The sequence below is a fragment of the Corythoichthys intestinalis genome, chromosome 10 (genome assembly GCF_030265065.1).
Source record: "Corythoichthys intestinalis isolate RoL2023-P3 chromosome 10, ASM3026506v1, whole genome shotgun sequence".
NCBI lineage: Eukaryota > Metazoa > Chordata > Actinopteri > Syngnathiformes > Syngnathidae > Corythoichthys > Corythoichthys intestinalis.
This window is the reverse complement of record NC_080404.1, coordinates 33,830,578-33,965,889: the sequence shown is the minus strand read 5'-3', so window position 1 is coordinate 33,965,889 and position 135,312 is coordinate 33,830,578. Positions and strand designations below refer to the sequence as shown.

Sequence of the window (135,312 nt, the reverse complement as noted above, 5' to 3'; positions counted from 1 at the left end):
TAAGTACTGTATTTGTTTATTATAACAATAAATCCACAAGATGGCATTAACATTATTAACATTCTGTGAATGGGATCCATGGATAGAAAGACTTGTAAATCTTAAAGGATAAATGTGAGTTTGTATATTGTGACTAAATATTGCTATCTAGTGTATTTGTTGAGCTTTCAGTAAATGATACTGTAGCGACTTAACTGTTCTCCCCAAATGCATGTGGGAAGTGGTGCAACCATGACTGTGTGTGGTGGCTGCAAATGCTATATATTTTCTCTGTGTTAGGTACACCACAGGGTGTTCAGAAAAAGATCAACTCCTATCATTCTTCCCCACGTCGCTTCCCACAATATTTATAGTTGCTGTGGGAGAGATGACAAAGCTTTTGCCAATTAAAAGCACGCCCCCAATGAATGCTTGTATCTACTCCACTCACTTGACACTGCCTCTGATCTGTGTATATAAGTAAAACGGAGCCATTGTAGGCTGTTTGCGGCAATGCGTGAATGAGTCGCACCGCGAATGCGTTAATTGCGATAAATATTTTCACGTGATTAATTTAAAAAATTAATTACCGCCCGTTAACGCGATAAATTTGACAGCCCTACATTTAACAAAATAAAATAAATGCATTCATTTGGGATGAAATGCATAACTGATGCTACAACAATCTAACGATATACTGGCAAGCGGAGTGGTCAGTGGGGTGGCCAACCAATTTATAGGGGTGGCGGTGGCCACCCCTGGCCACCCCCTGGGGGCGCCACTGGCTCTGGGAACATGTCTATACAGTATTACTAAAATTGGTGATTCTTCGAAGGATTTTATGACATTAGATAATTTACTATCGGTTTGTCTAAATATTTTGCCATGTTGCTCAACAGTAATCTCAGGTCAACATTTTGCTTTCTTTTTTAAAAATTTTCTGCCATTGCGGGCATTGTACTATCCATTTTAACTGGGAGGAGCTGGCAGTGGTTGGTTAAGTTTTTAGAACCATTGAGAGTGACAGAGTAAAATATTCATGTTTAACAGCGAAATGGATTGGATGTCCAAATTGGACGTCTACGCATCAATGGCAGCCAGGAAGGTTAAATGAGTGCCCTGTAAGGGTTACAAAAAAATAAATAAATCATAAAACCCATAATTAGTGCATGAAGCTAAAGTTCAAACTCCAGTTTACTTAAATTTTTGAGTTTAAGGCATTCACTTTTCCATCAAAACTTGAAAATATAAGTGAAATGGGTTGATTTGAATTTCAAGTTCTGCTATTTTTTTTTTTTTTTGCAGTGTTGTTGCCTCAATTCCTTTCTTATGCACCTGCTCCCTTCTTTCATCAGTAGTCTCTTTGCCAGTCTTTGTTGTCTACCTGATTTCCATCCAGAAGTTGGGGAGTGTGGGTAATCCCCCCACCCCACACACTCACCCACCCGCCTCCATCTCGTGTCATCGGGAGGCTAATGTGAATCAGTCCTATGATGACGCTCCCTAATCCCGACTCCGCTAACTGATACCCACGCCGTACGCTTGGCACCCATCACAAACATGCCCTACGTGACCCCCTTAGTACCAGCTGGCAGTCATGCATCACATGACTGGCGTGAGAGCAGATGATTGACATTTTGAAACCTGGAATAGAAAATGGTGTTTAATCAGATTGATATTATTCATAGATAAATATCAAATCATTCAACGCAGTTGAATAAATAACATTAACTCTTTACCTTAACTTTATTAAGTCTTTAGCAAGAGGAAGCTGATTTGCAGGATTTCTTCTTTCACAAGAAGACATGCGACAATGATGTCAGTTGTTGGCCAGGTCCCCCGTAGGCAAAATTAATAACTATACACTGACAAAATGGAATTGTAGTACACTAAGGGAGCAGACAGACCATTTATTGGGTAGTGAAGCGCTTCCAGTGTCTAATTAATGAGTGGTTAGTGCGTGTTTAATTTCAATTGCAATGACATAAAGCAACTGGGAGGGGGGGTAATTCACAGCAGGTTTGACCTTATTTGAAATAATTCGTCTTTCATTTTGTAAGGTCGTCTTGTTTTATAAAAACAATGCAATTATATTATCTTGATTATTTCATCAGAAAATCATTTAGTCTTTTAATATGCTTAATATAAACATTAAAAGGGTTTTTGGATCTTTAAGGACTTTTTATCGATGGAAATGACTTGATTCTTTACATCACTGAACAACAATTGATCACTAAAGAAATACAACTTTTTGACTATATTGGAACTCTCTTTTAAGAGGCAACTTTATCACATTAAAATAAATAAATGCAAGTGATTTTTTTTTTTTCATTTGAAATACCACTTTTATTTTGTAGTATTACAACTTCCACACAGCATTTTTCTCTTAAGAAAATATGCCTTTAGTCATATGATATTCTCACTTACAGGGGGGCCAGGCCCATCTTGGTGGCCGGAAAGTGTCATTACATGTAATTGACATACCTATATATAATTTTAAAATTAAGAGTTTTCAGGTAAAATATTGTCTATAAAAGTTGTAAAGCAATAAAACAACAAAAATGAATGAAATGAACAAAAAAAGGTATTTTTATAATGGGTCAAAAATATTTTTCAAGCTGATCATGCATTGCTTAGCCAAAACCACCCGAGGACCGAAGAGGCAAGATGGATATACGTAATTTTTTTCAAACCTAAGCTTTCAAAAGCGACAACAACTACTGAGCAACAACCAAGGATTGAAAATTTGGACCATGAAACGCCAGAGACCACCGTCAAAATGGTGAGCGGAGTTTCAATTTGCCCCACTAAAGACGCTAATTGTACAACAGAGCCACCACCGGTGTCTTGCCAATGTAGTTACACCCAGTGTTGTTAATAACGGCGTTACTAACGGCGTTATATTTTCAGTAGTGAGTAATCTAATTAATTACTTTTCTCATCTTGGCATCCCCGTTACCGTTACTGAGAATGGAAAGGCGTGCGTTACTATATTGGGTGAATGACGTGAGAAAGGTCTGAGGGAGACTGACTCACCGAGACGACAGAGCAGAGCAGGAGTGGGGAGGAGGCAAAAAAGTTGTGACGCTGAGCAAACGCGATGCTAGGTGGTTCCAATAATACCAGACTGTAGCCGATAGCCTACAAACTACGCCCACATTATATGGTAAATATGTTAGACATCACATAGATATAGAACTAGATGCGAAATGACAGACATGGCGGCATTAACAACGTGTACAGTATAGTAACTAGATGCATTAGTAAACAGCCGCCATCTTAAAGCAGTAGACTTCTGAGGAAGGCTCTGTTGCAGAGAACCCTTCTAGCGAACCTAAGTGACTTTTTATCTAAAATACTCCTCATCGGCAAAATCTTGACTTGAATCTATCTTTAAATGATGAAACCGTTTTAAAACTTCCACATGTCAAAAGTAGACAGAAGGGAACTAATGCAATAATGGGAGCAATTTTAACAACTTTTAACAGTTGATTCAGGGTAAAGGGTAAATTAGGGTAAAGAATTGGGCCAGGGCCAATTGTTCCAAAAACCTTTTAAACTTCACATAGTGTGACCTGTTTTTTTTTTTTTTTTTTTTTTTTTTTTTTTTTGAGGGGAAAAAAAAAAAAAACATGAAAATTATCACCAGTTACTTTGCCAAGTAACTAATTACTCGTACTTTCAGGTAACTGAGTTACTAACGCAATTACTTTTTGGGAGAAGTAATTTTCAACTTGTTATCATAAATATTCTTGCAGGTTAATTTTATTGTTGACACTGCATTTCGGGGTCATCAACATGTTGTAGCAAGGGCGTAGGTTTGCATAGGGACGGTAAGGACATAACACTACCAACTTTTCAGGATGCTCAAATTGGCCCCACCAACTTTTAAGCAATCTTATTTGCATTTTATAATGTGTTCAGCTATATGGGTAATTTAGGTTGCCTTCCCATATGTTGTAAAGATACAATTGACCCTACCATTATTAAGTGAAGTATTTTCATTATGTTCGGACTTATATTTACCCCTTTTTCACTTGTTCAATGTGCTAGTCCATTTTTCCCCTCAAAGTCACATTTGATTGGCTTATGACTTGACCCCCCCCCCACACACACACACACTGACACGATGAAAATACAACATGTCGCCAAGGTTTTTTTTCAGCCAGCAGCAACCACTGCAAGTAATGTAAAAAGTAGGGCTGTCAAACGATTAAAATTTTTAATCGAGTTAATTACAGCTTTAAAATTAATTAATTAATTAATTAATCGTAATTAATCGCAATTCAAAGCCTATCTGTAAAATATGCCATATTTTTCTGTAATTATTGTTAGAATGGAAAGATAAGACACAAGACTGATATGTACATTCAACATACGGTACATAAGTACTGTATTTGTTTATTATAACGATAAATCAACAAGATGGCATTAACATTATTACCGTTCTCTTAAAGTGATCCATGGATAGAAAGACTTGTAGTTCTTAAAAGATAAATGTTAGTACAAGTTATAGAAATTTTATATTAAAACCCCTCTTAATGTTTTCGTTTTATTAAAATTTGTAAAAATGTTCAATCAAAAAATAAACTAGTAGCTCGGCATTGTTGATGTCAATAATTACACCATGCTTACTCATGCTACTAACCCATAAAATCAGTTGGACCCAAGCGCCAGCAGAGGGCGCCAAACACCAAAAACAAGTAGCAAGCAGACATTACACTGTACAGTCATTTTAATCTGTTTGAGCGGGGCATGTGCGTTTATTGCGTCAAATATTTTAACATGATTAATTTTAAAAAATGAATTAAAGCCTGTTAACGCGATAATTTTGACAGCCCTAGTAAAAAGACGTCAATGTTATGGAGGTGGGGAACACACCACTAATTTTGTTACAACCTGCATCAGAGTTTGCATAAGATTAAACTGTGTGAATTTGCTAACTTGCAAAACTCGAGTAGGAAGCTGCTAAGAGAGAAGTGTCCTCCACTTTTGTATGTGTTTTCTGCTGTTAACGTTAATTAAACTGTGAGAAATGTAGTGAACCGAGGTTTATCCCCTTCTACCCAATTTTTATTTTGTTTCTGTGGTCTTAAAGCAACACTTGGTAACTTTTCAGTTATGGTAAATGGTAAATGGTGTTATACTTATATACCGCTTTTCCACCTTTGGTCAATTTTTGCGACGCTGGTGGACAAAACGGTAGTTTGTTGAAGACTGCGTTTCTCATGAGGACCAGCGCATGAGTGCATAGTGTCTTCCTATGAGGGCGTAACAGAAAATAATTGAGAAGCGCTGGTATAACCCAATACAGATTTATTTTGCAATGATCAGTTAGCCTATCAATTAATTAGGTTCATATTGGTGAGAAATGTAGCCCTGATCCCCGTTCACCCACTCTGTTTGGTCTTATTAATATCCATCTCCAGCAAAAAGTTTACATGCATGTTATGCTGTAATATCGTCCCTACCAATGTTGAGCCCAAACCTACAACCTTGCTGAGTAGCATTTGCAATTGCTACACAAAGCTAACTAAATTACCCCCAAAAACGGTCAGAGACGTAGGACAACCAGAGGATATATAACAAAGACAGGGCTGATGGTAAAGGATAGCTTGTTGAAACAGGAGAATGTCATTGTCAGTCGCGTTGATAAAAAAGCTAAGGCTATTCTTAGATTGGCTCGTTTTTTTCGTCTTTTTCAGCCTTCAACACTCAAGTCATCTCTTTAACTGAACATTTTTATGTTCTTCCACATCTTTGCCAGTGAATTTTCAGAGAGAATTGGTAGGTTTAGCTCCGTAAACATCTCCTTCGTACATGATTTCCATTCATTTCCTATTAGGGACAAACGTTGGCGTGTCCCTCCTTAGCAAGAGTAGCTAATGTCATGAATATTAATGAGCGGAAGTGACATGTTGCTTGCGGTACGCCATTCTGCGGCAAACGCTAATCGGGGGGGCGCAGCACGTCAGATGAGTGACATGACCAAACACTGCTAAATGCGTGCTAACCACACATAAAATAAGAAAAAAATAATAGATTGTGAATTTATTACGGAAACTATGGCGAAATTTCATCTCATCAGATGACATCTGGCAACCTTCTCGTTATGTTTTAGTCTCCCAAGACACGTTTTCAGCGCGCCTTCATGTCGTCATCTTCATGAAAAATTGTTTGTTGACGAAATATTTTCGTTGTCATCATCATTGACGAAAACAACACAGTAGCGCGCACGTCTCCATTTTCAATGGCGCTCAATTAAGTCACAGGTGAGGTTGAGTTTATCACAACGGATTTTAGTCAAGAGGCAGGATACACCCAAGACTTTCAGGGGAAAAAACTATTTGAGTTAGGGTTGTTCCGATCATGTTTTTTTGCTCCCGATCCGATCCCGATCGTTTTAGTTTGAGTATCTGCCGATCCCGATATTTCCCGATCCGATTGCTTTTTTTTGCTCCCGATTCAATTCCAATCATTCCCGATAATTTTTCCCGATCCTATACATTTTGGCAATGCATTAAGAAAAAAATGAATAAAACTTGGACGAATATATACATTCAACATACAGTACATACGTACTGTATTTATTTATTATGACAATAAATCCTCAAGATGGCATTTACATTATTAACATTCTTTCTGTGAGAGGGATCCACGAATAGAAAGACTTATAATTCTTAAAGGATAAATGTGACTTTGTTTATTGTGACTAAATATTGCCAGCTAGTGTATTTGTTGAGCTTTCAGTAAATGATACTGTAGCCATGCCCGAATGCATGATAGGAAGTGCAACCATGACTGTGCGTAGTGCTACCAATTGATATACTGTATCTTCTCTGCATTGGGAAATAACATAGGGTGTTAAGAAAAAGATCAATTACTACCTTGCTTCCCCACATTGCTTCCCACGATATTTCTAATCGTAGGGAGAGGGATTGATAGGCTTTAGCCAATTAAAAAAAGTCTCTAAAGGCTGCCAAAATTCACTATACTCATTTTACTCTGCCTTTTAGCTCTCTATATAGGTAAAATGGCGCCATTACAGACTGAGCGTGACTATGCGTGAGTGGGTCGTGCAGCGCATGCATTAATTGCGTTAAATATTGTAGCGTGATACATTTTCTAAAAAATTAGTTACCGCCGTTATCTGGATAAATTTAATAACCCTACCTTAAGCCTAAACTAAAGACTCTGGATGAGTGTAACATATTATGTCTATAACGTTAAATACAGTAAGAAAATGATTTAATTAAAAAATATATATATATTTAAAAAAGGCATGTCCGATATTTTTTTGCTGATTCCGATACTTTGAAAATGACGTGCTCGGACCCGATCGATCGGCATACATCTCTAATTTGAGTGCATAAACAGGTAGCCTGGTTGTTGCTTCCCACCTCTGAGCTTGTATATCTTCTCATCTGGCTACGGCCTGGGACGGGCGCTTGTTTGGGGTTGGAAAGCGGCCCCCCGTCTCGCGCGGAGTGTTAGCGAGCGGGGGTCATCTAAACCGGATCTGCGGCAGAGTCGCTTGAGAGGCAGCGAGCGTAATCTGGAGCTGGCTTTGTGCTGGCCAGATTAAAGTGATGATGTTTTAAACCGTTCTCACGGCCACAATATGCCTCCTATTGCTCTGTCGTTACTCACTCTGACTGACTGTGTGTGTGTCTCATGTCACACACACACCGTGGCGGGTTCAAGAAAAGGACACCTTCCTCGCTATTTATGAAAGCGGGAGCTTGAGCACATTATCTGAGACGACTCGTGCGTGTTCTATTCATCTATTAATTTGCCATCAGCGCCAGCGTATCGTCGCCGCCATTTGAGGGGAAACAGCTGCTAATCCTAATCCGAACGCCCCCTACGCCCCCAATCCTCCTGCTATATAATGTCAAATCAGAAGCCCTTTAAAAAAAAAAAATGCTTCACTAGAGTTGTTTTGAGTGGCGGGCTCCAAATGAGAGGGTGGACACTTATTACAAGTGATATGTACTCAGCCTTCTTATGGCATCTGGAAAAAGTATGTGAACCTTTTGAAATTTGTAGTAGTACTGCCATCTGAACAAATAAGAGCCCAACCCACTCGCACTTGACACCCTAGTGTCATATGCGAATTTTAAGGGGGGGCCAGGCCCCCCTCTGGTGGCCGAAAAGTGTCATTGCATGAAATTGACTTTCCTATATACATATAAGTTGTAAAGCGATAAAATTGCAACAAAAATGGATGAAATGAACTAGGGGCTGCAGCTATCGATTATTTTAGTAGTCGATTAATCGATGAACTATTTAGTTTGAATAATCGAGTAATCGAATAAGGAAAATAAAAAATTTAAATACCTGAGCTGAGCCTCGGACGGTATAAAAAAATAAAATGAGTATCTATGTACAACAAAAGAACAATTGGCAAATTTACATAGCAAACTTCCGCTAGCTTAAATGCTATAAAATGCTAACGTTTTGACGTTAACGTTTTTTTTCCATGCTCTTAACAAATGTTTCAAACACATCTGCCCACAAAAAACAGCTAACTTTTACCTATAAACTAAATTACAAATGCATTTGAAAAAACATTAGCTCAAACAAAAAGCTTACGTTGGTCTTAACAGGGAGCAGCTGGATTCAGCCATGTGAAATGAAACAGACTAAAGGGCAGTGTATCCACCCAAATCAATACAACTAAATGCAAACACTTTCAAAACAAACCATTACAACGCCACTTTAATTAAACGAATACTCGAAGCAGCAAAACTTAATTCGAATCTTTTTTTCTAATCGAATACTCGAGTTAATCGATTAATCGTTGCAGCACTAAAATGAACAAAAAAATATATTTTATAATGGGTCAAAAAATTTTTTCGAACACATCATGTGACTAGCACCTTAGACCAGGGGTCCCCAACCTTTTTTGCACCACGGACCAGTGTTATTTGGGTCTTTTTTTTAACGGACCGGTGGTCTGACAAATTTTGCAACCCATCAAAATTGCAACGATGCGGTTCTGCGCATGCGCGTAACGTTAAACATACCCGCAAAAAGCACAAATGCAGCGATTCCAAAGTAAACACGACAAACTTTCTTGAAAGAAAGGAATATTAACTTATGTTTGATCATGGAAGGACTTGTAGATAAATTCTCCTCAGATACATCCTGCAATGTAAGCTGCACACAACTGCACACCGCTCTCACCATTAACGACTTCGCCTTGTCGTTAAACAGAAGCCCGGTTTCACAAAGATACGATGTTTGAAATTGTAGCAAGGTTTTCAATGCTTTCATAGCGATGTCAGGATATTCCGGAATGACTTTAATCCAGAACCTCGGTAGAGTTGTTGTCTCAAATGTACGTTTAATAAGGTCGCCGTGATTTGCGATCTCTACAAGTTGATCTTCCTGTTGCACAGACATGCTCGAATCACTCGGCTTATTCACAAACAGGTCACGAATCCACTCCTTCGCAGTTCGTGGGTCTTCGAGGTTGTAGGCTTGTCAGGCGCTTTTTTCGCCGTAAAAATATCTCCAAAGACGTCTGTTTTTCAGTCACCTTCGCTCGTGTGGGGGCTAATTATTTCCAGGAACAAATGTGTTGCGCCCGCAGTCTAGCAATACGTTATTATCGAAGACAAGCACACATAGATATATTATACACACAAACAAGATGTAATGTTAGCAGTCCAATCAATGGATTTCAATGACAACATTCTAATCTACCCTGTAATATTATATCTAGAGTACACAGGGATATTGGTGTGTTAAGCAGGGGCACAGGGTTAATTCGGCCAGAATGCGGTCGTTATTAAATTATTATTTCTGTGCGGCCCGGTAGCAAATGAGCCACGGACCGGTACCGGTCCGCGGCCCGGCAGATGGGGACCCCTGCCTTAGACGGTCATTTGCTTTGCATATAATTTTCCAAAAAAAAAAAATTAAGGGGAGGGCAATTTTATTTTTTGATTTAGACACAAATGTCCTACCCACAATATGGTCCAAACACAAAAAGGATTGCTTCAATCAAAGAAAACTTTTTCAACGAAAAGTTAAGTGTTCAAATGCATTTTTCCATCTCAAATATTTTTTCGCATTCAAAAACGTTTCCTATGGTTGAAATTTTTCTTTTTTTGATTGAAGTGATTTTTCTTTTTGAAAATGTATTTTTTGTTGGAGCAACTTTTTTTTTTTGATTGAATAATAAAGACAAAAACATTCTAGCCAAAATGTGGCCCAAACACAAATAAACATTACTTCAATCAAAAAAGTTGCTTCGATAAAAAAAAAACTTGCTTCCAATCAAAAAAAAAAAAAAAAATCAATCAATGAAAAATAGCTTTCACATGCATTTTTTGTTTCAAATTTATTTTTGCACTTAAACACATTTTTTTTTTTTTTTTTTTGATTGAAGCGACTTTTTATTTGGTTGAAAATCTATTTTGATTGAAGCAACTTTTTTTTTGAAGCAACATTTTTTTGATTGAATAATAAAGGCACAAATCTACCTCCATATGGCTCCACCCAGGGGATACAATTTTTGACTGGGGTAACTACATTGGCACGACACCGGTGGGCGTATCATATTCAATGGCGAAAAGTATTGCCTAAGCAGCCTGATTTAGAATTCCCTTCAAGAATGACGGGAAACAAAAAACTCATTGTCAATTTATTTAGGGCTGCAGCTATTGATTATTTTAGTAGTCGATTAATCGATGAACTAGTTAGTTTAAATAATCGAGTAATTGAATAAGGAACATGAAAAACTGACATACCTTGGCTGAGCCTCAAACGGTATAAAAAATAAATAAATAAATGAGGATCTATGTACAACAAACGAACAATTGGCTAACTTACATAGCAAAAGTCCGCTAGCTTAAATGCTATAAAGTGCTAACATTTTTTTACAATGCCCTTAACAAATGGTTCAGACTCATATTCCCACAAAAGACGGCTAAATACACCTATAAACTAAATTACGAATGTATTAAAAAAACATTTGCCTAAACAAAAACGTAAGCTTACGTTGGTCTTAACAGAGAGCAGTTGGATTCAGCCATGTAAAATGAGGCAGACCAGAGGACCGTGTGTACGTTCTAATCAATAAAACTAAATGTAAACACTTTCAAAATAAACAATTACAACGCCACTTTAATTAAACGAATACGCGAAGCAACAAAATTTAATTCGAATATTTTTTTTCTAATCGAATTCTCGAGTTAATCGATTAATCGTTGCAGCACTAAACTTATTATTAAAATTTTCTTGTGAGTTAATTTTATTGTTGACACTGCGTTTCAGGGTCATCAACATGTTGTGCCCCCTCCGCCCCAAAAGTCAAACTCCGCCTATGCTTAGTGTCTGTTGTACATTTTTTAAAAATCCAGTGCATTATTGAATGTTTTTCATCGTCAACTTGACCTTCTGACAATAAGCAAGTAAACTGAAGGAAGGAGAAATGGAGCCTGTGAATGGAAAGGAGGGCTGGACAATACACTGGAGAGTGGCGGGATGAGTCAGATGCGCATCGGGGAAAATCGTGAGTGCGCAGCACGGAATCCTTGCAAATAGCATTCTGTGTGAACCCGGCCGTCGGATTTCAACTGGGAGAATTTCTGCAACATTACGCTGCACTAGTTGCCTCCTTCCACCTGGGACGATGGTGACCAAACTATTCCGGAGAGAAAAAAACAAAACAATTTACAAGTGCTAGCGTTGTGCTTTCACTTAACTCATTGGCTGCAATTGACGGCGCTAGACGTCGATTCCATTTTGACTGGTAGAGCCTGAGAACAATCGCTGCCAACCCGGTCAAAATGGAATGGACATCTGTCGCCATCAATGGCACTGAAACATGATCATTCAATGCCAGCCATCCAAGTTGAAATGGATTAAATGTCTATTGTTGTCAATGGCAGTAAATCAGTTAATAATAAATATTATTTAATATCTTAATATTTTTAATGTATTAATTTGAATTATTTTATATCTTTAAATAAAATGATTTAAAAAAGAGATATTCTTTTATATAATTACTAAGGGTGTAACGGTACATGTATTTGTATTGAACCGTTTCGGTACGTGGTGCTCGGTTCGGAACGAAGGCGTACTGAACGAGTTTCTGACGTAATGTAACCCGAGGCTGTGAGTCGATCGGGTTACAGATTCTTTGTGTAGATTATATTTACTCCGTCTTCTCTATTATAATGAGGACCAACACGGTACGACAGTATACAACGTGGCCACCTCAAGAACGCAGTGAAACGCGGGCGTTAGAGTCAATCAGCCAATGCACACCAGTCACAGTGCGGCCGCGTGTTAGACGCGTCCCAGAAGCGGCTCAACACGACGCGAAAAGAACGGCAGAGTTTATTATTTGACACGAGACGCGACCCTCCTGCGTCAATACTACTACCGGTAGCTAGGATCGGGCAGTCGGAAGTCACTCGTGTAAAAATACCGTGGATCCGGTCGATTTTCAAACTAATATGCAATCGTAACCCACTTTTTGAGTCCATCAGATCTCTTGGGTGGTAGATCGGGGCACAGTTGACTTGTCTTTGTTGATTTACTGCTGTCTTCTCTGCTATAATAATAACCAATATGGCCCCGTGTTCAATACAAAATCCTCCTACCACAACAAAACAAGTAGGAACTAATATTCACATAGGAACTAAAGTTATACAACATAAAATATACAATATAAATGAATACTACATCACATTTGTAAAATATAAACACATAATAGAATAAATAATAGCCCATTTAAATAAAATAAATTGAAATGAGCTAAAACACCTGTAATTAAATAATAAGTATAATTACAGTACTAAATACTTGTTCTCCCCACAGTAGATCCTGCTTACACAATTAAATTTATTAATTTCTGTGTGCCGCTTTAACATGAGAAAATCCACCAATAAAGCTTTTAAAAACCGTTCATAAGAAAAAAAATGATTCATTGAGGCATTTCATTTGTAAAATACATGTTAAAATCTTTGTCATTGGGATTACTTTCCTCTTTAGCACATGACTTCTTTTTTCTTCTTTCTTTCAGAAATAAAGCTGACTGTAAGGTATGCTTGATTGTATGACCATTATACTCTGTGGGTTATACAAGTTTGCTCTCCCACAGCTATTATACGCGCTCTCCCAAGCTATTATGAAGAATACAGTTTTAGCCCATAATCATGTGCTTACATTTCTATTACCGGCAATTGCTCACATTCTGCTGATAAATAGATACACACACATATGTTGATTCATCACACAACGTCTCAGTACTTTTCCACCAAGCCACTTCGAGTGCAAATGTGTGTTCAAAACAAAGTTATCTTGCTCACTCAAGAGTGTGACTGTTAATTTAATCAATGAGTGTGACTGTTAATTTAATCAATGACTAGAATAAGGAACTTGCCCGATCGAAACTGCCACGTTGGACAACAGTGTTGTAACTATATTCTGCCCAGCAACAAGCCCTCAATAAAAGTCAGCAGCACGGGGAGAGACTTCGATGAGACGTTCTTAGTCACGTTGCCCGATCTCAGACCTCTCCCCAAACTGCAGCTTGGTAAAAGTCTACTCTCTGCCTCCTGCCTCCTTGTGTGCTGCCTTTGTCACCTCGCTCTGGGTCAACAGCTAAATTGAAGAAGCTGTTTTAGACCCAACACTGACCAATACGCGGGGTCTGAAAGGCAAATTGTTGCTGGATTATCTTTAAATACCCGCTACTTTTTGAGCAGAATTCTAGCTTTGTATAGGCTAATGTTCCTATTGTTGAAAGCACAAAGGTGTGTAATAAATTACTAGCACATTTATATTTTGCATTTTGTTTTCTTACTGTACCGAAAATGAACCGAACCGTGACCTCAAAACCGAGGTACGTACCGAACCGAGATTTTTGTGTACCGTTACACCCATAGTTAATTGTAAATATTTTTTCTTATTATTTTTAATTTATTCATTTGAATTATTTTATATCTTTAAATAAAATGATTGAAAAAAGAAAAATTCTTTTATATAATTACTAGCAGGCATCACGATGGTCGAGTGGCTAGCACAACAGCCTCACTGTTCTAAGATCAACGGTTGAATCCCAGGCTCCGGCCTTTCTGTGTGGAGTTTGCATGTTCCTTCCGGGTACTCCGGTTTCATCTCACATCCCAAAAACACGCATTGTAGGCCGATCGAACACTCTAAATTGTTGAATAAATAAATAAATCGACACATAAGAAACCTCGAAATCAGGGCTTCCCCATGATTTTTTTTTTTTTTTTTAAATGTATGCTGAATTGATTTATTGAGCAGTGTGTCCCAGCGTTGCTTGCGTGAAAAAGTGAAAATTGTCCATTTCTATGCTATTTTTTGGGAGTTTCAATTTAATTTTCCACACTAAATGGCAGCCGACAGAGATCAAACCCATCTATGAACACTCACAAAGTACAACTGAATTTCATCAAAATCGGCCCAGCCGTTTCGGACTCTATAGGGAACAAACACACGCACACAGCATAAGTGGAGTTTTGGACTTTTGGGGTAGGGGGGGCACAACATGCTGATGACCCCAAAACGCAGTGTCAGCAATAAAATTAACTTACAAGAATATTTATAATAATAAGTTGACAATGAGCGTTTTTTTGTTTCCCATAATTCTTGAGGGGAATTCTAAATCAGGCTGCTTAGGCAATACTATTCGCCAAGATCATCATCCATTGATTATGGTACGCTCGCCGGTGTCATGCCAATGTAGTTACCTCAGTCAAAAATAGTATCCCCTGGGCAGAGCTATATGAAGGTAGAGTTGTGTCTTTATTATTCAATTTAAAAAAGTTGCTTCAATCAAAATATATAATTTCAATTTTAAAAAAGTCGTTTCCCAAAAAAAAAAAAAAAAAAAATCTGAATGCAAAAACAAATTTGGAACTCAAAAAAATCCACGCGAAAGCTATTTTACTTTGATTTTTTTTTTTTTTTTTACTGGAGTCAGGTTTTTTGGGGGTTTTTTTTTTTTTTTTTGATTGAAGTAATATTGATTTGTGTTTGTGCCATATTTTGGCGAGGACATTTTTGTCTTTATTATTCAATCAAAAAATAAGTTGCTTCAAATTTTTTTGTTTTTTATTTTTCAAAAAGAGAAATCACTTCAATCAGAAAACAAAAAATTTCAATCATAGAAAACATTTTCGAATGCGAAAAAATATTTTATATTGAAAGATTTGCATTTGAACACTTAATTTTTCATTGAAAAAGTTTTCTTTGAAGCAATCCTTTTTGTGTTTGGGTCATATTATGGGTAGGACATTTGTGTCTGAATCATTCAATCCCCAAAAAACTTGCTTCAATTAAAAAAAAAAAAAAAAATTCAATCAAAGAATAAAATTATTTGAAAAATAAAATTGCCCTCCGCTAAAAATGTTTTTTGTTGAAAATTATATGCAAAGCAAATGACCGTCTAAGGTGCTAGTCACATGATCTGTTCGAAAAATAATGTTCACCTATTATAAAAATATATTTTTGTGTTCATTTCATTCATTTTTGTTGTAGTTTTATTGCTTTACAACTTTTATATATATAGGAAAGTCAATTTCATGCAATGACACTTTTCGGCCACCAGGGGGTGCCTGGCCTCCTGCCCCCCCCCCCCCCCTTAAAGTCCACTTATGGCACACAGAAAAAGTTCCATTTTTATATAAGTATACTGTAGATATGGACATAGCTTATATCTACTTTACCAAATGTAAAATTCAAAATTCAAAAAAGGGTGGGGGCAGCTATCCCACACAGTTCACAATGGATTGGACGTCTATCACTGTCAATGTCAGCAAAAGATTTAAGAACGAGAACAACAAAACTCAAAAATAACTAGCAGTTTTTGCAACTGCATTTCTTCTTCCTGCACAAAGAAAATGAGGATTCATGCTCACTAATTTGAGTTAAGAATGTTGCTTTTCTGGCTTTTGGATGTCGGCTGCACAAGGGCTGTTAAGAAATCAGAGAGGAAGTACAGTGGTACCTCGATATACGATCGCTTCGACACACGATCTTTTCGACAGCCGACGTAAAATTTGCCTCGCCATTTGTTTCTACGTCCGACGACATGCTCTAAACACGACGATTTATGACAGCGCCGCAGTTTCTTTGTTTTTCCGCAAGACGGACACATGACAGATTTTCTTGTGAGACAAATCAACATGGGTTCTAAGAATGTTAGTGCAGGTGGCGAAAAAGGAAAAAGGTGAGACTTACCATTGAAATGAAGATGGAAATAATGGAAAAATATGAGCGTGCTGTGCGTGTCCGTGAACTGGCTTAACAATACAACCGTAAAATGTCTACGATCTGGGCGGTCCTCCTCCGTTCACCAGTCATTATAAGTTAAGGTAACAATCATTAATGATTATAACGTTGGCAAAGAAATCCCCAGCTTTATCATGTTTTTAATCTTTTATTTCAGAACTTGTGCAACACAACATGCCTTCTGTCCGCCGCAGCTGATGTTCAACAGAACATGAAAAGTTAAAGTAAAAAGTCCTCTCTTACTCTGTCAAGTCAGCTACGCGTTGCGTTCAGGTACACCACGCAAAATACATCCGCCACATTAGAACCCAATTTGTTGCATTATTACAGGTATTATTATTATTATTATTATTATTATTACAATTATTCTATTATTGTTCCGATTTGTATTCATATTTTATTTGTTTTTTCATATTTATTAAGGTTTTAGTGTAGGTTTTTGGGCTGTGGAATGAAGTAATCGAATCATTATGTATTCTTATGGGAAAATCCTGATCAACATACGACCTATTCGACTTACAAACAAAGTCCTGGAACGAATTAACTCCGAATGTAGAGGTACCGCTGTATACTCATGCAACATTTTTCATTGGGTCTCTCACAAGTGAAAAGCAAAGCAGATAACTGAAATTTGCCTCACGACCCAATGCGTTGTTGCATGCTGTGGAATCCAAAGATAAAAATTTCAAGACTGACCCCAAAATATAGGCAATATTTAATATCTTAGCAATGTATGATGCATTTTTAAACAGCGTACCCTTAATCGCCGTCTGATAACCTATACAGTTAAGTAAATAAGTGATGAAGTACAGCACAATGTCTTTACAGTGTGAAATGATAAAACCTTTCACCCTACTGGTTCTTTTGTCATTATAAATGCGAACCCAGGAGAGGGTAAGTATGACCCTCATTGACTGATATATTTGTCAAAGATCCACGTTGACAGGGAAAGCTGTGAGTGAATAGGTGTTTTTTGAATGATGAAAAGCATAAACAGCTTTTGGAAACGTGGTTAAAAAGTTCAACCTTGGTTTAAACTCATTCACTGTAAAAGATGTTTTTAAGTCACTGGGAGAGGTGTAGAAAAGTAACTCTGCTATACTGCACTGTGAATTCCAAGTTAGTGGATTAGGTATCATTGGCTGCCATTGACGGCAATGTACATGAAATCTATTTTGACTCGCTCTGCCAGTTCGTCGCAGTTTAAATGGATTGGACGTCTATCACCGTGGCAGTAAATAAAGTAAAAAAATATATAATTTTTTTTTTTTTTTTTTTTTTTTTTTGGAACAAGTGGAGAAATACGAAACAGGCTGATCATATCAAGACCTAACTTAAACTGGGTCAATGAAATTGCACAGTTTAGGTGCGGAACATCATAGGTTTTATTCATTCCAATTCCAATTTTAGAAAAAAAATTGAATGATTTATACATTCTGTGACCATTTTCATGTTGGTACTCAAGTCAATGCCCAACCTTCAGCTTTCCTATTTAAAGATTTTGTTACGAGGTCAAATTTTGTTTGGTAATATTTTTTTTTTTCCAATTTTAGCATTAAAAGTATGCTGCACAGGTTTCGGGGATTGCATTCGAGCATATTCAAAAATGCAAAATTACTTTTTGGGGAAATGAACAGAATTTCTCAAACTGAATAGAGAAAGGTATGAAATATTCACTATAAAATTTAGATGACAACTGGCATCCATCTCGTTGTTTTAGTCTCCCAAGACACTTATTTTCGTTATTGTCATCGTTGACGAAAACAACACTGCTCGGCATTGACTGGGGAAGGAGCAACCCTGCCACTTGCCGAGCAGCTACTTGCTATGCTATGCTGTATTAGTTTTTTTTTCTCTCTCCCCCTCTCGAAATTATGTGCATTCAAACTTCTGCTTGACAAAACAGTCAGTTGACAACAACTTGACACATAGACCGTTATATTGTCATTGCAAAATAAAAGTAATTTCTGGAAAAAAAAAAAAAAAAGAAAAAAAAAAGCAACTATAAACAGTTTAACATGCAGAAATAATGCTATGCTACAGTGGTATGAAAAAGTATCTGAATCTTTTGGAATTTCTCACATTTCTGCATAAAATCACTTTCACCATCTGATCTTTGTCAAAATCACATGGATGAAAAAAACTGTCTGCTTTAACTAAAACCACCCAATCATTTATAGATTTTCATATTTTAGTGAGGATAGCATGCAAACAATGACAGAAGGTGGAAAAAAAAAAGTAAGTGAACCCTCTGCCTAAGGAGACTTAAAGAACAATTGAAACCAATTTTTACCAGACAATTTAAGTGAGGTGTGTGCCCAATAACTGATGAGTGATTTAAAGCTGCCCTGCCCACTATAAAACACACACCTGGTAGGAAATGTCTTGATGAGAAACATTGTCTGATGTGCAAGATGGCTCGGTCAAAAGAGCTGTCTGAAGACCTTCGATCAAGGATTGTTGATTTGTATAAAGCTGGGACAGTATACAAAACCATCTCTAAAAGTCTGGATGTTCATCAATCAACAGTCAGAGAAGTTGTCTACAAATGGAGAGAGTTTGGCACTTATGTATCTCTCCCAAGGAGTGGCCGCCCACCAAAGATGACGCCAAAAGTTCAGCGCAGAATACTCAGAGAGGTAAAAAAGAACCCTAGAGTGTCTGCTAAAGACTTAAAAAAAAATCACTGGCACAGTCCAATATCTCTGTGCACACATCAACTATACGTAAAACTATGTCCAAGAATGGTGTTCATGGGAGGACTCCACGGAGGAAGCCACTGCAGTCTAAAAAAAACATTTTTGCTTGTTTAATGTTCGCAAAAAGGCACTTGGACTCTCCACAGAAGTTTTGGCAAAATATTTGGTGGACTGATGAAACCAAAGTTGGATTGTTTGGAAGTAACACACAACATCATGTGTGGAGTGAAAATTGAACAACTAACCAACATCAGCACCTCATCCCCACCGTGAAGCATGGTGGAGGGAGCATTATTTGGGGCTGTTTTACTGCCTTGGGGCCTGGACAACTTGCAATCATTAATGGAAGAATGAATTCAAAAGTTAATCAAGATGTTTTGCAGGAAAACCTGAGGCCGTCCGTCAGACAGTTGAAGCTAAAAAGAGAATGGATGCTGCAACAAGACAATGATCCAAAACACAGAGGTAAATCAACTTCAGAATGGTTTCAGAAGAACAAATACACATTCTGGAGTGGCCAAGTCAAAGTCCAGACGTGAACCCCATTGAGATGCTTTGGCATGACAAAAAGACAGCGATTCATGCCAGACATCCCAGGAATCTGACTGAACTACAGCAGTTTTGTAGAGAAGAATCGGCCAAGATTAGTCTCGATCGATGTGCCAGACTGATCTGCAGCTACAGGAAGCGTCTGGTTGAAGTTATTGCTGCCAAAGGAGGGCCACAAAATAATAAATGTAATGGTTCACTTACTTATTTTTCCCCCTTCTGTCATTGTTTGCATACGATCCTCATCAAAATATGAAAACCTATAGATGTTTGGGTGGTTTTAGTTGAAGCAGTGTCACGGAAAACGCGGGCATGCAGGTGGTGTGGACCCAAATGCAGGGAAACACAAACGCAGCAAGGCAGGTGGCGGGGAACTCCAAAAAAAAGGTTTTAATAATCACTAACAAAAAAAAAAGTACAACCAAAACGACTTGGGATTAAAAAGGCAATGTTCAAACAAAACTTGGACATTGGGACTGGTACACGAGGGCTTGGACAGGACTTGACATCGACACTGACAATGATGCAACAAGGAGTGAACAGAAACTTGGAGTTTATATACACACAGAGACAAGGGGTAACAAGGCAACGAGGAAGAGATGGGTGACACAGGAGGATGCAGGTTGGAGGATACACAAGGAGCAGGCACAACAGAAAAACAGAAATCAATGGGCAATCACAGTGACACACTGGGAGGGAACCAACACAAAACCTAACAAGCAGACAATGTTTTTCATCTGTGTCAGTGTAAAGTGCGTAGTTTTTGCCACTTTTATCGCCAAGATGACCGAACGTGCACACAGCACGCACTCACACCCCCCCACCTTTGTGTTCATTATACTGCGCGAGTATGTATGTGTGTCACGTGACTAGGGCCCCATGTTGCTTGTTGCCTGGGGCCCCCGGGGACCCTTGCTACGCCTCTGCCTCCACCCCTTTCACAGGGCAGGGATATTAGAGGTTTTTTTTTCAGCCAGCAGCAGCCACTGTAGCTTTCTTTTTTTTTGTTGCAGAGTTTAGCTGTGCTTGTGGACAAAAGCAATGTTTTACCTAAAGGAAGGCTCCATTTTTCAATTTTTTAGATTTATTTATTTATTTATTTATTTTGTTATTTCCTGACTAAGACATTTTTTCAGTTACATTCAATTTCTCTATTTAGACAGACAATGATGAGTGGCAAATGTTTATTTTTTGTATTTCTGGATAGTTTAGATATTATTAACAAGTTTGTATTGTGTATGTTAGGTAATTTAAGTTGTGTTCAAATATTGCTCTCTAAATTTTTTCAAATAAAATCCAGACATTTACTCTGGAAGTTTTGAAAATGTTTCTTGAGTAGTTTTTGAAAACAAAGGTTTGAATCGAATGGTGTATCACCTGAACCAATTCATATGAAAGTAAGTATAATACAGATGTATTTTGCAATGATCAAGTAATTAGGTTCATATCACCCAATCTGTATGGCAGGGGTGTCCAAACTTTTTGCAAAGGGGGCCACATTTGGTGTGGTAAAAATGTGGGGGGCCGACCTTGGCTGACGTCCTTTACGTAGAACAATATATTTAAGCAAATTTTAGCAAGCCATTCTGCGTGTCACATTTGCTTTATTATTATTTTTTTTAATGAATAATTTCAACAATCTCGCTACTAGCCTTTGTGGCGTTCGACTCTCGGTATCTTGCTGCTGTGAAATTAAACTAGCTTCAAGTTGCTTCAATTTCTCACTGCGTATCTTCCCTGTAATCTTGTCGTACATGTCAGCGTGTCTTGTTTGGTAATATCGCCTCACATTGAACTCTTTAAAAACAGCGACTGTCTCTTTGTAAATGAGGCAGACACAGTTGTGGGTATTTTAGTGAAGAAGTAGTCCAATTTCCACCTATCCTTGAAGCGTTGGCTGTTGCAGTCAACTTTTTCGTTGTTGTTGTTGATTGTTGCCATTTTAGAAAATTGGAAGTCAAGTGCCACACGGGGTAACATTGCTTAGAGTGCTGCTGCCTTTTAGTGGGTAAATGAGGAGCAGCATTTAATGTGTAAGCTACTTCATATGCCGGTAGCAGTACTGCCGACCAATTTATTAAAAGTCTGTGTGCGGGCCGGACGTTATTGATCTTATGACAGACGCTGGGGGCCGGATGAAATTTGACCACGGGCCGCATTTGGCCCCCGGGCTGCACTTTGGACATGTCTGCTGTATGGTCTTATTAATGTCCCGTCTCCCACAAAAGGTGTTCATGCAGGTTATGCTGTTATATGGTCCCTACCAATGTTGAGACCAAACCTATACTCTTGAACAGTACATTACGTGCAGCATCACAGCTCCAGGCTCCTTCCCCTCCCAGGACGGAAGTATTTCCTCCTTTATTTTTCCAATCAATGAGTGCGCCTTTCACCCACATGATGCTACTCGGAAAGCTCGGTTGGCGCAGTGTGAATGCTGCACTTTCACAACAACTTATTTGGAAGTGTTGCTGCAAGGTAGCTCTCCAACCGGACCCTGGTCCCCTTGATCTTGTGTGAAAGCACCCTTAAACTCACGATCTGCCACTCACAGTAGTAGACATCCAAACCATTGAACAATCGTTGCTTGCACTCCAGTCAAAATGAATTAGACGTCCATCGCCGTCAATGGCAGCCAACGACTTATCACAGCTGGCAGCTCGACCTCTGGTGCCATCTGCCCGTGACGGCGCAGAAATGCAAATGGGAACATAGCGGCACAATAATACTCCATTAAGATAGGCCTACAGAAATAAACTAGGTCAGACGGACCAGCAGCCAGCTGTGTGTGTGTACGTGTGTGTAATAAGGCGCACGCGCCTCTTTGTGTGGGGAAACGGCTATACATGAGCACATAAAGACGGGGGGGATGGGCTTCCAGTTAAGGCTCATAACACGCGTTCTCGTTCAGAACGCGCTCCTCCATCCATTAGATTATCAGTCACATTTCTTGGCCTCTTTGTATTCTTTTATCACCCGCTCATGTACGGCCCATGTTCTGGCAACCCAATCACAGGAAACAACCCTCCTCCCAAAAAAAAAGGCGGTGTGACAAATAAAGGCTCTTATCCGAGGCCGAAATTAGACCGCAGCCGGAGCGGCGCATTAAAACTCTCTCTCGAAAAAAAGAAACGAGCCGGCTGGGTGATGCAACGTGGAGGCAACGCTGGCATAATGCAGACAGATGCGTCCCGCTCTCTCGTATCGCTGCGACGACGCCTCTGAATTATGAATGAGGCCTCCTGCGCCTCCCTCAATGTAAAATGCCTTCGTCTTCTTCTCGTACTCGACGGAAAGGCCATGGCGGCGGTTGTCTCACGCCTCGCTTCGAAAAACAGCATTGAGGCTTATTGGAGGGGCCTTCTTAAATCCCCTTTGTGTCTGTGGACATGCTCAAACGAAGCAGATGGCTCTCGAGTGCGCGTGGAAGACAATAGCTGTGGCGTCTCCAGACCACCAAAGCGGCTTCAAAGCGTTTTGTAGTCACTTGACTCATTGGCTACAATTGGTGGTGATAAACGGCAATAATCGCTGCCAGACCTCGATCGCTGTCAATCGGGGCCGCCGCGATTAATCGACGATTAAACGATTATTGAGTTAACCGACATCTATTTCGATGGTTGATTAATCATTTAGAGACATCGTTGACCTAAAAATGGTTCAAATCCGCTTTTTGAGGCACTGAACATATCAGCTGCTATTGACGACGATAGACAACCAATCTATTTTTACTGCGAGAGCCTGAGAACGATCAGCCTAGTGAAAATGAAATGGACCTCCATCGCCGTCAGTGGCACTTGAACATGATCAATTTAATGTCAGTCATCCACGCTAAAATGGATTAAATGTCTATCGTTTTCAATGGCAGTGAATCATTCAATTATTCATCTTCTGAACTGCTTATCATCACAAGGTCGAGGGGGTGCTGGAGCCTATCTCAGCCATAGAATTCATAATGATGTTGACGGATCATATCTGTCATACACTGTGCCTCGCCTTCAAGTAGGGGGCAAAGTTGGGGTACAGGAGTTATTCTCAAACAAACGCACGGCAGGGCCGGCCCAGCCTATACGCAGACTATGCAGCTGCTTAGGGTCCCTGACCTCTAGGGGCCCCCCAATCTGGCAATTGTTTAATTTATATTCTATTTTGTTTACTGCAGTTTGCTTTATTTGACTTTTGTGAGTTTTGATACTTGATTACAAGCTTAAAAAAATAAAAGTTCTTAACTTCTTTCTTTCCTCTTTTAGAAAAAGGTTTGGCGCTATCTACTGTAAGTACTGACAATCATTTGGGGTGAGAAGTTTGAAGTATGCAGTGCAACAAAATCTGTTTAATATACAAAATATGGACATATGGGTTGGATTGCATGTATGGGTTTCACAGTACACTGTGACGAAATGGTGGGCCAAAAATATGGGCCTTTTTTTGCTCAGGGCCCCCAAATGGCACGCAGCGATCTAACGGTGGATTTAGGTTGAAAAAGTACAAATGCTGTACCGCATACAAACAGGAAGGATTGTGTCAGGAGTGATTTGTTCCATGGTTCGAGATAATTATTATATTTTTCGTACCATGCATGCATTTTGAAACGTTGTGAATAAATCAATGGGAGAAATTAGCCGCTGCAGCATTGGCGTCATAGTTCGCAACATTTACGTAAAAACTGCTAATTGCCCGTTTTTTTGGGGGGGGGGGGCTTTTAACCAAGAATCTACACTGTTTTACATCCATACCTATAAAAAATTCTGGGATTCAAGCATTTTTTCACAAGAGTTTTCAATGCAAAAAGCTCTTTGTTGTACCTAGGGAGCCGCCACATTGGCTAACAGACTAGCATCACATTCGACATATTTACCCAAAATAACTGGGATAGGCTCCAGCACCACCGCAACCCTCGTGAGGAAAAAGCGGCATGGAAAATGAATGAATGAATGAAATGCTAACTGGCGTTTTTTTTGTTGTTTTTTTTCTTAATTTTTTTTAGCTTTTTAACCAAGAATCGAGACTACTTTACGTCCATATCTATAAAGAATGCAGGGATTTAAGCATTTATCCACAAAAATTTCAATGTAAAAAGCTCTTTGTGGTGACAAGGCGGCGCCACAATGACTTAAAGACAAGCAGCACATTCGATATATTTACGCAAAATAAATGCTAACTGCCATTTTGTTTTGTTTTTTTGCTTTTACTCAAGAATCAAGGCTTTTTTACATCCAAATCTATCAAGAATTCAGGGATTTAAGCATTTATTCACAAGAATTTCAATTTAAAAATATCTTTGTGGTGACAAGGCGACGCCACAATGACTTAGAGACTAGCAGCACATTCGACATATTTACGTAAAATACATGCTAACTGCCCGTTTTTTTTTTTTTTTTTTTTTTTTTTGCTTTTAACCAAGAATCGAGACTGTTTTACGTCCAAATCTATAAAGAATTCAGGGATTTAAGCATTTATTCACAAGAATTTCAATGTAAAAAGCTCTTTGTGGTGACAAGGCGGCACCACAATGACTTAAAGACTAGCAGCACATTTGCCATATTTACTTAAAATAAATGCTAAATGCCCGTTTTTTTTTTTGGTTTTTTTTTTGCTTTTAACCAAGAATCGAGATCCATATCTATAAAGAATTTAGGGATTTAAGTATTTATATACGAGAATTTTCCAAGTAAAAAGCTTTTTGTCCGTCTTTCCACTCGGTCAGCTTTGACGGTGATAGGACCCCTATGAATTGGCCCCGCGCCTCGTCTCCCTTCAATATCATTATGAAGTCTATGTCTCAGCTAAAAATGGCAGCCGTTCACGCACACAATCACACCTACAGATAATCAGCCTACCATGCGTGTTTTTGGAATGTGGTATAATAACTCCCCACAAGACAGTGAATCAGTTAATAGTACAGTAAATATTATTTATCGTAATATGTCCTTACTGATTATTTTTAATTTATTAGTTTGAATTATTTTAGATTTGGCCGTCGAAACGGATTAGATGTCTATTGCTGTCGGCGGTCATGAAACATAGTTGAATTAGACTGTCATCAATGAGAGCCGGTGAGTTAATAATATATATTCATTTATTTATTTAAATATTTCTTTTATTAAATTTATCGAAATAATTTATTTTTGAATATATAATAAAATTAAAGGGGAACATCCGTAAATACTCAATAATGAATAAATATTAAATATTCTATTATTAATTCATAATTTGAAACAAATATTTTACTTTTTAAGTTAAAAACATAAATAAAAAAGTTAAAAAACATCTTTTATTTATTCATTTGTTTATTTATTTATAATGTAATTTTTCAAAACGAGGAAATATTCTTTTAATTTCTTTCTTTTAGTCATTTTTTAAAATTACAAAGCCAAAAAAAGGAATAAAAATTTAAATATTCTTTGATTTGTGCAATTCCCGATGAAAGCAGATGGATATATATTCAATTATTCAAAATTAGGGATTTAATAACATCTACTTTACCTTTGGAAAACAATGATACAGTCACATAATTACATAATATTCACAATCCCAACTTTTCACAGCACACAGCTTTGAGTTCCAAGACTGATTTATGCTTCTGCGTTCCGGTGACGGCGGAGCTATGGCGCAGATCCTACGCCGTCATTGCGCATTCACAGTTCTGCGTCAAAGGAACACGTTGTTCTCACTTTTGCTCATTAATATTCATGACGTTAGCAATTGTTGCTAGGCAGGTCAACCTCCCGTTTATCCTTAATAGTAAATGAATGGAAATAGTGTACGAACAAGATGTTTACTGAGCTAAACCTACCAATTCTGTCCAAAAATGATGTCACTGGTGCCAAATTCTCTGGTAAAGATACGGAAGAACATATAAATGTTCAGTTAAAGAGATGGCAGTGTCGAGGGCTGAAAAAGACGGGAAAAAGCCAACTTGATCCATAGGTAGCTTTCTTATCGACACTTTTCTTGTGTGCATTGCCTTACGTTACTGACACTGACAGTCTCCTGTTTCAACAATCTATCCTTTACCACCATATGCCCCGTCTTTCTTATATATTACACCCTCTGGTTGTCTTACGTCTCTGACCTTTCTTGGGCGTAATTTGCATTGCTATTTTTGTGTAGTGATCGCAAATGCTACTCAGCGACAGCCAATGAACACTTTAAATTTTTTCATTCACAACAAATCTTAATTCTATAGTTTATTTTCTCATCCCCCTTACTATAGTTGTTTTTTACAACAGAAAAAGTAACAACAATGGCAGTCAGATACTATCTAAAAATTGTTCAGGTCATTCATTGTCAGACAGACACAGCACAGCAAAACCCCACGCTAAAAAATAAGTAAAAATATCAAAATGGCTTACCTCTTCGTCCTCTGTAGGACCATGGCCCCCAACAAAATGTTTGCTGCATATGAAATGTGAATGGCTTCACCTTGCTGGCGTTAAACGTCCATGCAAGTTGATCCATTCTTCACATTTTTTTTCTCTGAGTTTTTGGTTTCGGGAAACGTGAAGAAAACATCCCTCATATGTCGTAATGTCTAGAGTCGTTTCTACCAGTTCCATAGCAGCAGTGTTTACTCAGCATGTTCTTTTTTGAAAGATTACCTGAGAAAACAAGCAGAAATAACATTGATTGTATGCGAGGGCATGTCCATGTTGACCCACTTCCGTGTTACGATGGCGACGTCACAGTCTAAAAATAGCATTCGTGTGGTACGCTATTTCAACATTAAAATAAACCTTTTTAAGGCCTGACGCAAACATAGATTTTTTTCTTTTTTGGGTGGCTGCTTCATGGCAATTATAGGAGGGGGGAAATTTTTTGTACCAAAATCTTTACTCCGTAATATCTTTATTAAGAAAAAAAAATGACCATGAAGGGCCTCGGCTACGGTCACGTGGGTTTCTGAATTCATCAGTTGCCACGTTTACATGGAGCCAAATATTCCAATTACAATCGGAATATTTGTTCAAACCGAATAAATGTGTTCCATATAAACACCTCATTCGGAATGAATAGGCCCAAACCGAATGGAATTTCATTCCGATTCACAGGGGTGGAATATTCCTTTTCCCAAACCGATTAGAAGTAAAATTATATCATGTAAACAGGGAAGCGGAATGGTGTCTGGTTGCGTTCTTTCTGCACATGCTCCGTACTGACGTGGTGACGTCACTTTGTGACGTAAGTAACGTCACTTGCAACATGGCTTCCAAGCACAGCGCACCTAATTGGAGTCCGGTGGAAAGATTGTATTTAATTCAAACTTTAAAAGAATTGAATATACGGTAATTGCTCGCTTAGACGGGCGTAAAACGAGGAACAGTGAACTATTTAAAAAAGTTCACGAGAGGTTACACGAAGCCGGAATAGACCGGAGCGTTGACCAGATTAGAAACCGGTGGAAAACCGGCTACTACAAGGCAAAAGAGCAAAACAGCAGAAGCGGATACGACCCCACAAACACAACAAGTGGGTTAAAGTTAAAACAGCAGCACTCGGACGATCGATCTCCATGTTTTGCAACGTGACGCTTTGTTTTGATTAATCTGCGCATGTCAGACAGCAGTTGTCAAACGTCCTTTCGGAATAAAGGCAGTCACATGTAAACGCTGGATCGGAATAGATGAAGTGACATGTAAACAGCTGATCTGAAATTTCCATTCGGAATGATTTGAATCGGTATGAATAAAAGTCAGCATGTAAACGTGGCTAGTGACACCTTTGGCGCCTGTACTCAGCCCATTGACAGTATCCGCAGCTCAGGTCTAATCTTGAATTAGTGTCTTTAGCCTATACAAATTGGCTTGCCATTCAGTTAAAAAAACAGAAAATCGCATTGTTTGTGATTTTTAAAAGAATTTATTTCCAAATTAAAGTGGAAAATAAGTATATAGTCACCTACAAAAAAGCAAGATTTCAGGCTGTCAAAGAGGTCTAACTTCTTCTAACGAGGCTACACTCGTTACCTGTATTAATGGCATCTGTTTTAACTCATTATCGGTATAAAAGACACCTGTCCATTACGACAGTCAGTCACACTCCAAGCTCCACTATGGCCAAGACCAAAGAGCTGTCAAAGGACACCAGAGACAAAATTGTAGACCTGCACCAGGCTGGGAAGACTGAACCTGCAATAGGTAAAACACTTGGTGTAAAGATATTAACTGTGAGAACAATTATTAGAAAATGGAAGACATACAAGACCACTGATAATCTCCTCGATCTGGGGCTCCATGCAAGATCTCACCCCGTGGCGTCAAAATGATAACAAGAACGGTGAGAAAAAATCCCAGAACCACACAATGCCACAACAATAACCACAACAACACAATGCGCCGCCAGGGACTCAAATCCTGCACTGCCAGGGGTGTCCACCTGCTGAAGAAAATACACATCCAGGCCAGTCTGCGGTTCGCTACAGAGCATTTGGATGATCCAGAAGAGGACGACTGGGAGAATGTGTTATGGTCAGATCAAAATACCAAATCAATCTACCAAAATAGAACTTTTTGGTAGAAACACAGGTTCTCGTGTTTGGAGGAGAAAGAATACTGAATTGCATCCGAAGAACACTATACCCACTGTGAAGCTTGTGGGTGGAAATATCATGCTTTGGGGCTGTTTTTCTGCAAAGCGACCAGAACGACTGATCTGTGTAAAGGAAAGAATGAATTGGGCCATGTATCGAGAGATTTTGAGTGAAAATCTCCTTCCATCAGCAAGGGCATTGAAGATAAGACGTGGCTGCGTCTTTCAGCATGACAATGATCCCAAACACACACAAAGGAGGGGCTTCGTAAGAAGCATTTCAAGGTCCTGGAGTGGCCTAGCCAGTCTCCAGATCTCAACCCCATAGAAAATCTGTGGAGGGAGTTGAAAGTCCGTGTTGCCCAACGACAGCCCCAAAACATCACTGCTCTAGAGGAGATCTGCATGGAGGAATGGGCCAAAATTCCAGCAACAGTGTGTGAAAAGCTTGTGAAGAGTTACAGAAAACGCCTCCGTTATTGCCAACAAAGGGTACATAACAAAGTATTGAGATGAACTTTTGGTATTGACTAGGGCTGTCAAAATTATCGGGTTAACGGGCGGTAATTAATTTTTTAAAAATTAATCACGTTAAAATATTTGACGCAATTAACGCACATTCCCTGCTCAAACAGATTAAAATGACAGCACAGTGTCGCAATGTCCACTTGATACTTGTGTTTTTTGGAGTTTTGTCGCCCTCTGCTGGCGCTTGGGTGCGACTGATTTTATGGGCTTAAGCACCCATGAGCATTGTGTAATTATTGACATCAACAATGGTGGGCTACTAGTTTATTTTTTGATTGAACATTTTACGAATTTTATTTAAACAAAAACATTAAGAGGGGTTTTAATATAAAAAATTCTATAACTTGTACTAACATTTATCTTTTAAGAACTACAAGTCTTTCTATCCATAGATTGCTTTAACAGAATGTTAATAATGTTAATGCCATCTTGCTGATTTATTGTTATAATAAACAAATACAGTACTTATGTGCTGTATGTTGAATGTATATATCCATCTTGTGTCTTTTCATTTCAACAATAATTTACAGAAAAATATGGCATATTTTAGAGATGGTTTGAATTGCGATTAATTACGATTAATTAATTTTTAAGCTGTAATTAACTCGATTAAAAATTTTAATCGTTTGACAGCCCTAGAATTGACCAAATACTTATTTTCCACCATAATTTGCAAATAAATTCTTTAAAAATGAAACAATGTGATTTAAAAAAAAAAAAAAAAAATTCCCCTCATTCCGTCTCTCATGGTTGAGGTTTACCCATGTTGACAATTACAGGCCTCTCTAATATTTTCAAGTGGGAGAACTTGCACAATTAGTGGTTGACTAAATACTTATTTGCCCCTCTATACCTATTATTTTAATCAGACGACAACTGTTGCAAACTGCATGCTGTCGGGATTTGTTGACTCCTTACACGAGCCATCGACAGAAAAAACCTGAGCATTCAGACTTCTCAGACTGCCCATGTATGGGCTTCACGAACACAACCGGAAAACAAGGCCGGCCCAGCCTATACACAGACTATGCAGCTGCTTAGGGCCCCTGACCACTAGGGGCCCCCCAATCTGGCAACCTCATTTTATACGTTGTTAATAGAGCATCGTGAATAATGTGGCGCGCATTGCCGTTTATTTATGCAAACATCCGTTTACTACAGTTTGCTTTATTTGACTTTTGTGAGTTTTGATACTTGATTACAAGCTTAAAAAATAAAAGTTCTTCATTAACTTCTTTCTTTTCCTCTTTTGGAAAAAGATTTGGCGCCATCTACTGTAAGTACTGACAATCATTTGGGGTGAGAAGTTTGAAGTATGCAGTACAACAAAATCTGATTAATATACAAAATATGGACGCATGGGTTGGATTGCATGTATGGGTTTCACAGTACACTGCGACGAAATGGTGGGCCAAAAATATGGGCCCCTTGGCATTATTTTGCTTAGGGCCCCCAAATGGCCTGGGCCGGCCCTGTGGGAAAACATGGCGCACTGTCATGGTGCCACCTTCACTCAGCAGAAAGAAGTTGAGAGTAAAGAGGGTTAAAGGTTTTATTCAGTTTTTTGTTGTTGTTGTTATTTTTTTTACAGTCGATGGTTCCAATACACATTTCGACAAGAGAGTAACGTGATCTGTATGTATGAACCGATTTGTCGACTAATTGCCAAGAATAACCAACTATCGTTTGTGGCAGCCCTACTGTCAATGGCACTGAAATATAAGTATTTTTTAACGCAGGCGGCAAAACGAGGCTGAATAATGAATGCTCGCATGCCTCTCACAATCACGGTCTATTTATAGGCCGCTCCAACATTTCCTCCTCCTCCTAACTGCTAACTTTCTCTGTTTTTTCCTTTAATCCTCCGACTGATCCGGGCCTCCGATTGCACACGCAGTCCGGTCACAGGGGAGCGTTCTCATTTCCTGCCGATTGCTCCTCTCCAAGCAAAGCTCCACTCCCCGAATTCTCCGGCCAGCCTACCTCGCAGATGTCCCTGGTGGCTCTCTGGAGGAGCTTTTTTGTGTGAGCACATGTGGCGTGCGTGCGGAGACGCGCAGGCATGGTGATGCATCAAGTTAGATGAAAAGGTGACCTGAGGTTAATATTTTCCAGGCTGGTGGGTGGGAGGTGACAGCTCGGTGGGTGTGTTCATGCGTATGAGTAGTGTGTGTGTGTGAGAGAGATTGTGTAGAGGGGCAAATCATACACGCGGGCTAACAAACACACATCAACTGTTGCCATGATAACAGGCGGACCCATTAGTATATAAAAGAAATGACAAAAATACGATCATTCATCGAAATTTTATGCATGATTTTGAAATTTATCTGTGCTTGGGAAATTGACCGTGTTTTCATTATTGATGGAAATGTACAGTATGTAAATATGTCATCAATACATATTTATTTGGCATTTAAAATACAATTATAGCTGGGTCAGTTAATAGATTTTTAAAAAATAATTATTTACCGAATGTTTAATTTACAAACTAGACTTCATCATGTATTGACGGGGCGCGGGGCCGATTCATAGGGGGCCTATCTCCGTCAAATAGCTTTTTACTTTGAAAATTCTTGGGAATAAATGCGTAAATCCCTGAATTTTTTTTATAGATGTGGACGTAAAACAGTCTCGATTCTTGGTTAAAAGCAAAAAAAAAAAAAAAAACGGGCAGTTATTTATTTTACGTAAATATGTTGAATGTGCTGGTAGTCTTTAAACCACTGTGGCACCACCTTTTCACAACAAAGAGCTTTTTACGTTGAAATTCTTGTGAATAACTGCTTAAATCCCTGAATTCTTTATAGATATGGACGTGAAACGGTCTCGATTCTTGGTTAAAAAGCAAAAAAAAAAAAAAAATGGACAGCATTTATTTTACGGAAATATGCTGAATTTACTGCTAGTCTTTAAGCCACTGTGGCACCGCCATATTACCACAAAGAGCTTTTTAATTTGAAATTCTTGTGAATAAATGCTTAAATCCCTTAATTCTTTATAAATAGGGACGTAAAACAATCTTGATTCTTGGTTAAAAGCAAAAGCAAAAAAAAAAAAAAAAAATGGGAGTTAATATTTATTTTACTTAAATATGTTGAATGTGTTGCTAGTCTTTAAGCCACTCTTACCACCACAAAGAATTTTTTATGTTCAAATTATTGTGAATAAATGCTTAAATCCCTTAATTCTTTATAGATAAGGATGTAGAACAGTCTTGATTCTTGGTTAAAAGCAAAAAAATGAGCAGTTATTTATTTTACGTAAACATGTTGAATGTGCTGCAAGTCTTTAAGCCACTGTGGCGCCGCCTTTTCACCAAAATGAGCTTTTTACATTGAAATTCTTGTGAATAAATGCTTAAATCCCTGAATTCTTTACAGGTATGGACGTAAAACTGTCTCGATTCTTGGTTAAAAGCAAAAAAAAAAAAAAAAAACAGGCAGTTAGCATTTATTTTACGTAAATATGTTGAATGTGCTGCTAGTCTTTAAGCCACTGTGGCGCCGCCTTATCACCACACAGCTTTTTCCGTTTAAATTCTTGTGAATAAATTCTTAAATCCATGAATTCATTATAGGTATGGACGTAAAACAGTCTCGATTCTTGGTTAAAAGCAAAAAAACTGGCAGTTAGCATTTTTTACGTAAATATGTTGAATGTGCTGCTAGTCTTTAAGCCACCGCGGCGCCGCCTTATCGCCACAAATAGCTTTTTACTTTGAAATTCTTGTGAATAAATGCTTAAATCCCTTAATTCTTTATAGAAAAGGACATAGAACACAGGTGTCAAACCGATTCCAGAAAGGGCCAAGTGGGTGCTGGATTTTGTTCCAACCGATAACTCGCAGAGAGTTTAACCAATGAACTTCCTGCAGAAACAAGCAGCACCTGACAAAGTTTAACTGATTACACATGTAAAAGATCTAATTGGTGAAAAGGTGTCCTCTTCATTGGTTGGAAAGCAAACCTGCACCCACTTGGCCCTTTCTGGAATCGGTTTGACACCTGTGAGTCGTAGAACATTCTCGATTCTTGGTTAAAAGCAAAAAAAAAAAACAAAAACAAAAAAACAGGCAGTTAGCATTTATTTTACATAAATATGTTGAATGTGCTGCTAGTCTTTAAGACACTGTGGCGCCGCCATATAACCACAAAGAGTTTTTACGTTGAAATTCTTGTGAACTAATGCTTAAAACCCTGAATTCTTTATAGGTATGGACATATAACAGTCTCGATTCTATGTTAAAAGCAAAAAAACGGGCAGTAAGTATTTATTTTACGTAAATATTGCGAAGTATAACGCCAATGCTGTAGTGGCTAATTTCTCCCATTGATTTTTTTTCACATTTTGAAATGCATTCATGGTACGAAAAATATAATAATTACCTTGAATCCTTGAACAAATCTTTCCTGAGACAATCCTTCCTCTTCGTATGTGGTACAGCATTCGTACTTTTTCAACCTAAATCTGGTGTTGGGTCGCTGCATGTGTTTGAGAAGAACTAAGACGGACTGCGACTAACTGAAGCGGAGTGTGGGACGGCCCCTTACAAAAAGGCGTGCCGCAGTGTCTGGGGAATCTGTCCCGTCAATATAATTATGAAGTCTATGTCACAAATAAGATATGTGATAATGTGATTTATTTTATCTTTTCATTTATGATCATTGTTATTCTTTTACTTTTCTTTCTTAAAACAATACTGTATTATTAGGTTCATATTTTGCTGTCAATAGTTGGTTGGAATAGATAATAAATAAATTAAACTAACATTTGATCAGTAAATATTTCATGAACACATTAAATCTGACTTCATTCTATCAAAAATATATATATTATTTTTTTCAGTCATCACAAATATCATATGAAGGAAAATCACTCGTGTTTTTTGGTCAAATCTATTGATCACTATAGATGTCTGACCCCATCCATGGTAGACGGCCATACATGCCTGTCCCCATCAATGGCAGCCTAACAGTGCCATAGCTCTCATTCATAATTTATTTTTTTTTAAAAACATATGTATATAAAAACACAGCAAAAAAAACCTTTATATCTATAACTCTATATTACTAATATTACCATATTTACAACATTATAATACATTTTTACATAATGGGCATATCAGTGATGACGTAAAATATCAATTGCTTCATTGTTATTTTCGCGTTTTCATGATCTATGAATGACTGGTGTTCATAACAGATCGTGTGATCCACTGGAATATTACACTATATTTTCCATATAAACATAATTTCATTTAAAAGAAAACAGTAATACATTTTCTTCTCCCACGCACAAGGATATGACCAAAAAATAATCACTTGGTTTTTCTTTTTTTTCTTCTTCTTCTTTGGGAGGACACTCACTAAAATTGCTCCTCCTCTGTTATTCGAGGACAGATCAGAATGAAAATTTGGTAGGAATATTCTATACGCATCAACCATCAGAGCTGAGTTATTGATTTTAAAAAATAAATAAATAAATAGTCTCAGGGCTTATTATTTACATTAATTAATTCTGGAGTTAAATAGCTACTTCTCAGTTATTTTTGGACAGATTAGAATGAAATGTGAAAGGTACATTCTAGGGATGTATACGCATCGAACGTCGGAATTGGATTTTTAAAATCATTTTGTCTCAGAGCTGATTAGCACCATTAATTCAATGCTGATTTAAAATTGCTTCTCCTGCTTTATTCCTGGATGGATCACATTGAAATTTGATAGGCAGTATATTCCAGGCAGAGATGGGTAGAGAAGCCAAAGATTTTACTCATGTAAGACTAGCGTATCTTCAAAATAATATTACTTAAGTAAAAGTAGTCATCCAAAAAATGTACTCAAGTAAAAAAGTATCCAGTGAAAATAAAACTCAAGTAATGAGTAACATTATGAGTAACTGCTTATTTTTGTTTGATTTCTTTTTTAAACAGTGGTGTTTTTTAAAATTATTTTTTATGAAATGTTGTAATAATGATACTGTACAATAACCCATTATATAACCACATTAAACCAAAGAAATACAAAATATAATTTTTTTTAAAAAAAATCATTGAATTCTGGCGAGAAAAAAAAAAACAGAAATGAAGCATTGTTCGTCCAAAGAGCATTAGTGCCCACTGGTGGAGAAAATTGTTCCTAGTTTGAATAGTTCCTTCTTAGTTCCGATTATGAAATTAAAAGGATCATATCTTCGGTTTTCTGTGGTTAATCGGTGCCAAATAAAAACTGGGAGAGAGGTTTGAATCTGCGCTTTCGAGTCATGTTGACGGCAGCGCTCTATGTAAAATACTTAATTTTTACAGTGCGTTAAAAACGCCACATAATTGAACAGGCTGGCGTGATCATAGAACAGCAAGCTTGCGTCTGATTGGTTTAATGGAGTCGTGTGATTATTGTTGCGACGTCTCATTGGTGAAATTAGTGTAGTTAATCTTGGCATCGCTGGCAAAAAAATAATAATAATAATAATAATATGTAGAATAAAGAGGAAAAATGTAACGACTCTTGTGTAGCCTAAAGTAGCAGAGTAAGAGTAGTGTTTTTTCTTCACAAATCTACTCAAGTAAAAGTATGGATAAGTAAAACTACTCTTAGAAGTACATTTTTCTCAAAAGGTTCCTCAAGTCAATGTAATGGAGTACATGTAACACGTTACTACCCATCTCTGATTCCAGGTATGTACAGTGGGGCAAATAAGTATTTAGTCAACAACTAATTGTGCAAGTTCTCCCACATGAAAATATTAGAGAAGCCTGTAATTGTCAACATGGGTAAACCTCAACCACGAGAGACAGAATGTGGGGAAAAAAAACAGAAAATCACATTGTTTGATTTTTAAAGAATTTATTTGCAAATCATGGTGGAAAATAAGTATTTGGTCAATACCAAAAGTTCATCTCAACACTTTGTTATGTACCCTTTGTTGGCAGTAACGGAGGCCAAACGTTTTCTGTAACTCTTCACAAGCTTTTCACACACTGTTGCTGGTATTTTGGCCCATTCCTCCATGCAGATCTCCTCTAGAGCAGTGATGTTTTGGGGCTGTCGTTGGGCAACACGGACTTTCAACTCCCTCCACAGATTTTCTATGGGGTTGAAATCTGGAGACTGACTAGGCCACTCCAGGACCTTGAAATGCTTCTTACGAAGCCACTTCTTTGTTGCCCTCGCTGTGTGTTTGGGATCATTGTCATGCTGAAAGACCCAGCCACGTCTCATCTTCAATGCCCTTGCTGATGGAAGGAGATTTTCACTCAAAATCTCTCAATACATGGCCCCATTCATTCTTTCCTTCCTTTACACAAATCAGTCGTCCTGGTCCCTTTGCAGAAAAACAGCCCCAAAGCATGATGTTTCCACCCCCATGCTTCACAGTGGGTATGGTGTTCTTCGGACGCAATTCAGTATTCTTTCTTCTCCAAACACGAGAACCTGTGTTTCTACCAAAAAGTTACATTTTGGTTTCATTTGACCATAACACATTCTCCCAGTCCTCTTCTGGATCATCCAAATGCTCTCTAGCGAACCTCAGATGGGTCCCCCCGTGTGGTTCTGGGATTTTTGCTCACCGTCCTTGTTATCCTTTTGACGCCACGGGGTGAGATCTTGCATCGAGCCCCAGATCGAGGGAGATTATCATTGGTCTTGCATGTCTTCCATTTTCTAATAATTGCTCCCACAGTTTTACCTATTGCAGATTCAGTCTTCCCAGCCTGGTGCAGGTCAACAATTTTGTCTCTGGTGTCCTTGGACAGCTCTTTAGTCTTGGCCATAGTGGATTTTGGAGTGTGACTGACTGAAGTTGTTGACAGGTGTCTTTTATACCAATAATGAGTTAAAACAGATGCCATTAATACAGGTAACGAGTGGAGCCTCGTTAGACCTCGTTAGAAGAAGTTAGACCTCTCTGACAGCCAGAAATCTTGCTTGTTTGTAGGTGACCAAATACTTATTTTCCACTCTAATTTGGAAATAAATTCTTTAAAAATCAAACAATGTGATTTTCTGTTTATTTTTTTTCCACATTCTTTCTCTCATGGTTGAGGTTTACCCATGTTGACAATTACATGCCTCTCTAAACTTTTCAAGTAGGAGAACTTGCACAATTGGTGGTTGACTAAATACTTATTTGCCCCACTGTATATGCTTCGATCCTCGGAGCCTTAATTCTAATTTTTTTGTCTGAGGACCGATTAATCACATTAATTGTGGACTTATTGTTTCCTGCTTGTTAGTTAATAGAGTGAGCCAGGCGTTCATAGTTCATTTCGAACTCGTTGTTGAGGTAACAGCAAGATAAAAACGACTCAAGCCACTCTGCTTTTAGATAACAATGACACGTTTAGTATATGTGGCTGTAGTTTGCTTTTGCAACTCTCTGTTCTGTCTGTCATCAAGCAGTCATCCTCTGTGTGTACCTAATGAAGTGAACCACTCAGAGGAGAGGTAAAGGACAGGACAAGCAGGGTTTAGGCGAGCGCGGCCCGGCCTACGGGCTCAGCTTAGCCTCTTAAGTCCCGCTTGGGATTTTCCTTCCAATATCAATAGTCCCGACAGATACGTTTCCACGGGATATTCTTATTCTTGTCCCTCCTCAATCCAATGGGCGCTTCTCTGTATTGTCTCGCCAACTGATGCTCTCTCCACCATCCTCCTCCTCAAATCCCATTTCCATGTACAGGCAGCAGATACACTCAGCTCTAATTAAGCAAACCACTGGATGTGTTGCAGAGCGGGAGGGGGACTCTCAACACACACGTACTGTAAGTATTAGATGGAAAGCCGTTTCAACATTCAGTAATATTACTCTTGGTCCTTGTCTTGTCCTCAACAATAAAAGAACTCTGCACTCTAGTAAAACAAAATTTTGACTAGTGTCCCTTTTGGCTAACTACTAGTATTATCTAAAAGTGGATCAAATAATTGTTCAAAGTGGCAACTTGACAGATTTACTAGTTCGGGCCTCCAGTGCGTTTGACCGCAGTGAACACAATAATGCATTGGATCTGTGGAAGTTGCTGAGCTTTCCCCCGAGACTCACGTCATGAGCGCTGAGGTTATTTCCTGTAGCTGAAGAGTGGCCTGACTCCTGACTTCCTGTTCTATGTGCACGCAGTGTCGTGCCAGCCGTCCCGGTTTGGCCTTCGCAACAAAATCTGAGCTTCTCATGCACACATATATAAGAGCATTCATGAAATGTTCTTCTTAACGGACTGGCTCCATTTGACAGTGATAGAAGTTCACTCTATTTAGACTGGAAGGGCTGGCATCGAATGTTGTTGCTGTGGACAGCTATTGCAATCAAAAGCATGATCATTCACTGCCAGCCCTTTAAGTTAAAACTATTTGGACTGATCCTAATGCTAACCCAGGGGTAGCCAACCCAAAATGTTAAAAGAGCCATAATGGAGCAAAAAAACAAAAAAAAAAAACATAGAAAACAAATATGTCTGGAGCCACATAAAATCGAAAGCAACGCATAACGCAACCACTACTGCTGCTACTACTACTACTACTACTACTACTACTACTACTATTACTACTACTGCGCCTTATAATGCAGTGCGCCCTATAGATGAAAATGGTTTTAAAATAGAACATCCATTGGCCTATCCATTTGTCCAATAGATTCGTTCATTCGCTGCCATCCCTCCCACTTCAAACTGATTGAACGTCTATGGCCGTCAGTGGCAGCCAATGCCAGGCAATGACGTAATTTTGGGCTATTTAAGGTCATTTACCTGTTGATTTTCAGTTACTTCCTGTTAATTTTGGGGTATTTTACAGGTCACTTCCTGTTTATTTTGAGTTACAGAACAGGAAGTGACCTAGGAATCACCCAAATGAATAGGCTGTGACTCAAACTCAACAGGAAATGACCTGTAAATGCCCTGAAAATCAGACAGAATGATTGTGAATGCTCTGGTTTTGAATGAACAAACGTTCACAGTCTAAATTGATTGGGCGTCGCGCACCGTCAATGCAGCCTTCGAGTTAACTGAGACACTATTATGTTGGAAGATTTTGGTAGCAACTTGTTGGTTTCTTTTTAATTTTTTTTTTTTTGACATTGACACCTTTTTAAAACGATACCTCGATTCTTGGCAGGAGCATATCGATAACCTTTTGTGATACAGAGTATCACGATATATCACCATTACGATATTTTGTCACATCCCTAATTGATATATATATATATATATATATATACCGGTATATGTTTTTTTTTTAGTACTGCAAGTACACACAAGTATAGAAGAAAAAATATGTATCTTTGTTTTGGCTTTTTTAAAGGATTTATGTGCTGTTTAGAAATGGGCAGGATGGGTTTTACACTCGGCTTGTAGTTAATCTACTCACATTAATTGTGAAATTTAGGTGAAACACAAAAATTGTACTTTTTGGTATTTTACTTTACGCATTGGCGCATTTTATTCTTCATGCAAAGCATAATAACGCCATCTAGTGCGCAATAGGGAAGTAGCATGCAAAACAAATTTAACCAGTTTTTAATTTATTTATTTTACTAGTCAATAGAGAAGGAAATCAAAACAATATAATTGTGAATAACATCAAAAAGTCAATAACACGATCCTAATTTATACTATTGGATTTTCTCATGTAAAATATGTATGTATCATTGATTTGGGGGGCGAGGGTTTTCCTATCACACGATCGTGTAATTGTTCCATTTTCCACGCCATGATTTCTTTTTTCAGGTGTCCAAAGGTCCATAACGTATCTTCAACCGTAGTAGGGTCTCACATTTTCCCCATGTGTTTGGCGCATGCGCGGAAGCTCAACTCAGCCGTCGTGGAAGTTTGGTAGTACTATACTACTAGTTTCTCTAGAAGTGCGGTGACATGAAGACGTGTTGTTCTTTTACATTGCTAGCGTCTTTTTTCTTCCTTGTCGCCGATTCGTCGATGTAAGTACAAGTTGAATTGACTTTAAATGCATTTTTTAGGTGTCTGTGCCAGTTTTTTTTTTTTTTCTCATTGATATAATTACAAGCTACTGCTGGTTTAATTGAAAACCCGTGAATGATTAAAAGCAAAGGTTAAACGGGCATTAACGAGTTAGGCGCAGGTGGACGTATTTTAGGGAAACACGTTTCATAAAAAAATAAAAACATGATGTTTTGTATTACTTTTTACTTTCACTTTCGGAACACATCGCAAGGAAGTAGTGACTACACTTTCTGTTTTACCCTGAAGTGTTCTTTTTAGTTCACCAGCTGACAGCCCCGGGAAAATCAAATCTTTCCCGAGTCCTCGTTTGGGGGAAAAGTTTTAGGGGAACTTTGCTATGCCGTCACTGCTAAGGTTTTAGCGGAGCTACAAATGGTAGCGCTCCTAAACCCACCCAACCGCCCACTTCTAATGACAGCAAGTTAGATTCTCGTCACAATGTGTGAAGCGCATTCAGCCTTAAACGTCGCAATTAACTCCGAATGTTAAAATTTTTGCCTCAAAGAAGGTAAATATTAAAGCTCGTGCAAGGAAATTTAGCAATTATCGAATGATCGCTGCTAGATCCTCCAGTTATAATAGATTGAACGTCTATCGCCGTCAACGGTAGCAAATGAGCTAAAGAGAAAAAGTAAACATTTTTTGCAATTTCACAAAATGCCTGTCAAAAACTGACCTATTTTCATACTATCAGGATATAAAATATTTCAGTGCAATATTTCTGTAATCAAATACAGCAACACTAATCTGGCATGCTAAATGGATTGTTTGTTCCATATAGACCAGGGGTGTCCAAACTTTTTGCAAAGGGGGCCAAATTTAGTATGGTAAAAATGTGGGGGGCCGACCTTGGCTGACGTCTTTTACGAAGAAGAACATATTTAAGCAAATTTTAGCAACCCATTCTGTGTGTCACATTTGCTTTATTTTTTTTTTTTTTTAATGAATAATTTCGACAATCTCGCAACTAGCCTTTGTGGCGCTCTCTTTCGACTCTCGAGCTCTTGCAAAATACTACTACTGTGAAATTTAACTAGCTTCAAGTTGCTTCAATTTCTCGCTGCGTAGCTTCCCTGTAATCTTGTCGTACATGTCAGGATGTCTTGTTTGGTAATATCGCCTCACATTGAACTTTTTAAAAACAGCGACTGTCTCTGCAAATGGGGCAGACACAGTTGTTGCGTATTTTAGTAAAGAAATAATCCAATTTCCACCTATCCTTGAAGCGCTGGCCATCGCAGTCTTTTTGTTGTTGATTGTCGCCATTTTAGAAAATTGGAAGTAAAGGGTCACACGGGGTAATGTTGCTTAGAGTGCTGCTGCCTTTTAGTGGATAAATGAGGAGCAGCATTTAGTGTTTAAACTACTTCATATGCTGGTAGCAGTACTGCTGACCAATTTATTAAGTGTGTGCTGGCCAGACATTGTTGATTTTATGACAGAGGCTGGGGGCCGGATGAAATTTGACCACGGGCCGCATTTGGCCCCCGGGCCGGACTTTGGACATGTCTGATATAGACCTTACTCACCTACGTCACAAAATGACGTGTCGCTGTATCCGGCCGCCATATTGTACCTATTTTTTTAGACCTATTCTCATTGTTTTCAGTTAGTCGTGCAAGTTATAGAGCAATTCATGGAAGCCCAGGTGTTATCTGACGCTGTAAACTCATTGGATGCGTTGCATAAAAGGCGTTACGTGGAAAAGCTTCAGTTTATCCATTCGCCAGATCCGTATTTGATGCCTAAATAGATGTTTTTCGACCCGTTGTCTTCGCCATCTTTGCCTGACCCTGATATTTACAACTATCTTGTCCACACAAAATCAGCCTATTCTCACGAAAGTTTGAAAAACTTTAAGAGCTTGGAGGCTTATAAATGCTACGTTGCTGGTTGGGTCAAACAGGTCCTCGTACACGAAAATTCGGCAGGTGAGTTATGAAATTTTCAATTCAAAATCTTTTGTTCTTGCTAACATCCACTGTCAAGTCTAATGTATTTCATGTCATTTGTCAATGGAGCTTGGGCTTTTAATGTTTATATGGTTTAGCGATAGCACTCTCACTACATACATATATAATATGTAATAAATATGAAGTGCGATAGCACTACTCCAGATTGTCCCTAGTTGAATTTATTTTTTGGCTTTTGACCTCAATAGTGAAATTGTAAATTAATTGTATGACAACTGTCTGATTATCCCCTTATAATTATATATTTTCAGGTAGTTCATTCACAACGTCTGAGTGTATGTTGTCGGCGATTAGCCTAGCAATGATCTTAATTGTGGTTGTCAGCCCAAAACCCTCTAAATATATATTAAATGCATCTTACCAGATATAAAATGACTACTACATAATCTGTGGTAATCGTTTGGAGCCCAGTTTTCTCGTCGAATTGCAGCAGTCAATCTCGGTCTCCTCTCCGGGTCTCTCGGAATACGGTAAAACTTCAAGTCTCTCCGTCTATCTTCTGTTTTTGCAACCGACCGCCACACACGACTTCACCATTTTGATTATTAATGTTAACGAGCAGAAAAACACGCCATAATAGGAGGAATTCACGAAGCGCTAATGCATTAACATGACAAGTATACGGACAACATGGCGCGGGGGCATGGCTGTGACGTCACGTGAGTAGGGTCTATATTAGCGTTTACGTCACAGCAGCACGGGATCATGCGAGATTTGCGACAACGCAGCCATTTTGGAAGCACGTCTGCATCACGGGACATTTAAACTTAACGGCAAATACAATTCAACTACGAGTGCCAAAGATGGAAAAAAGTAGGAAAACTTGCCAGTTCGATACAGAGACAAACTTGTTTCCACGGCGAAGGACAGATATGTGAGCAATTTTAAGGATGTGAACAATGTTGACCCTTACAAGCAAGCCGAACACAAATGGAATAAAGATGTCGACAAGCTTCCACCACTACGCGAAATGGACATCATGCTGTATTTAGTGTTTGGTGTAAGTTACTACACTCATCAGTAATTCTGAAACTACAAATCGCTACAAAGCTACGAACAGTTTTGCTGCGGATGGGTGCAGGACCTGCACATTATGACCATAGCAAACGGCAACACCATCTTTCTAGCAAAGGTAGCAATGTGTGTTTACATTAGTCTGTGACCACGGATGTACAAATTTTTTGTTGCAGAAAATGTAGCCTGTGTACAAATTCTTTGCCACTCTCTCACGTCAACATATTACAGCTTTTTCATTTAGCAACGACAGGAATTATGTCTTATGAAGACAATGCACATGTATGCATGCTAGTTGTTTAGCTGTAGCTATAGCTAACAACAGGCCGACTTAGGGCATAAAGTTACCGAAATTTGCGTAAACAAACAAAATTAACTTACCGGAGTGGAAGTGCATAGAGCAAACTCCGTGTGTAACTGGAGAATCAAACGTTATGCCCTTCCTTCTGATCGAGGCCACCCATGCCATTCTTCGACGTTTGGTAAGTTCAGATATGACCTTTCCCTCGCCTTTTCTCCATGTAGGGATCCGGAAGAAACTCAATGGGGTTCCGTCGAGCTGTACATTCTCCTTTCTATTCGATCTGAATACACAACATTAAATAAACAACCACAATGGAAGTACACTAAACTCCAATTAGGCACATTAAAATTGTTTCAGCAAATAAGGACACTGGGATATACAGTGCCTTGCAAAAGTATTCGGCCCCCATGAACCTTGCAACCTTTCGCCACATTTCAGGCTTCAAACATAAAGATATAAAATTTTAATTTTTTTGTCAAGAATCAACAACAAGTGGGACACAATCATGAAGTGGAACAAAATTTATTGGATAATTTAAACTTTTTTAACAAATAAAAAACTGAAAAGTGGGGCGTGCAATATTATTCGGCCCCCTTGCGTTAATACTTTGTAGCGCCACCTTTTGCTCCAATTACAGCTGCAAGTCACTTGGGGTATGTTTCTATCAGTTTTGCACATCGAGAGACTGACATTCTTGCCCATTCTTCCTTGCAAAACAGCTCGAGCTCAGTGAGGTTGGATGGAGAGTGTTTGTGAACAGCAGTCTTCAGCTCTTTCCACAGATTCTCGATTGGATTCAGGTCTGGACTTTGACTTGGCCATTCTAACACCTGGATACATTTATTTTTTAACCATTCCATTGTAGATTTGGCTTTATGTTTTGGATCATTGTCCTGTTGGAAGATAAATCCCCGTCCCAGTCTCAGGTCTTGTGCAGATACCAACAGGTTTTCTTCCAGAATGTTCCTGTATTTGGCTGCATCCATCTTCCCGTCAATTTTAACCATCTTCCCTGTCCCTGCTGAAGAAAAGCAGGCCCAAACCATGATGCTGCCACCACCATTTTTGACAGTGGGGATGGTGTGTTCAGGGTGATGAGCTGTGTTGCTTTTACGCCAAACATGTCGTTTTGCATTGTGGCCAAAAAGTTCAATTTTGGTTTCATCTGACCAGAGCACCTTCTTCCACATGTTTGGTGTGTCTCCCAGGTGGCTTGTGGCAAACTTTAAACGAGACTTTTTATGGATATCTTTGAGAAATGGCTTTCTTCTTGCCACTCTTCCATAAAGGCCAGATTTGTGCAGTGTACAACTGATTGTTGTCCTATGGACAGACTCTCCCACCTCGGCTGTAGATCTCTGCAGTTCATCCAGCGTGATCATGGGCCTCTTGGCTGCATCTCTGATCAGTTTTCTCCTTGTTTGAGAAGAAAGTTTGGAAGGACGGCCGGGTCTTGGTAGATTTGCAGTGGCCTGATGCTCCTTCCATTTCAATATGATGGCTTGCACAGTACTCCTTGAGATGCTTAAAGCTTGGGAAATCTTTTTGTATCCAAATCCGGCTTTAAACTTCTCCACAACAGTATCTCGGACCTGCCTGGTGTGTTCCTTGGTTTTCATAATGCTCTCTGCACTTTAAACAGAACCCTGAGACTATCACAGAGCAGGTGCATTTATACGGAGACTTGATTACACACCGGTGGATTCTATTTATCATCATCGGTCATTTAGGACAACATTGGATCATTCAGAGATCCTCACTGAACTTCTGGAGTGAGTTTGCTGCACTGAAAGTAAAGGGGCCGAATAATATTGCACGCCCCACTTTTCAGTTTTTTATATGTTAAAAAAGTTTAAATTATCCAATAAATGTTGTTCCACTTCACGATTGTGTCCCACTTGTTGTTGATTCTTGACAAAAAAATTAAATTTCATATCTTTATGTTTGAAGCCTGAAATGTGGCGAAAGGTTGCAAGATTCAAGGGGGACGAATACTTTTGCAAGGCACTGTACCATTCAAGTCTAAGCAGCTGAACAGGAAAGGTTTATTTAAAAAAAAAACAACAACAGAACAGGAAAGGTTTATTTAAAAAAAAAAACAACAGAAATGATTGAAAAGTTAAAAATGTTTCTTTTCAAACAACTAAATGATGACTTTCTTTACAAAAAATTAAAATGCAGCTTTAATCTCGCAAAGAGTGGCAGATGTGACATATATAAACATTGTGTTGGAGTCGCAAAAGTTTGAAAATACCCAACAAAATGCACATTCCCTATATGCTGATATCATTGACCACCCTGTCCAAATGGTAGCGGGCGAATGTAGCTGACACAATTGGCGAACAAGATTAGTAATATTCTTACCGTTCAACCGATCACTGATCCTCCAATTGATTGGTGCACCTGTAATATGTGTATATACAGGTAGTCTCCGGGTTATGAATCAGTTCTATCCCTACGCTGGCGGCATAACCCGAATTTCCATGTAAATTGGAATTAATCCTTTAAGTACCTCTAAATACCCCCTAAATCTCAAAATAACTATCCAAAAACATGTTTAAATGTCATAATAATAAAATAAAGTAAAAATAATAAGAAAACAGCAGAAAAGACACTGTTACGTGACTTAAAAAAAAAAAACAAAAAAAAACAACAACTGCAGACAAAATGGAAAACGGTCGACAATGGTCGGACAACAGCCGACGTCGTTAAGTTGAAATCGCGTAAGTCGGGTACGTCGTAACCGAGCGTCTACCTGTATATACCCAGGGAGACAATTTTCCCACATGTGTCTGTGCGAGGCAAAAATGTCATTAAAATATTACTTCTTCCCCTTAAATCCAAGGTTGCAACCCGACAGAGACGTCGTCCGAATGCAGGCATCATTGCTGTCCAAAATGAAAAGAGAAGTCCAGTGTGCTGATGGAATGTACCAACATGATAAAACAACCTGTTGCCTGTGTGCCATAGGTGAGAAAACAACCACCAAATGTTGGCAAACTGGACACTTTGCATAGTAATACAATAAGTTACAAGACACATTTTTCTACATGAAAACATTACATTTTGGGGGGGGTCAGTTTAAAGTAGAGATCACGAAAATATCGGTTACCGATATTTAGCTGCCGATAATGGCAATAATGACGTCACACCGATAATCCAGATTTTAAAAAATTCAACCGATAATGCATTCTGATAATTATATACATGATTTAGCCTCCAAATGTGCGCAATCGACGCAGTTTTGTCCAATTCTGAGACGACGCCTCAACCCCTTCTAAAGGCATTTTTGTGCAATTAAGTATTTACTTTGTCAGTATTATTAATATTAATTAAATAATATTCATTGTTTAGATGTTGGAATTGACTATGTGGAAAAAAGTAGGAATAAATTCTCTTTTTGCACAGTAACATTTGGTCTTGTGTATAATTTAAACTGAACTGTTGTGTTTAATATGTCACATTATGTCTTTATGCTGCCATAGCAGCTTCATGGCGCAATAAGCCCCTGAACTATTTTTAATTTGTCCGTTTTACCCTGGAAACCCCCGTTTACAGACGCCACGCAACCGCTTTTGTCTCAACCTAGGCATAAAAAGAATGTAAGTAATTGTATTTATTATTCGAAATGTCTGTCATTTTTAGCTTAGAATCATTAATAGATGACTAATATTTAGTTTAAAAAAAACGACTTTAAAAAATAATTCACTTGCGCTTAATTGTAATTTTTTCATTACTGCCGCATTTTCCCCAATATTTTAGATGATAAATAATCGATCCAAACAAAGAAAAGAAAAAAAAAGGTTTCAAAGGGTAAATATATGAAAATTAAAATCTCGATCACACCTCAATGTCTACTATTTCTGCATCGCGACCTTTGTTATATTACCATGTTTCACCCGTAAAATCCCCCCAAAATCCTGCTGTAGCCATTCACAGCTGTGTCTTGACACCCGGTGATACATGCTACATGGAGTTTTTGGATCGAAAAGAGGTAAGTACGCAATAATGTCTCATTAAAATCATGGCGTCTTTAATTATGCTCTCGCGTGCTCTCACCTCCAGTTAGGGTTTTGCTGTTTAAAAAAAATGTTTTCTTCAAAAAATGCCCTCCTGTTCAAAATTTTTTCTTCCCCCAGAAATTGAGATTTTAAATAATGTATCACACCTGCATATTGGACAATTTTGATATTTGGTCAAATTGGGGCTGTCAGAGTGGAACTTCAAGTCACCTGAGTGTTTTCCGCCAGATATATCTTTTAATATAATTATCGGCTTGACTTTATCGGTTATCAGCTGGAAGGAGGAGGAAATTATTGGTTGTCGATATCTGTTGAAAAATGCATTCTTGTGCATCACTAGTTTAAAGTGCATACAAATGGTTGCTCTCATCCCTGCAGGTCAGCGCTTGAAAGAACACTGCACTGCTGCCAGTCCAAAAGATACGCAATGCGAACAATGTGAGCCGGGCACATATAACAGCCAACCGAACCAGGACAAAAGCTGCAAACGCTGCACGTCCTGCTCACACAAGAATGGTACACTTTAACCTCTTTTTACCTTTTACTTTTCTCTACATTGGCTGCCATTGACGACGGTATACGTCCAATCCATTTGACTTAGGTGGTTGGCACTCCCAGTCAATACAAATTGAATATCTCTTTCAACGGCAGACAATAAGTTTGTTTTTAAAATAAAATTCTGTGTATGTATGTATGTATGTTTTTTTTTATTTTTTATTTCAAAGTATTGTGATCTTGCCAAGTTGCTCGAGCTGCGTATTTTATCACTTCCTTCCTCCGTGGTAGCTGCTCTGGAGGTGGAGACGACCTGCACCCGAGGGCGTGACACCAAGTGCCGGTGCAAAGCTAATCACTACTGCATTTCGGTCGGCACTAAAGGCTGTACAACTTGCAGTCCTTGTACAGAGTAAGTTAATCACCATTTACAGCATATGAGGTGTGGCTGGGCGATGTGGCCTAAAAATACGATTTTTCATCTTTTCTCTCCCCTACTTTTTACAATAAGTACAAAAAGGCAGATTACAAAAATAAAGTTTTCCATAATTTATTTTATTAAATGCTGCACAAAATTGCCATTTCCATCCTGGAATTAATATAAGGTAACCTATTTTTAAGGGCGTATTCACACCTGCCCTGTTTGGTCCTGACCAAACTAGAAAAGTTCGGTGCGCGCACCTTTTGGGCTGGTGTGAATTAGCGGTGTGCCAAAAAATCGATTATTAGTTGCATCGAGATTCGACACGTGACGATTCGATTACGATTTATAAATGTTAAAAAACGATGATTTTCCCTAATGACTTTATGACAGCCACTAATAGCAGAACGAAATTCAAAACACGTCTGCCCCCCGGACACTTTTAACAGACGCACAACTTTAAGATGGATGCAGCTGAAGTTACTGAGAGAGAGATTTACTCCTGTTCAAGAGACTCGAAAATAAATTTGTGTATGAGACATGCAGGGACCCAGAGGTTGCGCTTTGGGGGGTCTTCAGTGCGCAAGTTATTTTTTAGAGCCAGAGGGGAAGCGAGATAGTTCGCACCTTCTTGTGAAAAAGAGCATCTCAAGGTCAGCTGTGTGTTGTATAGGCATGTTGAGAAAAAAGTACTGCATTTAAAATGGTTAATGTTTTTGCACTTTCTTTTAAAAAAAAACAAAACAAAAAAAAAAAACAGCTTAAGGGCAGCTTTTTTAGTATGGGCATGTTTCCACCGTTCCTGTTGAATCATTAGGATATTTTAAATAAATAATGGACATAAATTTGTTTGGCTACTTTATTAATTAGTAATGTATGATCCACCGTAGGAGCGGGAACCTCTTGGTACCTCAGGATACGATACAATTTGCGATACAAAGCTCACGATAACGATGATACCACAATTATCAATACATTGGTCAGGAAATCATTCTAGGATATTCTACAAACAAATAATAAACAGAAAAACAAGCTTCTGCTGTGAATTTGAATGTTTATCGCTAGTAGACGTCCAATCTGTTTGAACTGGGAGGGTGCCAGCAAATGAACATTCGTTCATTCGCTGCCATCCAGTAAGAAAATAAAATGCAAAATATAAATGTGCTAGTTATTTATTACACACTTTTGTACTTTCAACAATAGGAACATTAGCCTATACAAAGCTAGAATTCTGCTCAAAAAGTAGTGGGTATTTAAACATAATCCAACAACAATTTGCCTTTCAGACCCCGCGTATTGGTCAGCTTTCTTTCTGAAAGAAAGAGAAAAAAGAAGTCCTGTGCTAAAGAGAAAAGCAATCCCAATGACAAAGATTTTAACATGTATTTTACAAATGCAATGCCTCAATGAAACATTTTTTTTTCTTATGAACGGTTTTCAAAAGCTTTATTGGTGGATTTTCTCAAGTTAAAGCGCCACACAGAAATTAATCAATTTAATTGTGTAAGCAGGATGTGTGTATTATTTTTTATTATTTAATTACAGGTGTTTTAGCTCATTTCAATTTATTTTATTTAAATGGGCTATTATTTATTTTATTATGTGTTTATATTTTACGTGATAAAGTATTCATTTATACTGTATATTTTATGTTGTATAACTTTAGTTCCTATGTGAATATTAGTTCCTACTTGTTTTGTTGTGGTAGGAGGATTTTGTATTGAACACGGAGCCATGTTGGTTATTATTATCGCGGAGAAGACAGCAGTAAATCAACAAAGACAAGTCAACTGTGCCCCGATCTACCACTCAAGAGATCTGATGGACTCACTAGTTTGAAAATCGACCGGATCCCCCGTATTGTTAGTATTGACGCAGGAGGGCCGCGTCTCACGTCAAATAATCAACTCTGCCGTTCTCGTGCGTCGCGTTGAGCCGCTTCTGGGATGCATCTAACACCGGCCGCACTGCGACTGGTGTGCATTGGCTGATTGACTTTAACGCCCGCGTTTTACTGCGTTCTCGCGGCGGCCACGTTGTCGCGCCGTTGACGTTTCTTAACTGTCCTACCGTGTTGGTCCTCATTATAGTAGAGAAGACGGAGTAAATATAATCTACACAAAGAAACTGTAACCCGATCGACTCACAGCCTCAAAAGTAAGGGTTACATTACGTTAGAAACTCGTTCGGTACACCCCCGTTTCGAACCGAGGACCCCGTACCAAAACGGTTCAATACAAATACATGTACCATTACACCCTTACTGCGAATGCTCTGGTTTTGAATAAACGAACGTTCATTCAAAATCATCGTCAATACTATGATCATCGTCCAATAATCGAATCGTAGCACCATGAATCGTAATCGAATCGAATCATGGGGTGCCTAAGATGGCACACCCTTATAGTGTGAATACAAACAAGCGAACTCTGATGCGGACCAAACAGCCGGTCTGAGACCTCGCCGGAGAGGTGGTCTCGGTTTGTTGTCAAATCCTGGGTTGTTTGCTCAAATTGCAATGTGAAAAGGAACGGCATCAAAAAAGTCCGGACCAAATGTATTTTGGTGCGGACCAAAGAAAGCGAACTATGGCCTTTTCTGGTGTGAATACACCCAAACATTCCATTTGTTTTTCAGGTGCGGTTTGGAAGGTGTCAGAGTTGCCTGCAATGCCACTCATGACACAGTGTGCAATGCCAAATTAGAAAGTAAGTTTTAAAACATTGCTATATATGAATGTATGCATGTAATACATATTACATATCATAATGTATAATCGTTTTTGTTTTTGTTTTAGGGAGAGCTTATGTTTACACAGGAGTCGCTGTCGCTTTAGCAATAATTGTAGTTGCTGTGTTCATCTACAGGAACAGGAAACTAAGTGAGTATTCCTGGTAGTATCGTAAGGTTTTGATTTGCCCATCTTAATAATGGCATATTTTATTTCTGGATAATTCCACTGAACAGAACACTGCAAACAACAGTTCTCCCGCAATTCAGCAACAGTTGAGTTTGTAAGTACTTCTGCTACTGTCAATTATTCTGCCTTTTCTGACACTGCTGCTAGCTCACCTGTATGTACAAGGTACAGGTTTGCTACCTCAAACTGTTGCTTTTTTGTCAGTGTAATTGTACTGCTCTGATATTACATGCCTGCAACTTCAACAACATCACTGATTCTCTTTTGTACTTTGCCAGAACCGCGAGCAAATGGAGCCATTTAACAGTAAGTAAAAATATGTAAGTAATATATGCGTACCAGTGCTGTGCAATATGGAAAAACAATTATATTACAATATGGGCCATTTTAGATGAAAAATAAACCAGTATGCCAAGTTGAAGTCAGCACTTGGTCAGGAATCGTCTTCGCCAGCATAGTGTAACAGTATAAAAATCTTCTAGCCACATTTGAGTGTAGTAGGCTACGATAACATTTAATAACGTAATTAATAAACCGCCTGACTGCTTTGTTTTTAAATGTTTCTTTGATGACACCGGAAATAGCTTTTTATTATATTTTCAAATTTTATTTTTTATGTGTTCAAAAGTTAGGTATACTTTGATCATTTTATTGAACCTGAAAGCTGATTGGAAAATGCTTTCACTCGGGAATAAATATATTTTTGTGTACATGTTGAATTTTGGCAAGATTTTTTACTGTAAATGTGGACATTTTTTAAATAGCGTTGGGAAATTATTGGTCTTGGCTAGGTATCATCATGTATCGTGGAAAGATACCCAAATTATGTATTGCTGAACTGATCAATGAATAAAACTGATAGGGAATTGAACATGAGTTATCCCTTTGTGAATGACCAATGTTAAATTAAAACTCTCGACCAATTTAAGTTGTAGTCCACCTTTATTTATTTTTTGACATGTTTTATTGCCAAAATGAATTCGGCTGTGGAAGATTCAATAACGATTCACAAACATCCAAATTCCGTTGATTTAAATATGTCAAGTAAAGGGGGACTAAAACACAGTGCGGTCTTCGGGACGCAATGAGGAACGGACCGAGACTTAACATCATGCTTGTCATTACCCGGGTGATGACAATGCTAAACTCACGGCTCTGGCTCAACTCATGCCGCTAGATAAAAAAACAATAATACCTGACTGCTGCCGACAAGCGCTACAAACTACGTCCACATAATTCAACAGTAGATAATACATTAGATATCATATGTACAGTATATAGAACTAGATGTGAAATGACAGACTCAGCGGCGTTAGCAGCACATGTATAGAAAACTAGATGCGAAATGAGACTTACCGGCGTTAGTAAACAGCCGCCATGGCGCCATCTTAAAGCAGTAGATTTCCCTAGAAGGCTGTTGTAGCGAACCTTCCAAGCGAACCTAATTAACTTTTTATCTAAAATACTCCCAAATCGGCAAAATCAAGACCTGACTCTATTTTTAAAACAGTTTTAAAACTCACATGTCGAAATTAGACAGAAGGGAAAATATGGAATAACGGGAGCAATTTTAACAACTTTAACGGTTGATTCACAATAGTTTAATTGAATGTAGTTTAAAGCTGCCGATACAGAATGGGGACTTGAGTATTTTATTTACTGTTTTGAACTGTTAACTTGATACTGAAATCGTCATTTATTTAAGCCTGAGAGGCTTTTTGTACAAGTTTTGTAACTAATGTACAAAACATTAGAAGCAGCTAATACCTTGTGTGGGGGGGGTGGGGTCATCAATAATCGATTTATAATTGAATCGTAGCCTCTGAATCGTAATCAAATCGTTATGTGCCCAAAGATTCCCACCTCTAGTCTACACTGATACTGACATTGGAGCTTTTTTGTTTGTTTGGTTAAATATTTTAATTATTAATTAATTGTTTAATTCCAGTATTTACTGTGTAAAGCCCTTTAAACATCCTTAGAAATGATCCCAACTGGAACAAAATGGTCCCAACCACCGGGCTGCAGGAGAATTAAATAATTATTTCCATTTTAAGCCAGGTGCATATTAGGTGCCATTGGGGCTCAAGAATGGAGATCAGAAGCCAACATTGCTCTGCACCTTAGGGTTGCCAGATCAAAAAGACTGTCTCAAGCCTAATCACACTGCATAAAGGCCTTCTTTTTTTAAATTTTTTTTATGAGCAGTAATAGGCACAGTTTGCCGCAAGAAAATCCATCCTTAAATCTTGACGTTTCCCGACCTTTGGAACACTTCAAAAGTGTACACCTCCACCTTCTTGGCAAAACTAGTAAAGCCCTTTTCCACCATGGCAAAAATGGAAAATATTTTCCCTATATTTCAACGCTGTTTCATTCCCTATCAAGCTCTATCAATGTCAGTCAATGAGTTAACAGTTTTATTTATGTGCCATATGTTTGTGTTGTGTGATTCATCCCACCTCTGGTTTGCTGATATAGGGGCATCTAGTGGATGTTCCGCATCACTGATATAAGTGTCAGAACTGTGGAATTGAGTACTGTAGAGCAGTGGTCCCCAAACTTTTTGGCACCACGGACCGGTGTGACGTGAGCCTTTTTTTCACGGACCGGCAATGTGTGGCAGAAAATTACAGTAAATATAAAATAACGCGACGGGGCTAAAAACGAACACACGACTAGCTGAATCAATTTTTATTAACAGCCTCTCCTGAAACAAATACCCATGGTCACAGGTATAATGAGTTCTCCAATTGTGAAAAGGTTTCTGGGCTTTAGCAATATGGTTTGCCACGAGGTATGATTCTCTCAGTGCATTTGCTTTTGTTTCATTATTTGCTAGCTTTAAGCCACATCTTATGTAGAATGGACTTAGTCTTCTGGCCTTTTCCTCGTAAAATAAGCTGTCCAAAGACGTCTATTTTTAGTCATCTTCACTAAAGTGTGGGCTTATTATTTCCAGGAACAAATCTAATGCGCCTACATCATTATCGAGGACAAGCACACATAGATAGCTAATCCGTACAAAATGACCGGAAGTACCCCGTCCGCCATTGCGGAGTTGGCCGCCCGCAGAACACAGCGAACAGCAAGTAACGTTACTGTTTACATTGATTTACTCTGGGCTGCTATAGGTGTGCAAACACCCCAGTGATGGTGACCAACCACTAGAGGGCGACGTACAAAAATCTCAGATTAGTCGATGGAGTAGACAGGCATATTAATGTGTCAAGAGGCACAGGCAAATGGATGACATTAACAAATTATTTATTATTTCTCTGCGGCCCGGTAGCAAATGCGCCACGGACCGGTACCGGTCCCTGACCCGGTGGTTGGGGATCCCTACTGTTGATTAGTACAGTGTAGTTTTATGATATATTAACAAAATTGTCAACACATAATTGTTGTTGTTTCTGCAATATATGGTATGTAGTTGTATCATCCAGTACTAATACCAACCTGCTTTCCTAATGGCATTAAATATTAGGAGCAAATACAATTGTAATTTCTCTTTTGCTTGTCTTTAGTCCCCCAAACGGACCCTTTGCCGTATCTGCCCGCTATTGCAGAAGTGATAGGGTGGAAGACTATGACGAGGGTGGCATACAAGAGCGGGATGAATCATGTCACGATTGAGAACTGTGAACTGGACCAGCAGCATGACAGTCAGGAACGGACGCTGCAGCTACTGAGGATATGGGTGGAACAGCAGGGCATGGACGCCATGAAAACATTGGTACAAATCCTGCATGACAAGCATAAATACCAAGCTCAGAAGGTGTCGCATATTTTATCAACTAGGATATGAATATTTGGAGCACTATTATTGTTTTTTAACAAACCTGATGAATGATATGCTCCATTTAAAGGGGAAATTTCACAGCAAAAGTAATGCCCGGATAGGAAAAATTTACTATAAAATATTCCGTAATCCAAACCTATTTTGAAATAATACAGCGGCATACTTTTTTATAGGCATTTTTGAAATCGGTTTCACAAATAGTCAGCCACAAATGAAAATTCAAATGGCGCAATTGGGTTCTTTCGGTAATTTTCAGGGATGACGTCAACAAGTTAGATAAATGTAAAAAGTCTACCTTTTACTATAGGCATAAGTGTGGGAGCTGTCTGCCACAAAATTCCGGATTATTGCGTTGTCTGTGGATTTAATTTTCAATTTTCAATTTCAATTTTATTTGTATAGCCCTCAATCACAACAGAAGTCTCAAAGGGCTTTACAGAGGCAATATGATACACAATTAGAAATGAAGCAACAAAGATATTCATCTTTTAGAGATATTTAGAGATATCATCGTATTGAGTTTTCAAAAGAGGATGCACTTAGATGAGGGTGAGTGGGATTCGTGCAGCAAATTATTTTCGTGAACTTGGACTGGAGGATGTGGTGACGAGGATATAGCAAATCAAACGCACATGCGCACTGTTTACGGCAGGCGACCAATGTGGGACACGCTTGCGTACAGTAACAAAATCTTGAACCGGAATCATAAGCAAAGATGTGTTGAACTGCTATTAAATTGTACTTGCATGTATGATATTACGAACATGTTTTTGAATAATATGCAAACGTAAGTACACTCCTTACATTTCTGCAGGTATTTCATTATATCTTTTCATAGGACAACACTGATGACTTGACCCTTACACAAGTAAAAGTAGTCACTGTACAGCTTACATAGCAGCGTAACTTTATTGTCAAAATAACTCAATACTAATAATAATGGCTGTATTTTGAGTATTAAAAGGAACCACAGACTTACAGACCTGTAGGCTGTAATAAGCCAAAATTGTTCTTTTACCAAAATATGTTATTAGAAACATACTGTATATTATTGCCATTGATTTAAAAATCTATAATATTTAGTACATGTTTTGACCTACGGAGGGCGCCATGTTTTATGTGCGCAATCCTCGGTGGATATAATGACGCGGTTGGGCTGGACTGGGAGAATAGCTGAGCTAGCTAGCAAACGAAGCTAGTATGACGACTGGCATGATTTTGTCACATTCGGCTGCCTGTCAGATTGTTTTGTTTCAGTGCTGTGGGATGAGCAGTGTTGTTAATAACGCCGTTACAATATAACGGCGTTACTAACGGCGTTATTTTTTTCAGTAGTGGGTAATCTAATTAATTACTTTTCTCATCTTGGCAACGCCGTTACCGTTACTGAGGACGGAAAGGCATGCGTTACTATGCGTTACTATATTGGTCGAAAAGTCTGAGGGAGACGGACTCACCGAGACGACAGAGCGGGGAGGAGGCAAGAAAGTTGTGACGCCGAGCAAACGCGATGCTAGGTAGCTCCAATAATACATGTTGTAGCCGATAGCCGACAAACTACGCCCGCATGTTATGGTAGATATGGTAGACATGGTAGATATCACATGTACTGTATATAGATATAACTAGATGCAAAATGACAGACATGGCACTAGATGTGTTCGTAGACAGCCGCCATCTTAAAGCAGTAGGCTTTTTAGGACGGCTCTGTTGTAGAGAACCTTCCTAGCGAAGCTAAGTAACTTTTTATCTAAAATATTTCTAAATTGGCAAAATCTTGACTTGAATCTATCTTTAAATGATGAAACAGATTTAAAACTTTCATATGTCGAAAGTAGAGAGAAGGGAACTAATGCAATAATGGGAGCAATTTTAACAACTTTTTAACAGTTGATTCAGGGTAAAGGGTAAATTAGGGTAAAGAATTGGGCTCGGGCCAATTGTACCAAAAACCTCCACAAAAAACTTCACATAGTGTGGCCAAAGTTTTTTTTTTTTTTTTTTGAGGGGAAAAAAAAAAAGTAATTATCACCAATTACTTTGCCAAGTAACTAATTACTCTTACATTCAGGTAATTGAGTTACTAACGCAATTACTTTTTGGGAGAAATAATTTGTAACTATAATTAATTACTTTTTTTCAGTAAGATTAACAACACTGGGGATGAGTTACCAACGTTGTACCTGCATCCAATTCTAGCACCTCAGCAGTGTCTTTAAACTGATCCTAGGCGGCTCGCCGAGATAGTGTTTTGCTGCCATTTGACAGTTTGTATTCTTGACCCCTTCGTTGCGGGTTGCATATTTGCCTTGGTTTTTCCGTCCGTCTGCCACTCACCGCGGTTTTCCCATTTTTGATATTTTTTGTTTATCCCGACCCTTTTTATTTCTCCCTTTTCGCGATCGTGTATTTCTTTAGTGTGTTCAATAAACCCTTTTACGCAATTCCTACGTTATTGTTGTCTGCTTGCTTTCGCATTCGCGGACCGTAACACTTTCGGGTTTTACCGTGTAGGGATAGACAATGCATGTGGGTTGCGATAGCTTTATAAGGAAAATCATGACTCTGTCATCATGCGGTAGTATTGTCCTGTGGTCTATGCGCTCGTCTGTTGCGCGGGAAACGCTGGTTTCAATCTCGCTGGAGACCTTCATTTAATTGCTTTTGCTGCTCGTTTTGTGAAATATCGACAGTGTTGTACTGCTCATCATTTTTCCGCTTGGTTTCAAATTGGAAGGTCAGAACCGATGGCATGTGTATGTAGCTAAAGAGGCACACTGTGGAAGCATGGCAGCGCCACCCAGTGACGTCACCGCAGAGTACATTGTGTCGTCAACAACAATGGCAAGCAACTAATTAAACAAATTTTTTAAATTTCATTAATGATACCCTTTAAAAAACATTGTTTAAAAGAAACATCCCCGAAACACATCATATACCCAAACTGTCGTAAAAATGTCGCAAATCAACGCAGGCACGTTTAACTTGTGCATGTACTCCACATGCCTCACTCACATCCTGTCGATGCTCACATTGGGTTGCGACACGGCTTAAAAGGGAGGCTTTGCGTCCAAAACTTAAGGCGTCTGTGTGCGGGAACTCCCGCAGTTAGTTCCACACGTGGCGCTGAGATTGCGCTAATAATATCATGGGGGAAAAAATATTCATCAAACAAAACCGAAGCGGTTTTTAAGTGAACCGAGCCGAAAATGCAAATGCACATTGGAGCCGAGTGATGCCACCTGTTGAGATGTGCGAGGGAATGTTGAGCTGTGTGCGTCCATGTATGATCGTATTTTTCCTTCATTCTGGAGGGTTCCAGCGATAGGTTGGAGCTGATACGCTGCCGGCTGTTTCATAATGTTGCCATTGCAACTGCGGGTAGTCGTCGCTCCCGCTCGTCCTTGCGAAGTCCGCAAGAATTGTTTACAACATATTCGTGTTGCACATTTATTCCGTGAGGTGACGTGTTCGTTTAGCATTTTTAGCATGTGTTGTAAGTCCGATTGAGTGTAAATTGCTAAGTGGCCACCACATTTTGTGGCCAAATTGACCGCCTATATGCACTGCGTACTTCTGGGTTGTGTGCGCGTTTGCGCCCACCCCCACATTTGTGTTTATTGCACTGCAATTCATTTATGTGTTGTTCATTGTTGTGAAGTCAATTTGCATTGTTTTACTTTGGCACTGATATGGTGTTAACCCTAAACCCTAACCCGAAATTCATAATTTTTTTACATTTGGCTTAATCTTCGAGTTAGCGGGGGTTTAATTAGTTGGTGGAGTTGATTTCCACAAATTCCATGTGGTTTTTTTGATATTTGTTAGTTTAGAGGCTCCGAAGTGGCTAAGCTAGTGCAAGTCAATGCTGGTTAAAATCAACTCCATCGGCTACTTAAACCTCAGCTAACTCGAAGGTTAAGGCTTAAGTGAAAAATTCTAATCTTCCCCTATAAATTCAACTATCGGAAAGTCAATTACATGCGATGACATTTTACTGTTGTCATTCTTATATTGAGGCAGCAAAGGGAGGAAAAACTGGTAAAAAGCGATAAATTACGTTTGAAGTAACTTAGTTGCCTTGATAATTAAGTAATCAGTAAAGTAACTAGATTACTTTTTTGAGGCGTAATCAGTCATCAAATTACTTTTTCAAGTAGTCTGACAACACTGGTTATTTCTACATACACTATATAGTAATACAAACAACCAAAATTATGTGAAGTAGTTCCCCTTTAAGACATTGTTGTCTTCTATGCCTGTTTCACAATAAGGAAAATGTACCGCTTATGATCTCAGGTGCCTTTTAATGTACAATCTATATGAATGAGAAACATATTGTATACAAGTAGAATTGTTTACATGTGAATATCTTTGTGTTAAAAGTAGGGCTGTCAAAATTATCGCGTTTTTAAAAAAATTTTTTTAATGAATTAATCACGTTAAAATATTTGACGCATTAACGCACATGCCCCACTCAAACATATTAAAATGACAGCACAAGGTCATATGCAGTTGTTACTTGTGTTTTTTAGAGTTTTGTCGCCCTCTGCTGGTGCTTGAGTGTGACTGATTTTATGGGTTCAGCGCCATGAGAATTGTCTAATTATTGACATCAACAATGGCGAGCTACTAGTTTATTTTTTTATTAAAATTTTAAATTTTATTAAAATGAAAACATTAAGAGGCGTGTTAATATAAAATTTCTATAACTTGTACTAACATTTATCTTTTAAGAACTTCAAGTCTTTCTGTCCATGGATCGCTTTAACAGAATGTTAATGCCATCTTGTTGATTTATTGTTATAATAAACAAATACAGTACGTATGTACAGTATGTTGAATGTATATATCCGTCTTGTGTCTTATCTTTCCATCCCAACAAAAATATGGCATATTTTATAGATGGTTTCAATTGCGATTATTTACGATTAATAAATTTTTAAGCTGTGATTAACTCGATTAAAAACTTTAATCGTTTGTATTTATGTGTACGTAAAAGGAATGACATAAACCTCATATTTTGGAAGGGCAAAGGCGTGTTTGTTTGGTGTACTTGACAAAATGTATTTTCTTGGTGACATAATTTCTATTTGTACTTCAGATATGAATCAGATTTTTAATGTGTTATGCACACTCATTTGAATAGCAAATTAGAATTATTTAACCTGTGTGTCCATCACACTAGTCTACAAGCAAAATGCTTCCAGGATAAAAGTAGTGAAACTTTATTAAATTTGGGTCACTTAAGGGAAAAAAAATGGTCAAAAATGTATTCACACACAAATTTCCTTTGTTATGGTACATCCACCCACATGTCTTAGTGCATGCATATTGATTGTCAAAGACTTCAGTAGACAAAAAGGGGATCAATTTAAAGTGTTTGTTTTTTATTATGTACCAGGATGGGTGTCCAAAACCTTTTTTTAAATGAGAAACTTTTAAATTTCAAAAGTTCTCAAAAATGTCTATTTTTCACACACCTGGTTTGAAAAATGCTCTGCTGTACAAAATGTCTTCCCACAGAAATTAGAGATTCAAGCTTTCCAATGATGCATCACACATGCATATAGGAAAATTTTGAAATTCGGCCAAATTGGTGGCCTCAGAACAGAACTTCAAGTCACCTTAGTGTTTTCCACCAAATATACGTAAGCGTATTGCATAGACTTGAAAAAATGTTTCTTAAAAACTTGTTTTTCTGAGTACTTTATTATGGGGTCGTTTTTGAAATTGGAAGTTGTTTTTAAATTAATAAATTTCAAAATTGATAAATTACTCAGAAAAACGGAAAGTTTGAAGAAAAAAAAAATTCAAAAAACAACCCCCAAAATAAATTACTCAGAAAAACGGAAAGTTGGAAAAAAAATTATTTCAAAAAACGACCCCCAAAAAATTACTCAGAAAAACGGAAAGTTGGGGAAAAAAATAATTTCAAAAAACGACCCCCAAAAATTACTCAGAAAAACAGAGGATTGGAATTTTATTTTATTTTTTCCAAAAAACAGCCTCCAAAATAAATTACTCAGAAACAATGAGAGGTTGTTTTTTTTTTCTTCTTCAAGTGAATGCAATACGCTTCCGTACACATGCATATAGGACAATTTTTGAATTCGGCCAAATTTGGTGTCTCAGAGCGGAACTTCAAGCCACCGTCATGTTTTCAGCCATATATACTGCATTAACTTAAAAAGTTTAAAAATGTTGAAAAAATATATATTTAAAAAACAACCCCCAAAATAAATACTCAGAACAACTGAAAGTTGGGGGGGGGATTATTTTAAATAAATTTTTTAAAAAAACAAAAAAACGACCCCCCCAAAAATTACTCAGAAAAAGGTTTTTTGAATTTTTTTTTCATTTTTGTTTTTCTGAGTAATATATTTTGGAGGCTGTTTTTAAATTAATAAATTACTTAGAAAAACGGAAAGTTGAAAAAAATGTTTTCAAAAAAACAATGCCCAAAATAAATTACTGAGAAAAACGGAAAGTTGGACAAAAAAAATTCAAAAAATGACCCCAAAAAAATTACTCAGAAAAATGTTTTTAGAATTTTTTTTTATCTATCCGTTTTTCTGAGTTATTTTGGAAATTTGGAAATTTTGGAGGTTGTTTTTTAAAATAAATTACTCAGAAAAACAGAAAGTTGGAAAAAATCATTTAAAAAAACGATCCCCAAAAATTTACTCAGAAAAACTTTTTTTTTTTTTTTCAATTATTTCATCGTTCCGTTTTTCTGTGTAATTTATTTAGGAGGTTGTTTTTTTTTTTTTATTAATAAATTACTCAGAAAAACGGAAAGTTGGGGGGGGGGGATTACTTTTAAAAAAACGACCCCCCAAAAAATTACTCAGAAATGTTTTTTGAATTTTTTTTTCATCTTTCAGTTTTTCTGAGTAATTTATGTTGGAGGTTGTTTTTTAAATTAATAAATTACCCAGAAAAACAAAGATGGAAAAAAAAAAAAAAAATTAAGAAACGTATTTCTGAGTAATTCATTTTGGAGGTTTTTTTTTTTTAATTGATAAATTACTCAGAAAAACTGAAAGTTTGAAAAGAAAAAATTCAAAAAACAACCCCCAAAATAAATTACTCAGAAAAACGGAAAGTTGGGGGGGGGGGGGGGTTTAAAAACGATCCCCAAAAAATTACTCGAAAAACATGTTTTCAATGTATTTTTTCATCTTTCTGATTTATTTTGGAGGTTGTGTTTTTTAAATTACTCAGAAAAGGGAAAGTTGAAAAAAATTATTTCAAAAAACAACCCCCAAAATAAATACTCAGAACAACTGAAAGTTGGGGGGGAAATTATTTTAAATAAATTTTTTTAAAAAAACGACCCCCCCCCCCAAAAAAATTACTCAGAAAAAGGTTTTTTGAATTTTTTTTTCATCTTTGTTTTTCTGAGTAATATATTTGGGAGGCTGTTTTTAAATTAATAAATTACTTAGAAAAACGGAAAGTTGAAAAAAATGTTTTCAAAAAAACAATGCCCAAAATAAATTACTGAGAAAAACGGAAAGTTGGACAAAAAAATTCAAAAAACGACCCCAAAAAAATTACTCAGAAAAATGTTTTTAGAAATTTTTTTTATCTATCCGTTTTTCTGAGTTATTTTGGAAATTTTTGAGGTTGTTTTTTTAAAATAAATTACTCAGAAAAACAGAAAGTTGGAAAAAATAATTTAAAAAAACGATCCCCAAAAATTTACTCAGAAAAACTTTTTTTTTTTTATTATTATTTCATCTTTCCATTTTTCTGTGTAATTTATTTAGGAGGTTGTTTTTTTAATTAATAAATTACTCAGAAAAATGGAAAGTTGGGGGGGGGGAATTACTTTAAAAAAAAAACGACCCCCCAAAAAATTACTCAGAAATGTATATTGAATTTTTTTTTCATCTTTCAGTTTTTCTGAGTAATTTATGTTGGAGGTTGTTTTTTTAAATTAATAAATTACCCAGAAAAACGGAAAGATGAAAAAAAAAAAATAATTAAGAAACGTATTTCTGAGTAATTCATTTTGGAGGTTGTTTTTTTTTTTTTTATTGATAAATTACTCAGAAAAACGGAAAGTTTGAAAAAAAAAAAATTAAAAAAACAACCCACAAAATCAATTACTCAGAAAAACGGAAAGTTGGGGGGGGGGGGGGGGGGGGGTTTAAAAACGATCCCCAAAAAATTACTCGAAAAACATGTTTTCAATGTATTTTTTCATCTTTCTGATTTATTTTGGAGGTTGTTTTTTTAAAATTAATTACTCAGAAAAGGGAAAGTTGAAAAAAAAAATTTCAAAAAACAACCCCCAAAATAAATTACTTAGAAAAACGGAAAGTTGGGGGAAAAAATTATTTCAAAAAACGACCCCCCATAACTTACTCAGAAAAACAGGATTGGGAAAAAAAAAAAATCAAAAAACAGCCTCCATAACAAATTACTCAGAAAAACGGTGAGGGCTTTTTTTCCCCTTCCAAGTGAATGCAATACGCTTCCGTACGTATATATGTTATACTAACTAACCCCAAAAAATTATCTTGCTCTCTAAAAGGTTTAAAATGTCAACTTTTGAATAGCTGCCCCATATGCCTGAAAGGGTTAAACGGGCTTCCTCCTCTTGGGCGTGCCTTCCGGGTTTTGGGTGGCGCACTCCAGCAGGAAATGTCAGAGACAAGCAACAGACTTGTAACCTACACAAGACCACAAACTTCTACTACGATCCAGGCCGACGACTGTGCAAAGTTCCCCACCATGATACCGAGCAAATTTCCTGTTAAAGGTAAGCCCTGACGATTTCTGCCCGTGTCTGTGAACTTCAAACTTCCGCTAAACTTCGTTAATGACGCGCAGCTACGAACTGCTAAGATATTACTAAGTCTTTTGAAATAATTCTCTTTGAAATAACGTCAAAAACATACCTCGCAATGTGTTACAGTTGTAGCAGCATCAGACTGCAACGTGACTCACGTGTGTGGAATCACGTCGTAGTACAGTTGCAGTTGTGGCCACTTTTCCGTTATTTTGTTGCCTGGACAACAGAGGAGGAGTCGCCCTTGACGTGAGAGGAGTTGAGTTTGAGTAGACTTTTCCCCATCAGAAAACCTGAGCTCATGATTATGCTTAAGACATTTAATGACAGTAAAAGGTTAGACTCGTTAAACGTTACCATTGCGCAACCAGTGGTTCTCAAACGTCTTTTTAAATTTTTACACCACCAAAAAAAAAAAGTCATAAATTGTGATACTAGACTGATACCAATTTTTTTGGCTACCGATATGGATTCCAACACCCGGCTGTGTGGTATCCGCCGAGGCCGAAACCACGTTTTTTGTTTGGTTTTTTTTTTTAATTGTACAATTAAAAAAAAAAAATACAATCACCCTTCGTTTTTCACGGTTAATGGTGACCAGAGGTTGCCGCGATAAGTGAAAAACCGCGAATTAGCGCCTCCCTCCCCCTAATTTTTTGTGTGTTCAATGTATTTATTAGGATTTAGCATTGGAAAAAGATACATATTAACTAGACATGTTTTCACTTTTTTTTTCTCCCCAAAATATAATTTTAGAATATTATATATATGGCGGAAATCATTCAGGCGACTTGAAGTTCCGCCCTGAGACCCCCAAATTGGCGTCAAAATTGTCCTATGTGCATGTGTGATTATCAATGGAAAGCTGAAAATCTAGATTTTCTCAGGGAAGACAAATTTTGAACAGGAAGGCATTTTTAAAAAAAAAAACTTTTTTAAAAAGCAAAATCCCAACTGGGAGTGAGAGCACGAGAGAGCTTAATTAAAGACTCCATGATTTTAGCGGGATCTTATCGCATACTTACCTTGTTTCGATCCAAAAACTCCACGTAGCATGTATCACCGAGTGTCAAGACACAGCTGTGAATGGCTACAGCCAGATTTTGGGGGGATTTTATGGGTGAAACATGGTCATATAACAAGGTGTTATATGACCAAAGAGTGGTCGAGATGTTCTTTTTCATATATTTTCATATATTTCTTTTTCATATATTTACCCTTTTGAAACTTTTTTTTTTTTTCAATTTTTCCTTGTTTGGATCGATTATTTATCATCTAATATATCGGGGAAAATGCAACAGTAACAAAAAAAATCAATTAAGCTATAGTTATGAGGTAGATATCTGTGACTTATTTACAGACGCCACTTTTTTCATTGTGACGTCATTTGTTTAAAAGTTTAAAATATGCGAGTTAATGATTTTTTAAAGTCGTTTTTTATATATATATTAGACGAAATGTTACACATTAATTAATGATTCTAAGCTAAAAATGACAGCCATTTTAAATAATAAATATAATTCTTTTTATGGCTGGATTGAAACAAGTGGTTGCGCGACGTCTGTCAAGGGGGGTTCCAGGGTAAAACAGACAAATTAAAAATGGTTCGGGGGCTTAATGCGCCATGAATCTGCTATGGCAGCACATATACATATTGTTCTATCAAACACAACAGTTCTTTTGGCTTAAAATACAGCAGATTATTTTAAAGACGGGTGCAAGAGCAGAAACTGCTTTTTCAACCTTGTCTGTTTTTTCCGCCATATATATATATATTTTAAGAAATGATTTTAAGCACTTCAAATGTAATTATGATAAGTTTTAAACTTCTTACAGTCCCACTGAATTATTTTTAAACAAGAATAAAGTAGAAAAATGCTTGTCTTTATTTAAATGCTGCATTGAGTCCTCTCAAATCTGCTCAAGCTGCACACTTACGCACAATGAGTTGCCACTGCAACTGTTTAACAAGTTAAATGATGATTGACGCATGCGGCTCTTTGAAGCTTTGGCTTCCAAGCATCTGTGGCAAGATCAAACATTAAACGTCTGTCAACGGCCTCAAGTACTAACAGTAGCACTGTAAAGCTTGTTTTTGTTTTTTCATCGTAAATCATTGTACCCCAAAGAGTAGAAGTGCCCTATAAGGTTTCGGGGGGCGGGGGGGACAATTTGTTCATGCAAGGGAAATAAAGAGTAAATGCATAAAAGTGTTGCAAGGCATCTATTTTGTGTAAGCGAGGGAAGTTTCCTCACCATTGCTCTTGAAATTTCAACACAGGAAACACGTTAAATGTTATCTTGATATGTGTACAGAAAGATTTCCATCCAGTTTTTGCATGGGTTTCATAGATTTTCCTTTAGCCTTGAAATGATTAGCTTTATTTAATCAGATTAGTTTTTCTTACTACCTTTTGTTTTCCATACATTGGATGGAGGAAACTAGAGGTTTAAAAATTAAGTCCTGAAGCTCTTCAAAAGATAATATTGTAAATAACCTATTGAGTCATTTTGAACAACGAAACATAACAGCCCACGGCATAGCTACCATAAAACGTCTGGGGATAAAATACATGGAGTGTGTATTTACTTTTTCATGTAATTTGTATTTTTAGTTAATTTCAATAATGTTCTAGTTAGTTTTGTGAGCATACAATGCATTTTCATTTTGTTCTTTTTCTTTATCCGGTTTAGAAAGTAGTTTCTATGCTATTTAAAATTCCCTCCGTCCTAGAAATTCTGGTGGGTATAAGCAGTACACGGAGCGGATGATTGGATAATAATTCTGTCATCATTGGCCATCCTGCGGGGAAGCTGCAGAGTTCAGCGAGTCACTGTGAAATTCTTATGTAACTTCCTCTTGCAATGTTTATCATTTTCTATCCTGAACATTTCTCGCTGTTATTATGCATCAACTTAATCTGAAATTGCCCCTGAGGCCAAGGTCTTTTTTTAGGGGGGGGTGCACTCAAAATAAAGGTTCTTTTTCTTAGGGGGAGCTGTGAGCAAAAAAAATGGTTATCAAATACAACAACAAATGTTGGGCCTTCCTTCCTGTCGTGTTAGTGCGTCACAAGGCCTGCCGCTGCTGAATTTAGTCCTCTTCCCTCCGATGGGTGGAGTCCTTACCAACAGTAGAACTGTTTCCCTGTTAAAAGTCAATGAGAACTTTAGTAAGCACACATTACGCATTTACAAAGATGATATTGCTTCATTTAACACTATGCATTGGTGTGTTCTTATTCGCATTTAAGTGATGCCAAATTTTCATCCTATGTTCCAGGAAGCAAGCTGCAGCTTCACAGTCGTGCGCAAAACACTTAGATGTGGTTACCAGAAGAAAGCTGAATATGCAGGGAGTCATCGCAAAAGTGTTAGTGGTCGTGGCCGCCACCATTTTGAACCACCCCTCGATTTTCCCGCGAGAAAATTCCATCGTCGCGGAGCAGGATGAGGAGCTGATGCTGCGCATGCGGGAGTACGCAGAGCGGCTGGAAAAAGAGCGGGCCAAGCTGGAGGCAGAGCTCTCCCAGGCGAATGAGGGCAACCAATGGGAAGAAGCTTACAGCTGGTACTTCTGGGGCACCTTGTCCTGCATGGTGTTCTGTGTTATCGAGATGTGCAGAACAGAAATGGCCGAGTTAGACGTAAGGGCAGTCGAAGATGACGAGGCACTTCCTACCGCCGCGATGGTCCTAGATAAGGACATCTTGAGCTACTTCTGCAACAAATGCACCTACAGCTCTTCCCGCGACACTGGCAGGGTGAGGGAGTTTGTGGAGGGTTTCGCCGATGACCTCCTGGAATCTCTCAGGAGCATCTCGGACCGAGAAACCGACATGGAGGTCGGTGACTTTGTCGGAATCGGAAGCATGTTCGAATCTTGGCAGGTGCACAAGCCTCCGACATGCGATCTGGTCGTGCCTTTATCGCCTCCGGATCCGCTGGACTTTCAAGTCAGCCTCTGGTGCGAGGCATCTAGTGACGCACCCCCCAACAGGCAGGGCTGTGGCACCGTCCGGGTGAGTGCGGTCGGGGACCACGAGGGCGGTTGTCTGTGCGGTTCTACCAACTTGGGAGAGGACATGTTGTGCCTGCTGCACGGTAAAGCCGACAAGGTGCGAGGTAAAGGCCACAACCTCGATAAACTGCTCTGCTCCAAAACAACCTCGCACTTGGCCAAGGATTGCGTCATGAAGTGGTTTCAAGTGTCCCTCACCAAAGCGTGGGGCCGCATCAACCACAAATATGACTTTGAGGTTACCTTTTACAGCCTGGACGCAGCGGGGGCCCTGAAAATCCGGTTTCCCTCGGGGAAATCCATCATGGTGAACATCATCCCTGCCGTCCAACTGGTGGACACAGACGCCTATTTGGTCTCCCATTTTCCCTCGGACTACGGTGGACCTCCAGACCCATTTTGGCCTCTTTCCCTAGCTGTCTATGAGAGGAATCTTCTGAAACACTTTGCCAAACTCCTACCTTCACATTCCTGCCATCTAAACTGCCTTCAGGTGGTTATCTTCCTGCACAGGAAACAGACGACACTCACGGGGGCAAACGCTTTGACCGACTACCACTGGAAAACGGTCCTATTGCACATTTTGCTACTTAACAAACCGTCAGAGTGGACAGCCAGCAAAACTGAAATGAGACTCCAGGACATGCTCAGCTTCATGCACAGAAGCCTTCAGGAGAAGCAACTCATTCACGTCCTGATCGGGAATCGCAAAGTTCCGCGAGAACTGAGACTTCCAGAGATTTTCCGTAAAGCAGAGCCGGTCAATCTTTTCCGGGATTTGGTGTTGAGGGGGCACATTTACACAGCCACAGTGCGCCACCTCCAGGAGATGTTAAGGAACGCAGCTGTGCTATTGCAAGAGTACACGCCACTCTCGTCTGGTCGAGAATTGGATTACTATATGGTAGACTGGTAGACCTAGAGGACTTTTTAAAAATTATTTATAGCGCTCATATTGATATGTTATGCAATCGCTACACCATATGGGCAAAAGTCTTTGGACACTCATAGGCACTCACCTTGTAATCAATCAAGGGTTTGATTACAGACCCTAGTCTAATTTTTGAACAATTCATTGCCTCCAACTTGGGACCGTTTAGAAAATGCCCTTTTCTGTTTTGGCACCTAAGACAACCACCACCATGGTGTGCTCAGTCGTGTTTGGTACAGATGAAGCCCACCAAACCCTCCTAGACTTAACTAGAACAGAGAATATGAGGCCAACACACTTTTCTGCTATTTTCACTTCCTGCATGGCCAGTACTTTTGTCCAAATAGTGTTCTGAGCAGTCATTAGAGGCACTAAAACTTGATTATTCAATGCCAGCCATCTCAGTTCAAATGGAGTGAGATTTATATCAACTTAATAAGGACTATGAAAACAAACGGGGATAGAAATCTAAAGTACTGTACCTCATTTTGCTGGCAGCTATTTCAGTTTAATGTCATATTCAAACACAACCAATAAAATGTCAACTTTTCCATTTATTTCCGCTTTGATATGTGAAAACCATTGCTCAGACTTCAATCACTGGAATAACCAACAATTAGAAGAACAGCTTTTATCAGCATTTGTAGTTATCTACAGCCCATAGTCGTAGTTTGGTTTGTCATCCATGAGTGTTTTAAAGAAGGCTCTGTAGGTATCCACACTGTGCCCGCTAACTTTGACGATCGGGTCTTCTAGCATGCGCTTCATCCACTCTTTCAGCTCAGGCGTGTCGTCCAAGCAGCTGCAAGGTCAAAGTGGAATCATGGTTGTAATTATCTGTGATTCCAATTCAGTTTTTTAACTATAAAAGATTACTCACTCATTCAAGCCGAAAGCTTCCAACCTCTCAAACCACGGCCACATTATGAAATCGCTCATGCCGACAGAGTCGCCGCCAAAGAATTTGGTCCTCTTCACAACAAAGTCCTAAATAGACATTGTGACTGGTCTCATTACAAAACATAGGAGTATATATATCCCCCCCAAAAGTGGAGAAATATTCAACTTGCCTCGTGGAGATTCTTGAACTCGATTTTAAGTGCAGCGTGCAGTCCTGAAACATCCTCGCCTTTCTGTCGCCCCATTACGATCTTGAAAGTTAATGATGATATCTACCACCAAAGAGATTATGGTTAACTTTTTGTATTTTTACACTGATAGTTATGAATGCTGACATCCTTCCAGACTAATATTTCAGCAGTCAGCTTCACATCCATCCATTTCCTTTTTCAAGTTATTCACTCCACTTGCAATTCAACAGATAACAAAAACAATTGACATCATGTTATTGGCTAAAAGGACCCCCCCCCCCCCCCCCCAAAAAATCCCATTGTCACATTCACATCCTTGACTTCATGTTTCATCACATTACAAAAAGAATGAATGAATGAATGAATGAATCATTTTTATTGCAGGCTGAATGCCTGTCAAGTCGCCAATCAAGTGGTTGTTGTTCAGGTTCTTGTGGATGCTAACTGTGAAGTCCTACTCCTCCGGCATTAGTTTAACCAATTGTCTTAAAACGTAGCTATATTGCATGGACCAGCATCTATTGATCCTCAGAGCCCGATTTCAAAAATACTGTATTTATATATATACAGTGGGGCAATTAAGTTTTTAGTCAACCACTAATTGTGCAAGTTCTCCCACTTGAAAATATTAGAGAGGCCTGTAATTGTCAACATGGGTAAACTTCAACCATGAGAGACAGAATGTGGAAAAAATGTTATGTACCCTTTGTTGGCAATAACGGAGGCCAAACGTTTTCTGTAACTCTTCACAAGCTTTTCACACACTGTTGCTGGTATTTTGGCCCATTCCTCCATGCAGATCTCCTCTAGAGCAGTGATGTTTTGGTGCTGCCGTTGGGCAACACGGACTTTCAACTCCCCCCTCATCCCGTGGCGTCAAAATAAGAACGGTGAGCAAAAATCCCAGAACCACACGGGGGGACCTAGTGAATGGCCTACAGAGAAGGATGCCGATCGATCGGGACATCTCTAGTCAATACCATTATGAAGTCGATGGGATACTATGTCAACTGACCACTAGTTAAACGACACCTCTTTTATATCTTGAGGGCGTTTGTATTGCTTTCACTGGCACTAATTAACTTTAAGGAGGGTGGCAGGAACCCTGACACATACAAAAAAAAAATTCAAATTTGCTGCTTTACGGTATACGTCACTTCCCCATTCATTATAAAGAATAAACATTGGACGCTCGCTGGCTTGAGGCCCATGTTTAATCCATCTGCAGGCGACAGGGAGGTTGATTTTATATTCATTGATGATTTTACGACACTGTTCGGGTGTGCGCTGGTCCTCATGGGAAACGCAGTCTTCCTTGAAGTGCGTATGACAGGATTAAAAAAAAAAAAGTCTTAAATAGCATTATTATGTGAATTAGAATCATATTTTGAGATGATTCGACTATGTACAACAATTTGGCAAAGCGCAGATGACGACAAATTAGTCTCTTAATCTGCCGTTAAGCCACCCCTACCCTTATATGGCTCTAGCGTCCCTGACAGGAGGATGATGTTGGCAGGGTCATGGCTTCATCTGATTTAGAATTCAGCCCATAGAGGGGGAATTATTCAGAACAAGGAAAATGCGACGAAGACAGCCGCAAAATGTCATTGCTTGAGTCTCTCTACTCCAATATTTTTACAGGATGTTCTTTTTATCGAAGTATTTTTCCCCAATAGCTAGATAAATGGTATGATCATGTCAAATAAGTCTTGTGCTAAATGGAATATGAAATAATACAAATGCATTTATTCAGTACAACATGGCAAAATTACTCCATAATGGTCAAAACAGTCGACTTCACCTTTACTGTTGCACCTCCTGAACGATATTTTATGCCACCGTAGTTAGTCCGGCTTTTGTCATTTCCCTGCCCCGGCTTTAGATAAGGTAAACAAATCAAGAGGCGTGACAGCTAGCCGACGCCAACCCGAACAGAGTGACGTCTCAAAGTCTCATTTTCACTTTTCACAATACTAGCCCGGCGCATGTCACACACGGTGGCGGGGTTGTCGATTGTCATCGCCAATCGGCAACCCGCCCGATGGTGAGCTAGTTACAGCTCGTACCCCTGCTGCGGACAGGAGAGCTCGCCGGGGAAGCAACTGGAGAGTACCACCGGACAAACCGGCTGACGTAGGAGGAGCGCGCAGCTGTCACATGGTCAACACAAGTATGGCTTAAAACAATGCTTTACTATACGGTGAAGACGTAAACAGTGAGAGAGCGACGTGCAGTTGTTTTTCAGCTAACATGGCAGGATGTGTCTGAGGAGAACTTTTTTTATATGTGCGTCCATGATCAAACGTAAGTAAATAGTCCTTTATTTGAAGAAAGTTTGTAGTGTTTTCTTTGTAATCGCTGTATTCTTGTCCATTTTTAACACAAAGTTGCAATTTCTAATCGAGTTGAAAATTTGACATAACACCGAGCACACAAAATGGGCAATAAGCCGAGTATAGAGGGGTGTGTACTAAAAAGTCGCCGGTCGAGTGGCATTCGTGGTGGACAATCAGCCACAAAATGCAAGCCACCTCCGTATTAAAACGTGTACTCATGTAAGTCCAATGGTCCCACAGTAGTAGGGCTTGTTTTGGCCTTTTTTTTGGGCCTTCTGAAACCCAAAAAGGCTCACATGCCTCTCCCTGGTTCAGCAATAATTTTCTGCAGCCGTTTGGCTGGCGTGATGCGGAAAATTAACGAATTAATCCGCAAAATCACCTGAATCTGCAGTCCATCTGCATGCTATAAAGCAATGCTGTATTGTGAGATGCTGACTCTGGTGACGTCACATTTGCATTCGTCCTAAACCCGAGACTGAAAGCGGAAGTCACTCATTTTCATGGCGCGGGATACAAAAGTTGAATATATAAAACGATCGCTTCCACACACATCCAAGTGGTCCATTTTAAGGAGCATAAAAAAACCACGTGAAATACGAATTAAACATGCTTTTTGGTGTCATGCACACTTTAAGGCAAAACACTACTGCTGTTGACCACCGGCGTCACTAACATCGATCAAAACTCAAAAGCTACCAAGTGTTGCTTTAAATCCTATTGACTTTACACAAAAATAATTTGAAATTATTTGGCCAATTTGTTCAGTTTCAGCGTCAAACTGTTTGGCTCAAAATTATGATGCCATTAAACTATGAAACACAACAATTTTTTTAAAAAAAAGATCCAAACCGTTGATACTGTTTTTGCTCCTATTGAACTTTTCTTGGTGAGGGGAATCATGCATTGAACTCTGAAATTATTTGACTCTAACATCAATGTTCTTGGACCCATAAAAAAAAAAAAAAACTTCCCATTGGCTGCTATTCACATTGAACTTCAACCTGAAAAGGAAAAAGAACACTAGCTGCCATTGGCATTCAACTGGCACCCACAAAAAAAAAAATCCCTTTTGGCTCCCGCTTGCATCCCTTGATTTTTCTGAAAGTGGCCCTGGGAAGAAAAAGTTTGAACACACCTGCGGTAGAGTGATTAGTCATGTAAAAAGATTCGTTTTAGATTCTACTAATATGACTAAGACTACTCCATATTACCTTCGAAAACCTCTCCCACAACATCTTATGCTGAGCTTTCCCAATCGGAGTGTCAGGAAGCAGCTTCTTCTGGGGATACACCTCGTCCAGGTACTCGCAGGTTATGGGAGACTCGTATATCACCTCACCCGCTGATGTTTCCAGGATGGGCACTTGACCGAAGGGGTTTTTCGCCACGAACCATTCTGGTTTATCTGTTAGGTCGATGTTGATGATGTCATGTCTGATGTATAGGAGAGGGGGGTAAAAGTTACATTTTGTTTCAAATCGAAACAAGAAGGTGAAATGTGTCCATAATCTAGCATTGCAAAAATTAGACAATTCAGCACTAGTAAGTAAATCAATTTCCGTGCGTGTGTTTTACTTGATCCCTTTGGCGTTCAGCACCAGTCGGGTTCTCTGGGCAAAGGGACAGAACCTCATGCTGTACAGTCTGATAGAGCCAGCTGGCACAGGCCCGGGCGCAGCACTCCCTGAGAAAATATTTGTGTCTCTGTAAACACCACATGTTGATTCACAGACGCAACCTCAGATATTAGCATTAGTATTACCGTAATTTTCGCACTATAAGGTGCACCTGATTATAAACCGCCACCCACCAAATTTGACACGAAAACGACATTTGTTCATAGATAAGCCGCACTGGACTACATTCCCTGACAAAAGTCTTGTCGCTTATCCATTTTGTAGGACCAATTGCTCATAACCTGACTTTTAATGATTCAATTGGTTTCAGAAATGGCTCATATGAAAGCTAAGACCCTCCCAAATGATGTTGAATGTACAAAAATATATTTGTTTTACTGAAAAAAAGATCATTTAATGAAGACATAAAGGTCAAATTTTGGCAAGACAAAAGTTGTGTCGCCTACAGAAAGTAGTGTGAAATTTTAAGAAAAAATGTACTTCAATTACAAAAATATGTTACATAACAATCAAATTAAGTAGTGGAGCTGTGAGATCCAAATTTAATATTTTGTATGACTTCCATGGGCTTGAAGGACTTCATACATGCGGTTCGGCAAGGATTCATACAATTTATTGATGAAGTCATCAGGAACATCAAAGAAAGCAGTCTTGCATGCCTTCCAGAGTTATCAACATTCTTGGGTTTTGTCTTCCATGCTTCCTCTTTCATCCTACCCCAGACATGCTCAATGATGTTCATGTCTGGTGACTGGGCTGGCCAGTCCTGGAGGATCTTGATCTTTTTCCACTGCAGCAGAGCTCCACGAGACCTAGTCACCTGAAGTCCCTGTGTCAACCAGAACAGTCTGTCGAATTCTGTCTAGAAATGGCCGCCATGGTCGAATCAGTGGCCAGAAACCAGAATTAAACAAAAGACAATTTAAAAACCGTGTGGCATTTGCCAAGGCCCACAGCCTGTCAAAAGGATGGACGCTGGAAAAGTGGCAAAATGTGGATTTTTCAGATGAGTCTTCCATTGAATTACACCACAGTCGCCACAAATATTGCAGGAGACCTACTGGAGTCTGCGTAGATCCGAGATTCACTCAGAAAACTGAAGTTTGGTGGTGGCAAAATCACGGTCTAGGATTACATCCAGTATGGGGGGGGGGGGGGGTGCGAGAGATCTGCAGGGTGGAAGGCAACATAAATAGTCTGACATATCAACAAATCAAATAAATCTGCCTCTTACATTCCTAACCATAAAAAGGGACAAATTGTGCAGCAGGATGGTGGTCCAACGCATACTTCAATCTCTACCTCAAAGTTCCTCAAGGCAAAGAAGATTAAAATCCTCCAGGACTTGCCAGCCCAGTCACCAGACATGAACATCATTGAACATGTCTGGGGTAGGATGAAAGAGGAAGCATGGAAGACGAAACCCATGAATGTTGATGAACTCTGGGAGGCATGCAAGACTGCTTTCTTTGATGTTCCTGATGACTTCATCAATAAATTGTAAGAAACCTTGCAGAACCGCATGGATGCAGTCCTTCAAGCCCATGGAAGTCATTCAAAATATTTGGATCTCACAGCACCACTACTTTATTCGCTTATGCTATGTAGCACATTTTTGTATTTGAAGTACATTTTTTGTTCAATTTTCACATTACTTTCTGTAGGCGACAAAACTTTTGTCTTGCCAAAATTTGATCTTTATGTCTTCATTAGATGATAAATCTTTTTTCAGTGAAACAAATATATTTTTCTACATTCAACATCATTTGGGAGGGTCTTAGCTTTCATATGCGCCATTTCTGAAACAAATTGAATAATTAAAAGTCAGGTTATTAGCAATTGTTTCTTCAAAATGGACAAGACTTTTGTCAGTGACTGTATAAGCCACATTATGGGATATTTACACCAAAAGATATTAACCAGTAACACTTTATTTGACAGTAGCATCATACGACTATCATAAGACCAAATGAACCACAATGAAGCTTTGCAGCCAATTGGTTCAATTACTTCAAGAAGCTTCATTTGGCCATCACTGCTCCCTTGGGGGAGACAGTCAACCTCTGCTGCCGCCTGCTGTCAATACTGTTGTCCAACATGCCTCCTAGCATGCATTGCAGCGCTACAAATGTAAATAACAATCCAAATTCATGTTGTGTGCTAATTATTTCTTCAGTTACTGTTCCAGTTATTTCAATAATTGCTAGTTATGGTATTTGGTAACACTTTATTCGACAGTGGCGCCATAAGACTGTCATGAGACAATCATAATTATGATATAACACTGTCATGAGCATTATTGAATACTTATAACAGATGTCATTGAGCGTTATCTGGCAAATTATCTCACTTTTGAATGGATGTGAAAGATCCGAACTGGACATAAAGGGAGTTAGTGACATCATTTGCCAGATGACACTTAATGACATCTGTCATAAGCATTCAGTAATGCCCATGACAGTGCCATGTCATAATGATGACGGTTTTATGACGCCGCTTTCAAATAAAATGTTACATATTAACCCAAATAAATTAACAAATAAGATGCACTGGACTATAAACGTCAGGATTGAAAATGAAGGGGAAAAAGTAGCGTCCTATCGTCCGAAAATTACGGTAGTTTGTTGTGAAACCATTGTAAAATTGATTGACGTGCCAAAAAAGTGCGGCGTCACCATGACATGGACGCAGCTGCCACCATGCAAGTCTAATAGGAAGGTAAGACACTCCCTGTTCTGCTACAATGCAGTCAAACCATAGTCAACTAAAGGTAATTGTGAAGCCACCTGCGACTGTCTAAACAGCCGGATTGTCACAGAACGCTGAGAGCCAGGAAGCTGCTCTCTTCTATTGAATAGGAGCAAAAAGGCTCGTCATATATATAACAGTTAAGTGACCTGGTGTTTTGATGCTCATTTATTGCATTCAGCAGCAGAATCAGTAATGTGCGTATTAAAAATGCATTAAGTTGTAATGAACTTTGTGAGAAAAGTTTCATTAAGTTATATTAATAAGTGTCATTGCTTGAGTGATATAGCTGAAATTGAATTGTGTTAATTAAAAAACAAAACCAAAAAAAACGATAATCACAATGCAAAACAATTTAAAATGAACTACATCCTAATGAAGCAGGGTTCATATAAGGGGAAAAAAGTATCAAATACAACATTTAATGTGTAAATCTTTGAAACTTACCTTTGGAGAGGCACTTGGCACCAGTCATCTTTTGTCTCTATGAGTCTCGTGTAGATGAACTATTACGGAGGGAGCTTTATATTTTGCGTATATTTCCGGGCAAGTGCTTCTCAGTCAATTGACGTTGAAGGAGGAGTGAAGCTGGGCAGGGCTTATGTACTGGTTGCATACTACAGGCTTCGCTCTCATTTTTGCATGTGGGGTACCAACAGATTGATGATAGAACAGTAGTAAATGTTGTTACATCTAGATTCTAGGAGGTTGTCAACTGCAACATCAAACTTAAGCACAAGCGTACTCCCCACAACAATAATAATGTCAGCATTATAACAATGGTATCATGATACAGTGATTTAACAGTGTCCAATTGGTGGTGCAGATTTTCACCTCTATTGAATATACTTGTCTCTTTGAGTCTTTGGCAAATATGAATTTCGATAGTGATATCTTGTATTACTGGTATGTTATTTCAGACCATGCACCGACCCTCATGGCAAGCATGTTTCCATTCAAGATAATTTGTGTTTCCCAAGTTTTACTAATTGCTTCTTTTCACCTACTTTAGTTATAGTCTTCTATGTAATATAACAATTCATATTTCAGTGGACAGCTACCGGTACTCAAAAGTTGACACTTAAAGACCTTAATGCTTTATAGGCCAAGTGACTATTTTTGGTAATTAAAAAAAAATTCTATATATATTAGAGCTGAAACGAATACTGGAGCAACTCGAGTTTAAAAACTGATCCGAGTAATTTTATTCACCTTGAGTAATCGTTTATTTTGACAGCTCTAAGCATCACGTTTTGCTCGGACTACTTTTAATGCAAGACAATGCGCTGATGTCACGTGCGTAGGGGAAGAAGCAAAAAAAAAAAACGTACTGCAGCCGACAGCTGCTACAAACGACACCGACGTTGCTAAATACTAGCCCGCAAGATGCTACGTTGGTAGCAGGTAGCGTCTAATGCGTCTCTTAGAGATCACATGTATGTTAAACTAGATGCGCCTTGACAGACTCGGCCGCGTCTGGGCAGCGTTAGTAAACAGCCGCCATCTTAAAGCAGTAGAGCGCTAAGCGCTAATAAATAAGATTAACGTTACTCTCACTAGCTCACGTAACGTTAGCCCTACAGAGGGTTAGGTTTCTATTAATTATGACCACTGTCGATGCGTGGCTAACGTGCCTTACGTACAGGCTTTAACATAACATAGCGATGTGGAGTGATGAGGGTGTAAAATAAAAAATAATGCTAACTATCAATTTTAGCTCAGTAGTCATTGCTGGATGAAACACCAAGTAGCACTGGTCCCTAATGTGCTCCAATACAGCCTGTATCATACATTTATTTTGAACACTGCAAAAACTCAAAATCCTATCAGGACTTACAGTTTAGACTAACTTAAAACTTAACTAGAACTTAAAAATGCCTTGACACAAATAGAAATTCAATTGAAACACGAGGGAAAAAAATCCAAACTTTTAAGTGATGTGTGTTATCAAGCTTAACGGCATTTTTAGGTAATATATATATATATATATATATATATATATATGTAAAGATCTAAAAGTTTTTTGAGTGTAAGCAGTGAATTAGTCTTTTTTTTTTTATTCTAGTTACATCTGAGATGCAATTGTCGGCTGTTTTCAACAATATACATCGAAAATAAAGACATTGATTGACTGAAAATGGTTCAAGATTAGATGAAATGTCTTGTTTTCTCATGTATATTTATAATTGCTCTTCACCTCAAAATATATTTGTTTTATCCGATTACTCGATAGAATTTTCAGTCGATTACTCGATTACTAAAATATTTGATAGCTGCAGCCCTAATATACAGTGCCTTGCAAAAGTATTCGGCCCCCTTGAATCTTGCAACCTTTCGCCACATTTCAGGCTTCAAACATAAAGATATGAAATTTATTTTTTTTGTCAAGAATCAACAACAAGTGGGACACAATCGTGAAGTGGAACAACATTTATTGGATAAATTAAACTTTTTTAACAAATAAAAAACTGAAAAGTGGGGCATGCAATATTATTCGGCCCCTTTACTTTCAGTGCAGCAAACTCACTCCAGAAGTTAAGTGAGGATCTCTGAATTATCCAATGTTGTCCTAAATGACCGATGATGATAAATAGAATCCACCTGTGTGTAATCAAGTCTCCGTATAAACGCACCTGCTCTGTGATAGTCTCAGGGTTCTGTTTAAAGTCCAGAGAGCATTATGAAAACCAAGGAACACACCAGGCAGGTCCGAGATACTGTTGTGGAGAAGTTTAAAGCCGGATTTGTATACAAAAAGATTTCCCAAGCTTTAAACATCTCAAGGAGCACTGTGCAAGCCATCATATTGAAATGGAAGGAGCATCAGACCACTGCAAATCTACCAAGACCCGGCCGTCCTTCCAAACTTTCTTCTCAAACAAGGAGAAAACTGATCAGAGATGCACCCAAGAGGCCCATGATCACTCTGGATGAACTGCAGAGATCTACAGCTGAGGTGGGAGAGTCTGTCCATAGGACAACAATCAGTCGTACACTGCACAAATCTGGCCTTTATGGAAGAGTGGCAAGAAGAAAGCCATTTCTCAAAGATATCCATAAAAAGTCTTGTTTAAAGTTTGCCACAAGCCACCTGGGAGACACACCAAACATGTGGAAGAAGGTGCTCTGGTCAGATGAAACCAAAATTGAACTTTTTGGCCACAATGCAAAACGATATGTTTGGCGTAAAAGCAACACAGCTCATCACCCTGAACACACCATCCCCACTGTCAAACATGGTGGTGGCAGCATCATGGTTTGGGCCTGCTTTTCTTCAGCAGGGACAGGGAAGATGGTTAAAATTGACGGGAAGATGGATGCAGCCAAATACAGGAACATTCTGGAAGAAAACCTGTTGGTATCTGCACAAGACCTGAGACTGGGACGGAGATTTATCTTCCAACAGGACAATGATCCAAAACATAAAGCCAAATCTACAATGGAATGGTTAAAAAATAAACGTATTCAGGTGTCTGCTGTTCACAAACACTCTCCATCCAACCTCATCGAGCTCGAGCTGTTTTGCAAGGAAGAATGGGCAAGAATGTCAGTCTCTCGATGTGCAAAACTGATAGAAACATACCCCAAGCAACTTGCAGCTGTAATTGGAGCAAAAGGTGGCGCTACAAAGTATTAACGCAAGGGGACCCAATAATATTGCACGCCCCACTTTTCAGTTTTTTATTTGTTAAAAAAGTTTAAATTATCCAATAAATTTTGTTCCACTTCACGATTGTGTCCCAGTTGTTGTTGATTCTTGACAAAAAATTAAAATTTTATATCTTTATGTTTGAAGCCTGAAATGTGGCGAAAGGTTGCAAGGTTCAAGGGGGCCGAATACTTTTGCAAGGCACTGTATATATATATATATATATATATATATATATATGTGTGTATATATATATATATATATATATATAAAATATACATACAGTTGGGAGCAAAAGTATTTGCACCCCTTGTGATTTTGCAAGTTCACCCACTTAGAATAACAGATAGAGGTCTGAAATTTCAATCATAGATACATTTCCACTTAGAGACATAATCTAAATAAAAAAAAAACTCGCATTGTATGATTTTTCAATAATTTTTTTGTAATTTACTAGGGTTCATATGTATTTGTATCCCTAAGAAAATAAGTGCTAAAATTTAGCCTTTGCAATTACAGAGGTCAGACGCTTTCTGTAGTTCTTCACTAGGTTTTCACATATGGAAACAGGGATTTTGGCCCATTCCTCCACATATGACCACATGACTTTCTCCCATGACCCCTCTGCATCATTCAGATGGTCCCTGGCAAACTTCACAAGGGCCTTCACGTGTACTGGCTTCAACAGGGGAACCTTCTGAGCAATTCACGATTTTAAACCACTGCACCAAAGTGTTCTACTGACAGTAGCCTTTGAAACTGTGCATCCGGCTCTCTTCAGGTCATTGATAAGCTCCTGCCGTCCACTTCTACGCCAAGCCCTCAATTTTCCCAACATGAGTGATGCCCCACGAGGAGAGATTTTACATGGAGCCCCAATCCGAGGTAGATTACCAGTCATGTTTAGCCTTTTCCATTTTCTAACAATTACTGCAACTGTTGATTTTTTTCTCACCAAGCTGCTTTCCAATTGTCCCATAGCCTTTTCCAGCTTTGTTGAACTCAACAATTTCTTATCTGGTCTTTCAAAAGCTCTCTGGTCTTGCCCAATGTAGCAGTTGGATAATGACTGACTGTGGGGTGCACAGGTGACAATAATGAGCTCAAAAGGGTGGTAGGAGGGTGGTTACTAATGGGGTAAAAAGGTGGACTTTTTTTATGGTAGACTGTAAACTCTTTGAGAGTCATAATTATTGCTGCTTCTCAGGGGTACAAATATTTATGAACCCCAGTAAATTAAAAAAATAAAAAAACTCACTATTTGTAGATTATGTCTGTATAAGTGAAAATATAAGTGGAAGTGCATCTGACTGAAATTTCAGACCTCTACCTATTTTCCAAGTTGGTAATGAACTTGCAAAATCACAAGCGGTGCAAATACTTCTGTCCCTCACTGTATGTATGTATATATATATATATATATATATATATATATATATTAGGGCTGTCAAAATTATCGCGGTAACGGGCGTTAATCATTTTTTTAATTAATCAAGTTAAAATATTTGACGCAATTAACGCAGATGTCCCGCTCAGACAGATTTAACTGACTGTACAGTGAAAAACTCACTTGTTGTTATGGAGTTTTGCCGCCCTCTGCTGGCGCTTGGGTGAATGACCATCTCGCATATTGCCTCAAACAGATTACAATGAGGCCGTTTATGGACATTAAGAGTGAAGAGAATGCCACCGGCCGCTTGGGGGTAGCGCCGTTCCATACTCATGTTATTTCTTCAAAACGTGGGAGAATTAGTAGTTGTGAGACGTTTATGCTGTATTCACAATGCAATGCAAATTGCTATTTGTGCTCCACACATATTTCGGTAAGTTTTCTTTCTTTTAGTGGCAATTATGTGTCTCTTGTTGTATTTTGGGTAAGATATGTACAGATATTTGTTATACAGTAAAGGCGAGTGGACACAGGCGTTCTTTGGACCGCGCCGTTTATTGGCAACTCCCTCACAACAAACATACAGTGGGGAGAGCAAGTATTTGATACACTGCCAATGGCCAGTGTATCAAATATTTGCTCTCCCCAATGTAAGTATCGTTTAGTGAAAGCACAACAAAAATAATATTCCTATCTCTCCAAAAAAAAAAAAAATGTTCACAAAAAGAAAAGCACTTCAGTCTATAGTAATGAGGCCCTATTCTTAAACAACAATGCAAAATGAACTGGCATTCCATATCAAAATAGCTATGCAAAATACGCGTAAAACTTTGGTCACTCTATTTTTATTATTGTTATTTTTATTCTTATTATTATTATATTAACTCTACTTTTGATTGAAAATTTTACACATTTTATTAAAACGAAAACATGAGAGGTTTTAATATAAAATTACTATAACTTGTAACTATAACATTTATCATTTAAGAACTACAAGTTTTTCTATCTGTGGATCCCTAACAGAAAGAATGTTAATGCCATTTGTGGATTTAATTGTTACAATAAACAAATACAGTACTTATGTACAGTATGTTGTATGTATATATCCGTCGTGTGTCTTATCTTTCCATTCTAACAATAATTTACAGAAAAATATGGCATATTTTAGAGATGGTTTGAATTGCGATTAATTGCGATTAATTAATTTTTAAGCTGTAATTAACTCGATTAAAAATTTTAATCGTTTGACAGCCCTAATATATATATATATATAGATAGATAGATAGATATAGATATAGCGGAAAACACAGACAAGGCTGAAAAAGCAGTTTCAGCTCTTGCACCCCTCTTTAAAATAAACTGCTGTATTTTAAGCCAAAAGAACTGTTGTGCTTGATAGAATAATATGTCTTTATGCTGCCATAGCAGATTCATGGCGCATTAAATCACCGAACTATTTTTAATTTGTCCGTTTTACCCTGGAAAACCCCCGTTTACAGACGACGCACAACCGCTTTTTTTTCAACCCAGCCATAAAACGAAGGTAATTAATTTTATTACACAAAATGTCCATCATTTTTAGCTTAGAATTATTAATTGATGTTGATATAATAGTTATTTTGTTTTAAAAAAAAAAACGACTTTAAAAAATTATTCACTCGCATTTAAACAAATTACGTAACAATGAAAGAAATGGCGTCTGTAAAAATGTCACGGATATCTACCTCATAACTATCGCTTAATTGTATTTTTTTTTTTTTTTTTTTTGTTACTCTCGCATTTTCTCTGGTGATAATAATCAATCCAAACAAAGACAAATTGAAAAAAAAAAAAAAAAAAAAAACGTTTAAAAGGGTAAATATTGTAAAAGAAAATCTCGACCACTCCTTGATGTCTGCGATTTCTGCATCGCGACCCTTGTTTTATGACCATGTTTCACCCATAAAATCCCCCAAAAATCCAGCTGTGGCCATTCACAGCTGTGTGTTGACACTCAGTGATACATGCTACATGGGAGTTTTTGGATCAAAACAAGGTAAGTACGTGATAATATCTCATTAAAGCTGTAATGTGAAGTAAGGTTGGCCAACCATGTTTTTGAATAATATGAATGGCTAAACAGTTATAAGCATATTTTCAGTATTTTTTTTTTAACGCAACCCTTCCAGATTCTTTGTTTAACCCATGGCAACGCCCTTGACAACGAAAATGCTTTTCTTCGGCAATCTTCGGAAATTACGTCACACCGGGAAGTGCGAGGGAAGTCCGCCATAGAACTGTATTGTTTGTTGCATTGCTTCTCGGTAAGATGCCACGGCGGTGTGTGACGATGTTTTGTTCTCACTCAAACGAAAAGTTGTATGGGTGGCCCAAGGATAGCAGGGCACGTAAATGGACATCTTTCGTTCGCACGAAGCGAATGAATTTCACGCCATCATCGAGTAGTGTTCTCTGCTGCAAACACTTCAAAGATGCCTGCTTCCTTAACCGGCCTGCTTATGATCAAGGATTTGCCAAAAAGTGTGATTTTTGGATAGATGACTGATGACTTTGTCAAAGCAGAGCTGCCAACTGTTGTGGAATGAACAGTATAAGCTAGCGACGTTAGCCGAAAGTTAACTCGTGGCAATCCCCGATCATAGTTGTTGTTGCGTTCGCTAGTTTAAGCGTGTTTAAATTGTGGGTCATCTACAATCTTGTCCGAAAGGGTTAATCCACTGTCAATCGGGAAAGGGGTGTGGATGTGCACATAAGCGGGTCGGCGTCGCGGTAATTCACGGTCACGTTGCAGTAAGAGACACACACCGCCGGTGAGTTTGTGCACATTTATTTGTATTTGTATTATGTATTTCCACCTTCATGCTTCTAGCATTGCATTGGTACGGTTCGGCGTTTCTTTCACGGTGATCGCTTGATAGCCTTCTAGTTTGTTTCGCGAGAGCCGCTGACATGTGACAATTTAGCGTGGTGGCATTGAGTCAATCTTGCAGCGAAACAGCGAGCGCGCAGGTCACGCAGTGAATCATGGGAAATGTAGTCTCAGGACAACACTGAAGTGGTGCTTTGTAATCTGTTCGCTAGTGTGAAAAAACTACATTTCCTCACGCCATTAGACGCCACTTCCTGCCGAGAGCTGTGCCAAGCTGTGTTCTTACTTTTCCATAACAAACTGCTCCATGTGTTAATAAAGAGACAAGGTTGTCAGCACGTCGTGTGTTCAATACATTTGTAAACAAAAAACTCATAACAAGACACTATGCACGAACCGTTTAAGAGACGCTGGGAGTAGGAGGCGAGGAGGAGATCAGCGAGAAGCAAAACTTCGCGGTCGAATGTGGTGGCAGTCTGCTATTATTTTGTTTTCTTATTGTTACCACAATAAAGTGGAGAAAGCCATCGACGACTGTGATATAGTGGATATTATTGTGTTAGTTGTAATACGGGAGTTCACCAGTAGAGGGTACGCATGTCATTTAGATGTGTTATTGTTTGTACCTTACTCCTTGACTAAAAGAGAGAAAAGTTGTTCAGAGTCACTTGGCAAGATGTTGAGTAAAGTTGTAAAAGCCAATAAAGGTGTCGTGTGGGTCACTCGGTCAAGATATAACAACGACTCATCTCCTTCTTTCCCCCCAACATTTTTATATTATTATTTTACATGCACGAGAGCTGCCGGATCTGCCAAAATGAACATGAAGTCTGATTATTATTTTTTTTAACAATGTCATCAGATAGACACAAAACATAAAATTATGTGCAAATGCCTGCATCTTCAAATCATGAAAATAATAACAGCCTATATCTTACCAATGTTGTAATCTCGATGGGTCTTGTATCCATTCCATGTCAGGTAGTCCAGGCACATTGTTTGCATCCTGATTAGCGTCTGGCTAATACATGTTAGGTCCAACATAAAATTCCAAGCTCCTCTTCTTCCAACAACTCTTCAAAAACTTGGATCTCCTCCCTTGCGCTCGATCTATCGCTTATATCGCTGTTTGAATCATTGTTTGAAGGGCTTTGTATGGCGGCCGTATGTACGGAGCTGCCATCGCGTTCCCGGTGTGACTTATCACTTCCAGGTTCGTCCCCTTTCAGGCTCGAACTTCGGAAACGCGATTATTTTGTCAAATATACAACATATATTTTTTTCATGCTTTATTTGTTGGACAATGTTTAATTACTTTACTTGTGACCCTATTTGGCATGTGAAGAAATTACTTCACATTACTGCTTTAAAGTCACGGTGTCTGTAATTCTGCTCTCGCGTGCTCACACCTCCAGATAGGGTTTTGCTGTTTAAATTATTATTATTTTTTTTTAAATGCCCTCCTGTTCAAAATTTGTCTTCCCCCAGAAAATTAAGATTTTAAGCTTTCCAATGATGTATCACACATGCATATCGGACAATTCTGAAATTTGGTCAAATTGGGGGTCTCAGAGCAGAACTTCAAGTCACCTGAGTGTTTTCCGCCATATAATTATTCATCTTTTTTTGTGTGTAGCATGTTTCTATTTTCCATTTACATCACATTACATTACAACACATGATATCTGGGTTTTATTTAGTAGTGATAGTATACTGTTTGTCTGTTTCTTACGTTAGGAAGCAAGTTAAATGTTGCCAGTTATTTTAGTTTAGATAATTAAAAGCAAAAATTTTGATTATAGACCTGACCAATCATTGGTCGCAATTGTTCTTACATCATTTCTTTAGCGAGATTTGGACGCTTATATTAAAAAGCATTTTAACAAATTTAAAAGATTTTTTTTTTAATCGTTTTTTTTAAAAGATGCAATTTGAAAAAATATATACATGCTTTTGTTGAAAATGTGTTACACATCAGTAGCCACGTTTACATGCTGACTTTTATTCATACCGATTCAAATCATTCCGAATGGAAATTTCAGATCAGCTGTTTACATGTCACTTCATCTATTCCGATCCAGCGTTTACATGTGTCTGCCTTTATTCCGAAAGGACGTATGACAACTGCCGTCTGACATGCGCAGATTAATCAAAACAAAGCGTCACGTTGCAAAACATGGAGATCGATCGTCAGAGTGCTGCGGTTTTAACTTTAACCCACTTGTTGTGTTTGTGGGGTCGTATCCGCTTCTGCTATTTTGCTCTTTTGCCTTGTAGTAGCCGGTTGTCAGCGTTTTCCACCATTTCTAATCTGGTCAACGCTCCGGTCCATTCCGGCTTCGTGTAACCTCTCGTGAACTTTTTAAAATAGTTCACTGTTCCTCGTTTTACGCCCGTCTAAGCGAGCAATTATATTCAATTCTTTTAAAGTTTGAATTAAATACAATATTTCCACCGGACTCCAATTAGGTGCGCTGTGCTTGGAAGCCATGTTGCAAGTGACGTTATTTACGTCACCAAGTGACGTCACCACGTCAGTACAGAGCATGTGCAGAAAGAACGCAACCAGACACCATTCCGCTTCCCTGTTTACATGATATGATTTTACTTCTAATCGGTTTGGGAAAGGGAATATTCCACCCCTGTGAATCGGAATGAAATTCCATTCGGTTTGGGCCTGTTCATTCCGAATGAGGTGTTTATATGGAACGCATTTATTCGGTTTGAACATCTAAACCGATTGTAATTGGAATATTTGGCTCCATGTAAACGTGGCAAGTGTTTTCAATCATCTTTTGCAGGTAAAGACTTCTCTCTGCCTCTTCTCAGATCAGTTCCAGTTTAATTCGTTCCCCTTCAATGTTTGATTGGTTTTGGATACAAAGCATGCATGAGTAAAGAAGAGAAAACTGTCAAACAACACAAAGTTGAAAAACCGGTTTCCCCCAACAAAAGTTGAGACTCAGCACATTAGTAAAGATTAACTGGCCATAAAGTATGGAGTAAAGCAAGTGTCAATCAAGAATGTGAGTCTTCACATGATTAAAGAAAGTCTGTCAAAGATCATCTGAGCTCAACTGGCTTCCTTCAAACTCATAACATACAAAGAAAAGATTTTGCCTCACAACATGTGATTCAGCACATGATTAAAAAAAATAGTACCAGACAACAAGTTTTATTTAGGAATATGTGTGTTCAAATCATATCTAATAAAAACCTGGATGGGTTGTGTGTAGGTCTCTGTTGTTTCTACTCTACAGACCGTAGTCAAAATTGGGTTTGCCTTCCAGGTAGGTCTTGTAGTAGTCCTTGTAAGTTTCCACGCTGTGTCCGCTGGCTTTGACAACAGGATCCTTGAACATACGCTCCACCCACGCCTTCAACTCAGGTGAACCGTCCAAGCAACTGTGAGGTAAAAAACCTTTTTAATCCAAATTCCAATTCTGTTAATTTATTGGCGTGTGCACATTGGGGGGGATGACTCACTCTTCCAACTCAAACGCCTCCAGCCTCTCAAACCACGGCCACGCCATGTAATCAGTCATGCCGACACAATCGCCACCAAAGAACTTTGTCTTCTTTTGTGCCAGTTCCTGGAAAACACAAATATTTTTGTCATGTGCCTAAAGATCACTATTCAAAAATAAAACTAACTGTGGTGATATTGTTAACAAACCTTGTTTAAAATGCAGAACTTCTGCTTCAGTTCAGCATGGAGCCCGGAAACATCCTCGCCTTTCAGTCTGCCCAATGGGATCTTGTAGGTTAATGGTGCTATCTGTTACAAAATCAGATTGTATTTGAAACACTATGGTAAATTGACCTTGAGGTATAGAATGCATTATATTCAGCTTTTAAGGTTTCACTTCCCAGTGTTTCAAATACCTTGGAAAAATTCTCCAGCATCATCCTGTGCTGAGCTTTCCCCAAAGGAGTTTCAGGAAGCAGCTTCTTCTCCGGATACACCTCATCCAGGTAATCGCAGGTGATAGGGGACTCGTATATCACTTCCCCTGCTGATGTCTCCAGAGTGGGCACTTGACCGAGGGGGTTTTTCTCCAGGAACCAATCGGGTTTGTCTCTAAGGTTGATATTGACAATATCATGCCTAGTATACAAAACGAGAAAAGTTATTGACTTAAAATCAAACAAAGTGCGTGAATCACTTGTTTTTACTTGATCCCTTTGGCGTTCAGCACCAGTCGAGCTCTCTGAGCAAAAGGGCAGAACCTCATGCTGTACAGTCTGATGGAACCGGCTGGCACGGGCCCAGGCGCAGCACACCCTGGGAAAACATATATATGCATTTTTTAATTCAACACTACATATCTGATATATATATATAGATATATCATATATAATATATATACTGTAGATAGTGCATATCTGATGTGAAACAGTGGCTTTTGCACAAAACTTTTTACATCTTAACGAGAGCAAAACTGAATTTATTACTTTTGGCACACCTTCTATGCTGAATGCCCTTGAGCCCAACTCTGGCGCTCCGGCTGACATTTTTAAGACACGTTAAAAATCTCAGAGTGATATTCGATAGCAGGCTAACCTTTGAAAAGCAAATAAGTTCTGTTGTAAGAGCAAGTTTTTTCCAGCTCCGAAGCCTTTTCTTAGTCACCACGACCTTGAAAAAGCAATTCACGCTTTTATAAGCTCAAGGCTGGACTACTGCAAAGCACTTTATGTTGGCCTCCCCAAGTCCTCAATTTCTTGTCTGCAACTTGTTCAAAATGCTGCTGCTCGATTTTTAACAGGTGCACCTAGACGTGAGCATATTACCCCCGTGCTATCATCACTCCACTGGCTTCCAGTCCATTAGAATTGATTTCAAACTTTTACTGTTTGTTTTTAATTCTATTCTTCTTTTAATTTTATGAATGGCGAGGCTCCATCTTATTTATCGGAAATTTTAACCTTCCGTAACTCTAGCAGGACTCTTCGTTCGACCGGCCAGCTTCTTTTATATGTTCCGAGGTCAAAACTTAAACAGTGGGGAGACCGATCTTTTGCGGTTACTGCCCCTAGGCTGTGGAATACCCTTACCCCTGAAATCGGCACCACTACGGATCTAGGTCTTTTTAAGTCTCGGTTAAAAACACACTTTTTTAGACTCGCCTTTTATACAGATTAGGATAGCCTGGTTTTATTTGCTTCAGGGTTTTAAATGTTTTTCACTTTATCGGTTTTATTGGTTTATTTGCTGGACTTCTATTGCGGTGCGTTTTTTTTTCGTTTCATTTATTTGTTTTTCTTAATGTCATTGTATAATACTTTCCTGCCTTTTATTTATCTTGAGTAAAGCTGAAACAAATACTCGAGCAAGTCGAGTAACTCGAGTTTAAAAACTGATCCGAGTAATTTTATTCACCTCGAATAATCGTTTAATTTTGACAGCTCTAAGCATCACGTTTTGCCTGGACTACTTTTAATGCGGGACAACGCGCTGATGTCACGTGCGTAGAGGAAGAAGAAAAATAAATAAATAAATAAAAACTTACAGCAGCCGACAGCCGCTACAAACGACGCCGACGTTGCTAAAAACTAGCCCGCATGATGCTACGGTAGTAGCAGGTAGCGTCTGATGCGTCTCATAGAGATCACATGTATGTTGAACTAGATGCGAAATGACATAGTCAGTGGCGTTAGTAAACAGCGGCCATCCTAAAGCAGTAGACTTCTAAGCACTAATAAATAAGTTTAAAGTTACTGTCCCTTACTCACGTAACGTTAGCCCAGCGGAGGGCGGGGTTTCTATTATTTATGACCACTGTCGATGCGTGGCTAACGTGTCTTACATACAGGCTTTATTTAATCTGTGAAAACATAGCGCTGTAGAGTGATGAGGGTGTAAAATAAAAACTTAATAATGCTAACTGTCAATTTTAGCTCAGTAGTCATTGCTGGATAAAACACCAAGTATCACTGGTCCCTAATGTGCTCCAATACAGCAGGTATCATAATTATTTTGAACATTGCAAAAACTCAAAATCCTATCAGGACTTACAGTTTACACTAACTTAAAACTTAACTAGAACTTAAAAATAGCTCAACACAAATAGAAATTCAATTGAAACACGTGGTAAAAAACACCTAACTTTTAAGCGATGTGTGTTATCAAGCGTAATGGCATTTTTAGGTAAGAAATATATATATATATATATATATATATATATATATTTTATAAGATCTAGAAGTTTTTTGAGTGAAAGCAGTGAATTAGTCTTTTTTTTTATTCTAGTTGCATCTGAGATGCAATTGTTGGCTGTTTTCAACAATGTACATCGAAAATAAAGACATTGTCTGAAAATGGTTAAATATTAGATGAAATGTCTGATTTTCTCATGTATATTTACAATTGCTCTTCACCTAAAAATATATATGTTTTAACCGATTACTCGATTAATCGATAGAATTTTCAGTCGATTACTCAATTACTAAAACATTTGATAGCTGCAGCCCTAATCTTGAGTAATGTATTTTTGTAAAGCACTTTGAGGGCCTTCTGGGTTTTGTAAAGGGCTATATAAATAAATTTGATTGATTGATTGACTACATGATGACTTAAATTTGCAAATCCATAAACCTTTAGGATCATTTCAAAAGCACGTTTTAAAGCATATTCAAGTAGCATTCGTTTCTTAAGCCTAAAACAACACAAGCATAAAAGTTATATTCAAGGCCCACGCCTAGTTAAATGTAATTTGTCCTAATTTTTTGTACGAACGTTTTTATAAATCACACTTAAAACGGAAGATAGGGCACTTCCAGTTTCCTTGCCGTGTCACATGCATGTCTTGTCGAACCTACGTTGCAAAAGAACCGATTTTGCAAAACATAAAACCATATTAAATGTCTTACCTTTGGAGACACACTTTCCACTTGTCATTTTAACAGTGAAAGGGTTCGGTTGACGGGAAGAAACGGGAAATTTGAGGATAAAATAACCCCGAGTTGAAATTATGTAATTTTGAGCTACTTCCGGTAAAATGAACCAACCAATAAGGGTTCAAGGGGGCGGGGCAGAGATCGTGTTTCTCGTTTCCAAGGATACGCACAAGGTGGCGATCAATTCGCCGTTTTAGGCGTAAGATTCTCACAAAGTAGGTTATCTCGTAGAAGTTACGGCATCAGATATATTACAGAATTTAGTTTTTATTGTTGTGTTGCCACTTTAGACTCACTTATTAGTTGGTTGTCTTGTTTCCATTTTTTTCCCTTTTTTTTCTTTTTTTTAAGTTTCATTTTTGTGGCCGCGCCATCTTCAATTATAACGACAACAACAAAAAAGATGGAACTGTTGGACTTTCGCAATCGAGATTTGAGTATCTGGTATTTCTCATTTACAGTATTTGACAGTTGACCGTTTAACCTTGTGTTGTTTCGCTGCACTCACCAGTTTGCATTGGATTTTTGCTTTCAAAAACCGTGGAAGTTCCCGTTTTTTTGTTTTCAAGTAGTATTGTGAGCTAATAATCTTGTCTCGTAGTATCGTGTGGTCGATAATAAAAACGCGCATAGCGTATGGTGTATTCTTTATTAGGTTGGCTCTTGACATAAATACACTGAAATAATTTTGAAATTGACTATTAAAAAAGTAACAACCTTCTATCTCAAAATGATTGGTATCTTAACACTACAGTACACTAAAAACTAGAACTTTTTGTGAATATTGGGCAACAACGCCCTCTGGTGGTTGATTTATAGCAAGTGTGAAACCAAACCCTTTTCTCCCCCACAGTAATGTCAGTTCCTGTCACTTTTGTTTTTAGATGCTGTAGTGTAGCTGTCCCAGTGCATATTGTAAGTCACCTCCTTGAGTGGTCTTCCTCCCGACGTCCACCGCGCGGTGGCGCTGCTTTATTTATGTTGTATATGTTCTTCTTCTGTAATTGCTTACTTGTGTTGTGGGAGTTCGTCTGGGAACGCGTGTGTGTGTACCGCTGAGCTCCGAGTGGTTGAGCTGGAGTTATTTTTGACTATTAAAAGTGCATGGGTGGACGTCTGCTTCCTTTTTTTGCCTTTTATGCGCTCATCCTGCCCTGCCAAGCGTTACAATATTCAGCTAATTTTGTGCAAATGCGCTATGGCGTGGAACCAAAGATAGGTTACTCGTTTCCCTCGTAGGCTTCAAGTTTTAACGACATCTAGTGGTGAAATGAGGGGAAGCAAAACGATGAGAAATGTACAACAGCAGTGTGTGGATTGTGTGTATGCATTCTGTTTTAAATACTGTCCCATTGACTGTACTGGTGTTTGTTCGGTTAAATTTTGAATCATTTTAACTTATTGGATAGCATAGACGTCCACTCTATTTGAACGGAAAGATGCCAGATGGATTGGCTATTTTATCATCGTGAATGGCAGCCAATGAGATAACATTTATTATAATGTAGTGAGGAAAATAAGTAAGCCACCTGCGATTTTGCAAGTTGTCCCACTTAGAAATGATAGGCGGGATTTAAATTTTCGTGGTAGGTGCTTGTCCACCGGAAGAGACGATCTAAAGGGGGAAAAAGCCAGAAATCACAGTGTATGATTTTTTAAACAATTTATTTGTATTATACAGCTCCAAACAAGTATTTGAACACCGGTCTATTAGCTAGAACTGGGAGCCTCAAAGACTTGTTAATCACCTTTAAAAACTCCCAGCAAATACGTGGAGTGGAGGTAGACTTTTTGAGTCTGACCTTTTTGACCTGTTGGAGGCGGTTAGCAGTATATAAATACCTGTCCACCCCCTACAATCGGGAAGACTCCAATTACCACAATAGTCAAGACCAAAGAGCTGTCAGAAGAAACCAGAGACAGAATTGTAGACCTCTACAAGGCTGGAAAGGGTCACAGGCAGGGGCGGACTGGTAATCTGTAGCTTCTGGAGGATCACAGAATGGCCGGTGCTCTGGACGGCCGGCGGCCGCCATACATACACATCACTGTTTTTATCCCCTCTATACTCTGTGATTATCTACAGTTCGCATCCAATCCGACAGGTGGCAGCAATGCACCTGGCTGAAAGACTTGTGGCCCACGAAGGGGCAGAATAGAGCGATAAGAGCTTTGGCGGACTTTCTAGTTGCCACCGGGTTGAGATGGAGAGGGTTACTTGCTAGGTATATTAGCAATTGGCAAACATTTTAGCTGTAAAACAACGTATGCACACGCAGCAGCAATATTAAGTCAGAAGTAATATAACAAAATGTTAATAAAATGAATGGTTTTACTTTCAAGTTTAGGTAGTTAAATTGATATATATTTTTAATCATTTATATATCGTTTTGTTTTCTGGTTAATAGTTTCCAATAAAGGTTGCAGGATTTGTCTTGAAATGTTTATTGTATTTTCATTGAAATGTATTATTTGTGTGGCAAGATTAATTATGGCATAAACAATGAAGTCATTTTATAGACACGGGATAGGTGTTATTATAATCAATTGAATACATAAAACTTGCTTTAAAAAATAAATTATTTTATTTGTTTATTCAGGTTGATTATAGAGCTAGGGCAGAAGATGAATCCAACTACAGTTCATCCTTGTAGTACTTTGAGTGCCCCAAGTCAGACAGTCACAGTCTAGACCAGGGGTGTCCAAACTTTTTGCAAATAGGGCCAGATTTGGTGTGTTAAAAATGTGGGGGGCCGACCTTGGCTGACGTCCTTTACGTAGAACAATATATTTAAGCAAATTTTAGCAAGCCATTGTGTGTGTCACATTTGCTTTATTATTTTTTTGAATTAATAATTTCAACAATCTCGCAACCAGCCTTTGTGGCTTACTCTTTCAAATCTTGGGCTCTTGTGAAATACTGCTGCTGTGAAATTAAACTAGCTTCAAGTTGCTTCAGTTTATCGCTATGTATCTTCCCTGTAATCTTGTCATACATGTCAGCCTGTCTTGTTTGGTAATATCGCCTCACATTGAACGCTCTTTGCAAATGAGGCAGACACAGTTGTTGCGTATTTTAGAGAAGAAATAGTCCAATTTCCACCTGTCCTTGAAGCGTCAGCCATCGCAATCAACTTCCTTTTTTCTTTTTGTTGATTGTCGCCATTTTAGAAAATTCGGAGTAAAGGGTCACACGGGGTAATGTTGCGTGGAGTGCCGCTGCCTTTTAGTGGTTAAATGAGGAGCAGCATTTAGTGTGTAAGCTACTTCATATGCTGGTAGCAGTGCTGCTGACCAATTTATTAAGTCTGTGTGTGGGCCAGACGTTATTGATTTTATGACAGAGGCTGGGGGCCGGATGAAATTTGTCCACAGTCCACATTTGGCCCCCAGGCCTGACTTTGGACATGTCTGGTCTAGACACATTTTCTTCATTTTTCTCTCAAAGTGAACGAAATTGATGCATTTTACAATAAAATATTTTTTTAAATCCTCCCGGGGGGGGGGGGGGGGGGGCATGCCCCCAGAACTCCCTAGAGGGTCTGTGTACAGCGATTCTTGTGGGCTGGGCTGAGTCAAACTCCAGGGCTGCTTTTTAGTCCCAGTCCGCCCCTGGTTACGGGGCAATTTCCAAGCAGCTTGGGGATATAAGACCCTAGCTAAACATGAATGTCAATCTTCCTCAAACTGGGGCTCCATACAACAGCTACCTTGTAGGGTCTCCATGAGCCTAAGAATTGTGAGGAATCAGCCAAGAACTACACAGGAGGAGCTGGTCAATGACCTGATAGGAGCTGGGACCATCATTTCCAAGGTTACTGTTGATAATACACTAAGACGTCATGATTTAAAATCCCTGTTTCCCTGTTAAAACCAGCACATTTGCAGGCCCGTTTTAAGTTTGCCAATGACCATTTGGATGATCCAGAGGAGTCATGGCAGAAAGTCATGTGGTCATATGAAATTAAAATGGATTTTTTTTCCACTTATAGTGTTTGGAGGAAGAAGAATGATGAGTACCATCTCAAGAACACCATCCCTACTGTGAAGCATGTGTGTGGTAGCATCATGTTCTTGGGGTGTTTTTCTGCAAATGGGACTGGGCGACTGCACTGTATACTGAGAGGATGACCAGGGCCATGTATGGTCAATTGACAATGGCCTAAAGCAGACAGCCTGAATTACCAAGGAGTGGCTTCGTAAAAAGCATATCAACGTTCTGAAGGGCCCTAGCCAGTCTCCAGACCCAAACTCAGTAGAAAATCTTTGGAGGAAGCTCAAACTCTGTGTTTCTCAATGACCGTCCAGAACCCTGATTGATCTAGAGAAGATCTGTGTGGAGCAGTGGTGCTAAATCTCTGCTGCAGTCTGTGCAAACCTGGTGAAAAGTTACAGGAAACGTTTGACCTCTGTAATTGTAATCAAAGGCTACTGTACCAAATCTTAACATTAATTTTTTTCAGGTGTTCAAATACTTACAGTGCCTTGCAAAAGTATTCGGCCCCCTTGAACCTTGCAACCTTTCACCACATTTCAGGCTTCAAACATAAAGATATAAAATTTTAATTTTTTTGTCAAGAATCAACAACAAGTGGGACACAATCGTGAAGTGGAACAGAATTTATTGGATAATTTAAACTTTTTTAACAAATAAAAAACTGAAAAGTGGAGCGTGCAATATTATTCGGCCCCCTTGCGTTAATACTTTGTAGCGCCAACTTTTGCTCCAATTACAGCTGCAAGTCGCTTGGGGTATGTTTCTATCAGTTTTGCACAACAAGAGACTGACATTCTTGCCCATTCTTCCTTGCAAAACAGCTCGAGCTCAGTGAGGTTGGATGGAGAGTGTTTGTGAACAGCAGTCTTCAGCTCTTTCCACAGATTCTCGATTGGATTCAGGTCTGGACTTTGACTTGGCCATTCTAACACCTGGATACGTTTATTTTTGAACCATTCCATTGTAGATTTGGCTTTATGTTTTGGATCATTGTCCTGTTGGAAGATAAATCTCCGTCCCAGTCTCAGGTCTTGTGCAGATACCAACAGGTTTTCTTCCAGAATGTTCCTGTATTTGGCTGCATCCATCTTCCCGTCAATTTTAACCATCTTCCCTGTCCCTGCTGAAGAAAAGCAGGCCCAAACCATGATGCTGCCACCACCATGTTTGACAGTGGGGATGGTGTGTTCAGGGTGATGAGCTGTGTTGCTTTTACGCCAAACATATCGTTTTGCATTGTGGCCAAAAAGTTTAATTTTGGTTTCATCTGACCAGAGCACCTTCTTCCACATGTTTGGTGTGTCTCCCAGGTGGCTTGTGGCAAACTTTAAACAAGACTTTTTATGGATATCTTTGAGAAATGGCTTTCTTCTTGCCACTCTTCCATAAAGGCCAGATTTGTGCAGTGTACGACTGATTGTTGTCCTATGGACAGACTCTCCCACCTCAGCTGTAGATCTCTGCAGTTCATCCAGAGTGATCATGGGCCTCTTGGCTGCATCTCTGATCAGTTTTCTCCTTGTTTGAGAAGAAAGTTTGGAAGGACGGCCGGGTCTTGGTAGATTTGCAGTGGTCTGATGCGCCTTCCATTTCAATATGATGGCTTGCACAGTGCTCCTTGAGATGTTTAAAGCTTGGGAAATCTTTTTGTATCCAAATCCGGCTTTAAACTTCTCCACAACAGTATCTCGGACCTGCCTGGTGTGTTCCTTGGTTTTCATAATGCTCTCTGCACTTTAAACAGAACCCTGAGATTATCACAGAGCAGGTGCATTTATACGGAGACTTGATTACACACAGGTGGATTCTATTTATCATCATCGGTCGTTTAGGACAACATTGGATCATTCAGAGATCCTCACTGAACTTCTGGAGTGAGTTTGCTGCACTGAAAGTAAAGGGGCCGAATAATATTGCACGCCCCACTTTTCAGTTTTTTATTTGTTAAAAAAGTTTGAATTATCCAATAAATGTTGTTCCACTTCACGATTGTGTCCCACTTGTTGTTGATTCTTGACAAAAAATGTAAATTTCATATCTTTATGTTTGAAGCCTGAAATGTGGCGAAAGGTTGCAAGATTCAAGGGGGCCGGATACTTTTGCAAGGCACTGTATTTGCAGCAGTATAATACAAATACATTGTTAAAAAAAAAAAACCCTGCCCGTCATTTCTAAGTGGGAGAACTTGCAAAATGGCAGGGTATTCAAATACTTATTTTCCTCACTGTATGTGTGTTTCCCTACAGGTCTTGTATAGAATCAGACACTTGAATGCTGAAGTGGTGAAACAGTTCAGTCCACTATGGATGATGTTAATACAGATTCGCCAGAAACTGAGGTAAAATGTATTCCTGTCTGTTGTAGTCACTGTTTTGCGATTTCTACCTCTGCTTTATCCCAGAGGTTGTCTGTAGTCATTCTTGTAACTTATGCATCAAACAGCATTTTGTTTTTGAATTGATTATTAAACAGGATCTAAGCAAAGACTATGAAAACTATTCTGAAACAAAGGAAAATCTGCTGGCCAGGATGGAGGAGATTCGCAGCACTGTGAGTGGAAACTCAAGTTAAGCTTAAGTAAGACACTGATAAATGGAAAGATTCCATCTTTCATCTCCATCAGATCAAAGAGATGATCCTGGAAAATGAGACAGTTCCGGAAATCGAGCGACTTGAGCTGAAGGAGTTCAACGTAGACGACCAGAGACAAAAGATGCACGATGCCACGATGGAGGAGGAAGTTTCCAGGGTAACACTGAACAATAAATGTTCATCTCAGATACTGCTTTTGATGCGATGCTTGACGGCAGGTGAGAGATCGAATTGAGATGGAGATTTTGGAGAGATGCTACAAGCGTGATCTCATCAAGAGAGATTGCTGGGATTCTCTGAAAGTTAAAGACAGAGCTGTAAAGGTATGAAACCTGTTCTCAAGGACGCTCAAATGACATTGAGTGTACAGTGCTGGCCAAAAGTATTGGCACCCCTGCAATTGTGTTAGATAATGCTCAATATCTCCCAGAAAATAATTGCAATTACAAATGCTTTGGTAGTAATAGCTTCATTTATTTTGCTTGCATTGAAAAAAGACAAAAGAGAATGGGAAAAAAACTTAAATCATTATTATTGGGAGTGGGAACCTCTTGGTACATCACGATACGATACAAAGCTAACGATAATGATGATCTGACGATATGGCGATACAGCGGTTAACGATACATTGGTCAGGAAATCATTCTTGGATATTCAACAAACAACTAATAAACAGGAAAACAAGCTCCTGCTGTGAATTGGAATGAGTTTATCACTAGTAGAAGTCCAATCCATTTGAAGTGGGAGGGTGGCAGCGAATGAACACTTGTTCATTCGCTGCCATCCCTCCCACTTCAAACGGATTGAACGTCTATGGCCGTCAGTGGCAGCCAATGCCAGGCTATGAGGTAATTTTGAGCCATTTAAGGTCATCTACTTGTTGATTTTCAGTTACTTCCTGTTGATTTTGGGGTATTTTATGGGTCACTTCCTGTTTATTTTGCGTTACAGAACAGGAAGTGACCTGGGAATCACCCAAATGAATAGGCAGTGACTCAAACTCAACAGGAAATGACCTGTAAATGAACAGCAAGTGACCTGTAAATGCCCTGAAAATCGGACAGAATGACTGAGCGCTCAGGTTTTGAATGAACGAACGTTCCCAGTCTAAATGGATTGGGCGTCAAGCACTGTCAATGCAGCCTTAGAGTTAATTGAGACACTATTATGGTGGAAGATTTTGATAACAACTTGTTAGTTCATTTTCATTTTTTTTAGATATTGACACCTTTTTAGAACGATATTTCGATTCTTGGCAGGAGCATATTGATAACCTTTTGGGATACAAAGTATCACGATATATCACCATTTCGATATATTGTCACACCCCTAATTATCATTTTACACAAAACTCCAAAAATGGGCTGGATAAAAGTATTGGCACCCTTAGAAAAATCATGTGATGCTTCTCTAATTTGAGTAATTAACAGCACCTTTTACTTACCTGTTGCACATAACAAGTGGTGGCTATAACTAAATTACACTTGCAGCCAGTTAAAATGGTTTAAAGTTGACTCAACTTCTGTCCTGCGTCCTTGTGTGTTCCTCATTGAACATGGAGAAGAGAAAGAAGACCAAAGAACTGTCTGAGGACTTGAGAAGCAAAATTGTGAGGAAGCATGGGCAATCTCAAGGCTAGAAGTCCATCTCCAAAGACTTGAATGTTCCTGTGTCTACCGTCCGCAGTGTCATCAATAAGTGTGAAGCCCATGCCAATGTGGCTAACCTCTCTAGATGTGGGCCGACAAGAAAAATTGAGGAGAAATTTCAACAAAAGATTGTGCTGATGGTGGATAAAGAACCTCGTCTAAGATCTAAACAAGTTCAAGCTGTCCTGCAGTCCGAGGGTACAACAGTGTCAACGCGCACTATCCGTCGGCGTCTGAATGAAAAGGGACTCTATGGTAGGATACCAAGGAGGACCCCACTTTTGACCCAGAGACATAAAAAAGCCAGGCTGGAGTTTGCCAAAACTTACCTAAAAAAGCCAAAAACATTTTGGAAGAATGTTCTCTACACTGGCTCCCTGTTCACCTCCGTATTGAATTCAAAATCCTCTTTCACACCCATCACTGTCTACACGGTGTAGCCCCCACCTACCTCACCAAACTCCTCACACCAAATACTTCAGCCAGAACCCGGTCAGGCCAACTGCACCGTCTACTCCCGCCCAGGACTTGGCTCAAGACTATGGGCGACAGGGCCTTTGCAGCTTCTGCTCCACATCTATGGAACGCCCTCCCAGACCACCTCAGAGCCCCGCAGACAGTGGATGCCTTTGAAAAAGGACTAAAAACCTACCTTTTTAAAAAAGCTTACCCTGGCTAATTTTATCCATCTTATTTTATCTGATTTCCATCTGATTTTATCTATGTTTCTGTCTATTATTGCTTTTACTCTTTTAATCTTAGTCTTTTTATTTTATTACATGGTAATGTGCACTTTGAGATTTGTTTTTCAAATGTGAAGTGCGTTATAAATTAAATGTATTATTATTATTCGTGTACAGATACAGAAATGTCATTTTACTGACTGGTGAAACACAGCACAAGCATAGCACATTGGTAGTTCAAAACATTACCGTAAACTGACAATATGTACGGTAATAATATGATTTGACAACTTCTCCAACTTACCAGAATCCAGGAGAAAACAAATCAGATGTGGCTTTTCTTTTAAAGGCTGCTGTATAACTTGCTCATTTCATCATGATGATTAAATGTTTCTTCCATGGATATATACGGTAAAATAAAAGTGAGGCTAGAAGTCGGAAAACCGAAAGCGCGCATCGCTTTAGAGCAGGGGTGTCCAAACTTTTTGCAAAGAGGTCCAGATTTGGTGTGGTAAAAATGTGGGGCCCGACCTTGGCTGACGTAGTTTTCGTAGAACAATATATTTAAGCAAATTTTAGCAAGCCATTCTGTGTGTCACATTTGCTTTATTATTTTTTTTTTTATTAATAATTTCAACAATCTCGCAACTAGCCTTTGTGGCGTTCTGTTTCGATTCTCGGGATCTTGTGAAATACTGCTGCTGTGAAATTAAACTAGCTTCAAGTTTCTTCAATTTCTCGCTGCGTATCTTCGCTAAAATCTTGTTGTACATGTCAGCGTGTCTTGTTTGGTAATATCGCCTCACATTAAACTCTTTAAAAACAGCGACTCTTTCTTTGCAAATGAGGCAGACACAGTTGTTGCATATTTTAGTGAAGAAATAGTCCAATTTCCACCTATCCTTGAAGCGTCGGCCGTCGCAGTCAACTTTTTTGTTGTTGTTGTTGATTGTTGCCATTTTACAAAATTTGAAGTCAAGGGTCACACGGGGTAATGTTGCTTGAAATATATATATATATATAAATATATATATATATATATATATATATATATATATATATATTTATAAAGTGGGGAGAAATACACTGCCAATGGGATTTCCCATTGACTGTGTATCAAATACTTCTTCTCCCCACTGTATTTCTGTCTCCATCCATGTACCCGTGTATAATGCGCACCCATGATTTTACAAGTTGATTTTGGGGAAAGAAACTGTGTTCTATTCGGGAAATTATGGGTACTACCAAAGCATTTGTAATTGCAATCATTTTCTGGGAGAAATCGAGCATTATCTGACAGAATTGCAGGACTTCCAATGCTTTTGGCCAGCACAGTAGCTAACATTCACTTGTCATTACAGGCCTTCCACACTGAGCACGAGGTGACAAACTACCCTCTCAAAGAGCGACCACAATCAGAGTTGGACGCCCTTAAAAGAGTTGAAAATAAGAGAAAGGAAGAACTGGCTGTAAGCGAACCCTAATCCAATATTGTTAATATATGGAGTATTTTTAGAAGTGTAAAAACTTGGAAAAAAACTTTGTGCTGAAGCAAGAGTATGAGGATCTGTCTGAGGCCCAGAGCAGCGTAGCAAGCAGCTATTCTGCCGAGCTTGGTCTAACACACCCTCAACTCTACGACCAGTTTAGCCTGCATACAACCGAGCAGAAGATGAACCAGATTGTCCTGCTTCAGGTGGGAATTGTTTCACTATATAAAAATAAGCTTATATAAACTAATGGATTTTTTTTTACATTTTGATGGCCTGTATCGAAGTTGCACAAGTGTATTGTACAGTATTCAGTGATTTAAAGTGAAGTTGCACTTTTATTACAATAGATGGTGCCTGGGAGCAACAAAAATGGCATCATGGTTGACTGTTACGTGGTTTCACTGCTACCTTTTTCAGTCAGACGGTGACCCCCACCCCACCCTGACATTACCTCAAAAAGTCACAAACAAAACAATATTCAAATTTGTTTGTTTTTGTGTTTTGACTAATAATCACTCTGATGTCAAAACCCACTACTGCAGTGTTGTTTTGAATAAAGTCAATTAACATTTTAAGTAATTAAGATGGAACAAACCCACTTGAGTAAGAAAAAAGAAACAACTTAAAAAGTTATTGGCAGCAATGCAATTAGCTCAGGCAAATTTGACAAATAGCTCTCTTGACAGGCATCAACAACCTTCTTGTAAACACTTAGGGTTCACTCAAGAAAATATAAAGTATGTATTAACTATGGGAAATATAAAATGAAGAAACAAGCAAAAGTACAACTACTAGTGCAGTGGTTCTTAACTTTGCTAAAAGTACCGAACCCCACGAGTTTCACTGGTGCATTCTCAGAACCCTTCGGGATTTCATAATAAAGCTGTTTTTTTACGAATTAAAAACCTATCAAGCTAACATCTAGGTGAATTCTGGTTCAAATTTTTTTCGGATTTCTAATTTACTATAAATAATTTTGCCTTATGCTGTTGATTTTCACGTTGCTAAATGAAATTAAACTTATTTCACAATGTTCCTTTTTTGTTTTCATGTCTATGTTCTCATTTTATTGTCACATCCTTGCATTAAACATACTATTTTCATGGCGTTTTTTTTTTTAAATTATCTATGCAGTTCACGCCGTCTGTAGGTCTGTTATACTTCCTCATACCAAGTGCCTGTCAACCTTCCATTGAGCAAACCCATTTCTCCTCCCATTAAATAATGGGCCAGCATTTGAAAGAAATGGAATAAAGCCTGTAAATTAAGGGCAAAACAGTCCAAAACCTGGTCTAAAACGCTACTTTGCCTAGATTTAGTCAGAATTCAAAATAGGGCTCTGCATTTCTTAACCTTCACCGTGTATGAGCTATTAGTTTTGATCCATCGAACCCCAGTTAAGAACCACTGTACTAGTGGTATTTAAGGAAAAAAAAAAAAAGGAGCCCACATCTTCTTTGATTTGATTCTGCAAACATGAAGAAAGTGATATATCAGGTCCATAATTATATTTTGAAGGCGTTCTGAGTGACTGGAGGTATAATAGAGTAACCCTAGTAAATCTGGGTCAATGACTTTTTAAATGTCATGATATTGTAAAATCAGAGCTACCGCTTCCTATACACACATAATGCTCTGTGTATAGGGCACCACATAGCCTGACAGGCGCTATAATCAGTGGCGGACTTGGCAATTTTGGGGCCTAAGGCGAACATATCCAGGGGCCCTCTTCATGGGTCAGGGGTTAAAAAGGTGAGAAGGGGGTGGAGGAAATATGTTCCGGTACACTAGGGCTGGCCTGAACGACAATTTTTCTCCTGATTAGTCAGCCGACTAGTTTTACGATTAGTCGACTAATCTAATAATTTTCTTTTTTTTAAAAATTGATTTATCAATGAAATTTTGTTGACGCTTGTTAATTCACAAAACCATTTTGGAAGACTTAAATTCTTTATTAAAGTACAAATAATCATATAAATAACAATAATTAATCACAAATAAACAATGAAGTTAAATGCATATAGCATTTACTATTGCAAAAGAATGGAAAATAGATTCAGAACACTGACTTTGCCTTTCCAACATTATTCAAAACCATTCTTAAAAAAAATGCTCGCATTATTGTTATACTATACTACTATATATAATAGTAGTATAATATTTATAATAATTATTTATTGCCAATCATACTTGCCATAAAGAGTGTCATTTGAAAGCTATTTTTAGTGTAGAATCTGTATTCTGTAGTATTTACTCTACATATTATAATATTAATTCTGAAGTATGTGGGATTAACTCCAGAAATCGTTATTTACATGACGAACATGACATGCTTTTATTTTGAAATGTTCACCGGAGGTACGTTCGCTAAACCGCTAACCAAAAGCTTAACACTCCGTAAAAAAACATTCTTTGTCATTACTTGTGGTGTCACTAATAGATTTTTTTTTTTTAATTAGCAAAGGTGTTAACCACCTGTTAAGTGTTATTGTATGACTGATTGACACTGTACAGCATTGTTTCGCCACAGGGTGTGCTGTCGAGTATTTTATGTTCAGTGTGAAGAAGAAGAAAGTTAAAAGAGGCATTAGCGGCCTGTTCTCAACTTCTCCCTCACTGCACTTTGGCTCTCATGGAGAGGACGTTAGCTCATGTGTTCGAAATAAACGATAGCCGACGTGCAAAGTAGCAAGTGAGCTGTAAAAATAGCAAGCTCAGAGGCATGAAAAACGCGGGAGAGCTAAGTGAAGCTAACGAATAGCTAAGTGAAGCTAAACAGCGCTAAATGAAGCTAAGCGACTGATACTCAGTCCGTCGTCGTGGAACAGTCCATTGTAATGCTGGTGTGTGGGGGAGAGATAATATAAATGCAGCATTCAAATGGCTTTCTTTTTTGTTTTGTTATTTGTTTGTTTGGTATGCTGACATAATAGGGAATGGGACGTACTACGTCATTGTTTGGACGCGCCTCCATGCTGGCAATATGATTCACTTCCGGGTCGGCAGACTCAATGCGGATTGTAACGTGTGGTCGTGCTAAGCTAACTCTTTCGGTGTTTTAGAAAGAAATTATGGGTGTGTATTGTTGTGTTACCGGGTGCAACAGCTTCTCCTACGACTAAAAAAAGGGCGAGGAAAACTGGACTCACTTTTCACCGTTTTCCTGCATGGAGGACCAAATATCAGATCACGAAGGCACGACTGATGGCTGGATTGCAGCGGTTCTTCGGAAAAGCATTTCTTATGATCATATTTCTGCTGGAATGAGAGTATTCCCCTCATCTCTACTCTTGTAAGTTGAATGATTTATCCGTTTTGGTTTCAATCCGGTTTTTTTGTTGTTTTTTTTTACTGTTGTGTAAATCTGCCTCGGTAGCAATGCTAACCTACTCCTCCTCCTCACCTACCTGTTGTGTTACTAGGAAAACCTGCATATGAAATGCTGACAACACATCCCGATTGGTCACCATATCTCTTCTTGGGTTATTCTGAGGTCAAGCGCACCACATCGGAGCGTTATGAGAGGTTGGAAAGGCGAAGAGTGCACACTGAAACTTCAGTTTGCTCTGCTCTTACAAACACGATCCCAAGTGTTGTTGTGAAAATTCAATAAAATATGAATACCAAAACATGACTTGAACAACTTCTTGACAAACTGTAACTGCTTGTTGTTTACTTCAGGTCTTCATAATAAACAGGTGTAATAATTACAAAGTCAGGTGACTTAATTTTGTTATTCTATTTGGAATATGCATTGACAATTTTTGGACAGTGTTGTAGACAAGAACTGGGACTGATAAGTTGCAATAGATTTATTTCAAGTAATGCAATTTCTCCAATACGATATTTTAATTGACAGTTTAAAATCTTTAAATTAGTGCAAACAAGGCCCACCCTCTGACGGTGGCAGCAAATATTATATAATTATAAGTAATACACAAATACAAGATCACAATAAACGTGTCTTTGTCAAAGCAGTTTAAAACCCTATTTACTGGCCTTGGGTAAATTGCCAGACAGGATAAATATGTGCTTTAAAGTTCTTGCATTTCCATTTTAAGTATTGCAAGTACTAGTCTCCAACACAGTATTTGAACTGACAGTTTAAAATCCTTTTAGTACAAAATGGCCCACACTCTGGCAGGGGACAGCAAATATTATAATACATAATACATTATAAAAAGCTATATACTATATAAATACAAGAGCACAACAAAACCTGTATTTTTTCAAAGCAGTTAAAAAGCATCCAGTGGCCTTAGGTAAATAAAGGTGTAAAAATATGTACTTTACAGTTCTTGCATTTCTATTTTAGGTATTGCAACTTTTCCAACACTATTTGAATTGACAGTCTAAAGTCTCCATAAGTGCAAATAAGAATATTATAATTTAAAAATAATAATAGAATATATACATTCAACATTACAATGAAACGTGTCTTTGTCAAAGTGGTTTAAAAAAATAATAATAATAATAATACGTCACTGGCCATAGTTAAATAGCCAGGCAGAATAAATATGTGCATTACAGTTCTTGCATTTTCACAAGTTAAAAGCCCGCAGTTCATCGACGAGAAGGGCAGACCCAGATGGCGTCTGCAGCAGGGGCTTGTTTGAGTCCGACACAGGACAAATGGAACCACTCCATTGAACAAATTTTCTTTGTCAAATGATCCAAGAAGAGAGATGGTGACAAATCGGGATGTGTTGTCAGCAGGTTTACCTAGGAACACAACAGGTTGGTGGGTCGTAGTAGGCGAGCATTGCTACCGAGGCAGATTTACACAACGGTGTAAAAAAAGAAAAACGTATTGAAACCAAAAGTGGATAAATCGTTCAACTTACAAGAGTAGAGATGACAGGAACACACTCTCATTCCAGCAGAAATATGATCATAAGAAATGCTTTTCCGACGAACCGCTGCAATCCAGCCATCCGTCGTACCTTCGTGATCTGATATTTGGTCCTCCATGCAGGAAAACGGTGAAAAGTGAGTCCATTTTTCCTAACCCCTTTTTTTTGTCGTAGGAGATGCTGTTGCACCCGGTAACGCAACAATAAGCACCCATATTTTCTTTCTAAAACACCGAAAGAGTTAGCTTAGCACTACCACACGTTACAATCCGCATTGACTCTGCCGAACCAGAAGTAAATCATATTGCCAGCATGGAGGCGCGTCCAAACAGTGACGTAGTACGTCCCATTCCCTATTATACATGACGAATAGTTGGGGGTGCTGCTGGCTCCGGTGGCCCAAGCCCTTGCTCGTTGGGGCAAGGGCAGCTGGTTAGGGGCCCCCTACTGGTTGGGGGCCTAAGGTGATCGTCTACTTCGCCTGAATAGTAGATCCGCCTATGGCTATAATAAATTGGTTTGGAAAATCTTTGAGTAAATACAGCAGGGGGGAGAGAAAAACCAGTACCGTTACTCACTCACAGGTAAGAGTGCTGCTGCAACTACTTGTTTGTTGTTAGCTAAGATGCACTGCATCAACTAACATGCGTAATTGATGCAAAAGTGACACTCTTACCTCTCTCCCTTTCACTGCCCCCATCATGCAGGATGTTATCTACAGAATCAAGGTAGCGCTCAACACCCAGTTCGATAAGGTGTACAAGCAAAAGGGGCAGGAGATCAACCGCGTCAAAGAGAGGAACAAGCAAGTGAAGGAGCTCCTAGACGAACTGGAGGTCAACGAGGAGCTGTGGGAGCCCGTCCTGAATGATAGAGAGGTGCCCGAGAGGGTGTTTATCGTGAAAGACTCCGAGGTGACCCATTTCATCAACAAAATATCTCACTCTATTATCTGCAAAAGAGTAATCGCCAGTGAGACGCTCTCTTGTGACTTATTAGATAAAGGCCGAAAAGTACCTCACCCCAGAACAGGAGAAGGAAGAGGAAAGAAAGAGACTCGAGGAGCAAAAGCGCTTGGCTGCCAAGGTACGTGTGCCAAAATAAATGTGGCTTTGTTTTTTAAACTCCTGTTTGTGGTTTCTTCCAAATTCTTCTTGGCCTGGAGACTGGACCAACCTGTAAGATAGTCTATATTTAAGGGAAACTGGTTCCAGCAGTAAATTACATGAAGAACAAGAAATTGAAAGAGATTATTTAAAGCAACACTTGGTACCTTTTCAGTATTGGTCGATTTTAGCGACGCCGGTAGCCAAAAGTGGTAGTGCTTTGCCTTAAGGAAGACTGCGTTTCCCATGAGGACCAGCGCACCTGCACAGTGTTGTAAAATCATCAGTCAATCGAAAATCAATCTCCTGGTCGCCTGCAGATGGATTAAACGACATTTATAATAATAATAATAATAATTAGGGATGTCAAATTTATCGCGTTAACGGGCGGTAATTAATTTTTTGAATTAATCACGTTAAAATATTTAACGCAATTAATGCATGCGCGGCACAACCCACTCACGCATTGCCGCAGACAGCCTACAATGACGCCGTTTTATTTATATACAGAGCTACGAGGCAGCATCGAGTGAGTGGAGTGGATACAAACATTCATTGAGGACATGCTTTTAATTGCAAAAGCTCTAACATCTATTCCACAATAACTACAAATATTGTGGGAAGCGACGTGGGGAAGAATGACAGGAGTTGATCTTTTTCTTCACACCCTGTATTGTACCCCACGCAGAGAAGATATAGCATTTGCAGCCACCACACACAGTCATGGTTGCACCACTTCCCATCATGCATTTGGGCAGAACAGTTAAGTCACTACAGTATCATTTACTGAAAGCTCAACAAATACACTAGATGGCAATATTTAGTCACTATATACAAACTCACATATATCCTTTGAGAATTACAAGTCTTTCTATCCGTGGATCCCTTTCACAGAAAGAATGTTAATATTGTTAATGCCATCTTCTGGATTTATTGGTATAATAAACAAATACAGTACTTATGTACAGTATGTTGAAAGTATATATCCGTCTCATCTTATCTTTCCATTCCAACAATAATTTACAGAAAAATATGGCATATTTTAGAGATCGTTTGAATTGCGATTAATTACGATTAATTAATTTTTAAACTGGGATTAACTCGATTAAAAATTTTAATCGTTTGACAGCCCTAATAATAATAATAGGATGAATAGAATAGTAATAAGGTAATGATTCCATTTGTGGTTAAATATTAGCATACGATGGTTAGCAACCGTTTGGCTAAGGCTAGGTTCATACCGCAGGTCTTAATGCATAAATCAGATTTTTTTTGTCATATGTGTTTTTTTGGCATGTCCGTTCAGACTGCCTTTGTCCATTGAGACCGTTCAAGTATTACGCATGGGCACTAATTCGCAGTCTGACACGGGCTGAGCAACAAGACCCAAATGCGTAGAAACATCAAAAGAAATGACGACACATGCTGGCTGTCATCCGTCATTCCAGCGAGATCATATTTTGATTTCCAAAAAGATGACACAAATAACAGACATAAATAATCCCCGTTTAGGCTTATATTCAAAGTTTATACGGATCGATCGCATGGCACGCACTGTCTGTGCAAGTCACATACACATATGGGCAGTTTACCCCGACTCTGGGCCGTGTAAGCAATCTTGAAATATTGCTCATATAGAGACGATAGAGAACCGATCATTCTCAGGCTTATCCTCATCCCATTTTTATTCTTTTATGACTGTTGTCAAGCCCGACCCTTCCCAAAAATTCGTGTTTAAGGCAAGCTAGGCGCTAACGCACAGCTGCATCGCCACCATAGCGCGCCGTCTCAATCACTCTTTAATGACGTAATTGCTGCATTAATTCCGATTTGGGTGACTTGACAGTTCAGACCGTGCGCGACATTCTGGGACAATGTGGCTCAGATCGGATTTAAACCACATACGAAAGTGACAAATTTGAAATGGATTTGGAATGGTCCACTTCTATGCGACTTGTCCCGTTCAGATCGTCAAGTTAATGCCTCACTCACTCCTCAGACAAAACTTTTTGTTTCTTTTGTTGCTCTGCCATCTTTGCAGAATTTGCGCAAAAGCATTCGCATCGACTTCCGTCTTTATAATGAATGGAGAAAAGGAGAAGTGGCGTATGCTGTAAAGCAGTCAGCACATTTGTAGTTTTTTTGTGTGGCAGGGTTCCTGCCACCCTCCTCAAAGTTAATTAGTGCTGCTGAAAGCGACACAGATCCCCTCAAGATATAAAAGAAGTGTCATTCAACTAGTTTTTAGTCGACAAAAATATTTTATCAATGGTGAAAGGTTACCTAGTGTTGCTTTAACTCAGTAACTATCAATGGCTGCAATAGAAATCCAAACCATTTGAACTTGGAGGTGCTGACAGCAAATGATTGTCTTTAATAAAAGCCAATTAATTTTGGGCACACAATTGCATTTATATCTCCTTCAGAGTGACAATGTACGCGAAAGGGCTCTTGATGACATGATGGACGGAGTTCTTGAAGTGAAAAAAGAAAGTCTGTTGAAAGCGGTGGGTTTGCCTGCACGAGCTCAGTTGAATTAGACAAACGTGGCAAAAAAAAGAAAGGACTGGAAGTGAACTATTGTATTGCACTCCACAGGAAGTCCCCGAGCCGGAGTTTATTCAGGGCAAACCGAACAACGAGTGGACCGATGAGGAGAAAAAGCAATTTAAAGAATATGAAAAGAAAGTCAAAGAGTTCGCCACAGAGAAGGAGAAGTACAGAAAAGTATTCAAAATGCAGCTTTTAAGAAATGCCTTCTGTTAGGATTTATTGGTTTACCCATTTTTACACATCAATGTGATTTTTAGTCGCTGGAAAATGAAATCAAAGGCCTTCAGAAACTTACTAAAGAAGCCACTGAGCGCTTTGATGAAGGTTTGAAAAAACTCTTTGAGAGGAAAATTAAGTCAGACATGGCCATATGTCAGGTGAGCAACACGCAACAACTTTTCTTAACTACCTGTCTGCCATTAACGGCAATAGATGAGAGAGGGTTAGCAGTGAATTATTATATTTCAAGCCATCAGATGTTTTGCTCCAGGCTAATCAGAAATAAGTTGACATGGAAACAATATTCACATATTATAAAAAATGTAATTATTTCTTGGACTAATTTTCATATTTTATGACAGTGTAATTTTTTGAATGGCGTTCAAATTAATATTGAATCCGAATTATTTAATGGGGTCTTTTATTATTTATCACCTTTGCTTTGTGAGTTTAATTGTTTTATTTAATGATATTACTATTTATTTATTGTATATATTATTTCGATTCATTTTTTGAATATTATTTTTAATTATTTGTAATTTTATCCAGAATTATTTATATTATGATTAGTGATTGCTTTTTTATTTGCATTATTTTCAATTTCTCATTTTTTTATCTTTTACTATTTAAGTACCCCCCCAAAAAGTAAGAATTATTCATATTATTAATTAGTGATTGCTTTTTTATTTGCATTATTTTCAATTTCTCATTTTTTATTTTTTACTATTTAAGTACCCCTCCCCCCCAAAAAAAGTAATCATTAAAATAATAGTTTTTACTGCCCATCAATATATGTGAATTTCCGCTTATAAAGACATAATCTAAAAAAAAATCCGAAACTCATATTGTATGGTTTTTCAAAAAATTATTTTTAATTTACTGAGGTTCATAAGTATTTGTACCCCTGAGAAAATCAGTGCTAATATTTTGTGCAGAAGCCTTTGTTTGCACTTACAGAGGTCAGACGATTTTTGTAGTTCTTCGTAGGTTTTCACATATTTCAACAGGAATTTTGGCCCATTCCTCCACACAAATCTTCTCTAGATCAGTCAGATTTCGGGGCTATCGTTGAGAAACAAGAAGTTTCAGTTCGATCCAAAGATTTTCCATTGGATAGAGGTCTGGAGACTGGCTAGGCCACTCCAAAACCTTGATATACTTTTCACGCAGCCACTCCTTCGCAGTGTTGTTAATAACGGCGTTAGAATATAACGGCGTTACTAACGGCGTTATTTTCTTCAGTAGTGAGTAATCTAATTAATTACTTTTCTCATCTTGGCAACGCCGTTACCGTTACTGAGACGGGAAAGGCGTGCGTTACTATGTTGGTTGACTGACACGAGAAAAGTCTGAGAAAGACGGACTCACGGAGACAAGAGAGCAGAGCAGGAGTGGGGAGGAGGCAAGGGAGGGTGACGCCTTGCAAACGCGATGCTACTATGCTAGGTGGCTCCAATAATACCTGACTGTAGCCGATAGCCTACAAACTACGCCCACATGATGGTTCGGTAGATATCACATATATACAGAACTAGATGCAAATGAAAGACACGGCTGCATTAGCAACATATATAATAAAGAAGGAGATGCGTTAGTAAAAAGCCGCCATCTTCAAGCTGTAGACTCCTCAGGAAGGCTTTGTTGTAGAGAACCTTCCTAGCGAACCTAAGTAACTTTTTATCTAAAATGCTCCTAAATCGGCAAAATCTTGACTTAAATCTATCTTTAAATGATGAAATAGTTTTAAAACTTACACATATTAAGAGTAGACAGAAGGGAACTAATGCAATAGTGGGAGCAATTTTAACAACTTTAACGGTTGATTCACAACATTAAATGACTTCCACACATAGCAAAGGTTACTATCTAGTTATCGCAATATCCGCAATACCCCTGTGTCTAGATAAGTTTAGGGTAAAGAATTGGGCTAGGGCCAATTGTCCCAAAAAAAACCTTTAAGCTTCACATTGTGTGACCTTTTTTTTTTTTTTTTTTAAAGGAAAAAACAAACAAGACATGAAAATTATCACCAGTTACTTTGCCAAGTAACCAATTACTCTTACGCTCAGGTAACTGAGTTACTAACGCAATTACTTTTTGGGAGAAGTAATTTGTAACTATACTTAATTACTTTTTTAAAGTAAGATTAAAAACTCTACTCCTTAGTCAGCTTGGCTGTGTGCTTCGGATCATTGTCATGTTGGAAGATCTAGACACGACTCCTTCAAGTCTCTGACTGAGGGAAGGAGGTTGTAGCTTAAAATCTGACGATACATTTCACCATTCATCCTCTGCTTTATACAGTACAGTTGTCCTGTCCCCTTTACCAAAAAGCAGCACCAAAGCATGAGGTTTCCACCCCCACACTTCACAGTGGGGATGGTGTTTTTGGGATTGTACTCATCCTTCTTTTTCCTCCATACACGACGAGTAAAGTTTGGACCAAAAAGTTCTACTTTGGTCTCATCTGAACACATGACTTTCTCCCATGTTCCCTTTGCATCATTCAGATGGTCCCTGGCAAACTTCAGACAGGCCTTCACATGTACTGGCTTCAACAGGGGAACCTTCTGAGCAATGCATGATTCAAACCACTGCACCGTAGTGTTCTACTGACAGTAGCCTTTGAAACTGTTTATCCAGCTATCTTCAGGTCATTGAACAATTCCTGCTGTGCAGTTCTAGGCTAAGCCCACACTTTTCCCATCATGAGTGATGCCCCACGAGGAGAGCTTTTACATGGAGCCCTGTGACGGCCCCTGGCCATTTAATAGTTAATTTTCTGAGACTCTTCCAGTCAGCTGATCGTCGCCTCCACCAGCTGGCTGCTTCCCTCCCACTGTGACGACAACGTCGCCGCTGCTGATTGGCCACGAAAAAAGGTGCCAAGCTTAAAAAACCTGCCGCTGTCAACGCTCTGGGAGGTCGCATTTGACAGCATTCTGCTGCGGTCCTCCTTGCCAGCTGTTTGCTCGCCATTCACTCTCGTTTGCATTTGATCGCTAGTTTGATACACTCCCGCTTTTTCGGTGAGGTCTTTTGTGTTTATTCGTTATTGGATCGTTTTTGTTCACCACTGTAAATAAGAGCACTGAAGCGGTAGGGGTAAGTCGCCATTTCTGTTCAACCCGTTTTCTCCTGTTTTGTTTAGTGTAAGAACCTAGGTTATTGGCTGTCTTTTCTTTGTTCTTTTTCATGATCAGGGTTTAGTTAGCGGGTTGGGTTTAAAGCCTGAGTTATACTCCCGCGTTGCGGTGACGGCGTAGCGACAACGGCGTCATTCGACATTCGATAGTTCTGCGGTGAGGTTCCGCGTTGCTCTGTAATTCACCGCCAAGCCACTAGAGGGATGTGGCGTTATGTTTGTACGGTTTTGGGGCATGCTTGTTTACTTCCGCTAGTCGAAGAAAAAATAAACAATGCAAGAAGGAACTCTTGAAAGTAAATATTCTGCTCATCAACACTGAATAAATATGGAACATACAAATGTTGACGGGCAGGCGACGCAGAAGACGGTTTCGAGGCGGTCTGGCCGACTTTTGATGCCGCACAGAGAGTTTTAGACTCGGGTGGAGAGAGCTAGCTGTGGCGGCTAGCTTCAAACTAGCGTCGAGCACTGCGTTCGAGGTCTGCAAAGCCCTCCAGCCTGATTTGTTTGCCGTGTCCTACAACCAGCCAGTGGGAAGCCATAGCAGATTTCTGGCGTCTAGGGAACTTCCCAAACTGCGTTGGGAGGCTTGATTTTAAGGTTATCATAAAAAGCACCGAGGCACTCTCAATCAGTGATGATGTATTGTGTGTGTGAACTGTCTGTTATTGAAAATTAAAGATCAAAACAACTCTTTTGACACCAAATCTGTGCTTTATTCTTCATATACTTGAAACATATGTACACAGTAAATGATGAAGTGCACCAACCAAAAATACGACATAAAGTGATAAAAAGTTGGCAGTTTTTGGCCGACTGGGTCACCGCTTCGTGTAGCCACTCGATTCCGAACACCCACGTCTCGGTGGTTCTTCCATTTTTTTTTTCCGATCGCCGACCTTGCCATTTGGCAATCACAATAATAATGTCTTGACAAGACTTGCTCTTCGATGACACTCCCGTCGGCTTGGTGCATTTTTGCGTGTAGAAAATAATGTTTGATTCTATTCTACAATGGCGGGGATTTCCCGCTGAACCGGAAACAACAGTCTGAGCGGACCAATGACAGTCCGTTTTCGTTACGTCATACGCGTCTACGCGACGCGAAGGTTAGAAAAATCGAGAGGCACGCGTAAGCCTACGGCGTAGGGTCGTAACTCGATTCTTCCTTGACAGCGTAGGTCTGACGCGGAAGTATAACTCGGCCTTTAGTGTAGATTCCTTTTGTTTGTTGTTTTGGCCTGGGCTTACCCTGAAGCCGCGCTTCATCTACATTTTGTACATATTCATTGCGAGTTTGATTGTTGTGTAAATAAATTTGTGTCCACTCGTACCTTGTGTGGCTCTTTTTATGTTGCGCCCTTAGCGAGCCGTCCGTGGGACGTAACAAGCCCCAGTCCGAGGTAGATTATCAGTCATGTTTAGCCTTGTTCATTTTCTAACAATTGCTGCTTCACACCAAGCTGCTTTTTTAATTGTCCCATAGCCTTTTCCAGCTTTGTGGAGATCAACAATTTCTTGTCTGGTGTCTTTCGAAAGCTCTTTGGTCTTGCCTATGGTAGCAGTTGGATTATGACTGACTGTGGGGTGCACAGGGGACAATAATGAGCTCAAACGCGTCGTGGGTGAGTAGTTACTCATAGGGTAATGGTGGACTTTTTTTAAGGTAGACTGACAACTCTTTGAGTGTCATAATTATTGCTGATTCTCAGGGGTACAAATACTGATGAACTCCAGTAAATTACAAATAAATTATTGAAAAATTGTACAATGTGACTTCTGGAATTTTTTTTTTTAGATTATGTCTTTATAAGTAGAAATGCATCGATGATTGAAATTTCAGACCTCTACCTATTTTCTATGTGGGTGAATTTGCAAAATCGCAAGGGGTGCAAATACTTCTGGTCCTCACTGTATACATGCGGGTAATAATACTTAACTATAAGTAGATGTTAAATGGGGGCCACAAAATATTGTCCCGTGGGCCACAATTGGCCCCTAGGCTGCAAGTATGAGACCTTATTCTTATGTGAAATGTAATACAATCATTTAAAAATAATAATAATTATTAATGTATAAAAGGGTTCATTTAGAAGCTTTTCAGTTCAACTTCCGGTACATTTACAGTATATGCTTGTTTACATGTTTCTTCACTTTCGTTTCATGACGCTACAACACATTGAAAAGTCATGTAAAGCAAAAAATGAAAAATACTAATGTTTGTACGTCACAGGAAGAACTGAAGATTAAAATTCTTAATTATTCCGTGCTAATGGAAGAGGTGTTAGGGAATGAAGAAAAGGAACTTGTGCAAAAATTTAAGAAAATGTCTGTAAGGAAGGTGAGTAAAAACAAAACCGATTTGTTCAATTTCAGACTTGCTTGAAGATTAATTTTCCTGTATTTCGTTCTTGACTTCATGTCACCCTTTTGATCATTTCTTCTACACTCTTCCCTCCATTTTTCCTCGAATTTCATAGAAAAAAATGGAGGAAGATCTGCAGAAGTTTGAAAAGGAATGCACATTGTTCCAGGAGAGCCATGAAAACATTGTAGCAGACGATAAAGTAAGTATGCTGATCTCATCTCATCGGTAAATGACACCATCACTTATAAATAATATAGACTAATGTCTCTCAAGAATCAGGACAAAGACTTCCGGAAGGAGTTCAGTAATTTACACAAAGCCCATGTCGATCAGCTGTATAAATTGTTCAAGCGAAGACCTAGGTTGGTCAGTTTAACCGTTTCATTTGAAAAGACTTGCACTGTCTCGTGTTTACTAGCCGTTTTTATAAGTGGCGTTTGTTTGCTCACCACTTAGAGGCCACAAGAGTAACGCCATGGATGAGTTGGATTCTCAGAAGAACATGCCAGAGGGACTGAACCTGCCGGTGTGGGAGAAATTTTGTCAAATCCGCAGAACAAAAATAGACACTGAGCATCAGGTAATGCAAGAGAGCATTGACTTACATTTAATCTAACGCAATCTTCATCAATCAATCTGCCATTGATGGTGATACATGTCCAATCCATTTGAAATAAGAGGGCTGGCAGCGATCATTCAATGGCAGGGACTGAATTAACATGAAAAAAGTAGTAAGTGGGTACCACTGTAAAGTATAAAAAGAGGATTCATTATGTAAATAAAATCTTTAGTGTTGAATAGGGCTCTTATGGCAAATTAACTACCGTAATTTTCGCACTATAAGGCGCACCTGACTGTAAGCCTCCACCCACCAAATTTGAGATGAAAACTGCATTTGTTCATAGATAAACCGCAGCTTTCCTCACTGCATTATGGTATATTTACACCAAAAGATATTAATCGGAAACACATTTGAAACATCATGAAGTATTGAACAAATTGGCTGCAAAGCTTCATTGCTCCAAGAAGCTTCATTTGGCCATCACTGCTCTCTTGGGGGAGACAATCAACTTCTGCTGCCACCTGCTGTCAACACTGATATCATCCAACATGCCTCCTAACATGCATTGCAGAGCTACAGATAAATAACAATCGAAATTCATGTTCTATGCTAATTATTTCTTCAGATACTGTTCCACTTGTTTCATTAATTGGTAGTTATGATATTTGGTAACACTTTATTTGACAGTGGCGTCATAAGACTGTCATTAGACAATCATAATTACGACATAACACTGTCATGAGTATTAATGAATGCTTATAACAGATGTCATTTAGTGTTATCCGGCAAATTATCTCACTTTTGAATGAATGTAAAATATCCAACCTGGACATAAATGGAGTGAGTGAGATAATTTGTGGGATGACGCTTGATGACATGTGTCATAAGCATTCATTTATGCCCATGATTGTGTCATGCATGTCATAATTATGACAATCTTATAACAGTTTTCTGAAGCCGCTGTCAAATATAATGTTACCCATTAACCCCATTCACAGGCAATCTTCCCGGTTTAAATTAATTAGACGTCCATCACCGTCAATGGCATGCAATGAGTTAAATACTATGAAAAACAAAAAGAACTTAAAAGTGTTATTTGGAGCTGTAACCAGTGTGTATTACTGTTTTTATTCATTTTAATTTTATTCATTTAGTTTTATTGAAATTGTATTCATGATACATTTATCTATAATCATAGAAAAAAATAATATAAAAATATGATAATGTAATAATTGACTAATTTACCAATAATGTAGTAATCAAAAAAATATATTAATAAAAATAATTGATAATATTTGAATTTAAAAAAGTCACTTGTCTTATAAAGGGTTATAAAGGGTCTTAATTGCTGTCCACTGTAGTAAATATTGTTACAGTTTAAAAATGTAGTTTATTTTTAATTCCCACAGATCAAATCTACAGCAGCCACTCTGGCTGAGATGATAGCGAGTTTGCAAAAAAGGCGAGAAGATGACCTTGCTGCTGAAAAGGACATCGAACAACTTGCTCTAAAACTTGAAAAGTGTGTAACACTAAATTCATCATCGATAACTGACTTTTTAATGCTTTGAATTAAAAAAACTTCTTTACATCATCGGCGTTTCTAATGATGTTTTTGTATTCACACCTCCAAGCCTGCGTGAAGAAAAAGAGAACTTCTTGACAGATATCCCAGTCCAGTTCCTGCTTAAACAGGGCCAAGTGGAAGTGACCAACATGGATCTTATCCCCGACTACAGCGATTCGATTCTTCTCGATAGGAGCAAAGTGGAAGAACTCAACCAGACCATCCGGGTTAGTGAAGGGCACTCCCTCGCCAACCAGTCAACCAGTGTTTCACCTTTTCCTATTTTGTCAAATTAGACCCTTGGTGAGCAGAAGATAGCCACAATGGTGCAGACTAAAGACTTCCGTAAGGGAATCATCCAGGTGGAGTGGGACAACACCATGAGGAGGATGCAGATTGAGGACCTCAAGAACAAAGAACGGGACATTCAGAAAATGCGTCTCACAGAGGATCACAAAGAAGTGGGTGCATTGTCTCTTTTAGTCTCCACAAATCCTAATCATTTTAAAATTTAGATTTACCATATTTTTCGGACTATATGCCGCTACTTTTTCTCTCTCTGTGAATCCCGTGCCATTAACACACAAAGTGGCTAACCTGTGGATGTTAACGAGAGAATAAGTATGATTTTTTTCATTCATTCATTTTGCTTCCTGGAGTGTCATGGTGATGTTGCCAATTAGGGTGCTGAGTCTACTTACTAGCGTGAGTGTTCCATTATCCAACATCACATCAGAACATCGATCAGAGTGCAATTTAATGTACCTTTAGCTTCATTGTTATATTTGTAACAAGGTGACCTATTTACAGCTACATGTAGGGTTGCCAACTCCTTGAAGAAAAAGAAAAAGGGACACCTCATTGACAGAGCCGGCCGGCCGGCCGGCCGGCCAGCTGGCCGGCCCGATAACCATCGCCCTTTAATTATTTCTTTGTATGTGAATTGATTTTATTGTTATAATTATAATAATATAATCATTTCACTCAAAACTGAATTAATTAGCTACATATTAGAGTTACAGTGGGGCAAATAAATATTTAATCAACCACCAATTGTGCAAGTTCTCCTACTTGAAAAGATTAGAGAGGCCTGTAATTGTCAACATGGGCAAACCTGAATCGTGAGAGACAAAATGTGGAAAAAAAACAACAACAGAAAATCACATTGTTTGATTTTTAAAGAATTTATTTCCAAATTAGAGTGGAAAATAAGTATTTGGTCACCTACAAACAAGCAAGATTTCTGGCTGTCAAAGAAGTCTAACTTCTTCTAACGAGGCGCCACTCATTACCTGTATTAATGACACCTAATTTAACTCATTATCGGTAAAGAAATCAACTGTGGGAGCAATTATTAGAAAATGGAAGACATACAAGACCACTGATAATCTCCCTCGATCTGGGGCTCCATGCAAGATCTCACCCCGTGGCGTCAAAATGATAACAAGAACAGTGAGCAAAAATCCCAGAACCACACGGGGGACCTAGTAAATGACCTACAGAGAGCTGGGACCACAGTAACAAAGGCTACTATCATTAACACAATGTGCCGCCAGGGACTTAAATCCTGCACTGCCAGACGTGTCCCCCTGCTGAAGCCAGTACACGTCCAGGCCCGTCTGCGGTTCACTAGAGAGCATTTGGATGATCCAGAAGAGGACTGGGAGAATGTGTTATGGTCAGATGAAACCAAAATATAACTTTTTGGTAGAAACACAGGTTCTCGTGTTTGGAGGAGAAAGAATACTGAATTGCATCCGAAGAACACCATACCCACTGTGAAGCATGGGGGTGGAAACATCATGCTTTGGGGCTGTTTTTCTGCAAAGGGACCAGGACGACTGATCTGTGTAAAGGAAAGAATGAATTGGGCCATGTATCGAGAGATTTTCGGTGAAAATCTCCTTCCATCAGCAAGGACATTGAAGATGAGACGTGGCTGGGTCTTTCAGCATGACAATGATCCCAAACACACATCCATTGCAACAAAGGAGTGGCTTCCTAAGAAGCATTTCAAGGTCCTGGAGTGGCCTAGCCAGTCTCCAGATCTCAACCCCATAGAAAATCTGTGGAGGGAGTTGAAAGTCCGTGTTGCCCAACAAAAGCCCCAAAACATCACTGCTCTAGAGGAGATCTGCATGGAGGAATGGGCCAAAATACCAGCAACAGTGTGTGAAAACCTTGTGAAGAGTTACAGAAAACGTTAGGCCTCCGTTATTGCCAACAAAGGGTACATATGCATGCTTTTGGTATTGACCAAATAATTATTTTCCAACATGATTTGCAAATAAATTCTTTAAAAATAAACAATGTGATTTTCTTTTTTTTCCCCACATTCTGTCTCTCATGGTTGATGTTTACCCATGTTGACAATTATCGGCCTCGCTAATATTTTCAAGTGGGAGAACTTGCACAATTAGTGGTTGACTAAATACTTATTTGCCGTACTGCATGTCATGTTAAAACTTGAACAAATGTGTCTTATGACACGGCTTTTCCCCCTTAAATGATTAAAACTTTGGGATCCACGGATATTTTTGTCAGATGAGCCATATAGTGTGAAATTAACAGTATTACATTTTTAGACACTCGAGGTCACAGTACAATGAAACCAGCACAATAAATGCCCAGGTGTTCCAATACCTTTGTTCATGCGGCTTATTACATGTACGCCGGTGCATTTCAAAGCAGGTTTTGAAAGCCATTAAAAGATTTATATGCAGATAGATGACTAACGATCTTTTATTATCACTACTGCTTCAAGTGGAAGGTGCTCTTTTTTATCACCATTTAAACACGTGCAAAAGCAATTCAGGCAGCTCATGTCAATCTTAAGTAAACATACAACCTAACAGGGAGATACTCCCACATGTTAAAACACCCTTAAGACATGTCCAGGCTACAAGGAGTGAGAAGCTGGGAGAATAAACAGAACCCCTAAAGATCCGTTGAGTCACCCGTCATGGTCTTATTTTTAACCTGCCCATGACTGTGCATGAGAAAGCGCTCTCCAGGCCTCCAAACCAGTTTACTTTGGCAAAGCTTTCAGGTGGTTCTCCCGTGGCGAGCAACGCCGCTTCCTGTCATTGTTTGAGCTTCTGGAACGCTGATTCAAATGTTTGAATACAATCAAATCCATAAAGTGCGGTCGTAATGTTTATTGCATTGTTTATGCAGCAACTCTACTACGGGATGTTTAACCAAAGTGTTCTCTGGATGCTTTTTTCCAGTATCTCAAATCAGACGGTGACAATCGTGTGTGCAAGCAGACCGTATCTATGAAGGAGACTCAGGCCTTGCAACTTAAGGTAACATAAGGTCATCTAACTCTAAAAACATGAGGAACCTGGCACTGTGGGCCTAAGATTGTTACACACTGTAAATCACGTTGATTGATTGATTGATTGACACTGTTAGATTACTTTACAATAAAACTTCACCAAACTAATATCATTAAAGCAATCGGATTAAATTGTTATAATGACGATTAATTTGAACTTTTTGAGTGCGGTGTCCAATTACCTCCAGACAGCTTCTCAGGGGGAAAAACAACAAAGCCCATACCTCATTTCCGTCCATGTCCTTACTGGACTGTCTCAGGAAATTAGAATACACAATATTCTAATTTTTTGAGACAGTCCTGTGTATATATACAGGACTGTCTCAGGAAATTAGAATACACAATATTCTAATTTCCTGACTGTCTCAGTATGTCAAGGAGTCATCCATCAACAGTAGTATTTGGACATCTCTGAAAAATTATACTGTGAAGACGTGTTTTCTCTCCTGAATCTGGTACAGAAAATTGTCAGAAATCTTAAACTTGCCAGCATAGGCGGAGTTTGACTTTTGGGGCGGGGGGGGCACAACATACTGATGACCCCAAAACGCAGTGTCAGCAAAAAATTAACTTACAAGAATATTTATAATAATAAGTTGACAATGAAATCAGGCTGCTTAGGCAATACTTTTCGCCAAGATCGTCATCCATTGATTATGGTACGCCCGCCGGTGTCGTGCCAATGTAGTTACCCCAGTCAAAAATAGTATCCCTTGGGCAGAGCCATATGGAGGTAGATTTGTGTTTTTATGATTCAATCAAAAAAAAAGTTGCTTCAGTAAAAAAGTTGCTTCAATCAAAATATATATTTTCAATCAATTTTAAATTTCAATCAATTTTAAATTTGGAAATTTTCTCTGATTGATTTTTTTCTTTTTTTTATTGGAGTAGTTTTTTTTTTTTTGATTGAAGCAACTTTTTTGATTAAAGTAATGTTGATTTGTGTTTGGGCCACATTTTGGCAAGGACATTTGTTTCTTTATTATTCAATCAAAAAATAAGTTGCTTCAAAAATATATTCTCCCCCCCCCCCCCCCCCCCCCCAAAAAATCACTTCAATCAAAAAACAAAAAATTTCAATCATAGAAAACATTTTCAAATACGAAAAAAGATTTAAGATTGAAAAATTTGCAATTGAACACTTTTCTTTGATTGAAGCAATCCTTTTTGTGTTTGGGCCATATTATGGGTAGGACATTTGTGTCTAAATCATTCAATCCCCTAAAAAGTTGCTTCAATCAAAAAAAATTGTTTTTTTTTAATCAAAGAAAAAAAATCATTTTAGAAATAAAATTGCCCTCTGCAAAAAATTTTTTGTGGGGGGGGGGGGGGGAAATTATATGCAAAGCAAATGACCGTCTAAGGTGCTAGTCACATGATCTGTTGGAAAAATAGTTTTGACCCATTACAAAAATGTATTTTATTGTTAATTTCATTCATTTTTGTTGCAGTTTTCTTGCTTTACAACTTTTATATAAATATAGGAAAGTGAATTTCATGCAATGACACTTTTCGGCCACCGGGGGGGGCAGCCCCCCCCCCCCCCCCCTTAAATTCCGCTTATGCTTGCCAGCTGATGCCATAATCACCATATTTACACTGACAAGTTAGCTGTTCTGGGACCTTCACTAACAGGTATCAAAGCTTCTTTTACACTTTCTTCTTTGCATATTCAATCTAGATGCCCATGATTCACAGAGAGTGTACTATAATTTTCGGACTATAAGCCTCTACTTTGCGGCTTGCTTGTTGATTTATTTGGGTTATTAGGTAACACTTTATTTTATAGCGGTGTCATTAGACTGCCATAAGACCGTCATAATTGTGACATGACACTATCATGGGCATTAATGCTTATGACAGATGTCATTAAGTATCATCCGGCAAATTATGTCACTAACTTCATTTATGTCCAGCTCGGATCTTTTTACATCTATTCAAAAGTGAGATCATTTGCCGGATGATACAGAATGACATCTGTCATAAGCATTCATTCATGCTCATTGCAGTGTCATGTCATAATAATGATGTTCTTATGACAGTTTGATGGCACCACTGTCAAATAAAGTGTTACCAAATACTAGAGCTAGCAATTAATGAAACAACTGGAAGAGTAACTGAAGAAATAATTAGCACAGAAAATTCCTTTTGTTATTTACATCTGTAGCGCTGCAATGCATGCTAGGATGCATGTTGGAAGACATTTTTATATTAGTGGTATTCTCACCCAATACCAGTTCAACTTTGCAGACCTTTGCGTGGGTTGTGTACATTTTTATGAATCATTGATCAAACATAAATTGCAGAATCACAATCAAATATTGGCTTTTTTATGGTAACTTAAAAATATTGCTTTGCAATAATTTTGCATTGAACCAAAAGAAAAATCAAGTTTTGATTTGTAAATAAAATCCTCCAAAGAATAATTTATATTAAAGAACCAAGGTCAAATTTGGATTCAGCACTCCAAAATACAGTAAGAACAAGTGTTTGCATCAACTCAACAATTTTTTGGTTGACCAGCGTTTAGCGTGACCAAACGTCCTCTTTTGCCCGGACACGTCCACTTTTTAAATCCTGTCCGTGGCGTCCGGCGTTTTTTTTTTTTTTTTAATTCATGAGTTTTTCACGGGACCAATTAGCGCGTGTTGAAATTGACTGACGCTTTGCACAAAATACTACTGTACTGTGCTGCCTGTGATGTGTTTCCAGAGAGCCTGCCCAATTGTTAAGACTTTTATTAAAGATCAATAGGTATTGAAGTCAGTATGCATCTTGTCTAATGCAATCAAATGGAGTTGTTTTTCATAGAAACTGAAATTGTTTTCCTAGAATCTGCTGATAGTTTTGCCTCAGATAATCATGGACTTTTAACTGCCAACACAACAAGGCTCATGACTTATTTTGCAAGATCCACAAGAAGAATTAATCACCCAGTGTTTCAGTCACACCTCCTTATTTGTATTTAAAGGCCGGGTTTCTTGAGTGTGCATTTTCTATACAGCCTGTCTTGTAGCTAAGTGCACCCAGAAATTTTTTAAATTAAAACTGTGCAATAATGATCTCTTGCCTCCAGTCTTTTACTTGGCAATCCAGTCTAGCCGTCTCACCTGAATTGAAAACGAACATGCGGAGGACCTGAAAGACTCCCTCCAACAGTATATAACCAAATGCTCATGTACTGAAGAGTAATTAAGTTGAAAATATATTTACTCCGGATACCAATTTACACCAGGAGCTCACAGGCTATCAGTATGTACACTTGCTAAATCTACCTTTCGACAACTGTTGACTTCTGTTGGAGCTTTGTACTAGTGTGATCTGTAAAATCCCGTTTTGTGTTGCATCATTGCGCATCCAGTGATTGTAAACTTTTACAGCCATGTTGTATTTTACCTCGGCTACAGTTGCTTGCGAATAGGGTAGTTGTCAGTGAGCCGCGCTAGGCATTATGAGAAATGAAGTTTTAAACTGAAGCGTTTGGAAACACGCTGGTTGAAATGTCAGTTCATCTCGGTTATTGTTTGCGTGCATTCTAGAACATTGAATGAGGAAAATAATTGAGTGGGAATAACAGTTTGTCAACGGCAATTGTATTGATAGTAATTTCTAAAAATGTTCAGTGATTGTCACATAGTGTGTGTATGTATTGACTTGACTACACTTCCATGGGTTTGCATTCATAAAATATTTAGCTATTAGTTTTTGAACAACTTCTGTGTAATGATGACATTGCTGACTGATTATGTGAAGGTAGATTTCGGTCTTAATTATTCAATCCAAAAAAAAAATTCAAAGACATTAAGTAGAAATAAAACTGAATTTTCATATCCAGACGGAGGAGGCATATTTTTAAATATATTAAAGTGATAAGACATCGTAGAGTGAACTTCAAGTAAAATTTAGGTATCTCGAGGCTGAGCAGAGTCCTTTTTTGGAAATGAAAAAAAAAAAAAGAAAAGCCGTCACCCTACCAGTGTTACTTCGTCATAACTACGAATTTTTGAAATAACAAATCAAAAATAAATAAATTGCCCAAACGCAGAGCCGAGCATTTATCTGGACACACCCGTGATTGGGAATTATTCTCTGAAAATGACCCTAGCTGACAAAAACCAACCAGTCAACCTTTTTAATACAGTATTTGAAGTAATTTGTATATGAATACATTTTTGAACTAATCTCTAGTTTAGTACATTTTCAGTGCAGTTTAAAACCATCAGCTAAAATTTGATAGTCAAGACAATATTGGACAATGAAATCAGACAGTACTAACAGTCCGTATGTCAGCATGAAATTAAACTGTGTTAAATTTTTCAACCGATCAACTAGTCTATTAAATTTACTAGCTGCTATTGACCATGATAGACATCCAATCTAGTTGCCATCTGCCTGACATGATTGATTATACTCAACCCTTTAAGTGCTTTGTATTTTTTCTTTCTTCTCAATTTTAAAGAATTATCAAAAGGACGTAAAATATCGCAAGCAAAAAATCCGACACATCCAAGGTCAAGTGGCCTATAGGGAAAAGAAGAATGACGCTTTGGACAAGCAAGTCCAGGACATGCACGTGACGGTGTCGCAGATGAGACACATCTACGAAGCCTCAGGTAACCGCATCAATCCCATGTGTTTATTTCAGACGGTTCCTCAACCGCGTGCTGGTGTTTTTCTAGCTACGGAAGAAAATGAGGCTGTTAACACCGAGCAGCGTTACCAAGAGCTCCTGCTAGTACAGCGTTTGAAGGACACCGCCACATACCAGATGGAGAAGTTAGCGTTCCTCACTGCAGAGATGCAACGTTTGAAGATGAGAAATGTCCCTTCTCTGACGCAGATTAAATACAAATGAAGGCAAACAGGTTTTATTTACATTTATCTTAAATCAACGTTTGCCTTATATTAACTTGGCAACAAATAAAGAACTTTACATATTTGAACTTCAAAAGGTGTGTGTAGTGAATCTATACTAATATGGAAGCCCAAAAGAGTCATAATTAAATAAATAAAAACATTTTGAAATAAATATGTATCATATTAGAAGGCATATATGTAATATGGCCCACTATCAGGCTTCCATAGACTATTCATTCATGAGTTTCACTTTTAAACTTGAACTAGTGAATGAACTTTTCTCTTTATTCTAATTCATTGAGATGCTCCTGCATAGGTTTGAAAGCACATTCAGGAAGCAAAATCATCCTCTGCACGGTCAAAGTGTAGAATGTTCTCGTCAAGACCAAATAAGTCGATGAGTTCAGACAGACTGGCCTTGCGTCCCTCCACAGGAATGGCTGACTGAAGCTCATACAATGCGTTCTGAGCACATCTTCGCCATTTGTCGATCAAGGTTTGTAGCTGCGCCAGGTTGTTCTGGAGGAGAAAACAAAAAGACGTTTAGAAACAATTTCCCCATGATTATCAAATCACCACGTCAGGTTTCTGACCTTGCTCCTGTACATCTTCACCATCCTCAGACGACGCAGTGTCTCAGTCTTGTCCTTAACCTCCCGGCTGAGCCGCTCCTGTCGCTGTGCAAAGTCTTTCGGGTCAGTATGTGCCGGTCCAGGATTCATCCCGGAAAAAATTTCACTCCCAAGTCTGGCTTCCCGACCGTCGGCGTCAGTGGACTGGCTGATAAGTGGAGAATTTTTATTACCATCATCATTCGTCATACGGGATTGTGAAGCAACTGGTTGGCCGTCGTCCTCGTCCACGCAAAGGCGCTTGGCCACAGAGAAGGGCGAGGTGAAGGAACGCCGTGTTCGCTTTAGACGCTCCTTGAGGGAGTTGCTTAATTTCTGGTGAGGCTGTGAAGATCAGACGGCAGAGTGGGTGGTCAACAAGACATTTGAGTTTTCGTTGGTGTTTAAGCAGGCGCAACTGCTTCTCTTCATTTGTGCTGCCATTGATGGCGCTACATGTCCAATCTGTTTTGACTAGCAGCGATCCCAGTCAAAATGGATTGGACGTCTAACACCAACAATGGCACTGAAAGCTGAGGATTCACAGTCAGTTCTCCAGTTTCAATGTTTTGATGGCAGACAATGTGTTAAAAAAAAAAAACACAATTAATCTAGAGCCCTTTTCACACACATATCCAGGGAAATTCCCATGTAAGGTGAAGCAGGTTTTACCCGTGTCATTGCTTTCGCGCATGTAGAGATGTCCCGAGAATAACTTGGGTTGGACACTTTCACAGACTTGTCCCGTGTTGCCCACTGGCGCGCTCTGTGCGGGGAGGGCGCTGGCACGATTTTATAACCCGGACATTACGTCATTTTTGGTGGGCATCAGCTGTCACAATGTTGCATTCCCGATGTCGTAACTGCAGCCAATTCAAGCTCATCAAGACTGTATCTAAGCCCAGGCAATCCAAGAGAAGGGTGCCGAGATAATAACTTGCTGGGTGCCATTTGACACCTCTGCCACCCTTGTTTTGAAATCCCTTACATTGTGCTGGTATTTGATATCGGCTCTCTGCCTACCGCTTAGGTTAGTGTTATTGATCCCCATCGACCTACTGTCACGGACCCATTGTGTTATTCCCCCTTTTCCGCGATCGCATGTATTTTTGTTTGAATTTAATAAACCCTTGTACGCTTCCCACCGTTGTTTTTTGCTTTGAAGTACAACCTTGTTTCCGCAGTAGCGGACCCTAACATTGGCGACAAAATAAACCACACATTTCCAGAGATGGACGATGGACTCTCTTCTTCGGCTTTACTGTCACCGACCCATTGAGTTATTCCCCCTTTTCTGCAGTCACGTGTATTTTTGTTTGTATTTAATAAACCCTTGAACGCATCCCTCCGTTGTTTTATGCTTTGTACAACCTAACCCTAACATCGGCAACAAAATAAACCACACATTTCCAAAGATGGACGATGAACTCTTTTCCTCGGCTCTACGATCTTGTAGCAATTTAATTTTGTTATATTTTCAGTTTTTTTTATTTTATTTTTTAGCTATTTTCAGCTTGCTATGTTGATAATTGCGATGTTTGTTTACCGCTTTTCGTCTTACTGCGATAAAAGAGGAAGTGACGATCTGCCCGCCATTAAATTTACCTCGTCAGCCATCGTGCTGTGACCTGGGAATTTAACGCTCGCTTTCACGCACACCACTTCATGGGAAAGTCCCGGACATTATACTGAGACGTGACCCGTGAAATGTCCGCGTAATCTCCGTGTCAGTCGACCAGGGAAAATGTGTTCACACACAAGGGCTGCACGTTTAGATTCCATTTTTGTGCCCATTCTGTCCGCCCGTCGAGGGTCTCATCACAGGCTCGCGTGCGGCTGGATGTTATTGGGCGCGCTTGGGCGGGGGGGTCCCGGTGCCGGGATTGGCGATGGGGCGGCGTAGGGTCGGTCGCCAACGGGCTTACACTCACAAGGGATTCACATGATTAGTGGGTTCTAGATCACAGAGATGATTTGTGTACACTCTACCCCTTTCTATCACTTAGCTTATGGACTCCCCCACCTTCTTCCCCCTCTTTCCCTGGTCAACAGGCCCCCCACATGGTGTCAACCGGAAATAGCTGACGATAGCACCAACATATTAGTAGTTAGTGTAGTTAGACGTTCAATGTATTTGTTGTTGTTTGTGTTTCTTCCCTTTCTTCTCTTGTGTTTCTTTTCTTCTGTTCCCCCATAACCCCTTCCTGTTCGCTGTTTTGTCATAATAAATGAGGTATGTTGAATGATCACAAAGGGAGTATGTCAGACTCTCAATGTGTGTCCAACAGCTGAACAGGACAGGTTAAAAATAAATAAATAAATTCCACGATTTTCCCGTTGTTTCGCCGTGTGTGAAAGGGGCTTAACATGTTAGTTTTAAGACAACGCCTCCCCCTTCTCATTGTCTAGTCAACTCCTTTTGCAGAAGTGCTGACATAGGTCAGAAATGGATGAAGTCGAGTGTGACAAAAATAATCAGTAAACAATAATAAATGCCTATTTACTTTTGTAATAATTTAAGGCAAAGTAAATGCATTTAGAGTTATTAAAAATCGTCAACAAGGACTATAAAGCCTTTTAAATTATATATGTGTATATATATATATATATATATATATATTTCTTTATATACACTATATGCTCATCTGTCTGAATTTCACAGCCAGAAAGAATTAATAACAATTGGCAGGACTATGAGCATTTTAGGCTATTTCATCAAAACAGTTATGTTTGAACAACATTAGCAAACAATAATACGTTTAATACATTCAATTTACCGTCTCATTGGGTCCACAATGAGTCGCCGGTGAACTATACACGGATTCTAAAGTGACATACTTCGGCGTGAGCTCCATGAGGCACAGTGCTTCGCTTAGCGGTTGCTCCTTCCCCCAAAAATATAAACAAACAAATAAATAAAAAACGTACAGCCTCGGAAGTATTGTTAAGAGTGTTTAGTTTTTGTTCAACGTGTTGTCGGATAAACGTCTACTACTTTGCATTTCCGTGTTTTCCTCGATAAGCCCTCCAAAGCCTGTGATTGGTGCTTAACTGATGTCGCATACCCGATGAGCATTATGGGAATTGTAGGCATTTATAGTCTTCACGCAAAAAGCGCGAAATACACATTTAAAACGTCTATAGAAGTACCAGGCTCATGTCTCGCGTACTTTAAATAACTTCTGTGATATATTTCTGTCGCTGGTGTTATATTTCTTCCAAAGATAACAGGAAGATAATATCATTTTACATTATAGCCTGGTGTTGTCAGACTATTTCTTTAGTTTCTAGGGAGTCATGAAGTGATTCAACATTTCCCCTCAGTTGATTCACCTCCATTCCAAAACCCATTCCTCCCATCCCTTACATTTGGTTGTGTAAAATCACCCTGTACCCACTTGTGCAATTTCACATATTGTACGATTCAACTTTGTGGCTCATTCTCATGACTAAGTCAACATTTCAACCTTTACTTTCAGGCACTGGTTTGGAGTTTTTCAGCCAAAGCGAAGCAAAGGTGTGCCTGTAAAGAATCTAGAATCCATGTGAGATCTGAGTAAGGTTGCCAGCTCTTCATCCGACACAGGTGTGTGTGTGTCACAAACGCCCTTAAATAAGGATTTATATCAAGTCTGCGTGGGTTATCCAAAGCTGCACCTTCTCAATCTTTGCTATGATAGGGCTAGGCTGTATGCCAGTTTTGTGATTTTTTTCCCAACATCTCACATGGGCTTGAGCGTGACCCTCAGATTCAGTTAAAATCCAGCTAGGCCTCGCCCTGGCACAGAGAAGCTCATGTTTTCATCTATCATTTCCTAGCAAAGTGTTAAACAAGCTGCTCCGGAACAATAAAAAAAACAACAAAATAGACTGCGATATTATTTGTTGTTGTTTGCAACGAGGCAGAGAAAATAATGTTGTTTTCACTAGACTCTGTTACAGGAGTGCGTACGTGTGGAAATAAGCCACAGTTATGAGTGATGGGATCGGTTCTAATTATAAAGCGTGGTGGTGAGTGAGTGATGCTCTCAGCTTGGTGTGTGGGTCAGTTGCCGGTTCGATCTAGTTGCTGGAGAGATTCCCGTTCCTCATTAAGATAATGAAGAATCTTTATTGTCATGCATAAACTGGAGCAGTGAGTGTGGCGCCAACTTACTTGCTTGACCTTTCGTCTGGATAGTGTTGAAATTTAATGCGTGAAAATACTCCACTTATGTGCCGTTTGCAAAAATTTTAACTAATCACTTTTATTTTTTGACTTTTCTAAATGAACTAACTAGAGCTGTGAATTCTAGATATTCTTAAAATTTATTTACCATTGCCAACGTTTTGCAAGCCATCAAAGCCCCAAATCACAAATTGTATTCCTTTATTCTTTTTTATTACTGTAATTTTCGGACTATAAGCCGCTACTTTTTTCCTTCATTTTGAATCCTGTGGCTTATTTGATGATTTATTTGGGTTAATAGGTAACACTTTTTTTGACAGTGTGCATACAACTGTCATAAGACTGTCATAATTATGACATGACACTATCATGGCCATTACTGAATGCTTTTGACTGATGTCATTAAGTGTCATCGGGCAAATTATGTCACTAGCTCCAATTATGTCCAGCTTGGATGTTTTACATCCATCCAAAAGTGAGATAATTTGCCAGATAACACTAAAATGACATCTGTTATAAGCATTAATTTATGTTCATGACAGCATCATGTTAAAATTATGACTGTCTGATGACAGTTTTACAGCACCACTGTCAAATAAAGTGTTAAGAAATACCATAACTAGCAATTAATGAAACAACTGGAACAGTAACTGAAGAAGTAATTAGCACAACTGGAACAGTAACTGAAAAAGTAATTAGCACAGAACATGATTGTTATTTGATTTTTATTATATCTGTAGTGCTGCAATGCATGCTAGGAGGCATGTTGGACAACAACAGTGTTGAGAGCAGGTGGCAGCAGGAGGTTGATTGTCTACACAGGAGCAGTGATGGCCAAATAAAGGTTCTTGAAGTAATGAAGCTTTGCAGCCAACTGGTTCAAAACTTCATGATGGTTAATTTGACAGTGGTGCCTCTGTCAAATAAAGTTTTACCGATTAATATCTTTTGGTGGAAATGTCCCATAATACAGAGTGGATAGCTGTGGCTTATAGTCCAGTGCGGCTTATCCATGAACCAATGCCGTTTTCGTGTCAAATTTGGTGGGTGGCGACTTATAGCCAGGTACGCCTTATAGTGCGAAAATTACGGTAATTAAAAAAAAACATTTCTCACATTTTCTTTTCATTAATGGTTATGACTTTCCTGCTTTTGTTAAATATTTTAGCTTTTCATTGGGCTATTTGCAGTTTATCAGTGTCAACAAGCTACTTTTTGAGAAATTCTTTCTTTTTAATCACAACTCGCCTTGATGTGCAAGGTAAGCCATAAATATTCACTTTTTCAAATACTGTACTTGATTTTATTCATCTATTCGTTCATCTCCTGAATCACTCATCCCCACAAGGGTCAAGGGGAGCCTGCCAATTAACAACAGGCAGGAGGCAGGGTACACCCTAAACTTGTTGCCAGCCAGTTAAATTTTATTGAATGTTCTAATTTTTCAAAAACATGACAGTGTTGTTTTTTTTTTTTTTTTTTACTTCCCCGCATGAAAGATCTGGGGGGAAAAAACGTGTTGTGCATCATAAATAAGTAATAAAGCTAAAAAAATGATGGGGAAAGTTTTCATTTCGTCTTATTGGAAAAGTTTACAATTGGTCTCATTGTTTTGTATCTTAGAGCCTGGCACTTAAGCAGAAGCTTTTTATTTATTTCATTTTTAATTTCCAGTGGACACTATCTACAGCTATCCAGTATCCAGAAGTGTTCTGGCAATCACTCCAAAACTTTTGTAACCGGTCACAAACCTCTGGCTGTAACTATAGTTAGTGAATGTGCCTTGTGAATGCATTCCCACAGTGCATAATCAATGTTTATGCATCCTAGTGCAAAGGCTGCAGTAATGAAGTAATCATTCCCTTGAATTCAGCCTTTGGACTTCAATATGTTTATGCAGGCTAATCTGCTCGTTATGTTTTATCAGGTATGTCCAGCACAAACAAGTTTTGGATCCAAACTGTCTGCAGAAGAAAAAACAAAACACTTCCGAAATTTCCAACTTTTTTTTTCCACAGTCATGGAATCCTACTAATTTTTTTCCCCTTTCCGTTAGGTTTGGCTTGATTCAAGCTTGCACATAGATGTGAGTGGAGTCCCCGCCTCCCTTTACTTCTCCTCCTGCCGCTCACTGTCCTCAGGGCCATTTGTTTTCCATCAGTGGAGCAGAACCGAGTCACGCTCGCCGTGAGTCATGCGGGTGGGTGGAGGTCAGTCCGCATGGGCGTGGTGGTTTGGGGATCCCACTGGCTTTAATGGCTCCCCACTGGAGAGATAAAGAATGCATAATTGCTTCAAGTTACACAAATGGAACTGGTTGGAAGACATATAAAATGTAATTTTTAAAGAAAGAAACCCTTGTTTACTAGAAGTAGAAAGAACAATTTAAAGGTGATCTAATGTCTCCTTCCTGTCCGTCTCCTACTTAAGTAGCATAGCTCATTCACTGCTATTGATGAAGGCAGATGTCCAATTGCTGCCAACCCTCCCAGTTCGAAATTTATTGGACATCCGCGACCCTCGTGAGGAAAAGCGGCATGGAAAATGAATGAATGAATGAATTTCTCATCAGCAATGGTAGCTAGGGCTACCACAAATGATTATTAGGCTCATGGACTGATCACCTGATTATTTTTGCGATTAGTTCATTATTTGGTTTATATGGAACAGAATAGGAAGCTTTTATTGTCATTGCACAGGGTACGAGATTTAAAGCTTAGCAATAATGTACAGTACACCACATAAAAAAAAGCAAAAGTACAGTAAGGCTAATATATATAAAAAAAAAAAAGCAGGTGAAAGTGTACACAGCTTGGGAATAAAGTGAATAAGTGACTAGCAGCAAGTGGTGATGCGGTGGCAAGTTAACAGTGCGTATATCACAATTTGCAGTACTCAGACGAGTAGGCAGATGGCTGACTGGATATGATAGTGCAAATGACTCACAGTATGTGCATAGATATTGATGTAACGGTGCAAATGTAAGTGTGCAAATATTAAATATGCAGTACCCAGATTATCCAGTACCCAGATTGATACAGATGTCTGAGAATATATTAGTTAGTGAGGTGTATGTGACAATGTTGTGGCATTAGCAGTGCAATGACAGTGACCTACAGAGGTGGGTAGTAACACGTTACATGTATTCCGTTGCATTTACTTGAGTAACTTTTCGAGAAAAATGTACTTGTAAGAGTAGTTTTACTTACCCATACTTTTTACTTCTACTTAAGTAGATTTGTGAAGATAAAATGCTACTCTTACTCCACCACTTTGGGCTACACATGAGTTGTTACATTGTTCCTCTTTATTCTTCATATATTGATTTATTTCCCTTTTTTTCCAGCAATGCCAAGAGTAGCTGTACCAATTTCAGCAATGAGACGTCGCAACAATAATCACATGACTACAATATACCAATCAGACTCAAGCTTGCTGTTGTATGATCACGTCAGCCTGTTCAATCAAGTGGCGTCTTTAAAATACCATAAATAATGAAGTATTTGGCATAAAGCGCTGCCCTCAATATGACTCAAAAGCGCAGATTTAAACATTTCTCTTAGTCTTAATTTCTTAAAATCTCATAATAGTAACCATGAAGGAACTACAGTATTCACTATTCAAACTAGAAACTATTTTCTCCACTAGAGGGCACTGATGGTCTTTGGAAGAATA

General features: G+C 38.7%; 6 protein-coding genes across 15 annotated transcripts; 3 read left to right on the top strand and 3 right to left on the bottom strand.

Moving 5' to 3' along the window:
* Nucleotides 1-37,968: 37,968 nt before the first annotated feature.
* Nucleotides 37,969-61,203, top strand: fas (Fas cell surface death receptor). Of its 2 annotated transcripts, none has more exons than XM_057849154.1 (9): nt 37,969-38,331; nt 46,676-46,800; nt 48,231-48,368; nt 48,639-48,759; nt 51,406-51,476; nt 51,566-51,649; nt 51,736-51,782; nt 51,967-51,994; nt 55,216-61,203. In XM_057849154.1, exons 2-9 carry the CDS (start codon nt 46,704-46,706, stop codon nt 55,494-55,496), a joined length of 867 nt encoding a protein of 288 aa, XP_057705137.1. In that variant the 5' UTR covers nt 37,969-38,331; nt 46,676-46,703; the 3' UTR covers nt 55,497-61,203. The 2 variants fall into 2 exon arrangements, with proteins under 2 accessions (XP_057705137.1, XP_057705136.1); XM_057849153.1 differs by lacking the exon at nt 37,969-38,331 and adding an exon at nt 40,383-40,496.
* A 2,627-nt stretch (nt 61,204-63,830) lies between these two features.
* On the top strand, nt 63,831-69,802 carry itprip (inositol 1,4,5-trisphosphate receptor interacting protein). Its single transcript, XM_057849109.1, has 2 exons — nt 63,831-64,263; nt 67,577-69,802. Exon 2 carries the CDS (start codon nt 67,644-67,646, stop codon nt 69,228-69,230), a length of 1,587 nt encoding a protein of 528 aa, XP_057705092.1. The 5' UTR covers nt 63,831-64,263; nt 67,577-67,643; the 3' UTR covers nt 69,231-69,802.
* Nucleotides 69,792-81,768, bottom strand: LOC130923417 (glutathione S-transferase omega-1-like). 2 transcript variants are annotated; one of them, XM_057849111.1, is made up of 6 exons: nt 81,668-81,768; nt 74,254-74,362; nt 73,890-74,112; nt 70,316-70,417; nt 70,126-70,232; nt 69,792-70,047 (listed from the first exon to the last, which is right to left on the bottom strand). In XM_057849111.1, the coding sequence occupies exons 2-6, from the start codon at nt 74,310-74,312 to the stop codon at nt 69,897-69,899; spliced, it is 642 nt and encodes a 213-aa protein (XP_057705094.1). In that variant the 5' UTR covers nt 74,313-74,362; nt 81,668-81,768; the 3' UTR covers nt 69,792-69,896. The 2 variants fall into 2 exon arrangements, with proteins under 2 accessions (XP_057705094.1, XP_057705093.1); XM_057849110.1 differs by lacking the exon at nt 81,668-81,768 and adding an exon at nt 77,511-77,640.
* A 6,349-nt stretch (nt 81,769-88,117) lies between these two features.
* Nucleotides 88,118-91,985, bottom strand: LOC130923271 (glutathione S-transferase omega-1-like). Of its 2 annotated transcripts, none has more exons than XM_057848834.1 (6): nt 91,845-91,985; nt 89,148-89,256; nt 88,857-89,079; nt 88,648-88,749; nt 88,458-88,564; nt 88,118-88,376 (listed from the first exon to the last, which is right to left on the bottom strand). In XM_057848834.1, exons 1-6 carry the CDS (start codon nt 91,870-91,872, stop codon nt 88,226-88,228), a joined length of 720 nt encoding a protein of 239 aa, XP_057704817.1. In that variant the 5' UTR covers nt 91,873-91,985; the 3' UTR covers nt 88,118-88,225. The 2 variants fall into 2 exon arrangements, with proteins under 2 accessions (XP_057704817.1, XP_057704818.1); XM_057848835.1 differs by having other exon boundaries at nt 88,857-89,052.
* Nucleotides 91,982-126,936, top strand: cfap43 (cilia and flagella associated protein 43). Of its 7 annotated transcripts, XM_057848831.1 has the most exons (24): nt 91,983-92,315; nt 92,756-92,786; nt 95,864-95,924; nt 98,115-98,206; nt 98,341-98,418; nt 98,492-98,617; nt 98,679-98,783; nt 102,154-102,261; nt 102,345-102,488; nt 107,846-108,052; nt 108,138-108,224; nt 110,671-110,751; nt 110,843-110,971; nt 111,055-111,174; nt 116,398-116,505; nt 116,645-116,731; nt 116,806-116,894; nt 116,989-117,112; nt 118,504-118,616; nt 118,729-118,888; nt 118,958-119,122; nt 121,892-121,969; nt 126,461-126,614; nt 126,681-126,936. In XM_057848831.1, exons 4-24 carry the CDS (start codon nt 98,171-98,173, stop codon nt 126,854-126,856), a joined length of 2,475 nt encoding a protein of 824 aa, XP_057704814.1. In that variant the 5' UTR covers nt 91,983-92,315; nt 92,756-92,786; nt 95,864-95,924; nt 98,115-98,170; the 3' UTR covers nt 126,857-126,936. The 7 variants fall into 7 exon arrangements, with proteins under 7 accessions (XP_057704816.1, XP_057704814.1, XP_057704810.1 ...); XM_057848827.1 differs by lacking the exon at nt 95,864-95,924; XM_057848829.1 differs by lacking the exon at nt 95,864-95,924 and having other exon boundaries at nt 92,725-92,786.
* sfr1 (SWI5-dependent homologous recombination repair protein 1) lies at nt 126,264-130,480 on the bottom strand. The gene is made up of 3 exons (XM_057848836.1): nt 130,247-130,480; nt 127,452-127,814; nt 126,264-127,377 (listed from the first exon to the last, which is right to left on the bottom strand). The coding sequence occupies exons 1-3, from the start codon at nt 130,322-130,324 to the stop codon at nt 127,189-127,191; spliced, it is 630 nt and encodes a 209-aa protein (XP_057704819.1). The 5' UTR covers nt 130,325-130,480; the 3' UTR covers nt 126,264-127,188.
* Nucleotides 130,481-135,312: the final 4,832 nt, after the last annotated feature.

Bases quoted from the DNA above. Each gene is read 5' to 3' on its own strand.
- cfap43 (XM_057848828.1), top strand. From the start codon at position 98,171: ATGGATGATGTTAATACAGATTCGCCAGAAACTGAG. The intron at 98,419-98,491 runs GTGAGTGGAAAC...CATCTCCATCAG, and splicing joins TGGAGGAGATTCGCAGCACT to ATCAAAGAGATGATCCTGGA. The intron at 116,895-116,988 runs GTTGGTCAGTTT...CTCACCACTTAG, and splicing joins TTGTTCAAGCGAAGACCTAG to AGGCCACAAGAGTAACGCCA.
- sfr1 (XM_057848836.1), bottom strand. From the start codon at position 130,324: ATGGAGCTCACGCCGAAGTATGTCACTTTAGAATCCGTGTATAGTTCA. The intron at 127,815-130,246 runs GTAAATTGAATG...TGATCTTCACAG, and splicing joins ATTGTGGACCCAATGAGACG to CCTCACCAGAAATTAAGCAA. The intron at 127,378-127,451 runs GTCAGAAACCTG...TTTCTCCTCCAG, and splicing joins TGAAGATGTACAGGAGCAAG to AACAACCTGGCGCAGCTACA.
- fas (XM_057849153.1), top strand. From the start codon at position 40,432: ATGAAGACGTGTTGTTCTTTTACATTGCTAGCGTCTTTTTTCTTCCTT. The intron at 46,801-48,230 runs GTGAGAAAACAA...TCATCCCTGCAG, and splicing joins CTGTTGCCTGTGTGCCATAG to GTCAGCGCTTGAAAGAACAC. The intron at 51,995-55,215 runs GTAAGTAAAAAT...GCTTGTCTTTAG, and splicing joins GCAAATGGAGCCATTTAACA to TCCCCCAAACGGACCCTTTG.
- LOC130923417 (XM_057849110.1), bottom strand. From the start codon at position 77,538: ATGACTGGTGCCAAGTGCCTCTCCAAAG. The intron at 74,363-77,510 runs GTAAGTTTCAAA...ATATTTTCTCAG, and splicing joins TGCCAAGTGCCTCTCCAAAG to GGAGTGCTGCGCCCGGGCCT. The intron at 70,418-73,889 runs GTAATATGGAGT...CTTTGGTGGTAG, and splicing joins TGTGGGAGAGGTTTTCGAAG to ATATCATCATTAACTTTCAA.
- itprip (XM_057849109.1), top strand. From the start codon at position 67,644: ATGCAGGGAGTCATCGCAAAAGTGTTAGTGGTCGTGGCCGCCACCATT.
- LOC130923271 (XM_057848834.1), bottom strand. From the start codon at position 91,872: ATGACAAGTGGAAAGTGTGTCTCCAAAG. The intron at 88,750-88,856 runs GTATTTGAAACA...ATTTTGTAACAG, and splicing joins TGCTGGAGAATTTTTCCAAG to ATAGCACCATTAACCTACAA. The intron at 88,565-88,647 runs GTTTGTTAACAA...TGTGTTTTCCAG, and splicing joins AGTTCTGCATTTTAAACAAG to GAACTGGCACAAAAGAAGAC.